General features: G+C 51.1%; 9 protein-coding genes and 1 long non-coding RNA gene across 25 annotated transcripts in view; 3 read left to right on the forward strand and 7 right to left on the reverse strand.

Moving 5' to 3' along the window:
- Positions 1-10,007: 10,007 nt before the first annotated feature.
- LAT (linker for activation of T cells) lies at positions 10,008-14,954 on the reverse strand. 3 transcript variants are annotated; one of them, XM_036280061.1, is made up of 12 exons: positions 14,206-14,954; positions 14,023-14,041; positions 13,883-13,914; positions 13,535-13,622; positions 13,337-13,401; positions 13,210-13,239; positions 13,069-13,129; positions 12,903-12,997; positions 11,173-11,235; positions 10,931-10,993; positions 10,755-10,841; positions 10,008-10,238 (listed from the first exon to the last, which is right to left on the reverse strand). In XM_036280061.1, the coding sequence occupies exons 1-11, from the start codon at positions 14,306-14,308 to the stop codon at positions 10,774-10,776; spliced, it is 687 nt and encodes a 228-aa protein (XP_036135954.1). In that variant the 5' UTR covers positions 14,309-14,954; the 3' UTR covers positions 10,008-10,238; positions 10,755-10,773. The 3 variants fall into 3 exon arrangements, with proteins under 3 accessions (XP_036135954.1, XP_036135953.1, XP_036135952.1); XM_036280060.1 differs by lacking the exon at positions 10,008-10,238 and adding an exon at positions 10,315-10,623; XM_036280059.1 differs by lacking the exon at positions 10,008-10,238 and adding an exon at positions 10,318-10,591.
- Positions 14,955-15,149: 195 nt separating this feature from the next.
- Positions 15,150-23,705, reverse strand: SPNS1 (sphingolipid transporter 1 (putative)). Of its 2 annotated transcripts, none has more exons than XM_036279981.1 (13): positions 23,615-23,705; positions 22,731-23,021; positions 22,571-22,636; positions 20,818-20,954; positions 19,570-19,721; positions 19,407-19,473; positions 18,221-18,366; positions 17,541-17,696; positions 17,045-17,234; positions 16,640-16,705; positions 16,265-16,363; positions 15,760-15,931; positions 15,150-15,483 (listed from the first exon to the last, which is right to left on the reverse strand). In XM_036279981.1, the coding sequence occupies exons 2-13, from the start codon at positions 22,969-22,971 to the stop codon at positions 15,389-15,391; spliced, it is 1,587 nt and encodes a 528-aa protein (XP_036135874.1). In that variant the 5' UTR covers positions 22,972-23,021; positions 23,615-23,705; the 3' UTR covers positions 15,150-15,388. The 2 variants fall into 2 exon arrangements, with proteins under 2 accessions (XP_036135874.1, XP_036135875.1); XM_036279982.1 differs by having other exon boundaries at positions 22,731-22,939; positions 23,615-23,639.
- Positions 23,706-24,469: 764 nt separating this feature from the next.
- LOC118642304 (nuclear factor of activated T cells 2 interacting protein) lies at positions 24,470-47,734 on the reverse strand. The gene is made up of 10 exons (XM_036280000.1): positions 47,345-47,734; positions 46,646-46,718; positions 43,101-43,221; positions 41,589-41,669; positions 41,307-41,493; positions 39,743-39,887; positions 39,506-39,615; positions 38,222-38,318; positions 34,468-34,500; positions 24,470-24,552 (listed from the first exon to the last, which is right to left on the reverse strand). The coding sequence occupies exons 1-10, from the start codon at positions 47,732-47,734 to the stop codon at positions 24,512-24,514; spliced, it is 1,278 nt and encodes a 425-aa protein (XP_036135893.1). The 3' UTR covers positions 24,470-24,511.
- An 11,673-nt stretch (positions 47,735-59,407) lies between these two features.
- On the reverse strand, positions 59,408-65,469 carry CD19 (CD19 molecule). Of its 2 annotated transcripts, none has more exons than XM_036279980.1 (15): positions 65,367-65,469; positions 64,882-65,118; positions 64,106-64,309; positions 63,684-63,977; positions 62,566-62,676; positions 62,246-62,294; positions 61,869-61,957; positions 61,352-61,465; positions 61,126-61,221; positions 60,955-61,044; positions 60,789-60,848; positions 60,614-60,670; positions 59,954-60,046; positions 59,765-59,857; positions 59,408-59,599 (listed from the first exon to the last, which is right to left on the reverse strand). In XM_036279980.1, exons 1-14 carry the CDS (start codon positions 65,452-65,454, stop codon positions 59,787-59,789), a joined length of 1,653 nt encoding a protein of 550 aa, XP_036135873.1. In that variant the 5' UTR covers positions 65,455-65,469; the 3' UTR covers positions 59,408-59,599; positions 59,765-59,786. The 2 variants fall into 2 exon arrangements, with proteins under 2 accessions (XP_036135873.1, XP_036135872.1); XM_036279979.1 differs by having other exon boundaries at positions 62,566-62,673; positions 65,367-65,454.
- A 4,178-nt stretch (positions 65,470-69,647) lies between these two features.
- Positions 69,648-83,770, forward strand: RABEP2 (rabaptin, RAB GTPase binding effector protein 2). 2 transcript variants are annotated; one of them, XM_036279978.1, is made up of 13 exons: positions 69,648-69,777; positions 70,233-70,442; positions 73,828-73,985; positions 77,038-77,148; positions 77,234-77,584; positions 78,983-79,078; positions 79,171-79,269; positions 80,296-80,451; positions 81,964-82,141; positions 82,277-82,288; positions 82,380-82,435; positions 82,650-82,766; positions 83,165-83,770. In XM_036279978.1, the coding sequence occupies exons 1-13, from the start codon at positions 69,717-69,719 to the stop codon at positions 83,264-83,266; spliced, it is 1,707 nt and encodes a 568-aa protein (XP_036135871.1). In that variant the 5' UTR covers positions 69,648-69,716; the 3' UTR covers positions 83,267-83,770. The 2 variants fall into 2 exon arrangements, with proteins under 2 accessions (XP_036135871.1, XP_036135870.1); XM_036279977.1 differs by lacking the exon at positions 82,277-82,288 and having other exon boundaries at positions 69,664-69,777; positions 82,393-82,435; positions 83,165-83,700.
- ATP2A1 (ATPase sarcoplasmic/endoplasmic reticulum Ca2+ transporting 1) lies at positions 83,685-100,334 on the reverse strand. The gene is made up of 23 exons (XM_036279962.1): positions 100,037-100,334; positions 99,699-99,716; positions 99,211-99,293; positions 97,745-97,849; positions 96,897-97,035; positions 94,887-94,967; positions 93,954-94,039; positions 93,528-93,825; positions 93,193-93,359; positions 90,819-90,907; positions 90,464-90,566; positions 90,112-90,243; positions 88,082-88,204; positions 87,739-87,957; positions 86,470-86,805; positions 86,060-86,280; positions 85,758-85,960; positions 85,488-85,573; positions 85,269-85,402; positions 85,049-85,166; positions 84,736-84,853; positions 84,411-84,455; positions 83,685-84,015 (listed from the first exon to the last, which is right to left on the reverse strand). The coding sequence occupies exons 1-22, from the start codon at positions 100,152-100,154 to the stop codon at positions 84,451-84,453; spliced, it is 2,982 nt and encodes a 993-aa protein (XP_036135855.1). The 5' UTR covers positions 100,155-100,334; the 3' UTR covers positions 83,685-84,015; positions 84,411-84,450.
- A 912-nt stretch (positions 100,335-101,246) lies between these two features.
- On the forward strand, positions 101,247-104,080 carry LOC118642347. The gene is made up of 3 exons (XR_004961687.1): positions 101,247-101,406; positions 102,340-102,469; positions 104,018-104,080. It is a non-coding gene; the product is annotated as an uncharacterized LOC118642347 (long non-coding RNA).
- SH2B1 (SH2B adaptor protein 1) lies at positions 104,046-113,501 on the reverse strand. 4 transcript variants are annotated; one of them, XM_036279972.1, is made up of 10 exons: positions 113,410-113,501; positions 110,382-111,412; positions 110,005-110,106; positions 109,666-109,757; positions 109,381-109,556; positions 106,567-106,770; positions 106,168-106,379; positions 105,863-106,034; positions 105,309-105,408; positions 104,334-105,128 (listed from the first exon to the last, which is right to left on the reverse strand). In XM_036279972.1, exons 2-10 carry the CDS (start codon positions 111,321-111,323, stop codon positions 105,092-105,094), a joined length of 2,037 nt encoding a protein of 678 aa, XP_036135865.1. In that variant the 5' UTR covers positions 111,324-111,412; positions 113,410-113,501; the 3' UTR covers positions 104,334-105,091. The 4 variants fall into 4 exon arrangements, with proteins under 4 accessions (XP_036135866.1, XP_036135865.1, XP_036135862.1 ...); XM_036279969.1 differs by having other exon boundaries at positions 105,014-105,128; positions 105,807-106,034; XM_036279973.1 differs by lacking the exon at positions 105,309-105,408 and having other exon boundaries at positions 104,046-105,128; positions 113,410-113,490.
- A 12,090-nt stretch (positions 113,502-125,591) lies between these two features.
- Positions 125,592-129,776, forward strand: TUFM (Tu translation elongation factor, mitochondrial). The gene is made up of 10 exons (XM_036280053.1): positions 125,592-125,692; positions 125,796-125,990; positions 126,432-126,598; positions 126,853-126,957; positions 127,049-127,213; positions 127,363-127,495; positions 127,580-127,684; positions 127,803-127,954; positions 128,046-128,165; positions 128,684-129,776. The coding sequence occupies exons 1-10, from the start codon at positions 125,650-125,652 to the stop codon at positions 128,855-128,857; spliced, it is 1,359 nt and encodes a 452-aa protein (XP_036135946.1). The 5' UTR covers positions 125,592-125,649; the 3' UTR covers positions 128,858-129,776.
- A 1,918-nt stretch (positions 129,777-131,694) lies between these two features.
- Positions 131,695-135,685, reverse strand: part of ATXN2L (ataxin 2 like) — a 13,056-nt gene continuing 9,065 nt past the window's right edge. For 2 of the 8 annotated variants that reach the window (XM_036279960.1, XM_036279958.1), the window contains exons 16-23: positions 135,058-135,204; positions 134,860-134,932; positions 134,582-134,769; positions 133,826-133,955; positions 133,619-133,740; positions 133,245-133,457; positions 132,839-133,028; positions 132,011-132,207 (exon numbers count right to left, since the gene is read on the reverse strand). In XM_036279960.1, the coding sequence (XP_036135853.1) occupies positions 132,158-132,207; positions 132,839-133,028; positions 133,245-133,457; positions 133,619-133,740; positions 133,826-133,955; positions 134,582-134,769; positions 134,860-134,932; positions 135,058-135,204 (1,113 nt within the window). In that variant the 3' untranslated portion in view covers positions 132,011-132,157. Of the gene's footprint in view, positions 133,029-133,244; positions 133,458-133,618; positions 133,741-133,825; positions 133,956-134,581; positions 134,770-134,859; positions 134,933-135,057; positions 135,205-135,685 lie in introns of all 8 variants that reach the window. The other 6 variants (XM_036279954.1, XM_036279955.1, XM_036279956.1 and 3 more) reach the window with 5 other exon arrangements.

The raw sequence follows: 135,685 nt of genomic DNA on the forward strand, positions 1-135,685 counted from the left end.
TTCGTCTTCTTGGAGGTCCTCTGGCCTAGGAATAGTTAGTAGACAAGACTCCTGGTGAGGTGATCTGTCCATATCATAATCAGGGGATTTGAAATATAGTCCCTGTCCTTGTAAGTCCCCCAAGTGTAAGCTTTGGTTGGTGGCCTCATTTGCACGTTTTTTTCTTTTAGGGCGTCTTCAGTGAACAGGTTTCTCACCTGAGTGCGGGAGGGTTCCTAAGCTCCACAGATACTGGGTCGGCTGGTGGGGATGTTCCCGAGTCATAGGAATAGAGGTGCCCAGTAGCAGGATCAGCACAGAGTAATTTTACCTTCAAAGTGGTGTCTGTCCTTTGAAGGGTTCATTTTTCTGGTACCTGGCCGGGGTGAGCCTTGTTTACCTGGGAGTGGCGACCTGCTACCTTAAGAGCTGTCAGAGTGGTGAGGATGACAGGCAGAGAACCAGTCCGTCTGGGTTCCAGCGAAGCAGCTGAATTCTCTTGATCCAGATCCAATCTCCGGGATGAACACTGTGGAGATCTGAGTCACCGGGAAGAGAGGCTCAGGGAGAGAATCTCTTATTATCTGATGGTTCTTCTGTTGGACGAGTTGCAGAGCCTGTAAGGACTTAAGAAGATAATGGTGATTTAGTTCGGTTAGGGCTTCTTCTCCCAGTTTGGGGAGAAGCGGTGGTGGTCTCCTGTACATTATTTCATAGGGAGAGAGACCCTTAGTATAGGGAGTACATCGGATCCAAACAGGGCAAAGGGAAGGAGGCTGACCCAATTTTCGCCTGTCTCTAATTTTAATTTAGTAATAGTCTCCTTTAGTGTTCGATTCATCCTTTCTATCTGTCCTGAATTCTGAGGCCTGTATGCACAGTGTAATTTCCAAGTAATTTTTAAAATTATAGCTAAGGCTTGTGAGATCTGGGCGATGAACACCAGGCCATTGTCGGACCCCAAGGCTAAAGGGAGGCCGAATCGGGGGACTATTTCTGATACTAGTTTCCTAGCTAATGTCTGAGCTGTCTCAGATTTAGTCGGGAAGGCTTCTGTCCAACCTAAAAAAGTGTCAATAAAAACAAGAAGATATTTGTAACCAAACTTTCCTGGAATTATTTCAGTAAAGTCTATTTCCCAACATACCTCTGGGTTCTGTCCGTGTGGTCAAATCCCCGATTGGGCATTTCCTTGTTGTTTTGTATTTATTTGAGCACAAGCAGGACAGCGGGCCACAGTTTGCTTGGCATAATGGTGAAGTCTTGGAATGCAATAATCTCGGTGAAGAAGTTCAATCAGTTTAGTTTCCCCTAGGTGGGTATTCTGGTGAGTCTTAAAAATAAGATCTCGTCCTAATGCCTCAGGTAATAGAATCCTCCAAGACGGAACTTTATTTTATTTTATTTTATTTTATTTTATTTTATTTATTTTATTTTATTTTATTTTATTTTATTTTATTTTATTTTATTTTATTTTTATCCTCACCCGAGGACATTTTTCCATATTTTGTTCAGATAGAGCGGGAAGGAGAGAGAGGAAGAGAGAGAGAGAGAGAAACATCGACATGAAAGGGACACATCGAGTGGCTGCCACCCGCATGACCAACCAGGGCTGGGGACAAACTGCAACTGAGGTACGTGCCCTTAGTGGGAACCGAACCTGGGTCTCTCTGGACCGCAGGCTGACGCTCTAACCGCTGAGCCAAACATGCCAGAGCAAAAGGGAACTTTAGGGAGATTTCGTGGAGGTAGCACAGGTAAAATCTGGAGAGGCCCCACTGGTTTGGGGCAGTCTCTCTTGCAGTCTGATCTGCAAAGGCATTTCTCTGGGCCACTGGGTCATCGGTTGTCTGATGTCCTTTACAGTGGATAGTAGCAACCCTTTGAGGCAGCCAGATGGCCTCTAACAGGGCTAGAATTTCAGCTTTGTTTTTAATTTCCTTTCCCTCTGAGGTGAGGAGACCCCGCTCCTGATAGAGGGCCCCATGTACATGAGCAGTAGCAAATGCATATCTACTGTCAGTATAAATGTTTATAGTCTTTTCTTTCCTCCAACGTAAGGCTTGTATTAAGGCTATGAGTTCAGCCCTCTGTGCAGAAGTCCCATGTCCCAACGCCTGTGCCCAGAGCACCTTATCTTGTGTTATCACAGCAGCTCCTGCGTATCTGGTGCCATTTGACATGAAGCTGCTCCCGTCTGTGTAGACATCAGCATCAGGGTCCGGCCAGGGAGTATCTCTGAGGTCCGTTCAAAGACTGGTCAAGGAGTCCAGGACCTCGAGGCAGTTATAAACAGGTTCTACTGGGTCATCTTCAGGCCGCAAGGTGGCAGGGTTTAGGGCAGTAGTCTTTAGGAATTTAATCCTTGGGGGGTTAAACAAGAGCACTTGATATTGGACCATTCTGGCACGGGACATCCATCGTTCACGGGGTGCTATAATTTGTAAATCTTGTCTCAGGGTCAGCTTAGAGGCTTCCTTGGTGAGCAGGGCTGTAGCCGTTATGGTCCTTAAGTAGTGTGGCCACCCAGGGGTTACTGGGTCTAGTCTCTTAGACAGGTAGGGCACTGGACGTTTCCAGAAACCGAGGGCCTGTGTGAGTACTCCTTTAGCAATCCCCGGTTCTCAGAGACGAATAACTGGAAAGGTTTATTGAGGTCAGGTAGGTCAGGGCCGGGGCGCTGATGAGAGTCTCTCTTAGCCCTTGGAAAGCCTTTTCCTCAGTTTTAGTCCAAGTTAAACCGTCTGTCTTTGCCCCTGTACTGGTGTATGGGGGCTTTGCAATTTTTGCAAATCGGGGTATCCAGAGGCGGCAGCACCCAATGGCTCCGAGAAATTCCCGGCCCTGTTTCTGTGTTTGTGGTCGGGTGCTTTCAGAAGGGCCTCAGTGCGGCTTGTGGAGAGGGACCGGTTTCCTCCTCTCAGCTCATAGCCCAGACAGGTGGCATCCTCGGTGCATAACTGAGCTTTCCCTCAAAGTCCTCTGACTCCTGTCATTTCCTCCCAATGTCTGGGGCCGGCTGGGTGACAAGAGCAATATCAGTAGCTCTCCTACATCAGGGCCTTCCGGGCCTCTGGGCGTAGACAGCCCGTAAGCTGCCGTCAGACGCTCTAAGAAAGCGGCTGGTGGCTCTCCTGGCTTCTGAATGGTCTTGCTTACCTTAGATAAATTAGTTGGTTTCTTAGTCGTTGCCCAGATGCCCCGTAATAGAGTCAGGCGACATTGTTCGAGAGCCTCCGTCCCTTGGGGATGTGGGTAGCCCGTGACGGAGACGGTCGCGATCAGAGGTGGTTCTCCGTCTGGCCCGAAACAGCCTTAGCTCCTTCTCTGGAGATCCTCGCCCTTTCTCCAGAGGTGAGAAGGACCCGCAGAAGCTGCTGACAATCATCCCAAGTGGGCTGGGGGCGTGAAACACAGTTTCTAACAGAGAGACTAATCCTTGGGGTTTGTCAGAGAAAGAGGGGTTTTGTTGTTTTAATTATACAGGTCACTAGTGGAGAAGGGGACATACACCGTAAAAGGCCGGTAGACGACAGAATGAGTGATTCAGGGCCAGTGCATCAATAGTCAACCAGCCTGCCTGTGAGCATGTTAATAAGCCTCGCAGAGAGGCGCTGAGCCCTCCCCGCAAAGAAGCCAATACATCCGAACACGTCCACGTCCGTTCAGACACTGGGTCCTCCCATGCAGAGGGGCCGCAACAGCCGAGGCTCCGGGAGAAGCCCTCCCCGCGGAGGAAGCGGCAAAGAATCATCATCTTTTTAAATTCTTTTATGTCATTTTTCCTATCTTCTATCATTCATAAATCTTAAATCCTTATTATTTTTATAATTTCCTTTCATAAAGCCCTTCTCAGGTGGAGACCCAAAGTACATCAGAGGTATCATTTTATCCATGCTCTAGTAACCATAGCTCAGATCCATTTTTTTCCTTTCTACATGTGAGTACATTGTAGCACCGTGAAAGAAAAAACTTTCTCAGTTAAACCAGAAAGAGCTTGATCTTCAGGCCTCTGGGGCTTAATCATGTTCTTTCTTTAAATAATTCAAGCATGACTTTACCAAATATCTTATGTTATATTCCCCTTGAGAGTGAGGACTGTGTGTGTAACCCACAGCATTAGTAAAGACCCACATTAGTAGAGACCCATGTGCACCTGCTAAGTGACCAAATAATCACTCTCAGTAGTGTGTTTGCTCTTGCACTTGGAGTCTGTTGTCCCCTCACCCATACTCCAGTGGGGAGCAGACTGTGCTAAGCCATCTGCACTGATTTGGTTCCTTTCACAAGGAGAGAAAACAAATCTTTGAGGAATTTCAGGTCCTACTGGAAGGACCCAAAGCTAATTCCAGGTCAAGAAAAAGTTTCTTAAAATACAAATCCTGGGAAGGTTGTCAAACATATTTGACCAAACGATTATATAGTATTATTATTAAACAGTATTCAATTATTTATTCATTTAAAGTAACAACAACAGCCCTAGCCGGTTTGGCTCAGTGGTTAGAGTGTCGGCCTGTGGTCCAGAGAGTCCCGGATTCGGTTCCCGCTAAGGGCACGTACCTTGGTTGCAGTTTGTCCCCGGCCCTGGTTGGGTCGTGTGGGTGGCAGCCACTCGATGTGTCCCTTTCACGTCGGTCGATGTTTCTCTCTCTCTCTCTCTCTCTCTTTCCTTCCCCCCCCTCTCCCTCCCACTCTATCTGAACAAAAAATGGAAAAATGTCTTTGGGTGAGGATAACAACAACAACAACAAAGTGACAACAACAGATGTTAAACACAAACATAGGTCAGTGAAACTTCAGTTCTTATGATTAAGAAAATGAGTCTTGCCCTGGCCGCTTTGGCTCAGCTGTTAGAGCGTCGGCCTGCGGTCCTGAGAGACCTGGGTTCGGTTCCCGCTAGGGGCGTGTACCTCGGTTGCAGTTTGTCCCCGGCCCTGGTCGGTCGTGGGGGTGGCAGCCACACGATGTGTTCCTTTCACGTCGATGTTTCTCTCTCTCTCTCTCTCTGTTCCTCTCTCTCTCCCTCCCACTCTACCTGAACAAAAAAATGCGAAAATGTCCTCAGGTGAGGATAAAAAAAAAAAAAGAAAATGAGTCTTTAAGGAATCAAGTACCTGATTAACATAACATAAAACCATTTCAATAATATATATAACTTGTGCTTCCCAGGCAAATACTGGGGGAAAAGATTTTTTTCCCTTTGGCTGAATAAGAACCAAATAAATTCTATATTAATTTATTTTAGATTTATGTATCTTATTAAATTTATTATTTATCTTACTTATGATTTCCTTCTAAGATTTCTCTTAACAAATCTTTTAATCTTCATAAACCTTTTTATCCATCCAGAAATAACCAGTTTTAGAACAACTTTCTTTCAAAGAATATGTATATATTTCCATATCTTATATCTTCTTTCATCAAAATCATATAATTTTTTTCTAACTTAATCTGAACTTTTTTTTTTTTTTATCCTCACCCGAGGATACTTTTTCCATTTTTTGTACAGATAGAGTGGGAGGGAGAAAGAGGAAGGGAGAGAGAGAGAGAGAAACATCGATGTGAAAGGGACACATCGAGTGGCTGCCACCCGCACGACCAACCAGGGCCGGGGACAAACTGCAACCGAAGTACGTGCCCTTAGCGGGAACCAAACCCGGGTCTCTCCAGACCACAGTCCGACGCTCTAACCGCTGAGCCAAACTGGCCAGGGCAATCTGAACTTTTAACTCTTAGAAATGTTTATTATTTTTTCTTCTTTTGACAAGTACAAGTAATTAACATTTCTCAGATTGGCAAATATATTTATATTTTCAATAGACATTTTTTGAATCAATAGATCATCAATAGATCCAAATCTATCCTCTAGCTTTTCTGTAATAAGAACCCAAAGTAGGCAAACTCAGGTTAATTAACATTTTAGTATATCCTCGGGGGGGTCCTGAAGGACGGGGTGTAATTTCTTTGGGGGCGGGGAGGAGTTACTGTTCTTCAGGGCAGGCTGAGGCAGTTAACAAAACTGTTTTTCCTTTCTTTTGAACCTCTGGACATTGACATTTTTTAATATAATTGGGTTTGTCTGTAGGTTTACCAATCCAAATATCGATATATGGCATTTGATGCGGGTTTCCAGGGTTCCTGCATATTTTCTGACGAACCATAAAAGCCGATTACAAATTGAAACTACTTTCAGGTGGCCAATTAACGCCGTAGGCAGGCCATTCAAGTTCACAGAGGGTCTGTAAGGTCCCAGAGTTTACCGAGACACTATAGCTTCTTGCCCGAGTTTTGAAATCTTTAAAATTATCCAATAGGCCTTGTAATGGAGTTTTTGTAGCAGATTGGCTTTGGCCCATGACAACAAAGGAAGATGCAATCGGACAACAGACAATCCGCAGGGCCAATAAACAGACAGAAAAACAATACAGACAGGGCTGAAACTGAAGGTCAACCAAAAAACACAGACAGAACTGACTGAAACCGAAGTTACTGAAACCAAAACAGAACTGACGATTGAAGTTCCAGAACCGACTGAAGACTGAAGTTAACTGACTGAAATTAACCGACTGAAGTTAACCAAAGTTAACCGACTGAAGTTCCTGCGACGTCTCGCCAAGGAACCTGGCTGGGGAGTGATGCGCGTCCAGCCTTCCCCCTTGCCACTGAAGAGTGCCCAACAGAACAGAAAGCAGTCCTCACCGGCGAGATTCCAGATGACTCAGATGAGTCCAGACGCTCTCTCAGAATTCAATTTAGAGCAGGATGTGAGACCGGGCTAGGGAAACTGGGAGGGCTTAGTCTCCAGGCAGAGGAAACATCCCTCCGAGGCCTTCTCCAGACCAGCCCCCCTTGCAGTTTGGATAGCCGGTCTAGTGGTCCGGTCCGAGGCCTCCCTGTAAGGGAAGGATCTCGGGGGGACCTCCAAATGTTGTGGCACGAGAGAACTGAGAGACCACCAGAGCCAAATGAAAGCCAAATAGAGAGAAAACCTGGCCGGCGACTGATCCCCAGTTCTCAGAGACCAGCCCCGACTTTCAGCTGATTTTTTATTTTATAGGGGGTTTGTTACAAACTTCTGCAGCTGGTATTTCTTGTTGGCCTTGGGGAGAGCGAGCAAGGACAGAAGCGGAGGCAGTTATCGATAAGCAGTAAGCGGGAGGGAACGGAGGTGGGAGGGAGCTGAGGTGAAAGGGACCTGGGTGAACTGGGTCAGCTCACATCTATCCTGCTATTCGTTTTATTTTCTAAATTCTAAAAACTAACATATTCGCTTAGAGGACAAATTCATTTAGGAGTACCACCCAGCGGGTACTTCCTCAGTTTGCCTCTGAAAGCTTCATAGTTGGCCTTTGGTTTATTTAATCAGGACAAAGTGATAGGTACAGTCCAAGGATGGCAATCTAAAAGGACGTGGTCCCTGGAGCTGCTAGAACCTTCGCATGGCCACACAGGGAACAACTGAAAATGGAGTCAACAGAGAAGGAGAGCTGAAGAGAAACTAGAAGTTGGTGCTATATTTAGGCCTCTGACTCCAGCCATACCTGACCGTTTCCAAACTTCTCAGCAACAACGGCACCTATACTTTTCTTATCAGGGTTACCTTTTGAGGCTAGGGACCCCAGAATAAGAAGGTTTTAAAAGTTAAGTCCAGCCCTGGCCGGTTTGGCTCAGTGGTTAGAGCATCGGCCTGCGGACCAGAGAGTCCCAGGGTCAGTTCCTGCTAAGGGCACATATCTCATTTTGTCCGAGCCTCAGCTAGGGTCGTGCGGGTGCCAACCAATCAATGTGTCTCTCTCACATCAATGTTTCTCTCTCTCTCTCCCTCCCTTTCTCCCTCCTGCTCTAAAGATAAATGCAAATATATCCTCGGGTGAGGATGAAAAAAAAACAAAGAATAGGGCATTACAGACCTGGCCAGATAGCTCAGTTGGTTAGAGCATCGTCCCCCATCGGCCGAGGTTGTGGATTCGACCCTCAGTCAGGGCACATACAAGAATCAACCAATTAAAAAAGAAGAAAATGAATCAATCAATGAATGCAAAAATAAGTGGAAGAAATTGATGGTTTTCTCTCTTTAAAAATCAATATCTAAACATTTAATAAAGACATTACATGTGTCACTGAGTCTCCTTCCTGATTCCTTCCCAACATCCCCCCCCCGCCTGCCGGGGCGCCACTCCTGGATTTGGGATTCCTCACTCCTTTGCCTCCTTTGCTTACCTCCTTACATGTGTATCCCCGTACAATATATATCCTTTTCCTTTTCTTTTTTACCTTTATATAAATAACTTTGTTTTAATATATATAATTTTATTTTTTTATTATTATTTTTTAATCATCCTCATCCGAGGACACTTTTCCACCCCTTGTCCAGGTAGAGTGGGATTGAGAGAGAGGAACAGAGAGAAACATCGACGTGAAAGGGACACATCGAGTGGCTGCCACCCGCACGACCAACCAGGGCCGGGGACAAACTGCAACCAAGGTACGTGCCCTTAGCGGGAACCGAACCCGGGTCTCTCAGGACCGCAGGCCGACGCTCCAACAGCTGAGCCAAACCGGCCAGGGTAATATATATATAATTTTATTGGCGCCCTGGCTGAGAATCAAACCGGCCTATTGGTGCACAGGACGATGCTCCGGCAACTGAGCCACACCGGCCAGGGCAACAAATAAATCAAGTTGTTCTCCTTCCCTCGCTCCGCATTCTGTTGGTGGTATTTATCTGAGGCAATAGGTGCTGGTCCTGTTCATTTGTTTGCCTGCTGGTGAGTGGCCCCGTGCGTGTCCATTCTCCTGGTGACCACTGTCTATTGTTTCCTGCCATCACAGGGCTGCCCTGAGCCGCCCCCTCAGCCCATGAGCCCCTTTGTCAGGTTTCCACCCAGGAACTTGCCGGTGAAGGGACACACCGTCTTCAGCTTAACTGACACCACTAGTTTGTTCAAGGTGGTTGTGCCAACATACGTTGTTGCCAAACTGTTTCTGTCCCTCAAGCCCAGCACAAAGGTGCCTCTGCCCATTTCTATCTCCCCAAATAAAATGATTTAACTCCACCTGTTGATGTCCAGCCAGTCCAACCGCCCCCCCAGATCTCCCTCACTTCTCCAGCTGGGCCTGTTCCGAGTGTCCCCATTTGGGGCAGCCGACATTGCACAACACCTAGAGCAGGACGCTGGCCCGACAGCAGTGACTAAAGCCCGACAGCCACAGAGCTGATCCCAGGTTTGCCACTTGGGCTGTGTGCCTTTGGGCAAATCACTTCTCTTCTCTGAGCCTGTTTCCTCACCTGTGAAATGGGGGTACCTGCAGTAACACCCACAGGGGAGTGCCGATGCTCAAACAAGCACGAAAATGCAGCAGGTGCACAAGGGAGACGCTGTTACTGTCACCCGTGGAGCCCACAGAGGAGCAGCACCTTATCACTCAGGACTACTCTGCTTGTAGGCAACAGAAACCCCAGTCAAGCGATGGGAGAAACTGGTCATTTATTGGCCCGTGTAACTGGGAAGTCGGAGGGGAAGTCTTGCTTCAGGTGTGGCGGAATCCAGGGGTTCTGACCAGGAAGCTGGCCCTGTCCACCTCTCCTCCACGTTGGCATCATTCTCGGGCAGGCTCTCCAAGGGGCTCCAGGACTACATCCCTCCAGCTTGACAACTTCCAGGAACAAAAAGCTTCTCCTTCCAGACACATCCTGCCCAAGTCCCAAGCCGGTCCTCGCTGGCCCAGGCTAGGTCACTTGCCCCCCGGGGGCCAATTACAGGGTAACCCTGCTACTCAAAGTATGGTCCTTGGAACAGCAGCATCAGACCCACCTGGGGCTCCCTGGCGATGCAGAGCTCGGGCCCTGCCCACTGACTCAGCATCTGCACCCGGCAGAACCCCCGCCAGCCGCCAGCCGTGCCCTGCGCGTTCACTCTCCAGTTGCTTAGACAATTTTTAAGTTATGTTTTATTGAGAACCATAGAAGGTAAAAACTATGAAAGCCCTTCAAAGTCATCAAGTCCTCCCCCTTCTTTTAAAGATGGAGAAGCTGGGGGCCAGCAGGGACGGGTCCTGCCCTAGACACCCCCAGTGCCTGCCCACGCCCCGCCTTCCCATCCGCACAGCCTTCGCCGTGTGGACTATCTGCTAGGAAGGGTGCCTGGGCCCGGAAGTGCCAGGATGGGCCAGACTCGCCTCGCTCAGAACGCAACGTGTCCTAGCTGTCACCATCACTCACGCAGCCCCTGGCCGGGACCCGAAGGAGCACGGAGGCCCTGTGGAGGACGGAGACCCACAGTACACGCGCAGGCCTCAGGCACAGCCCACCCGCACCCTGACTCCAACCCACTGGGCCCCAAAAACCAAGAGCACTATAGACCACACCAGCCTTTATTCTATTGCAGAGCAGGACTGGGGTCAACACACTTTATTCTCAGGCTGTGTCAGAAGGTGCAGTGTTGGGGGCACCCAGACTGGACCCCAAAGTGACAATAAATTAGGGGGAAATTCTCAGGCTGTTGTTGGGCTGGAGCCAGGGTGGGGTGCCAAGTGGCTCCCCCAGAGCCACGGCCAGCTGCCCAGCTCAGCCCTCGAGGAAGGCAGCTTCCAGGGACAGGCACGCCTCATGCTGAAACACAGAGGGCAGGCAGAGAGGCAGGGCTGGGGGGTAAAGGCGAGGGTTATAAGAGGGGTCCCCAGAGTCAAGGAGGATAGGGCCAAGGCGGGTGGGGCAGGGTCTTTGAGGGAGGGGCTCCCCGCAGGCCCTGGATGGGGCTGGGCAGGGCTCTCACCAGCCAGTCAGTGAAGCTCCTATAGATTCTCATAATCTGGGGCGCCCTCTTCCTCCTCTTCCTCTGTCTCCTGGGAACTCAAGGTGGCTGCAGGGGGAAGAGAGGCTGATCTTCAGCTTGCACACTGCCCCCCATCCAGGGAGCTCCCCAGCTCCTGCCCCTCCCCCAGCACACACCAGGCTCAGTCCTAGCAGTGGGCTGCAGCTCCTCGGACACGTTCACATATTCCCGGCTGCCATCTGCGGGGACAGGTCAGGAGGAGGGACAGTCCACCCTGAGGGTGTGGGAGCAAGGACACCCAGACAGGGCCACAGCAGGGGTGTGGCCACAGCCACACTGAGCGTGGGGGGGGCGGTGGAAGGAGGGGAAGGGAGGGAAGGTAGACCCTAAGGGGGCGCGAGGGGCACCGGTCACTCACCCAGAGACGCGTCCGCACTCTCCTCACTTTCAGGAACGTTCACGTAATCTTCCCTCGACTCCACTACGGAAAACCACCAGAGCCCCCGGAACTGTCACCAGAGCCCTCGGGCACGTTCCCAGAGCCCCTGAGCAGTTCCCAACCACAGCCACCAAAGACTTTCAACAAAGCCAGCCCAAAACTTCTGCAGAGAGACCCAGAGACCTTCCCCACAGTCGGCCCGAGGGACGCAGAGGGTGCTCTGCACCAGCCATGTCCGTGGCCTGAAAGAGGGCAAAATCCACGGCAGTGAGGGGAACAGGGCAATCTGACCAGAACTGATTACAGCACACGCAACAGTGGAAGAAAGGACAGACAGCAGACACGAGCAGCGCCCCCGCGTTGGGGGTGGAGATGGCGAGCAGCTCAGAGCCGTGGGGCTAGGTGGCATGTGTGGAGGGCGAGACCGCACGCAGGCCTGGGCCCAGTCAGAGGTACCATCGGCCCAGCTGGCCCCTCCTCTTCAGCCAGACCTGCCCTGACCCCCACTGTTGTCTTAGTCCCTTGTAGCACACAAATTGTCAAGATATTATCTTGTTCTTTTATGTGTTGACTTGGTTCCCTATGAAGATGTGGACAAGACAGGCTTTGGAGCCAGACTGCCCAGTTTCAAATCCAGCTTCAGCACTAACCATGTGATCTCAGACAAGCTACCCAAGCTCTCTGGGCCTCAGTTTTCTCATCTGTAAAGTAGGATGAGTAACTACCCATCTCATGGGGTTGCTGTGAGGACTAAAGCGGTGAGTATTAAGTTTAAGTATTAAGCAGTAAGTGCTACCAAGCAAGCCTCTGTTAAATAAATAAACCCTGCCGTCAGACAGACGGGATAACTGAGGTACGGGAGGGAAGGGACAGGCTCAACAGCACCTGGGAAATGTGAGGTTAACAAACTAATATAGGTGACACTCTTAGCAGGGCACAGTAGGTCCTCAGTAATGTTAGCTCTTTTACCATGATTCTACCTTGTTAGCTGCTATATCAGAAACACCCAGTAAATATCACAAATGAATAAGTGAATGAATGAAAAGAAGCACTTTGACAGATGGTCTGGAAGCTCAGGAGAGAGGTGACGAGTCGGGGATCTGGAATAGCAAATGAAGCCAGCGTATAGCAGAGATGGCCCAGAGCAGTATATAGACAAAGAACAGTAACAGAACACTGAGGATTATAAGGCACTGAGGAGAGCACCTAACAGACAGGGGGTGACCAAAGCAAAGGGAGAAAAGCAGTGTAAGGAAACTGAGACAATGCAGGGAGCAGAAGAAAAATTCCAAAAGAACAAAGACCCCAAAAAACAAAGACAACCTATAATCAATATCCTTTGAGATTTACAAGATCATATTGACCCCGTGAAACAAGAACAGGAAGCTATGAAAAAGGAACATTCAGGAACCAAGAAAGGGCTTTCAGAAAAGAGAGACAAAATAAAAGAACAGAGTCAAGGAACTGAGCCAAAAAAGAATAAAGTCAAGGAAATCTTGCAGACAATAAAAGAAGACAAAGAGATAGGACAGAGGAGAGAAACAGTGAGAAAATCAGAAGACTGGAGCAGGAGGTCCGCTATCTGAAGGACAGAGTTCTAGAAAAAGATGAGAGAAAACCGAGAGAGAGCAAGCATCAGAGACCCGAGAGGTGAGAGAAGAGCAGGGGGCAGTAGCAGAGAGGCTGGAGTGGTCAGAAAGAGGACTCACGGGAGAAGGCGCTGTCTCGGAGGCCAGGTTTGCTGGGCACAGCAGCTGCTGGGACGGCAGTGCAGGTGGCCGGGACAGTGTCAGGAAGCACCACCCTGAGGGAAAGTCAAGGGACAGGTGAGTGTGGACCACAGCCTCAGCCCCTTCCTCCCACCTGGCCACTCACAAGTAGCCCTCGTTGTGACAGTCCTCATCCTCGTCTTCATCCTCGTCTTCACAGGCTGGCTCTAGGGTAATGACATGGGTCAGCATAGCCCAGGTTAGGCCCCAGCCTCCCTCAACCAGGGCACCGGGGTCCCAGACACACCCTCATTTTCATAGCTTGCCACACTGTTGGCTAGAGAGAAAGAGCGAGAGGGAGACTGAGTCAGGTAAGATGGGGCACATCCTCTGCCAGCCCGAGCCCCAGCCCCATGCGTCCTGCTCCAGCTTACTGCCGTCTGAGTCCTGCCGAGAGGATGGCATTCGGTGGGAGCCCCCTGGGGGCTGTGGGGATCTCCTGAGAGTCAAAGGTCAAAGGTCATGTTCAGGATAGGGCTCTGGGGCAAGAGGGGTTACAACAAGGGAAGAAGCCCCCAATCCAAAGAGGTGAGGGATGGAGAGGGGGGCTTGGAGGGAAAGGGGTTACTTACGGGATAGGGAGCAGGTCTGGCTGGCTCAAGGGTGGATAGGAGGTAACAGGCGAGTAGGAAATACCCTGTGGCCAGGGGGCTAGTGTGGCTGAGGACACAGGACCAAGCTGAAGGAATGACTCCAGACACAGTGCCCCTACCCTCATCAAGGCCTCGGAGGGTGGACTAACTCCCTAAAGCCCCTGTGCCCTGGACAGGCCTGAGGGCACCCACATCCTTCCCCATCTCGGCTCAGGCCAAGGCCATGTGAGCAGCCACAGGAGGCAACCTGAACAAAGGCCCACACTTGCTCACATGCCGGGGCCTCACTTCCCTACCCCCGAGGGAGAGGACCCTCCATGTACTCACGGGGCCGTTTGATCACGATGCTACTTGGCAAACTGGCAGGAGAGACACAGCTTGGTAAGAGACCAGGTGAGGCCCCAGGACCAGCCCGGCACAGGGCATTGAGGGAGCCACACCAGCCAAGCCCAGGTGGGCAGACTCACCTATCGGAGGCAGCACTGTCTGCGGAAGAGAAGGCCAGTGAGGCAGGAAAAGGGGGTGGCGAGGGGAAAGGGTAAGGGAGTCAGGGGCTCTCAGCGGTCTGCATACAGGACAGAGTTGGAGCCAGTTAGGTGAAGTGAGGGATTGGGGAGTGGGCTTGGATCCCTGTGTCAGCTCCCACTCACCTGGCAGCTCTCGGCAGCGCACACATAGTGCCATCAGCAACACGGCCAAGAGGGGCAGCAGCAGGAGGCCCAGCACCAAGGGGAGCGGGATGGCCAGCTCCATCTGCCTGACAGCGCTTGGACCAGGCCCGGCTGCTCGCTGTCCACCCCCCAGGACAGAGCTGCAGCAGAGCAGGGGCCCAGCAGCACCAGGCTAGGACCCTGGTGTTGTGGGGGAGGGGAGGCAGCCGCACCCTCCTGGAGGGCTCCCTGGATCCCTTTCCCTCCTTGGGCTGATTGGGGGTCAGCCTGGCTTTGGAAGACCCTTGATCCCAGGGCAGTCAGACCAGGGCCTGGGCTGGAGTCTGGGGCACCAGCTGCCTCTGCATGGACCCTGCACCCAGGCCTACCTGCCCCTCGGCCTGGCGCCCGCCTCTCCTCAGTGCCCGCCCTCCCGCCTGAGGCAGGAAGCTGTGGTGAGCACGGGGTGAGGGCAGGAAATCATCAGGCTCCACAGCCGGCTGCACCCACCTCCTTCCCACCCCCACCCCGCCAGTGGGGAGGGGAGGAGAAGGCCTCAGGAGCCACCCCAAGGTCTTCAAGAAGAGTCTACTTGTCTCCAGGACAAGGGGCAACTCATACGAGTGGGAAAAGGACAAGACAACTGCAGGCCCGCCAGCAGGGTAGCCTCCACCGCCGTGGGCAAGGAGGGAGGCTGACACGGGAACGCACAGGGGCACAGGGCCCACCCTCACCTCACCCTAGTTGGCCTTCCAAGAGGGGCGGGCTCGAGGGGAAACAGGGGCGGGGCGTGACTCATAGTCACACAGAGCCAGCTCACTCCACCCTCTTCACCGATCCCTAGAAGCCCCACAGGAGTGACCCAACAGCCACCAGAAACACATCCCCTAAATTCCAGAGGTCAGTGGTCAATAGCACCCAGAAACTCAAGCAGGCAGTTGGAATCTGGCTACAAATTTTATTTAGTACAAATAGCACCGAGCCCCTGGGGCTGCTCCAGTGGAGGGGGATCCCCTCCTGGACCCCCACCGCCCGCCCTTGGCTGCCCCTGTAGTGTGGAAGCTGGAACATGGCCCAAGGCTCCTCTGAGAAGTGGGCCAGACCGTGGGTTTGGGCCCAGCAGCCTGCTGGGGTGGGTCGGAGACCAGCTGTGTAGGTGCGCAGGTAGGTGAGCATCGGCCCTTCAGATGAGCACACTGGACACAGGGACCCGGGTGGAGCGGCCTCTCTGGGGCACCACAATACGGTCATCTTCGGGCCCTGCCTCATGCAACAGACCTGGGGGGAGGGGTCGGAGCCAGGGTTGGATGGGCAGATAAGACACAAAGCCTGGGAGGGGACAAAAAGGCAGTAGGAAATGGATGGGGCCCAGAGCTGGGGACACAGTGGGACATCAGCCTGTTGGCCAGGCAAACCTGAAGCCGGATGCAAGGAGAGCTGTGGACTGACAGACGCTAGGTACACAGGACTAGACAGACGGATGAACGAACAAGCAGGCAGCGTCATGAAGCTGGGCAAGGAGCTGCACGCGGACGGAGGGAAGGCCCAACTGACCCTGCACGTGCAGCTGGGCCCAGCGGCGGTCACCCTCAATGAAGATGGCGGTGCCCAGGAAGGCCGCACCGCCCAGAGCTCCCACAAAGGCGCAGAGCATGAGCGAGAACTGCAGGGCCCGGAACTCGGACAAGAAGGAGGGGGGCCAGTTCCGGCGGAGGCGGTCAGAGATCTGTGGGGAGACGAGGAAAGAAAAGCAGGAGAAAGCATCTTGGAGAGGGCACGAGGGAGAGGGTACCCCACATTCTAGAAGAACTGGAGCCAAGACAGGAAGGGTGTCTGGACCTCCACGGAGAGTCTACGACTCATATGGAAACTTGCAGACAAAATCCTTCCCGTCTAGCTGAGCATCCAAGGTGAGGGGTGCCTGGCACAGACCACACGGAAGACTAGTTGGGGCCACTCCTTCCAATTCAGTCCAGGCTCAGGCCACTGGCCACCAAACAGTGTTAGAAACGCAGAGTGCCCAACCCCACCCCAGGCCCAGCAAGAGGGCAGTGCTCACCAGGCCAATGAGGTAGGGGCTCCCGGCGTCACCCAGCAGGTGGGCCAGCACGATCTGGAAGGCCTCAGCAGTGGAGCGCCTAGTAGGGATCACCACGTACTGTGGGGAGGAGGGGCAGGAGACAGGGGGCAAAGATGGGGCCAAGGCTCAGGCCAGGCTGAGGTCAGAGTTGAACCCCAGCTCAGAGGTGTGACTGGGGTATAGGGTAGAGTAAGCCAGACTATAGGTCCATCTGGGGCTGGGCGCTGAAGTCAGTCTAGGGCTGGGCTTTGAAGAAGGAGTAAAGGCTACAGTTCAAGGCAAATCAGGCCTCCCATACCCACTCCCTGCTCCCAGCAGCCTCTGGACCAACCCTGGAGTGGCCCACCTACTCACCAACAGAATATCAGCCACAATGGCCCAGTTCATAGACAACAGTGTCTCCCCAATAAAGATGAAAACCTGGAGAACCAAGGGGTTGGGGGGAACAGGGTTGATCTCATCACCAGAGCAAACACATAGAGGCCCATCCATGAACTCATTTAGTCCTCACAACACCCCTATGAAACAGGAGCTATTATTATTCCCTTTTTATAGATGGTGAAACAGCACAGAGAGAGATTAAGTCACTTACCCAATGCCACACAGTCAGGAAGGGCAAGACCTGAGATTCAAAACCAGGACTTTCCACTCCAGAGTTGGCTCTGAACTACTATGCTGGTTGACCCCAGTCCTGCCCCAGTGTACCGTTCCTCACCCTGGACCCAAACCAGCCCTCCTTGATACCTGCTGGCTACTCACATAAGTGGCCACGATGCTACCACGGGCACAAGCCACGGACAGGAAGAGGAAGGGTGCAGAGCCCAGGAGCCCAGCAGCACAGACCAGCGGGTCAGCCCGGGGATTGGAGCGGCGAAGGCGGCGGCTGATCTCCACACCCAGGCCCACACCCAGGACCCCAGTCAGGCAGGTGATGAGCCCAAAAATGAGGCTGGGGACAGGGAGAGGGGTTGGGGACTAGTCTGTCCCCCTGCATAGGCCCCTAGCCTCTGCCCTATGGCCTGGAGAGGAATATGGTCCATCCCAGCTACCCTCACAACCCAGGTCTATCCAGGCTCAGCAGCCCATGGTTCACAAAGTTCCCATCACCTACTTCCCAGATCAGGAAACTGGAACTCTGGGAGAGGAAAACGGCCTGTGGAGTTGGGGCTCAAACTCTCTGTCTGAGTCTGAATCATACTTCTCACTCCATCCCCTGCCACCTGCAGGCCATCCATCCCAGCCCCCATCTGGGTACCTGTCAGAAGAAGAGCAAGAGTCTCCAGGAAGACAGGGTGGGGTCTCTCCCAAGACCACACGGGAACGCAGCAAGAATGCAGGAGCCCAAAGAGCGAGGGAGCCCGTAACAAAGGCCACGGCAGTGAAGCCAAGGGAAGACAGGATAAAACTAGGGCTGCGAACACAGTTGGAAGGGAGGAAGTCAGACTCTACTGAGGAGTCAAGGTACGGGGCTGTTCTCCCTTCCTGGCTTGTTTTTATAAGGTCAGGGCACTGGTGTGGGGCTGCCCTGGCTCTCAGGATCAGGACCTGTAATTCAAGCATCTGCCACAGGAGGCAGTAGTGACTGAATTAATGCCCCTAATTTGGGCCAGGAGACATGAAAGATAAGAGAGACCAGCCCCAGCCAGCGCCTGGCTCACTCAGTTGGTTAGAGTATACTCCTCACAGGCCAAAGTTATGGGTTTGATCTCTGGCCAGGGCACCTACAAAAAGCAACCAATGAATGCATAAATAAGTGGAACAACAAATCAACATTTGTTTCTCTCTCCCTCACTCTCTCTTCCTTCCTATCTCTAAAACCAATCAATAAAAATTTTTTTTTAAATAAAACAAAGACCACCCCCACACAAATTTCAACCCAGTTGTCAGGGTCCCCCTGGGATCTAAAAGGTTGGGTGAGGAAGGATTTAAACTCACTTTCTTGCCAGAGCCCTCAGATCTGCCCACCACGAGGTGGGGTTCAGGGGCGGTGAGTCTGAGTGTCGCTCCACAGCTCCCCTTGGCGGCTCCCGTACTACCAGAAAGAGCAGCAATACAGCCACCACTCCCAGACCAGGTGTCACCTGGGGAAAGAGTGGCCTTCAGGACAGCACAGGCAGAGACACACTCAGCCCCTGGGGCTAGGAGAGAGGGAAGGTATGTAAAGGCAACTCAAACCCCAAGACCTCAAACACCAGGGTAAGTGCCTGCTCAAGGAAGCTGAACTGCACGTGGGGGGAGGGGCGAGCTCCACTAGGGCCATTCCCATTTCTGTAAACCTAACTGCTCCCCTTTGGTAACAGCATCCTAATTTTTTGGGGGAAACCACTCCCCACTCCCCACCCCCTTCTCTCAGTTCATATGGTTCAAATAGGGAAGGGCTTGTAACCCACTGGCCAAGCAGAGGAGTGTTAACTTCCCCGGCCTCAGCCTCGGGAGCTGATTCAATCAATGGTAGGCATGTGGCCCATGTTCACCTAATCAGATACTATCCAGGACCACTGCTCAAGGATCCAGGGTGCCAAAGTTTCTCAATGGGAAGATAAACATGTGAAGTTTTCACTTGCCTGAGAATAGCACAGAGGAACGTGGAGTTAAGAAAAGGGTGATCAAATTCCTGTGACTGTGAGAGCCCTGGATCCAGCTTTACCTGAAGTTCACCCTGGGGCTTTCCATTATGAGAGCCAAAACAGTCAGTCCCATCTGGGGGCTTACACTTTTATAATGGAATTCTGTCACCTGCCACCAAGAGTTCTGTCTAGCACCTGTGGTGGGGCAGGTAGGCTTCTTGCAGGCTTGGCAGAGTAAATACTGCCTTAAAATGGGGTGTCTGGCCCTGGCCAGTTTGGTTCAGTGGTTATAGTGTTGGCCCGAGGACCAAAGGGTCTCCAGTTCAATTCTCAGTCAGGGGTACAGACCTGGGTTGCAGGTTCGCCCCCTGGCCCCCATCAGGAGGCAACCAATCGATGTGTCTCTCTCACATCTCTCCCTTCCACTCTCTCTAAAAATCTAATGGAAAAATATCCTCCGGTGAGGACTAACAAACAAACAAATAAGGGCGTGTCCAAAGGGGAAAATCAGTGAGAAAGTTGTTGACCTTCCCCCAGGCTGTGACCAGACTCACCCTCAGAGCCCAGTGCCAGTCCCCAGCCACATCCTTCACTTTGGAGCCTGCAATGTAACCCAAACCACTAGGGGAAAGGCAGGGGAGAGAAGGGACAACTGGTCAGTCATGCCCGGTGCCAGGCCCTTCTGCTCCCCACCAGGCAGGCCCCAGGCTCACTCACCTGCCCACTGGGATGGCAAAGTAGAACACACTGAGCATCCGACTCCGCTGGTCTGCCACGAAGAGGTCAGCGATGAGGGTGGGCGCGATGGTGGAGTAACTGGCCTCCCCGACCCCCACCAGGCCCCGAGTCAGGAGGAGCAGCCAGAATTGCTGGGAAATGAGACGGGGGTGGGGGTGGCACCCCACCCTACAGCCAGCCTCCCAGCCCACCTCACCAGCCAGCTCTGGAGAGATGGCGGGGCGGTGGGAGAGGCCAGGGTTTTACAATCAGACCGACCTGAGCTTGAATCCTGGCTCCCCTACTTACTGGCTGTGACTTTGAGAAAGCAACTTAACCTCTCTGAGCCTCAGTTTCCTAATCTGAAAAAGGGGGATAATAACAACTAGTTCACATAACTATTTTAAGGATTGGCAATAAAAGGTCTATTCATTACCTTGTGCCCAATAAGTGCAAAATAAATCTTAATTTCTATTTTGCCTATCCCACCCAATAGTGAACTATGATCCTGGGCGGGGTTTCATTTGTCTACCAAAGACCCCCAAAGCTAGGGACACGGTACGATCACCCAAGGAGAGTGTGTAGTGAGTGCCTGGAGCTAAGGACAGAGTTCTGGGGCAGAGAGGAGAACAGAGGTTTTAAAGGAGCAAAGAAGCAACAGCCAGGGAGGCAGGAGGCAAACCAGAAGATCGGCGTCACAGAAGTTGGAAGAGAGTTTCCGGAATGAAGAAGTGGGTCAACAGAGCCAGAGGACTAGGAAGTAGGAGCTACATTTAGCAACCGAGAGGCCACTGTTGACTTTGGCACTGGAGTGGGGGCAGCTCAGCGGGCAGTCTCAAGGGGCATGCTAGAGGAAGTGCAGGCAAAGTGAGAGCCTCTCCCTGGCTGCTCCTTCACCCAGGTGGAGCGTGGCCAAGGGGGCCTTGCAGGAAGTCTGACCAGGAAGGGGCAGAGGGCAGAGGGCGGTCTAGGTAAGGTCTTGTCCATGGCAGAGAAAGAAACGTGAGTGTTTAGGTGTGAGTGGAAGGACTCATGGTCAGGGGGAGTGGGGATGATGAAGAGGTTCTGAAAGAAAAAGGGGGAAGGATGGAGTGGGCAGATTAACTCAGGCAAGCAGGGGGTAAGATGGCATGGACCAAGGAATATGCAAAAGTCCCCAGGCCCAGTCTGCCTTGACTCCAAAGAGTAGAAGCAAAGACTGATGGGGGAGTAAAGGGACTGGAAGCAGGAGCCATCATGGGGCCTCACCTCTCTGGGGATGAAGGACGACCCCAGTGTCACCAGAGACCAGAAGGCAATGCCCCCGCACATGAGATACTTCCGATTGTACCTGTCACCCAGGTAGCCAAACACAGGTGCCAACACCATGTAACTGGAAATGAACACTGAGGGGAAGCAGAGAGTCACAGCCCAGCCCTAGGATCCCTACCCCACCCCAGCTCAGGGAGGGCGGCGAGGGGGGATAGGAATAACTCCCAACCCTGAAACTGTCAGAGCTTCCTGCCAGGGGAAGTCCAACTCCATTTTGAATGTCTTTCAAACCTTTCATCGTAGAATGGGTGGCCCAGCTGACTCGTCACTTCCTCCCATCCAGCCAAGAACAAAATCCAAACTCCTTACCATGGCCCACAGTGCACTGTCTGCCCTAATCCCTCTCTACCCCTCCAACCTCATACGCAACCTTTCCTTTCTCTGCACCCCGATGGTCCAATGGCCAAGCTCAATACCATCTTAGGGTTTGTGGCAACTGCTACCCTCTCTATATGGAACATTCTCTCTTCTACCTTGAGCTTCACAGAGCTTAGCAAGTTTAGGCTCCAGCTCAGACACTTTCCCAACCACCACACATCCAGTCTCCCACATTTATTGTGTTCTTTTACATAACACTTATTCCTATGGAAAAGTATCTCATTATCTATCAGTTTAGGTTTTTATGGACTGTTGCCTCTCAGACACAGGAGAATGTGAGCTCCATAAACACAATGATCTTGCCTGTATTGACCATGATTGTGTTTCCATTATTTAACACATGGTCTAGCATAAAATAGGTGCTCAATAAACATGTGTTGGATGAAAAAGTGAATGGGGCTGCCGAGAAAGACTTGCTTCTTCTCTTACTCAACATGGTTTTACAGACCATGACCTATGATTCTATTCTTATTTCTCTAGACTTTGCCTTAAATACTTCCAGTTCCTTATTGGCCTGGACTAGAGCAAGGAGCAAGACCTGGATTCAAATTCCTTTTCTGCCTCTAACTTGTTGTGTGACCTTGGGCAAGTCTTAACTCTCTCCAAGCCTCAATTTCTTTATAAAAATGTAGATAATACTAACTACTTCCTCTATAAAATAAGATTAACATTTCTTCCTTGGCTGATGGAAGGATTTGAAGACAATAGGCATAAAAGGTCTTGGACAAGTTCTGTGGGTGTTATCTCCACTTCCTCCAGAGCCTGGCACATAGGTGCTCAGGAACACTTAAGAAATGAATGAAGGAGGGAGGAAAGGAAAAGAGGATTTGGCCCTGTCTTTCCTCTCACAAACCCCAAAGCTCTGAACAAGCAAAACTCACCTCTCCCCATTTCAGACACCCTCTACTGTCGTCATTTATTGGCCTACCATGTTCAGCACTGCACTACACACTTCACGGGCATTGTCTCATTTAATCCTCACATCAGCAGTATGAGGTGACCTGGGCTGTATTAGTTTCCATCTCGCCAATGAGGAAAGAGAGAGGCGCGGGCCTTGCCTACCATCACACTGAGTAGAATGTTGAGATTTAAACCCAGGCTCTCTTAACCATCACACTAAGCTGACTCCCTCTTTAAAGTAGGTATGCTAACTAACCAGAACAACTTCAGAGCAGAATCCGGGCCATCTCTCCCCCTAGCTCTGGCAACTATTCCTCCATCCGTGAGGCGCCAGGCGCGCCAGCACGTGGCCCCTACTGGGATAAGAAAAGGCAAAACAGCTGCTGTGTACCCAGCAGGGAGCTTCACTCACCGGTCTGGATGAGGCCGGAGCTACTGTCTCCGATATCGAAGAACTGCTCAATGTCCGGAAGGACGCCTGGGAAGAAGACTCAGGATGGGCTTCGGGGGCCAGCCCACCCTCGGGCCCCCGCTCCCTTCCCCTCGCCTAACTTCCTCCCAGAAGTCAGTACCAGCCACGGTGAAGCGGTCCATGTAGTTGAGGAGGTTGATGTAGCACAGCACGGCCACTATGAGAGCCGAATGGCCCGCAGACACGCCCGTGATGCGCTGCAGCTCCAGCCGGTCCGGGACCCCCGGGTTCTCGGACTTCGAGTTCCCCATGGACCCCGGTAATCCCGGGGTGCCGGGCACCGGCCCGTCGTCCGTATCATCCGCCTGGCTGAGGAAGGGCTCGTTTTCGCACCCGGACATGGTCCCAGGAGCCGCGCCCGCCCGCGCTCGGGTCCCACTGACGATCCTACCTGCGAGGAGAGGAGGCTGGAGAAAGGAGGACGGAGGGAACCCAGGCGAGGGGTGCGCGCAGGGACGGGCGGGAGACTGGAGGGAGGAGGACGGAGGGAACCCAGGCGAGGGGTGCGCGCAGGGACGGGCGGGAGACCGGAGGGAGGAGGACGGAGGGAACCCAGGCGAGGGGTGCGCGCAGGGACGGGCGGGAGACCGGAGGGAGGAGGACGGAGGGAACCCAGGCGAGGGCTGCGCGCAGGGACGGGCGGGAGACCGGAGGGAGGAGGACGGAGGGAACCCAGGCGAGGGGTGCGCGCAGGGACGGGCGGGAGACCGGAGGGAGGAGGACGGAGGGAACCCAGGCGAGGGGTGCGCGCAGGGACGGGCGGGAGACTGGAGGGAGGAGGACGGAGGGAACCCAGGCGAGGGCTGCGCGCAGGGACCGCAGGGGCTGGCGCCGAAGCAAGGAGCCCGGGCCCTGCCTTCCTCCCCGTCCCGGCAGACACCGCGCGGAGGGGACGGGACGAGTGGGATTCGGGTGATGTCCTGACAGCAGAGGGTTGAGGAGGGGTCGATCTTCCCCACCCCCCAGGTGAAGGCCACCCCTCACCCCAGGTGGAAGCCCACTACACTCGCTGCAGCTCAGCCCCAGCGGTGCACCACGGCCGCCGCCATGATGTCTAAAAGCCGGTCATGTGACGATGGGGAGGTGGCAGCCAACGCGTGCAAGCCCTTGACACATGACCCGCCGCCGCCGACTGAAGCTGCGGCCAAGGGCCGCGCATGCTCCTTCCGCTTCTCCGCAGGCCTCTGCACCACGTGACTGCCCCCTCGTCGCCGGGGTAACCCAGGAGCGGTCTCCGCCGCGGAGTCGCCAAGGCACCTGCGGCCGGGACTGCCACCCTAAAGGTAGTCAGGGGGAATTGGTGAAGTTGCTCAGCTCTCTGAATCTCTGCTTCCTTATCTGCAACACCCCCTTGGCAGACTTCTTCTCAAACGGGAAAGGGGAATGTTAAAGGTTCTGGCCCTGGCAGAGTTGCCCAGTTTGGTTAGAGGGTCCTCCCCATGTGTCACTGCGGCTTCAGCCTCGGTCAGGGCTCAAACAAGAATCAACCAATGAATGCATACATGTGGAACAACAAATCGATGTTTCTCTCAAGTCCATAAATAAAATAAAGTTTTTAAATGTTCTGGAAATAGTAAATATCACTAGACATGCCAATGAACAGTTCTTGCTCTAAGTGATTATTGCTTCTTCCTCCGTGTGTGACTTGGGCTTCATACATGCTACATGTTGAAGGAATGAATGTTGAGCAGCGGCCCCCCAGCCCTGGCCTCTCGCTCAGTTCCCTTCCTGTCGTTCCGATCCCCCAAACCAGCTGCCTGTAAACCGTCGAGCTTTTCGGTAGACACTGAAGGAAGCGCCTCCAGAACCCCAGCCACCGCGGTCTGGTGCGATTTTTCCTCACCTTCGACTGGGACCCAGCTCTTGCGCCCTCTGGTGGTCTCATTTGGGGCAAGCTGGGGCTTGAAGCCTCTGACTCCTAGCTGCAAGAGAGAGTATGGGTGTGGGTGGGGCAAAAACCCACAGAGCCCTGTCTCCAAAGGAAAGCTTGGAGTGGTTCCTTATATTACCCTTCCCCAACTTCCAAGATACAGCTAATAAATATATGCTCTAAATAAAATTAGTATAGTTCTATAAAATTAGTACAGAACTCAGTTGTTAGAAAATCAGCCCATGAGCTGAAGGGTCTCGGGTTCGATTGCCGGTCAAGGCCACGTACTTGGGCTGCAGATTCCATCCCCGACCCTGTCTGGCATGTGCAGGAGGCAACAAATCAATGTGTCTCTGTCACATCTATGTTAACCTCCCCAAAAAAAATTAATGGAAAAAATATTCTCGGGTGAGGACTAAAAAACTAATTTAAAATTTAAAAAATAAATTAGTATAGTTGTATGCAAATACTGTGTTAAGACCCTCTTGCAACCAGACTTCTACTGAAAATCTGGAGTCTCATGGGGAGAGCATAACACCTTATCAGAAACTATTTTCGCCCTGACCAGTTTGGCTCAGCGGTTAAAGCGTCGGCCTGCGGTCCGGAGAGACCCGGGTTCGGTTCCCGCTAAGGGCACGTACTTCGGTTGCAGTTTGTCCCCGGCCCTGGTTGGTCGTGCGGGTGGCAGCCACTCGATGTGTCCCTTCACGTCGATGTTTCTCTCTCTCTCTCCCTCCCACTCTATCTGTACAAAAAATGGAAAAAATATCCTCGGGTGAGGATAAAAAAAAAAAAAAAAGAAACTATTTTGAGTCATGGATACCCTTTGCTGACATTGTTCCAGGAGATACTTCGTGTTTCAGAACCTTAAGCCAGGTCTCTTCTGAGGGTTTAAGGAAAAGAGATGCAGAGGAAGTTCAGACTGTAGCCACTGAATTTCATCAACAAATCTTATTGAACATCTACTATGTTCCTGGCCTGGTGACAGGTAAAGCAGATCTACCCTCATAGATCTTATATGGAGGAAACAGATATCCATACACATGTAAAATTGCACCTGTGAAACAGAATAGCAAATCACAGATTGGAAGAAAATATTTGCAAGGCATATTTGGACTTTTATCCATCCAGATATATAAAGAACTCTTTTTTAAAAATACGATTTTATTGATTTTAGAGGGGGAGAAACATCAATGTGACAGAGACAAATTGATCAGTTGCCTCCTGCACCCACACCAACAGGGGATCAAACCCGAAACCTGGGTATGTGCTGTGACCAGGAATCAAACCAGCGAACTTTCGGTGCATGGGACCATACTCAACCAACTGAGCAACCAACTGAGCCACACTGACCAGGGCTATAAAGAATTTTTTTTTTTTAACTTATCTTTAAGTTGAATGTATTACAGATATCCCCTATTTTTGTTCCCACCTCTCTCTTGCTTTCCCCACACTACTGTCTGTGCCTATTGGTTATGTATATATACATATAAGTTCCTTGGTTTATCTCCTCCTGCCCCCCCACACCACCTTCCGTTTGAGGTTCATCAGTCTAACAACCAATTTATACTTTTTTTTTCCAATTTATACTTCTTAATCCCTTCACCTTTTTCACCTGTCTGCCCAAAACCCCTCCCATCTGGCAACCAACAAAAAGTTCTTTGTATCTATGAGTCTGTTTCTGTTTTGCGTGTTCTTTTTGTTTGTAGATTCAATTGTCGATAGATATGTATTTCTTGCCATTTTATTGTTCTTTTTTTTTTTTTTATCTTCTTCAAGAAGACCCTTCAACATTTCATATAATACTGGTTTGGTGGTGATAAACTCCTTTACCTTTTTCTTGTCTGGGAAACAAGAAAAATATGGCCATCGATTCTAAATGATAGCTACGCAGAATAGAGTAATCTTGGTTGTAGGTCCTTGCTTTTCATCACTTTGATTTTTATTTCTTTATTGATTTTAGAGAGAGAGGAAGGGAGGGAAGAGAGATAGAAACATCAGTGAGAGAGAACATCGATTGGCCACCTCCTGCATGCCCCCCATTAGGGATTTGGCCCACAACCTGGGCATGTGACCTGACAAGGAATCAAACCGGTGACCCCTTGGTGCATGGGTCAATGCTCAACCACTAAGCCACACTGACCAGGCTCATCAATTTGAATATTTCTTGCCACTCCCTTCTGGCCTGCAAAGTTTCTTTTGAGAAATCAGCTGACAGTCTTACGGGAGCTCCCTTGTGGGTAACTAACTGCTTTTCTCTTGCTGCTTTTGATTCTCTTTGGCCCTGACTGGTTTGGTTCAGTGGTAGAACGTCAGCTGTGGACCAATGAGTCACAGGTTTGATTCCAGCCAGGGCCACATACCTCGGTTGCAGTTCGTCCCCAGCCCTGGTCGAGGTCGTGCGGGAGGTAAGTGGTTGATGTGTCCCTCTCATGTCGCTGTTTCTCTCTCTCTCCCTTCCATTCTATCTGAAGATAAATAGAAAAGTACCCTCAGGGGGATTTTTTTTTATTCTGTCTTTAACCTTTTTCATTTTTGTGATGTGTCTTGGTGTGGACCTCTTTGGGTTCCTCTTGTTTGGGACTCTCTGTGCTTCCTGGGCTTGTATTAAGGAAGTCTTCTGTCATTATTTTTTCAAATAGGTTTTGAATTTCTTGCTCTCTCTCTCTTCTCCTTCTGGCTCCCCCATGATACAAAACTTGTTACACTTGAAGTTGTCCCAGAGGCTCCTTACACTATCCTCATTTTTTTGGATTATTTTTGCTGTTCTGATTGGGTGTTTTTTGCTTCCTTATATTCCAAATCGATGGTTTGCTTTTTGGCTTTACTTATTCTACTATTGATTCCTTGTAAATTATTCTTTATTTCAGTTAGTGCATCCTTCATTTCTGACTGATCCTTTTTCATGTTGTTGATGTCCTCACTAAGTTCCTTGGAGGTCTCCTTAAGTTTCTTGAAGTTTTCACTAAGCTCCTTGAGCATCCTTATAACCAGTGTTTTGAACTCTGCATCTGATTGATTGCTTATCTCCATTTTGTTTAGTTCTTTTCCTGGAGTTTTGTTTTCTTTCATTTGGGACATGTCTGTCTCCTCATGTTGGCTGCTTCCCTGTTTGTTTCTATGTATTAGGTAGAATGCTAGGTCTCCTAGGCTTTGTAGGGTGGCCTATTGTAGTAGCTATCCTGTAGGTCCAGTGGCACAGCCTCCCTTATCACTAGAGCTGGGCCCTCGATGTGCACCCCTAGTGTGGACTGTATACCCTTCTGTTGTAACTGAGTCTTGATTGCTGTTGGCACGTCCATGGGAGGGATTTACTCAGCTGATCAGCTGCAAGGACTGGCTGTGCCCACTGACCTACTGGCCTCTGACTACCTTGGAGGATCAGCTGTGCAGGGGCCCACCACACAGAGCAAGACTTACTTCAGCAGGGCTCTGGTACCCACTGAGTCCACTCACTGAGTGTGTCACTTGTGGAGGTGGTTGGGTGGTGGTACTTTGATGTGGTCTGAAGCTGTCCACAGTGTGTGCTGGCTCTGGGACAAGGTCAGCCACTCCTGTGTTCTACCTGGAGCCACCAGACACAAGCTACAAAGTGATCTGCAGCCTGGCTGGTGTGGTTCACTGGTTGAGCATCGACCCAAGCACCAGGAGGTCACTAGTTCAATTCCCAGTCAGGGCACATACCCAGGTTGTGGGCCCGATCCCCAATAAGGGGCATGCAGGAGGTGGCCAACTGATGTTCCCTTATCAATGTTTCTATCTCCCGCTCCCTTCTTCTCTCTATATCAATAAAGATTTTTTTTACAAAAAAAGTGATATGGCCCAGCCAGTATGGCTCAGTGGTTGAGCGTCAGCCCATACACCAAGAGGTCACCTGTTTGATTCCTGTTCAGGGCACATGCCCAGGTTATGGGCCAAATCCTCAGTGGGGGGCATGCAGGAGGCAGTCAATCGGTGTTCCTTCTCATTGATGTTTCTATCCCTCTTCCTCTCTCCCTAAAATCAATAAAGAAAAAAATATATAAAAAAATAAAGAGATCTGCAGATGACTGCTTCTTGTGCTGGGCTTGTGGAGGTGCCCAGGAAAAGCCAAGTTGTGAACCAAGGCTGGATGCTCCTAGTGCCAGGCCTGAGCCACTTAATGAGAGGTTTGGGGCTAGCTGAGACCAGATGCTTTTTTGAGAGAATTTAGGAAAACCTGAAGCAGGATCCAAGACAGGCCAATCCTGTGGTAAAGCCACTGGAAACAGCTTGGGTGGGCCTGAAAGTTGGGTGGGGCAGGGCCTCAGGGAATCACCAGGGCGGGGCAAACAGCATGAGCCAGGTTGCTGGAGTCCCAGATATGGAGCCCATCTGCTGACCTGAGGAAGGGCTCACCAAAGGAACAGTAGCCTCTGACAGCAAGTCTGTCCAGGAGAAAGCTGCCTCCCCAATGCTGGAGCAAGTCTAAGTCCATGCACGGGCCCTTTAAGAGGAACTTCCTGGGACTCCAGAAGCCTCACCCTCCCTCAGCCTCAATTCCTGCTGGTTTTTACAGCCAGAAGTCATGGGGACTTCTCTTCCTGGCATTAGAACCCTGAGCTGGGGGGCCTGGTGTGGGACGAGGACCACTCGCTTCTCATGGAGGACCTTCACAGCCGAGATATAAAGAACTTTTCTTAAAAATATGTTTTTATTGATTTTTGAGAGAGAGAGAGAGAGAGAGGGAGAGATAGAAACATCAATGTGAGAGAAACACTAATCATCCGCCTCCTGCACGCCCCCTACTGGGGATCGAGCCCATGACCTGGGCATGTGCCCTGATGGGGAATCGAACCAGAGACCTCTTGGTGCATAGGTCAATGCTCAACCACGAACCACACCAGCTGGGCAAGGTTTTTTTTTTTTTTTTAAATCCTCAGCCAAGGATACACTTAGAGAGAGGAAGGGGGAGGGAGAAAGAGAGACAGACAGACAGAGACAGAGAGAGAAAGAGAAGGAAACATGGATCGGTTGCATTCTGAACATGCCCCTACTGGGGATGGAATCTGCAACCCTTCAATGCATGGGCTGATGCTCCAACCAACAGAGCCACTACAGCTGGGTAAACTCCAATAAGTTTTTCTTTTTTAAGACTTTAGCCCAAACACAATACCACTAGACATTACTGAAAGTAAAACTTTGATTTTAAAGGCAAATATTTTATGCTAATTGATTTTGTCAAGTGAGGAAAGTTATCAGCTCCTCTCTGAATACAGGTGCTTTTTAAAATTTTGTTTCCTTTATTAATTTTTAGAGAGAGAGGAAGTGAGAGGGAGACACAGAAACATCGATAAGAGAAAACATCGATTGGCTACCTCCTGCATGCCCCCCACTGGGGATCGGGCCCACAACCTGGGCATGTGTCTTGACCGGGAATTGAACCAGCGACCTCTTGGTACATGAATCGACACTCAACCACTGAGCCACACCGGCCAGGCTACAGGTGCTTTTTAAAATTTGATGGCTCTTGATTTAAATTCCTTTAAATCAGATGAATAAGTATGAACAAGGTCAGATGAATAAGTATGTCTGTACAGGTCTGTTGGTTTAAATTGGATCCCAGCCTTTTGCTCTATTTGCTTTGGAAATTGTGGTTTTTGAAATAAAAACATATGTCAATGTTTTGAAAACAGTTCACTTATGACAACTGCCACAGAAAAGAAGTCAGCATATGGGTATTATAAGGACCTGATAACAGAGACATTTGACCTGGTCAGGGAGATTGAGAGCATCTCAGGAAGTGGTCCTTGAGCTCAGATGTGGGGGAGGGGCAGTTATTGACTACCCAGGGAAAGCATGTGCAAAGGCCCTGCCACAGAAAGCAGCATAGTGAACACAAGGATCTGAGAGGACAGTATGAAGAGAGGCCTGTAGGGAGCTATCAGAGGTCAGGCTCGATGGGGCCTAGGCCCTGTGAAGGATCTTCTTTATTTTAAAATCAGATTTGCATCTGAGATCACGCTGGCTGCAGCGTAGATGGACTGGAGGGCCAGAGGGGCCACAGAACCACCTGCCAGATAGCTGTGGCACTAGGCGAGGCTGCAGGCAGTGGTGGCTTGCACCAGGATTGGATGGAGGGAAAGAAGTAAACTGCTTTGAGAGTCATCTGGGGCACCCAAGTTGATTTGGGAATGGAGTGGATATGGGGTGAAAGAAGGGTCGAGAGTGAAACTTAGGTTCCTGGCTTATGCAGTGAGATGAGCGGTGGTCGGATTCTTGAGACAAGGAGCTTCTTTATTCACTGAACAAACATTGGTTAGGTAAGTCCTATGCCAGACACTGAGCATGGATCTTTTTTCTTTAATCCTCACCCAAGGATATTTTTACATTTATCTTCAGAGTGGGAGGGGAAGAGAGAGAAACATCGATGTGATAGAGACACACCAATTGGTTGCCACCCACAGGACCCCAAGCAGGGCTAGGGACGAACCGCAATCGAGGTATGTGCCCTTGACCAGAATCGAACCCAGGACTCGCTGGTCCACAGGCCGCTCTAACCACTGAACCAAGCCGGCCAGGGCCTGAGCATGGATCTTTAAGAAAAACAAGATAGCCCTGGCCAGTTTGGTTCAGTGGTTAGAGCATCGGCCTGCGGTCCGAAGAGACCCGGGTTCGGTTCCCGCTAAGGGCATGTACCTCGGTTGCAGTTTGTCCCCGGCCCTGGTTGGGTCGTGCAGGTGGCAACCACTCAATGTGTCCCTTTCACATTGATGTTTCTCTCTCTCTCTCTCCCTCCCACTCTATCTGAACAAAATATCAAAAAAAAAAAGAAAAAAGAAAAACAAGATATAGTACAATCCTGCATCGCTTAATGAAGAAGGTAGATTCTGAGAAATGGGTCAGTAGGTAATTTCATTGTGCAAACATCAGAGTGAGCACACTTACACAAACCTAGATGGTACAGCCTACTCACACTTAGGCCGTGTGGTATAGCCTACTGTCCCCAGGCTACACCTGTCCTGCACATTACTGTACTCAACAGTGTAGGCAACTAGAACACAAAGGTAAGTATTTGTGGATCTAAACCCAGAAAAGGTATAGTAAAAATAACAGTATAAAAGATTAAAAATGGTACGCCTGTGTAGGGCACTTCCCACAAATGGAGCCCGGAGGACCGGGACTGCTGAGCGAATGTGAGGGCTGAGGCCATTCCTGTAGGCTAACTACTGTAGTTTTTGTAAACACTGTAAACTTAGGCTGCATCAAATTCATTTCAACTTTTTTTTCTTCAATAATAGATTAACCTTAGCTTATTGTAAGTTTTTTACTTTATAAACTTTTTATTTATTTTTTAGTATTATTATTATTTTTTATCTTCACCCAAGGATATATTTTTCCTTTTTTTTTTTTTGCATCCTCACCCGAGGACACTTCTCCTTTTTTTGTTCAGATAGAGTGGGAGGGAGGGAGGAAGAGAGAGAGAGAGAGAGAGAGAGAGAGAGAGAGAGGGAGAGACATCGACGTGAAAGGGACACATCGAGTGGCTGCCACCCACATGACCAACCAGGACTGGGGACAAACTGCAACCGAGGTACATGCCCTTAGCGGGAACCGAACCCAGGTCTCTCTGGACTGCAGGCCGACGCTCTAACCGCTGAGCCAAACCGGCCAGGGCTAAACTTTTTATTTTTTTAATTTTTTGTAATGACTTAGCTTAAACCACATTATACTGTGGTACAAAAATACTTTTTATATTCTTATTCTATAAGCTTTTCCTTTCTTTAACTTTTTTGTTAAAAACTAAGACAAGCCCTGGTTGGTTTGGCTTAGCGGTTAGTGTTGGCCCGAGGACTGACGGGTCACGGGTTCGATTCCCAGTCAAGTGCACATATGTGGGTTCAATATCCAGCCCTGGTCAGGGTCCTGCAGGAAGCAACCCATTGATGTGTCTCTCTCACACTGATATTTCTCTCTCCCTCTCCCTCCCTTCCACTCTATCTAAAAATCGATGAAGCCCGGCCAGTGTGGCTCAGTGGTTGAGTATCATCCCATGCACCAAGAGATCGCCGGTTTGATTCTCGGTCAGGGCACATGCCCAGGTTGTGGGCCCAATCCCCAGTGGGGGGTATGCAGGAGATGGCCAATCGATGTTCTCTCTCATCGATGTTTCTATCTCTCTCTCCTCGCTTCCTCTCTCTCTAAAATCAATAAAGAAAAAAAAATTTTTTTTAAATTAAAATTAATGGAAAAATATCCTCCAATGAGGATTTAAAAAACAACACTAAGACAAACACATGCATTGGCCTAAGGCTACACAGCGTCAGGATCAGCCATACCACTGTCCTCCACCTCCACATCTTGCCCCACTGGAACGTCTTCAGGGGCAAAAACGGGCATGGAGCTGTCCCCTCCTAGAACAATGTCTTCTTCTGCAGTACCCCCTGAGGCTCTTCTTGGGTAGGTAACCCTCTTTTCAGAATGCACTGACTTTGGCATTATTGCAACTACAACCATGTCACTAAACAGTGGGAATTTTTCAGCTCCATTATAATCTTTTTTTTAAATCCTCACCCAAGGATATCTTCCTATTTATCTTCAGAGAGTGGAAAGGAGGGAAACATTGATGTGAGAGGGACACATCAACTGGTTGCCTCCTGCACAGCAATCGAGGTATGTGCCCTTGACTGGAATTGAACCCATGACCCATTGGTCCATGGGCCGATGCTCTACTGCTGAGCCAAACTGGCCAGGGCTCCATTATAATCTTATGGGACCACCATCTACAGGCGGGCCATCACTGACCACAGTGTCATTAGGCAGTGCAAAGCTGTATTTGTTTTCAAGACCTTACAGTCCGGTGGGGGAGAAAGACATAGACCAGTGGCTGTAGGAGTATGCTGAGCTAGACCCCCGTTCTAGGCTGAGATGGGACACACACAAGAGAACCTGGCCAGTCCTACTGGGGGCTTGATGGAGGGAGGAGCAGGGGTGCGGAGGTGGGAAGCATTAAAGGTGTGAGGCTTTAGGAAAAAGGGAAAATAACATCTTGCTATTCAGAGTGGTCAGCAGTGTTATACCTGGAGCTTGTAGGCAATGCCGCACCTCAGGCCCCACCTCAGAACTGCTGACCCCACATCTGCATTTTCACAGGCTTCCCTGCTGATTTGTATGTACACAAGTGCGAGAAGTGCTGGCCGCATCAAGAATTCTGAGGCGGGCCTGGCCAGTATGGCTCAGTGGCTGAGCGTCAACCCATGCACCAAGAGGTTCGAATCCCGGTCAGGGCACATGCCCAGGTTGTGGGCCAAATCCCCAGTGGGGGCATGCAGGAGGCGGCCAATCAATGTTCTCTGTCATCAATGTTTCTATCTCCCTCTCCCCCTTCCTGTCTCTCTAAAATCAATAAAGAAAAAAAAAAATTCTGAGGCAGCTGTCAGGCCCACCTGGTTTTATATCTGGCCTGGCATCTGGTGGCTGTGTGGTCTGGGGCAGGTTAATTAACCTTTTATGCTTGTTTCTCTTCTGTAAAACTGGAATATAGTAGCCTCTCCTTATCCATGGGGGGTCTTGGGTGCCTGAAACCATGGATAGTACTGAACCCTATATACATATATTTTCCTGTACATACATATCTATGAAAAAGTTTAATTTGTAAGTTAGGAATACTAAGAGATTAACAACTAATAATAAAACAGAGCAACTATAAAAATATAGTCACACACATCTCCTGATGGTATTATTTTCTCTTGTGCCTGATTTAATCTCATGTTGTTTTATACAGTGACGTGCAGTACGGTCATATCCTGGGAGCAACAGGCTGCACCACACAGCGCAGGTGTGTCAGTTAGGCCATCTCCGTGTGCTGCGGTGCACTCTGATGTGCACACCAGGAAATCACCTGGCAGCATTCTCAGAACATTTTCCTATTATTAGTGGCACATGACTATACTGCACCTAAGTTACGTGAATGGGTCTCTCTCAAAATATCCTACTATACTGTACTCACCTTTCTTCTTGTGATGACTTGAGGACACAATGTCTGCATGATGAGATAAAATAAGGTACTCAGAATGCCATGCAATTTAAAACGTATGAGTTGCTTACTTCTGAAAATTTCCATTTAATATATTCCGACTGTGGTTGACCACGGGTAACTAAGACCACAGAGGTGCCCTGGCCAGTTTGGCTCAGCGGTTAGAGTGTCGGCCTGCGGTCCGGAGAGACCTGGGTTCGGTTCCCACTAGGGGCGCGTGCCTCGGTTGCAGTTTGTCCCCGGCCCTGGTTGGTCGTGCAGGTGGCAGCCACTCGATGTGTCCTTTTCATGTCGATGTTTCTCTCTCTCCCTCCCACGCTATCTGAACAAAAAATGGAAAAATGTCCTCAAGGTGAGGATAAAAAAATGTTTTAATTAAAAAAAAAACCCGCAGAGGTGAAACTGCAGATAAAGAGGACATCTGTGATAACAAACTTACCTTAGGATCGCTCTGAGGATGAATAAGATTGAAAATGCCAAGCTTGGTATGTGGTACCGAGTAAGAGCTCACTATGGTTTTGAAGGTTTCTAAGCAGAAGAGATTTAGAAAGATCACCTGACAAGTGACCAATCTCTTTGATCAAAAGGATGAATATCTCTCTCATCATAGAAGAAATGCAAATTCTTTTACAATCCTTTCCCATGTCCTCTCCAGATTAAGTGTTGGGGAAGATAAGAGGAAACTGGAACCTTCTAGCACTTGCTAGTGGACTTAAGAGGTCCAGCCACTTTGGTCAGAAATCTGGCGACACTCCAGAGAAACTGGGCAGGTGCACATTCTGTGACAGTGATTCCACTCATGGGTATAAACCTGAAAAAATCTCACCTGTGTTCCCAAAGAGGAGCACTAACCTGTGTTCCCAAAGAGGAACACTAACCTGTGTCCCCAAAGGAGCACTAACCTGTGTCCCCAAAGAGGAGCACTAACCTGTGTTCCCAAAGAGGAGCACTAACCTGTGTTCCCAAAGAGGAACACTAACCTGTGTTCCCAAAGAGGAGCACTAACCTGTGTCCCCAAAGAGGAGCACTAACCTGTGTCCCCAAAGGAGCACTAACCTGTGTTCCCAAAGGAGCACTACAATATTTCTTGCAATAGCAACATCCGGGCACTACAACTGGGTTTGGTTACAAGGGACAGAAATCCTCAAATAGCCGTGATTTAAACAAGACAGAAGTCCCCCTTTCCCTCGAAAGCCCAGAGGTCAGTGGCACAGGGCTGGTAAAATGCTGCATGGAGGCTGAGACTCAAGTTCCTTCTCTCCTTGACCTTCCATGTGTGGCTTCCATCCAAGGTCACCTCATCAGTCAAGTTCCACTTCCAGGAAGAAGTGAAGGAGTGGCATGCATGCCCACTTATGGTGGCATCCTGGAAATTGCAGCCCTCCTCCCCTTGTGCCCCATGAGCCTGAACCAGCACTTGGCTGCACCCAGCTGCAACAAGGGCTGGGAAGTACTGTCTTCATTCTGAAGTTTCTGTGCTTTGCTAAAAACCAGGGGTTCTGTTACCCTGGAAGGAGGAAGAATGGATGTGAGGGGACAACTAATGGCCCTAGTCACAGAGACTGTAGAGTGGGGGTCCCATGAGGGCCACAAAGACAGAAATCCTCAAGGACAAACAAGCTGAATGTATTCCCATTTATTCTGCTGAGACTAAATATATCACTTTAATGTGTTCAAACTCATTAACAGACAAAAGATCTGAAAAAGTGAGAGCTATACCATATTATGTATAATTTCAATGTTATAAAGGTTTCTTTCCTACAATATAAGGCCAAAGAAATGCTACATTCCAACAAAATAATATTAAGAATGTGATACACTCTTGCCAAAATTATCCCACATATAGTGGAAAATTAATGGCTTTATTAGTACACAGCACTGAGAAAACTGGCTCATTATATAGAGAAAATAAGACTTGAACTTCATATACAAAAGTGAATTGCAAATAGTCTACAGCAATACTCAGTATATAGCAGCCAGTACAGCCTAGCATCAACCAATGAGAACAAATGTTTGGCCATGCAGACCTGGCGCCAGCCACTGCCAACACCAGCATGGACTCGCCGGACTTCAGCCCTACTTAGTCGCCTAATGTGAAAGAGAAAGCTATTAAGCTAACAAAAGAAAATGTAAAATACTTTAACTACTTTTAAATAAGAAATAAAAAAGCAATAAATGATATGACAAAATAGTTAACTCACTTATATTAAAATTAAAAATTTCTGTCGAGTGAAGGGCACTCAAGTGCCATTCTGAGAGTTATTTGCAACTGCCCAGGAATATACAAGCAACTCTTGAGGACAAAGACACAGGAGGCCCCCATGAGAAAAAGAGCAGAGAGAAATGAATAGTTTACAGAAAAGGAAATCAGAAAGGCTGACAGGTACATGAAGAAATCTCCCAAATTCCTGGGGCTGAGATGAATGTACATTAATACACTGCCACTTTACACCCATCAGCCTGGCAAAAAATAGAAAGCTGGGCAAGAAAAGTGCTAGCGAGGATGAGGCGAATGGGAAGCTTCCAGTTGGAGGGTCAGTGACCATCTAAAGAAAAATTTGGTTGAACCATAGAGAAATTAACCTGTCTGACCCATAATCCCATCCTGGGAACTTATGCCGGAGAACTTTCCACACAGGCATGGAAGGGGACACATAACAGAATGTTCATCATGGCCTTGTCTACATGCCGAGGGGGTGTAGGTACCTAGAGTTGGAGTCACGCAGGATCTACCAGCTGATGCCCACTGTGGAATGCCACAGAGCAGTTCAAAGCAGCAAAGCCGATATAAAACAAGCAACACATGTTGAGTGAGAAAAGAAGCTGCACAGATCTGGAGCACCCCATACATAAGGCTATTCCCACGCACAGCACTCTGTTTTACAAGGGTACATTCATATTCAAAGACATGGAATCAACACCCTAGAGTGGATGCTTATGGGAGAGGAAGGTGTGAAGGAGAGAAAAGCCATAAAACCAGGGCCTTGCATGGACTAGGATCTGAGATCCAAAACAAAAGGCTCCCTGTGCGCAATTATGCCCTAAATAATGTGTGTGCATCAGGACGGGGTCCTGGAGTGAGTCAGACACCCAAGGCTGAGAACCTTTGATATCCCTCAAAAGAGCCCACTGCCTGCCTATGCTGAAGCTCCTGCACGCACGAGCCTGGTCATTTATTTCCCTGCAAGCCAAGGAATCACACCCGTGTATGTGCCTCAAGCAAACCTCACTACCTCTCCCCAAACGACTCTAAGGCCACTGATGTCCTAGATGTGGCGTAAATCCCAGACCTGGAATCCCATTCTCTACCATCGTTTATTTCAGTTCCCTCTTCAAACATGAACAGTTTTATAAAACAGACATTTTGGTGAAGGAAAGGGGGATGGTGGAAGTAAGAGGGTGGAGATGTTGAGGGGTATCCCGTGGGTTACAAAACAGCACACCATGGGAATGAAGCCATAGTCCACCCAGGGCACCTAGAGGACCACACAACTAATCAGGTCACTAACAGTTCGAAAAGTCAACAGAGAAGGGTCAAATACCATGCTTTGATTTTGCTTCAGCTTAAAGATAACTCTACCTCAGCTTTAGCTAGTCTTTGTTGGGCCAAAGGAGACAACCCTTCTCCCCAAGTCCAGCTGGGCCTCCACACAGGGTGTGGGGTTTCAGCTCCAGACCTCAATAAGGTCCCCAGATTCCATGCCCAGATCATCTGGCAGCTCCTTGCCTGAAAGCTTGGTCCCATCAAAGAAGAAGGAGAGGTTGTGGCCAGAGAGTCCCATGGCCTCCTCGTAGTGGGACATGAGGGTCTTGAGAGGAGAATCCTGGAGAGACAGGAAAAAAATGATGTAAATAAAAAGAGGAGCTGGGAAGAATTTATGGGGACAGGCAGAGGACCTGGAACAGGGAGGACAAGGGACAAGTAAAGTTGGTGGCCGTGGAGGGGAAAGAGTGGACAAAGCAGCCAGTATAGTTGGTTCCTCTCTGGGGAACCAGGGCCAGAGCCCCAAGCTTAGGATGGAAGCAATGGGTCAGGCAGGTTCTCCAGTAGCAGTCCCCTCACCTATCCATGGAAGCATATATGGCAGGGACAAAGAGAGCCCAGACTCCTGAGTAAGAATGATCCGAGCTGGAGGCCATTCTCTCCCACTGAACTGATTGTGTGATCTTAGGTAAGTGTTCGAGTTTGAACTGTGTCCCCTCCAAAGAGATACTCTGTGGTCCTAAGCACTGGTAAATGTGAATGTGACCTTACTTGGAAGTAGGGCCTTCACAGATGTAATGACATTAAGATGAGTTTATACTGGATTAGGGTGGTCACCAATGCACATGACTGGTGTCCTTGTAAGAAAAGAAGTCAGAAACACACAGGGAGAATGCCATGTGACAACAGAGGCAGATTGGAGTGACGCAGCTGCCAGCCAAGGATCGACGGCCACCACCAGAAGCTGGAAGAGGCCAGGGAGGATTCTATGCAGTCTCAGAGGGAGCACGACCCTGCTGGTGCCTTAATTTCAGATTTCTAACCTCCAGAACTGTGACAGAATACATTTCTGTGGTTGTATGCCTCCTTGTTTGTGGTACTTCATTATAGCAGCCGTGAGACACTGACACAGCAAGTCACTCACCTCTCCAGACCTCAGTTTCCTCATTTGTTAAATGAGGGTAACAGTGCTTTCCCATATAAGATTGGTGTGAAATTAAATACCCTCAATGTCACTTACAAGTGTGGCTTTAATTATTATTGTGATGGATTTTAGTGGTTACTGTCCAAGGGTCCTTTCCATGTTAACTGGAAGGAAGAGATAGGAGACTAGAGCAGAGGTTCCCAGCAAGAGGGAGGGAAGTTGAATGATGGGCTTTTCCCACTGTCTAGGATGGGCAGGAACCCGAGACCAGGGAGGGCAGTGTCTCCAGCAGATCAGGACCAGGAGTCTGCCCTCAGTTAACTGACAAGAGAGGTGGCAGAGGAAAGGGTGAAGGGGCATGGAGAGCCATCTCTTCCACTTACTCGAGACAGCGAGACTTCCAGCGTCTGGTGTTTCTCCTTCCCCTGCACCCGCAGCTGGAGCAGCTGGGATGTCTCTGCGGCCTCTGGAGAACTTGCTAGCACCACACAGTCTGTGGGAGGCGGGATCAGGATGCCAGGCCTAAGCAGGGGCTGGAAGCAGGGCCCCGCTGGGACCTCTCCTCTTATCCCCTCCCTGTGGCAAAAGCCTCCTCAAGGTCCCACCTCCCTTCCTCTCACCAATGATGTCAGCCACTCCAAGTTTTAGGGTCCTGGGGGTGGCGGTAGGGGACAGCTCTGTCTCTCCAAAGAGCAAAAGGATCCTGCTTGGGGACACCCCGAGATGGGTGGCCATGTGGTCCACCACACTCTGTAGGGGCTCCGACTGGGGAGGGAGATAAGCAAAGGAGGCCTTCCTGCCTTGAAGTGCCCCATCTCACCCCCCAACACACAAGTTTATGGCCTTAGCTACTTGCTAAGCTCCTCAGCTGTGAGTTTCATCATATTTACCTGGGAAAATACAGAATAAAACTGGGTCAACAAGGGCTTCAGACAAATAACACAAAGAAATGAAGCAACCATGGATGATGAGGAAAAAGGGAGTGGTGAGGATCGCAGCGAAGTGGAGCTCACCTGCTCCATCTAACAGGCCAGCCGTGCCCTGGCTGGGTGGCTCAGTTGATTGGGCATTGTCCCATGCACCAAAAGGCTGTCAGTTTGATTCCGGGTCCGGGCCTGGTTTTCAGAATCAATCCCCATTAGGGTGCGTGTAGGAGGCAGCTGATTGATGTTCTCTCTCACTGATGTTTCTCTCTCCCTCTCCCTTCCTCCCTCTCTAAAATCAATAAAGAAAAAAATTTTTTTAAATAATAATAATAAAATAATAAAAATCAAGAAAAAATAAATAAGCAGGCCAGCTGTTCTGCAGTTCCAACTAACTGGTACCATGTGGGAATACAGCCAGTGTGCCTAGGTGTCTTCCTATTTAAGAGAAACCAGACATCTGGACCTTTGTATGAAATCACCCAATGCAAAGGCTGGCAACAAACTCCTATGTTTTACAAGCACTCTACAGCCCTGGCTCGTTTGGCTCAGCGGTTAGAGTGTTGGCCTGCGGTCCAGGGAGACCCGGGTTCGGTTCCCGCTAAGGGCCTGTACCTCGGTTGCAGTTTGTCCCTGGCCCTGGTTGGGTCGTGCGAGTGGCGACCACTCGATGTGTCCCTTTCACATCGATGTTTCTCTTCTTCCTCTCTCTCTCTCTCTCTTCCTCTCTCTCCCTCCCACTCTATCTGAGACAAAAAACAAAAAAATGTCCTCGGGTGAGGATAAAATAAATAAATAAATAAATAAAATAAAAACACTCTACAGGGCAAACAAAGAAGATGCTCTGTTGATAAGGCCATGGGCTGCCAGATTGCAACCTCTGGCTTAACTGCTTGCCAATGCATAGTTATGGCTCATTTCTGTTACCATTCTTGTTTTTGGATGGAGTCACCCCCACAAAGACAGCAGTCTTCACTAGGAAGGTGCAGGAGCGCACAATGACAGACCTCTGTGTGTCTACTGCAGTAAGAACATTAAGAGAAAAGCACAGAGTCTGAGGGAAGGAAAGGGAGGGGGACATATCCTGGGGAGGGAACTACCAAATGAAGCTTCCTAAATGGCATGAAGGCCTGAAAGAGCGCTGAGCAGATCCAAGGAGCAGGATGGGCAAAGTAAGACACAGTTCCTTCTGCCCCCAACACCACAGTCTCTCCACAGGCAGCCCCAGGACCTTTCTCCCTCGGGCCCTTCAGGCACTTACCATTGTGACGGGCAATCTGACAAGGTCAGCACGACACCGGATTTTGAGCTGGAAGAGTCGAGGACTCCTTGGGAGAACAGGCCCTTCCAAGAGGACCACCTCATCATCTTGGCTCAGGTGGTCCTGGCCCTGGCACTGCTTGGGACTCAGGCAGGAACGAAGATCCTGGAGGCGCTTGTTCACCTCCCTGGGGTGGAAAGAGGACTTGGGGTCAGTTGGGGTGGGGTGGGGAGGTGTCCATACTGACCCTCCACCCCAGCCCAAGCCTTCTGCCCCTGGCACCTTAACTTCTGGAGTGCCCGAGTATGTTTTCTGCTTTTGGTCCTTGGCAGAGGTGGGGGCAAAGGAGAGGTGTCCTGAGCCCTGCAGAGAGAAGAGAAAGGCAAGATGAAAGAAGAGGAGAAACCCCAGTCCCATTCCTTTCCTCATGGGCTATGGACCCCAGGAACAGAGGGGGAGTTGGAGAATCCAGAGGGAACACCTTTCAGTAATATTATAAGAGAGGAAAGGACAGGAAGACCTGAGTATCATTTTTATAGGGAAGAAAATGCCTCTTTTTTAAAAAATCCTCACCTGAGAATACGTTGATTGATTTTAGAGAGGAAGAAATGGAGGGAGAGAGAGGGAGAAGGGAAGAGACAGGGAGAGAGAGAAACATCCATTGGTTGCCTCCTCTACTCACCCCAACCGGGGACTGACCCTGCAACCTAGGTTATGTGACCCGACTGGGAATCGAACCCGCAACTTTTCAGTATACAGGACAATGTTCCAACCAACTGAGCCACACCAGCCAGGGTAAAAATGCCTAATTCTTTTTTTTTTTTTTTTATCCTCACCCGAGGACATTTTTTCATTTTTTTGTTCAGATAGAGTAAGAGGAAGAGAGAGAAAGAGAAAGAGAAAGAGAAACATCGATGTGAAAGGGACACATCAAGTGGTTGCTACCTGCACAACCCAACCAGGGCCAGGGACAAATTGCAACCGAGGTACATGCCCCTAGTGGGAACCAAACCCGGGTCTCTCTGGACTACAGGCCGATGCTCTAACTGCTGAGCCAAACCGGCCAGGGCGAAAATGCCTAATTGTTAAGGTAAATCACTTTGCAGGTAAATGTCTGCTAACATTGAGCACTTACCATATACCAAGTGATAACTTTTTTGTTGTTGTTCATCCTCACCTGAGGATATTTTTCCATTCATTTTTAGACAGAGTGGAAGGAAGGGAGGGAGAAACATCAATGTGAGAGAGAGACATCGATTGGTTGCCTCCCACACGACCCCAACCAGGGCTGGGAATTGAACTCGCAATCCAGGTATCTGCCCTTGACCAGAAATCGAACCCAAGACCCCTCAGTCCGCGGGCCTACACTCTAACCACTGAGCCAAACTGGCGAGGGCCCAAGTGCTAACTCTTAATCTACTCAAAAATTCTGACACAGGTACCACTAGTATCCCTATTTTACAGACGAGAGAGCAGGAGAAGATAGCTAAGAGGCAGCTCGTTGGATCTGAACCACAAGGGCGGTCTTCAGAGCCACACCGTAACCCCTGCATTACTACATCTCAGACACGAAGAAGAAACACTCCGCTCCCATGGGCCTTCCTGAAGGGTCCACTGTCATCCTCCTGTGCGGACCACCTCTTCCCCCAAGAGCTTCATTCCTCACCTGAGCCTCAAGACTCCTTCCATCCCTTTTCCTTACTCCTTCAGGAGCGAGCCAAGGCTCCTGCCTGCCTCAGCCTACCCCTCCAATTCTTTTCTGCTCCTAGGGCTTCAGTGCCCGGTCTCACTCACAGAGACACCGTCTTTTTCTCTTTTTCTTCTTCAGCCTTACTCCTCAGGTTCTTCTTCCAGGGAGAATCTGGAACTGGGAGATCCTCAGCATGGGGACTGCTAGAATCTGCCATATCCCCCTCTGGGGACAGAGGAGAAAGTGTAAAGAGTTAACCAAGAGAGGGCAAAAGGAGGCCAAGGAGAGGAGACCCAAGTCACAGGCTTCAGAAGGTCCTCAGAAGGGAGGAGACTGTGGGGGACCCAGGCACCAGGACCACATCACAATACTGGGGAAGTGCTCAAGGGGCGCGAGTCAAAAGGAAACGCCTAACTCAGAAAAGCATGAGCTGGAGTCTGAAAGATTAAAGCAGGACTGTGTCCAAGCCTCGTACATGAAATATGAGGCATAAGACAGTTTGACAAGTGGGGACAATTGAGAAGTGGTCCACTCCAACTAACACAGTGTCCTCACCAACCCCAAAAATATATACTTAGCACTACTATTATACTACTTAGTAATAAGATTATAATACTATTAGTCCATTGGACACAACCAATAATTTGATAAAGGCCAAGGAAGGGGTAGGCAGGGGAGGGTGGAGGTGGGCAAAGGGAGAAGAAAGGGACTCCTGCAATAATGTCAATATTTAAATTTTTTTAATTAAAATAATAATAGTCTGATTGGTGTGGCTCAGTGGATTGAGCATCGTCCCATGGACTAAGACGTCCAGGTTCGACCCCCAGTCAGGGCACATGCCTGGATTAAGGGCTTGATCCCTGGTAGGGGGTGTGCAGGAAGTAGCCAGTCGATGTATCTCTCTCACATCAATATTTCTATCTCTCTCTCCTTTCTACGCTCTCTAAAAAATCAATAAAAACATTTTTTAAAAAATAAATCATAATACTATTAGTATTATGTACTACTGCACATGTATGTGATATCATGTATATTATAAAATGTACATTAAAACAGATGTCAAAGTATGACTTTTTTGGTTGTTAATCCTCACCCAAGAATATTTTTCCATTGATTTTTTAGAGAGTGGAAGGGAAGGAGGGTGACAGAGAAACATCAACGTGTGAGAAACACATCGATTAGTTGCCTCCCGCGTGACCCTGACCAGGGCTAGGGATGGAACTTGCAACCCAAGTACATGCCCTTGACCAGGAATCAAACCCGAGACCCTTGGGTCTGCAGACCGAAGCTCTAACTGCTGAGCCAAACCAGCCAGGGCAAAGTATAATTTATTATTTTTTTTAATCCTCACCCGAGGACATTTTTGCATCTATCTTCAGATAGAGCGGGAGGGAGAGAGGAAGAGAGAGAAACATTGATGTGAGAGAGACACATCGAGTGGTTGCCGCTCATATGACCCCAACCTGGGCCGGGGTCAAACCACAACCGAGGTATGTGCCCCTAGCAGGAACCGAACCCAGGACTCTCCGGTCCATGGGCCGATGCTCTAACCACTGAGCCAAACCAGCCAGGGCATGGTTTGTTTTTTTAAAATATTTTTTCTTTACTGATTTTTAGAAAGAGAGGAAGAGAGAGGGAGAGAAAGACAGAAACATTGATGAGAGAGAACATCAATTGGCTGCCTCCTTTATGCCCCCCACTGGGGATCGGGCCGACAACCTGGGCATGTACCGCCTGGGAATCAAACCAGCGACCTCTTGATGTACGAGTCAACGCTCAACCAGTGAGTCACACCAGCCAGGCTAAAGTATGATATTTAAAAAGTGTTTTCATTTTATTCCTGCACTCAATTTGGTAGGCACAAAGACTATGTGAGTTGGGCATGGGACAAGGAGGGAATGAGGTAAAAAAACAAACAAACCCGTTTCTCAAATTTCATCCATGTGAGTGTCATTATCACATTTTGTCACATTTCTGCATTATTTGTTTAGTATCTTTATTCAAATCATTTAACTCCTTATAAAAGGAAACTAGGTATTTATTCCTTTTTTATTGAGGTATAACTGATATATAACATTATATTAATTTTATTTATATAATATAATGACTCAATGTTTGTATACATTGTGAAATATCAGTAACCAGGTATTACTCTAGAATATAAAAGCTCTTTTCTATTTGTGTGCCACCAATAAAAGACCATCATTAACCATAAAAATAAATACCATGAAACAAAACAATGATAATAAATCCTAGATCAGTGGTTCTCAGGCAACTGTGCCTCTCATGGGACATGTGGCAATACCTGGAGAATATTCTGGTTGTCTCAATGAAAGGGGTTGGAGTTGGGCTGAGACACTGGTATCTCGTGGGTAAGAGGTCAGGATGCTGCTAAACATGCTACAGTGCACAGAATTATCCAGTCCAAATGTCAGTAGTGCTGAGGGTAAGAAATCTTGTCCTAGCTAAACATGGCAGCTACCAGTGGCCTGAGATCCTGCATTTGTGACAAGCTCCCAGGGGGTGGCCAACATTACTGGGCCCACATTTTGAGTATGGGGCGGATGCACTTCCCACTGCACCCACGGGGCTCGAGCTAGGCCTACATTTTGAGTAGCAAGGAAAGAGGCACATTTTATATAGCACTTCACATGCCAGGAAGTCCCAAACTACATAGGGAGCCCGAGAGGGCTCTCTCTATATTCTCTCCAATTGATTCGCACTAAAATCCTTTGATATAGGTCCACTGTTATCCCCATTTTCCTGATGAGGAAATTACAGCACTGAGAGATTAACTTGCCCATCGTCACACAGTTAATAAGGAGTAGAGCTGGGATTCAAACCGAGACCAGCTAGTTCTCATCACCCTACCACACTCCCTCATGGTACAGAAGTCTTTTTTTAAAATATTTTTTCTTTATTGATTTTAGAGAAAGAGAGGAAGGGAGTGGGAAAGACAGATAGAAACATCGATGAGAGAGAACATCAACTGGTCGCCTCCTGCATGCCCCCACTGGGGATCGGGCCCACAACCTGGGCATGTGTCCTGACCAGGAATCGAACCAGTGACCTCTTGGTGCGTGGGTTGACACTCAACCACTGAGCCACACCGGCCGGGCAGAATAGAAGTCTTGATCCAAGGTCTGAATTTGCCCACTGAATCACTTCCTTATTAAACTTAATTCCTAGTCACTGCCTTTGGATGGGTTACAAAAAACACATCACTGGGGGAAGACAAAGGCTGGGCAGCCCTGCTAAGACTCAAAGAACACCCTGCTGGCTCCACAATGTTCCCAAAGAACTTGTTGCAGATATAACAAGGTTACAGATTCTCAACACCTCCCCTTCCCTTGTCCCCAGGATTACACAATCAGAATCTCCAGGGATAGTGCCCAGAGTCTGTTATTAGCACACTTTTATAACTATTAGAGTTGGAAGAGGGTGGTTTGACAGCACCTCTGGTGCCCTCTGATTAACAGTTCAGCTCCTTTCAGGACTGGAGCATTTTTCTGGCTAGGATGCAGGAGTCACCTCTCCTAGGCCTTCCCTGGGGAGCCTCAGGCAACAGCTAACCACAGGGATGTAAACTCCCCAAAGTCTCCGCAGGGAGGCCAGCGCTGGGCATCTTTTCCCGCAAGCCCTCCCTTACCTTCCTCAGTCCCCGGTGGACAGAGCTTCAGGAGGGGCAGGTTATCTGGGATGAGGCGGAGGCTGTTCTTCACCTGCAAAGACAAAAGTGGATCAACCCCAAGTCCTCCCTCTGAGAGGGAAAAGGGGATAATTCTTCCCTCACACCCAGGCCTCGTCCAGCTCCCAAGTTCGCCCTAAGTATACTGACATCCCAGCCTTCTCCCAGGATCCAGAACCGGAGTGCCCTTACACCGCCTCTCCCAAAGGCAGCCTGAGGATACAGGATCAGTTCTCCTCTTCTACCAGGCTGCTAGCCATCCCGCTATCTCAGAATCCCAGGACCGTCTCCTGGAGTCCCAGTCCTCTGAACTTCCATGAACCCCGGGCCCCAACACCCCAGCTTCCTGGATCCTTAGCAATGGGCTCCAACCTCAACACGGAACACACCCCAAGTCCCAGTTCCAGACCCTCCCTGAACCCTCAGGGATGCCAGCCCTACAGCCTCTCTACGTCCGCGACCGGAACCCCAAACTCCCAACACACTTCAAACCCCTTCTTCTGCCCAGTCTGCAGAAACCCCAGGAACCCTGCATCTCTCTGCCTCCGTAGGCCCTGGCCCCTGCTCGGGTTAGTCCCCCAAGAACAAGCCCCAGACCCGACCCTCAGTACCCCTGAAACCCAGCCCTCCGCGCCAGCCGCCCCGGGAGCCTGGCGACACCTTCCCGGAGTACACCGGAACCACCGGCGCCTCCCCCGGATCCAGCAGTAGCCGCCGCCGCCGCCTGACCAGGGCCGGAGGGGCTCCAGCCGGCCGTGCGTGCGCCCCTTCGCTGTCGCTGTCGCTGCCGCTATCGCTGTCGTCCCGGGGCGCGGCCGGCACCGGGGACTCTGGAAGCGGGATTTCGACCGAGTCCGAGGCGCCGCGCGCCGTTGAAACCTCCAGGGTTTCCTCATCGCTGTCGCTGACCAAGTCCACAAGGACCGAATCCACGGGGCGCCGGGATGGAGACCGCTGGGCGCCAGGGCGCCGGCCCCGGCCGCCCCGAGTTCCTCGGCCGACACCGCCGCCTCGGGACCGTCGGCCCCGTTTCCTCACCGGCTCCGCCATGCCACTCACCACCGCCAAAGTCGCCCGCCTCTAGCTTGTTCACCCGGCCCCCTCCCAAGACTTCGGCCCTTCATTGGCGGAACCGCCTGCTAGTCACCACTCCTCCCCGCCCACACTCTCTGGATCCGCCTCCCTGCCCTTTCACTGATCACTTCGCCTGTCCATCACACATCCGCCACTAAAACCAAGGCGCCAAAGATTCCAATGAGCCTTGAGGCAATTAGCGTGGACTTCAATTCGTCCAGGGTCACCCATTGGCTGGGCTGCCTCTCTTGCAGACCAGCCTTCTTTCAGCCCCACACTTTGAAGAATTTCGGTTTCCTGTTTGGTGAAGGAGCCAGGCATTCTGGGAATTGTAGTCCTCAAGCCCTATGGGAGTGGAAGGAAGAAGGTGGACTGAAAATTGCTTTTAGCAACCATGAAATTAGCTCTGGCCCACGTGGCTCAGTTGGTTGGGCGTTGTCTCCTCTGCTAAAATGTTGCTGGTTTGATTCCAGGTTGCACTGCAGGCTTGATCCCCGGTAGAGGGCGTGCAGGAGGCAACCCATCATGTTTCTCCCTCTCTCTAAAAATCAATACAAATACTATTTTTTAAATTGTGAAATTAGGGCAGAGGAGCATTTTAAATATATTTTTTAAGTTTTTATTTATTGATTTTAGAGAGTGAGAGGAAGAAAGAGAGCAATATATTTGTTGTTCCACTTATTTATGCATTCATTGGTTGATTCTTGTATATACCCTGACCAGGGATAGAATCTGCAATCCTGGCTTATCAGGACAAAGCTCTAACCAACTGAGCGACCCAGCCAGGGCCTAGTGGAGCATTTGAGATCTTGCTGCCCAAGCATATGTGGTCAATTTGGTTCAAATAAACTCATAACAATTCTCTACAGTCTGGGGGGGAAAAGTGAAATCTCAGAATTAGACCTGACTTCACAATATCCCCCATTAGTGTTTCCCCCAACCACGTTCTGAGTTAATTCCACACAATGTCACCCACTCTCACACACGCCCCCTCCACATGTGCAAAATCCACACAATAAACACCCTGGACCAACACTTTAACACTATTCAACTTTCCAAATTACCTCCAATCATACAAACCCTATCTCACACCAGACTTCTTGACAGACACATTTCACACACAATGTCAACACAGCACACACCTGTTCTCACAGTAACTAGCTAGTTAATATTAATAAAGAGAACCCTCGCCCTGGCCAGTGATTTCAGTGGTTAGAACATTGGCCCACACACTGAAGGGTCTCCAACAGGGTGTGAACAAGAGGCAACCAATTGATGTCTCTCTCTCACATCAACGTTTCTTCCTCTCTCTTTCCTCCTCCCTTTCTCTCTCCCTTCCTTCCACTCTTTCTAAAAATCAATGAAAAAAATATATATCAGGTGAGGATTGGGAAAAAAAACTGGAAATGTTGAAGGGTCTTCTTGAAGGAGAAGAAGAACAAAAATATGAACAATGATATGGCAGTTAATACATATCTATCAACAACTGAATCCACAAACAAAATGAGCAAGCAGAACAGAAACAAACTCATAGATACAGAGAACTCTTTGTTGCTTGCCAGATGGGTGAGGGCTGGGAGGGTGGGTGAAAAAGATGAAGGGATTAAGAAGTACAAATTGGTTGTTAGACTGATGAACCTCAAAGGGAAAGGGGCAGGGTGGGTGGGATGAGATAAACCAAATAATTTCTATGCATATATGCACAACCAATAGACACCGACAATAGTGTAGGGAAGGCAGGAGGGGGCAGAAATGGGGAGGAGGAGGAGGAGATCAATGGGGAAAAAAGACATCTGTAATACATTCAACAATAAAGATGAGTTTTTAAAAAAATTTAAAAAGAAAAAAAAGCTGGGCTGGTGTAGCTCAGTGGATTGAGCGTTGTCCTATGGACTGAGAGACCCCGGTTCTATTCCCAGTCAGGGCACATGCCTGGATTGCAGGCTCAATCCCCATTAAGGGGCGTGCAGGAAGCCGAGGATCAGTGTTTCTCTCTGACGTTGATATTTCTATCTATCTCTCCCCTCCTCTCTCTCTCTAAAAAACCAATACAAACATCTTTTTTAAAAGAAAGAGCCCTGGCCAGTTTGGCTCAGTTGGTTGGAGCATCGTCCTGTATACCAAAAGGTGGTAGTTTCAATTCCCAGTCAGGATACATACCCAGGTTTCAGGTTCAATTCCTGGTCAAGGTACATGTGGGAGGCAACCGTTTCTCACATCAACAAGAAAAAAAAATCAATAAAATAAAATAATAATGATAGTAATAAAATAAAGGAAGAAGGCAAAGGGGAGGCCAAACATTTTAAGCATGGCCATCTGGGCAGCTTCACCAGGAAACTACAGCTTCAAGCTCCCTTGGGAACCACCAGTTCATTCCCTGCAGATCACTAGGGGGAGGGATCAAACAAAGGGCAAGATGGGCACATTTGAAGGTGTTTGTCTGTCAGACTAGATTGGGGAACAATGGCTTGGCTAGGATGGTGGATCCCATGAAAAGGTTAAAATTCCCAGACATTCCCTCCACAGTGTGGCTCAGTTGGTTAAGCATCTTCTCGTGCATGGAAAGGTCACAGGTTCAATTCCCAGTCGGGGCACATGCCCAGGTTTCAGGCTCAATCCTGGTATGGGTGGGTGTGAGAGGCAACCGATTGATGTTTCTCTCTCACAGCGATGGTTCTCTCTTTCTCTCTCTCTCTCCCCCTCCCTCCCTGTCTGTCTCAAATCTATACAAACATATTTTAAAATTAAATAAAATAAAATCCTCAAAGAGTTTCTTCTCTCTTACTCTTTATTATTATTATTATTATTGATTTTAGACAGAGAGGAAGGAGAAGGAGAGATAGATAGAAACATCAATGAGAGAGAACATCGATTGGTCGCCTCCTGCATGCCTCCCACTGGGGACTTGGCCCACAACCATGTGCCCTGACCAGGAATCAAACCAGGGACCTCTTGGTGCATGGGTCAATGCTCAACCACTGAGCCACACCTGCCGGGCTGCCTCTCTTACTCTTGTTCGGGCTTTCTCTCTTGCTCCGTGACCCATACTCAGCCATTGGCTTGCTTGTTCTCTCTCCATAGCCATGTGGCCTTAAGCAGCCACATGGTCCATGGCCATACAGACTCCACACACAATGGATTGCATCTAAGAACACAAGCTAAGCTAGTCAGATATTGGACTGGACTGGACTGGATTTTTTTTTTATCCTTACCTGAGGACATTTTTGCATGTATCCTCAGACAGACAGGGAGGGAGAGAGGTGGGAAGAGAGAGAGAGAAACATCGAAGTGAGAGATACACATAGAGTAGTCACCACCCACACGACCCCAACCGGGGCCCGGGACAAACTGCAACTGAGGTACGCGCCCTTAGCGGGAACCGAACCCGGGTCTCTCAGGACCGCAGGCCGACGCTCTAACCGCTGAGCCAAACCGGCCAGGGCGGAATTCCCTTAATTTTACATCATCAATAAAGCTTTCGACAAAACTCAGTCCTCCTGTGGGGGCCTCAAAAAATTCTTTTCCTTGTGGAAACCCCAAGAACTCCACTTCTACCAAGAACACATCCACGAAGTATCCTCCCACAACAATACAAGTGAAAAATAAAAGCCTTAATTCTCCCTGTTGAAATAAGGGATGTAACTCCTCCCCACCTTCTTTTCTTTCAGAACTTTTCAAATGTATATAAATCTTTATAATGACTAAATAAGCTTCTTGCCAGTCTCATAACTCAGGACCTCCAGGACCAGGGGCCATCTTCTTATAACACAAACATCAAGGAAGATGGCTTTCTATCCCTCCATTTCTGGGGAGAATAACTGCCTAACTTGGGGCAGGGCCTTGCTGCAATATACAAAACTACCTCCTGCCCTGGGCGGTTTGACTCAGCGATTAGAGCATCAGCCCTCGGACTGAAGGGTCTCAGGTCTGGTTCCCAGTCAAGGGCACATACCTGGATTGCAGGTTTGATCCCCAGCCCTTGTCTGGTTCATTTGGGAGAAAACCAATTGATGTGTCTCTCTCACATCGATGTTTCTCTCTCTCTCTCTCTCTCTCTCTCTCTCTCCCTCCCTCCCTCCCTCCCTCCTTCTTTCCCTTCCACTCTATCTAAAAATCAATAAAGAGGGGTGGGAGTGGGAAAGAGGGGGGTCAATGGGGAAAAGGGGGGACATCTGTAATTCTTTCAACAATAAAAAAATAAAATAAAACCTACTCTAGAGAGAAGAAGAGGTAAAAAAAAATAATAATAATAAACAAACAAATAAATAAAAATCAATGGAAAAATATCCTCAGGTGAGGATTAACCAAAACAAAAAACAAAAAAGAAACAGCCCTGGCCAGTTTGGCTCAGCGGTTAGAGCGTTGGCCCGTGGACCAGTGAGTCTCAGGTTTGATTCCAGTAAAGGGCACGTACCTCAGTTGTGGTTCATCCCTGGCCCGGTTGGGATCGTGCGGGAGGCAACCAGTTGATGTGTATCTCTCACATTGATGTTTCTCTCTCTCTCTCTCTCTCTCTCTCTCTCTCTCTCTCTCTCCCTCTCCCTCCCCTCTCTCTAAAGATAAATGGAAAATATCTTCAGGTGACGATTAAAACAAAAACATAAGCCCTGGCCGGTTTGGCTCAGCGATTAGAGCATCGGCCTGCAGTCCGGAGAGACCCGGGTTCGGTTCCCGCTAAGGGCACATATCTCAGTTGCAGTTTGTCCCCGGCCCTGGTTGGTCGTGTGGGTGGCAGCCACTCAATGTGTTCCTTTCATGTCAATGTTTCTCTCTCTCTCTTCCACTCTCTCGCTCCCACTCTATCTGAACAAAAAATGGAAAAATGTCCTCGGGTGAGGATAAAAAAACCCAAAAACATAAAACAAAAAAAACAACAAACAAAAGACTACCTCCCCACACAAGAAGTTTGTTTCTCCACTCCCCCCACATCCCCCCATAAAGGCCAATTACCATTATAAAGTTAGGATGAACTATATGTGACTAAAAGTGTTATCAAGTCCTCTTACTTGAGGCATATCATTGCTTATTTGGAAAACAAGATATGGGGTTTTTTTTGTTACTTACTTTTTTCTAGTAATACCTTTTTTTTTTTTGGTACGTACCCCTAGCAGGAACTGAACCTGGGAACCAAACCTAGGACTCTCTGGTCCACAGGCCGACGCTCCAACTGCTGAGCCAAACCTGCCAGGGCAAGATATAGGTTTTGAAATTTTATCTTGGCTCTGACCAGGTAGCTCAGTTGGTTAGAGCCTTGTCTGAATACACCAAGGTTGCGGGTTTGATTCCCTGTGAGGGCATATACAAGAATCAACCAATGAATGCATAAATAACTGGAACAGCAAATAGATCTTTTTCTCTCTCATTCTCCCTTCCTCTCAGTCTATTTAAAAAAAATTTTTTTTCCTTTATTGATTTTTAGAGAGAGAAAGACCATCGATTGGCTGCCTCTTGCATGCCCCTCACTGGGGATCAAGCCCACAACCTGGGCATGTATCCTGACTGGGAATCAAACCGGTGACCTCTTGGTGCATGGGTCGACACTCAACCACTGAGCCACACCAGCTGGGCTCACTCTCTATTTTTAAAAATAGTTTATTGATTTTTAGAGAGAAAGGAAGGGAGAAGAGAGAAACATCAATGTGAGAGAGAAACATCCATTAGCTGCATGGCCCCTGCCGGGGATCAAGCCGCAGCCCTAGCATGTGCTTTGACCAGGAATCAAAACAGCAACCTTTCGGTGCACAGGATGACCCAACTAACTGATTCACACCGGCCAGGGCTCCTCTCACTTTCTAAAATCAATAAATAAAAATTAAAAGAAAAAAAAGAAGAACATTTTTTATTATTATTATTTTTTAATCCTCACCCGAGGACATTTTTCCATTTTTTGTTCAGATAGAGTGGGAGGGGGAGAGAGAGAGACAGAGAGAGAAACATCGACGTGAAAGGAACACATTGAGTGGCTGCCACCCGCACGACCAACCAGGGCCAGGGACAAACTGCAACCGAGGGACGTGCCCTTAGCGGGAACCGAACCCAAGTCCCTCTGGACCACAGGCCGACACTCTAACCGCTGAGCCAAACCGGCCAGGGCAAGAAAATTGATCTTGATAACAGCATAATGGCTATGTAAAAGGCTGAGATTTCCTTCTGCCTTTGCGACCTCTTAGTGGATTGCTTATGATGTGTATCACATTCTGGTTTAATACTTACTTAATTTTAAAAAATGTTTTCTGTCTCTACTACACCTGTGGAGAGGTTTTCTGGGTTGAGAGAAGATTTTGCTGTCTCCTTATATTTCCCTGTACCCACCAGCAACATTGCACACCCCAGAGGGTACATCCTGCACATATCTGCATTATTCACAATTCCTGCACAACATGCACCCAAACACAGCAGACACATGCCTTCAACACGTCACAGCTCCAATTCCACCTCCAGGTGTGTTACCCGACACCTCACACCATACACCCCACACCACACTTCACGAATGATGCCCACACAGCATACTCAATACTACCTGCCTCTCACACACATAATCTTCACATAACATGTACTCCACACATCCACCCAGTACAGCAACTAGACCACCACCCACATCCCATCCCATCCCTCTCCTCTGCCACACTGGTACCTCCCACTCAAATACCCCACCTCAGTCAGTCCACACCTCAAATCCTCCATGCAGATTCATCCAGGCCAAGACTAAAGGAGCACGTCCCCAGCAGCTAGGACTGTTTCCCAGGGAACAAAGGTTCATAGGCTCTGGCAGAGGGGACGCCGAGGGCCTCGTACTCCCAGGAAACCTTCAGCCATTCTTTTTTTTTTTTAATCCTCACCTGAGGACACGTTTTGCATTCACAGAGTGAGAGGAAGAGAGAGAGAGAGAGAGAGAGAGAAACATCGATGTGAGAGAGATACATCGACTGGCTGCCACCCACATGACCCCAACAGGGCCGGGGACAAACTGCAACCGAGGTACGTGCCCTTAGCGGGAATCGAACCCGGGACTCTCTGGACCGCGGGCCGACACTCTAACTGCTGAGCCACACTAGCCAGGGCCAGCTGTTCTTTGTAGCCAGGCTAGAAGCATAGATTGCACCCAAAGCCCTTCTGCCAGCCTTGGGCCCACTGGGAGGCCACTGCAAACTAGGGAAGCCGGGAATGACCCCAAGGGCCTGAAACCTCCCCAAGTCTTCTCCCTAAACCTTGCTCAAGAGCTGTAAGTGGCCCGGCCACTGCCATACAACCAGGTCTTACTCGGTGGGAAGTTGAGAAGCTCTGGGGGGTATGGCTTCCTCTTGGGTAGAGACCTGACTAGAACAAAGCCCCAGTCTGAATGGTCTAGATGCCCTCTGGCTCCTGGCATACAGTAGGCCCTTAATAAATGCCAAATAATAATAACGGTTAAGTTCTTGGCTGGGTAGCTCAGCTGATTACAGTGTCATCCCATACACCAAGGTTGTGGGTTCGATCCCCAGTCAGGGCACATATAAGAATCAACCAATGAATGCATAAATAAGTAGAACAACAAATCGATGTTTCTCTCAATCCCTCTCCCTTCCTCTGTCTTTCTAAAGAATAAAAAAATTAATTAAAAAATAATAATGGTTAACTTTTGAGTGCTTACTATGCCTCTGCCATGTGCTTTACAGCTAAGACTCATTAGTCCGGCCTCTTGGCTCAGTTAGTTGAGCATCATCCCAGGCACCAGAAAGTCGCTGGTTTGATTCCTGGTCAGGGCACATGCCCAGGTTGCAAGCTTGATCCCCAGTAGGGGGCATGCAGGAGGCAGCTGATCGATGTTCTTTTTCCTTTTTTTAATATGTTTTTATTGAAGTTTTTAGAGAGAGAGGGAAAGAGAGAGAGAAAGTGAGAGAGAAACATCCATCAGCTGCCTCCTGCACACCCCCTACTGAGGACTGAGCCCGCAACGTGGGCATGCACTGGGAATCGAAACTCTCAGTCCATGGGTTGACGCTCAATCCACTGAGCCACACCAGCTGGGCGATCAATGTTTCTATCTCTCACTTTCTTCTCTCTGAAATCAATAAAAACATATTTTAAAAAAATAGCTATAATTATGATCTCTATTTTACAGACCAGGAAACTGCAGCACAAAGAGCTTGAGTCACACAGCTAGAAAGGGGATTTCAGCTCAAATCTTCTGGTTCCAGAACACTGGGCAGGAGTGGGCACACCTCTGTCCAACTGCCCGGAGACTTCCCTGGGTGGCGGCGCCCTCGGGAGTGTCTCCATGCTCTTCACCCTGAATCTCAGGACTTTCCACAGACCTTCATTCATTCCTCCCTCCCTACTCATTTCCTGAGCTCCTGCTCTTTGCCATCCCCTGGCTGGGTACCAGGGACACAGAGAAAACTCAGGCATGGATTCACTCTCAAGAAGGCAGGATGTTTTCACCGGAGTCACATGCTCAAATGCTTCAGGCACAGGCGGGAAACCTAAAGGAAGGAAGCGGCCTGGATCAAAGGTAATAGGGAACGGCAGGGACTGTGGCAAAATGGAGAGCTTATTTTAGCTGAAGGGTAAGGTGGGGGTGTGAATGTTATTTTTAAATTTTTTTTATTTTTCACTTTTTGCCATAGGGAGCCCATAGGTTCATGTGCCACCACCCACACTCCAAACACACATCACACAAAATATAACATGAAGCAATGCCTTCCTTCTTTTTTAAAGACACGGTTTCTTTAATATGTTTTTATTGATTTTAAAGAGCGAGGAAGGGAGAGTGAGAAAGAGAGAAACGTCCGTCAGCTGCCTCCCACCGGGATCAAACTGCAACCTGGGATCGGGAATCGAACCTGCAAACTTCTAGTGCAAGGGGCTATGCACCAACCAACTGAGCCACACCAGCCAGGGTGTATTGCTTTCCTTTTAAAGATAATTGAGCTCAAAAGCAAGACAGAATCTTCCTGATGCTAAAAAGAAAGAAAGCAAAGCCACAACAGTGAGAGGGGGCGAAAGTCAAGCGGCCCACAGGGAAGCTGGGAGCCGTAGGACCGGAGTTTTACACCCACATGGGGGCAGAGGTCAAGGGGGAGGCCCTGGGAACATCGGAGCTGAACGTGAGAGCTGCATGAGACTGGAGCTGAGAACGGGCTGGCTCTTTCAGGCACGGAGCACAGAGGAGAAAACCCATGCACACGCCTAGGGGTGCAACATGGAAGCAAGCCACCCAACAAACAGATACCTTTTTCCTCCTCGGTGGATGGCAAAGGTCACAGAAATCAGAATCCCAAGGACTACCAGGGTATGAATTGGGATTCAGACCAAACCTCGGGTGCAAAAACCTGCTCTGAGAAACTCATGAATAACATGGTCAGAAACCTGTATAGCCTGTAAGACTGTGGCAGAAGCCAAGCAAGCTGGTCCCAGGGGTGGCCGTGGGGTCCAGGTAAATCATGGGACTCCTGCCAGCAGGAGAAACACAAACAAGTCAATGACAATTTCCATGGTGACACCCCCATGGGAGAACTTGCCCAATTGCACAGCTAATAGTGACCAAACCATGCCTCTTCCCTAATGCTATTTTATAATTGGGAACACTGAGGGTAATTGTTTAGGTATGTTGCCTAAAGTCAGTTAGCAATTAATTTCTCTGTACCTCAGTCTTCTTAGCTGCAAATGGACAATACTTTTAGCCTACGTTTCTCATAGGAGGTTATAAAGATGAAATGAGATGCTACCTATAAAGCACTTCTTAGAACAATGCCTGTCACATAATAATAGTGTTAAAATAAGTTTTAAAGGGTCAGAGCCCTGGCCAATGTGGCTCAGTAGTTATAGTGTCGGTCCTCGCACTGAAGGGTCACACATTCAATCCCCAGTCAAGGGCACATGCCTGGGTTGCAGGTTCGATCCATGGTCCGGGCCGGGGTCATGTGGGAAGCAACCAATCAATGTGTCTCTCTCACATGGATGTTTCTCTCCCTCTCTCTTCTCCCTCCCTTCCACTCTCTAAAAATCAATAGAAAACTTGGGTGAGGATTTTAAAAACAAATACATAATTAAGGGTCAGAGATAAAGTAAGTTTTAAAGGTTTAAAGATAAAGAAGGAATAAAGTCTCTAAAACAAAAATAGGACTTTATGCCCTGGCCGGTTTGGCCCAGCGGTTAGAGCGTCGGCCTGCGGTCTGGAGAGACCCGGGTTCGGTTCCCGCTAAGGGCACGTACCTCGGTTGCAGTTTGTCCCCGGCCCTGATTGGGTCATGTGGGTGGCGACCAGTCAATGTGTCCCTTTCACGGTGATGTTTCTCTCTCTCTCTCTCTCTCTCCCTCCCACTCTATCTGAACAAAGTATCGAAAAATGTCCTCAGGTGAGGATAAAAAAAAAAAAAATAGGACTTTAGGAAGAAAGAACAGGTGCATTAGGAAAAGAAATCCTAGAAACAAAAATGTAGATACTAAAAAGCCTAGTCAGTCTTGCAAAGACACAACACTTCCTAAGCAGAAGAGGGACTGGGTTTCAGACGGGAGCGCTGGAGCTGGAGCAGAAGACACCAGGGATTTCAGTGACTAATTCCACCCTTGCCTGAGACAAGAATTTGGGTGTGGTGGAGCTTGCTACATAATAGTTTCAGGCCCTGGAGACTTTCAGTTTTGCATGTCTTTGTGTTCATGGTTTATATCCGAAGTAGACAGTTGATCAGGTGGTAGGCACAGGGCCAGAATGGCAGCCAGATTTCTGGATTCAGATCCAGCTCTGTGAAGTGCTAGCTGTGTGACCTTAGACATGTTAGTTGGCTCTCTGACACTCAGTTTCCCATCTGCAGAATCGCACCTAGGAAGGGAGAATGTCAAGGTTGAGTATGGGCTCCAGAATTAGACCGCCAGAGCTCAAGTCCAGACCCCAGCACTCACTAATTAGGCAAGTCCTGGGCATGTTATCTAGCTTCTCTGCCTCAGTCTCCTCATCTATGAAACAGGGATGTTTGTGAAGATAAAATAAGCTAATATACATAAACATACGTATGCATAATATATATGTAAGATACATAAAATACTTTAATACAATACTGGCACTTAAGTGCTTAATAACTTTGTGAGATTATTATAAAGATTAAATAAGTTAATTGAGCCCTGGCCGGTGTGGCTCAGTGGTTGGAGTGTCCACCTATGCACTGAAAGGTTTCGGGTTCGATTCCCTGTCAAGGGCACATACCTGGGTTGCAGGTTTGATCGCTGGCCCCAGTAGGGGCACGTGTGGGAGGCAATCAATCGATGTATCTCTCTTACATCACTGTTTCTCTCCCCCCCCTTTCCTTCCACTCTCTCTAAAAATCAATGGAAAAAATATATTTGGGTGAGGATTAACAAAAATAAATAAGTTAATTGATGTTCGGACACAGCAGGTGTTCAGTAAACGTCAGCAATGACTGCCAATTCCTGGGTTGCTTCCTTTTCACTGCGCACCCAGCATACAACTGCTGAGTGAACAGTGGTTGAACAACTGGGTGGTGGGAATGGCAGGCAAGTAGGGGAGATGGGTGCAGGCCAAGCCACAGAAAGGAAAGGGCCCTGTTGTACCCAGGATGCAGCTGTCCCTCCTCTCCTGGGTTCCAGAGAGGACAGGAGTACGCCATCCTCACCTTCCCTTCCCCTCCCACACAAGGGCATTACATCACAGGATTGGAAGAGCTCATGGAGTTTATTTGGGTAGTGCAAAGAGGACTGGAAGTTTCACTTCTGTACACAACACACACAGATATACACATTCTGAGCAACGGTGCTCGAGGTTGGCATTGTCTGCTTTGGGTCCCGAGATTTCAGAGTCCGGTGGGGATCTCAGGAGCCTGAGGAGGCCCAGGCTATGGAACTGTGCTGGGGAGAAACTGTGATGGGGAGGAGTCTAGGAGCCCTCCCCTTGCCCGCCAGACCTTGGGAACCCTTTCTCCTCTCCCTCCCTGAGAGCCAGAACCCCACTCCCATCCCTGCTCATCAGCTCCCTCCTTCTCCCCCTTCCTTAGGGAGCAGTTCCCACCTCACCTGAAGGGAAGCAATGAGTGCGCTAGGTCCCCATGTGGCCCCATGCTGGTTCTGGCCCATCAGGATTATCCATGTTCTCATAAGAATCTGCATCTGGTTAGGACCAGGAAGGAGTGAAACAGAGACAGCTGGAAGTAGGCGGGGAGAGTCAGCCTCAGGACAACAGGGCACAGCAGGAGAAGCACCCACCTTCCTCATGACTGGGACCAGGCTGGGCCCTAAGGGAGCGGAGCTGGGGGGCTGCATACAGGATCCCTCTCATATCCTCATAAGACTGGGATCCTGTGTGGGCAGGAGATAGAGAGCTGGAGGCTTGGCAGCCATGCTGGGGGTTTGGGGAAGGGAGGTGCAGCCTAAGATATAGAGGAAGTCTGAGGGGCAGGGAGAGCTGGGAGGCTTGACCCATGTTGTACTAGGAAGGAGTAGGTAGGGTCAGCATCGGGTTCGGGGCCCTTGTTAATTTTAGGGTTCAGTCAGGGTTAGGTTATGGTCATGGTCAGAGAAACAGTCAAGAACAGAATTGGAAGGAGTTAGAGTCATGAGGAGATTGTGGAGAGAGCGGGAGTTGAAGCTGAGGTCTGCATTGGGGCTGGGGTGAAGTGGAGGTCAAAGTCCAGGCTGGAATTGGACTGGGATCAGGGTTGATGTTTACGGTTAGGAGTGGGGTAAACACTGGAGTCAAGATCAGAGTTGGGGTAGGTACTGAGGTTAGACATGAGACTCAAATCTAAAGTCAGCATTGTGCTTGGGTTTGGGGTCAAAGTCAAGGTCAAGGTTCTGCCTGGAACTAGAGCTGAGGCCAGGTCAACCCAATGTGGGAAAGGTTGGCAGGTCCCAAGCACTTCTCACCAAGGGATGTTGCTTCGCGGCTGGGGTCGCAGGCTGTCCCATGGGGGCTTAGGAAGTCTGGAGAAGGAGGAGGGGAGTCACTATTCCTCCTGGTCTCCAGGTCACACACACCATCACCACCACCACCACCACCACCCACGCTCTTCAGGAATGTGACCAACCTCACAACACACACCTTTTGTCCTGGCTACTGGCTGGGCCAGCTCGTCACCCTCGTTCTCATAGGACTCAGATGCTGCAGGAAGAAAAGAGAACTTCAGGGGCCACTCCTGCCCTGTGGCGGCTCCACAGCTCTGTGGGTCCTCCCAAGTCACCGAGGCTCCACAAGGACCCCAAATTACCATTGGAGAAGGAGTCTTCATCCTCAGGACCCAAGGCCCCGTCCTCAGGGTTCTCATAGCCGTCCTCAGGGTTCTCGTAGCCGCTGCCATCTGGTGGAGGGGGGGGGGTGTCCAGCGAGGGTCCACAGCCCACTGAGAGGGTGGGGGAGCCACGGGGGAGGGCAGTCTTACCCTGGGAGAGCTGGTCCTGCCCAAAGTTGGAGTCATTCTCGTAGAACTCGGAGCCCTCCTCACTGTCCGGCTCCTCATAGGCCTCCCCTTCTGGGCCTGGGATTTGGGGATAGGGATGGGACCGAGTCACGGCCCTCCTCCTCCAGGCTCAGGTCAACTATTCCTGCCACAAACAGACCGCTCCAACACCCCCCCCCCCCATGAGTCAAGACCCCTCCGCCATCACCAGCTCCTGTCGGGCTCAGGGACCCCGCAGCTCCAGCCTCCTGGACTTCGTTGTACGGGTTTCCGTAGGACTGGACGGCGGCCCCCAGGCTCGCAGCCCACCGCAGGGAGCGTCCTGGCGAGAGGAGCATTGGAGGGGGCGCGGGAGAAGGTATGGGGTGTCAGAGCAAGGGGTCTGCGCGGCTGGGCGGCGGCAGAGGATGCTTCAGGCTGAGCGGAGGACTCCGAGTCTAGGCACCCGGGGATCTAAACCCAGGGGCGTGGCCTCAAGTTTTGGGGTGCGGTTCTGCGGAGATCTCCGAACAAGACTTTGGTCCCAAGTCCTGGGGGCGGCCTGGGGGCGGGGCTCAAATCTGGGTGGGTGTCTGCACCCCTCCACCCCCACCCCCCCCCCCAGCGCGGCGGGCTCTCTCCCAAAGGCAAGGCGGAGCTCCGAGCTCGAGCTCGGAAGGCAAGGAACTGGGTGGGGGAGGGGGGGGAGCCCTAGCTCTGGGTCCGAGACCGGAGGGGCGTCCTACCCGTGCCAGAGGTGGGCGTGGAAAGGGAGAGCACGTTCCCGTACTGGTTGTGGGCCCCGCTTCCTGGGGGAGGCGTCACTTTGAAGAATCTGGAGGAGGGAGGGGAGTTGCACCGGGAGGCCAGCCTGGAGGGCACTGGGAGAGACACTTACAATTCAGGCCAGGCCCTCAGAGATTAAAAAGTGGTCACTTGTAATTAGCTCCTCTGTTCTAGGTCTTGTAAGTTACTTACAGAAGTAACTTTGGATCTGGGCTTTGAAAGTTGGGGAGTATTTCAACCTCAGAGATGGAGAAAATGCACCCTCAGCAGAGGAAACAGTAAGTGCAAAGCATGAAGTGAGAGAGCAGGAGTGGACACTGAGGGGCACTCGCATTACCTTCTGGCAGGGTCAGTCATTCGCTTTCTTTTTCTCCTCAGGATCAGGGCTGGTGGGAGTTAATGGAAGTGATCAGAGGAGGAGCTCTTTGGCTGGGTGAGGCTTTGGGGGGTGCTGGGGAAGTCACTTGGGTCAATGGAGATGGGAGTGCCCAAGGGGCTAGGGAAATTTGGAGGGCGGTTAGGGAAGGGGTGGGGGCCAGGATTCTGAAGTCTGTGAGGGAGGGATGGGAGGAGAGAATGTTGTCAGACTGGCCAATGTGGGCTCTCCCGAGGGAGATGGTGTAAGGTGTGGCAGACTCTTTGGAGGACATGGCTCACCTCTCCGAAGACAAAGAAAGCTGGCCACGGAACCCATGCAGAAGATCAGATAAACTAAAGTCACAACAGGGACTCTCCAGCCACCAGTCTCCAGCAGCCAGTGCCGCACTGCTAGAGGGAAGGAGCTATGAGACAAGGACCAGGGCTGGCATCTTGTTTCCCAGCCTCAAGATCTCAAAGGGCCATAGATGTGGGGGGAAGGGGCAAGACTCAGATTTTTGAAGTCCCAAGCTACAAGGAGGGTTCTCCTCCCTCTCTCTGAGGACAGAGACTGTGCCTCAGAGCCTGGCACAGGGCCTGGAGCAGTATCTATTAAGCAGACCATGAAGTGTCAGGAGTAAGGTGAGCATGATGATCAGCTTCCTGCTGCAGTTAAGAACAGCCACAGTCAAAGCGAAGGGCAGAGTCGAGTTCAGAAGGTGGAAGGTGGGATGCAGCGAGGTACTGAGGTAAGTTTGCAGTAAAAGTTGAGATTGAGTTTGAGAGCTGTGTTTAAGGTAGCATGGTAGGATTGCTTTAGAAGGAACAATGGGCAGAACATGGATGGAGTAAGGCAGAGGGAGGATGCCCACATTCCTGACGTTGGCACGTGGGCAGGTGGTAATGTCCTTCACTTACACAGGGTCACCCAGAAGACTATGCTTGGAGAAGATGTTGAGTTTGATGTGTGTGTGAGTGTGTGTGTGTGTGTGAGTGTGTGTACGTTGAACCTACAGTGTCCATGGGGCATCAAATGGCAATTCCAGGAAAAGACTGGGTGTGAGGGTATGGAGCCTAGAATCCAGTCACCAAGGCATGGTGGCCCAAGGAGCCAAGAGAGGAAAGGAGGTCACATAAGAAGAGTGTGTAGACACGAATGAGATAGTGCAAACAGGGATAAGGAGTGGAGGAGGAAGGAAGACTCTACTGAAGCTGATAGGAAGGAGCAACCAGTGGTAGGAGAAGACCCAGAAAAGCAGTATCTTGGAAGCAAGGAGGAAAGAGTGGCCATCAGTGTTCAGTGTAGCGACTGGGATTCAGGCTAAGGTTGGCACTAGCCGAGGGGAGCCAAGGTTGGCTGGCTTCCAGTTCTTCCCAATAGCTCTTTACACAGGCCCCATAATTGGGAAAAACCCTACCTGACCGGGCAGTGACTTTCAGCTGCATCTCAATGGTTGTGTTGCCATGGTAACAGTGATAGGTACCAGCATCTTGAGCTGTGGCCCGAGGCAGCCACAGAACAGCCCCTCCCCTGAGGGTGCCCAGGACCCACATCTCTCTGGCGGGAGCATCCTCACTCAGGTTTAGGCTCAGCAATGAGATGTTAGGCTTTTTGGGATGCACGTGGATCCAGGAGATGGGTCCTCTGGCCACAGAGGCAGAAGGCACCCCACAGGGCAGACAGAGCGTGGAGCCAGGGGCCACCGTGAGGTCTGGGGTAAGAAGAGCCAAGGCTAGGAAAGTGTAGGCCTTGGGGTCTCCTCCCCCACAAACCCTCCAGTTCCCAATCACCATCCCCCATCCCTGGACTTCACTTTCTGGCATTTTCTTAGCACCTTACCTTGGTTGAGGCTCTGGTTTGGGCTGCCCCCAGGTGGGACACATGCACGGTCTGTCTCCCAGAGCTCAGGGTGGCCTTTGGTCCACACATACAGCTGGGAGCTTCTGAGGCGATCAGAAGAGGGCCTGGGGTCCTCTGAGGACCTGTTCCCCAGGTCACAGCCTGGGTCATTTAGGTTTAAAGCCTTCCACCGGAACAGCTCCCCTGGGAAGAGACCCGGAACCAGATACAGAGATATGCAAGAGAGGCAGTGAGAAACAGAGACACAGAAAGACAGAGATAAATAGAAACAAAGACGCAGAGACAGAGAAACAGCATCTGAGAAAGAGATGAGACGTAGAGATACAGAGCAGTTCAGTGCTGAAGTCAGTGTTGAAGCAGTTTTGTTGTTCTTAGTCCTCACCCGAGGATATTTTTCCATTGATTTTTAAACAGAGTGGAAGGGAGGGAGGGAGGGAGACAGAGAGACAGAGAGAAACATTGACATGAGAGACACACATCGATTGATTGCCTCCCAAACACACCCCAACCAGGACTGGGGAACAAACCTGCAACCCAGGTAGGTGCCCTTGACCAGGAATCAAACCTGCGACCCTTTGGTTCACAGGCTGACACTCTAACCACTGAGCCACACTGGCCAGGGCAATAGGAATTTTTAGGAGCCACCTACAACTGGCTTCCTGCTTGATCTTCAGACCCTCCAGGCCCCAACCCCTCCAAGTCCATGTTGGCCACCAGACCTCCTCCAGCCCACCCTGCCCCACACTAGACCTCACCGCTGCCCTCCACGCTGACTGTCCAGCCAGGCTGCCAGGCCTGCTCAGAAAGGGGCCCCTGCTGGCACAGGTAGAAGCCCCCCGTCTGGTCAGAGATGTTGGAGATGAGCAGCAGGATGCCCAGGCCTTGGCTCAGATGTAACACGGGTTCTGACTGGCACTCCTGAGTCCAGGCCAGCGGATCGGGGGTACTGTGTGAGGAGCCCTTGAGACACGGCAGCACAGCACTGCCTCCCTCTGTGGAAAGAGGCGTGGGGGGGGGATCCGCTAGCCCCCTTCACTCCTCACAGTGGGTTATAAACCCAATGACCCAGACCCCACCAACTGGGAACGGATGAGCCCTCAGAATCCTTCCATCCATGGACTGAATTTTACAATTAAGAAAATGGAGGCTCAGAGAGGGTAAATTACTGGGCCAAGGGCATCCAGCCAGAACCAAGGTGTCCGATACCCCAACTCCTTCCATTGGTGCCCTTCAGACATACCTTTAGCCTTCACCAGCTGTGATTTCTGGGGCCTGACTCCAATGGGGGTAAGGAAGAGGAGGAAGAAGAGGAGGAGAGGAGGTGGCATGGTGGCCAGACTCCCCGAGGCACCCAGCTTCCCTGCGCAGGGCATGCTGGGGCAGATGTGGGGCTGGTGGGCACTGAACCGTGGGTGTTTGCGGGGGCGGGTGGGCATTCCCCTGGGGGAGGAAGGGGCAGTCACACCTCAGGCCCCTTCTTCATGTACCTCTCCAGACACACAAAGTCCCCTCCTCCTGGCTACACTTTTATTTTCATCCCAGCACTTATCGCCAGTGAAATGATCTTGAGTCTACTTGCTTACTTTCTGGTCCCTGGACTAGAGTAAGAACCTTGCAGCAGAGACTGTCTTGTTCACCACTGTATGCATGGTGCCCTGGAACAGTGCTTGGCACATTGAAGATGCCCAATAATTATTTACTGAATGAATGGATCCAGTTTTAGGGGCTCCCTCCTTCCACTCCTCCCTCCTTCCACCTCAGGCTCTAAATCCATTTCCCTTTTCACACACACACACACACACACACACACACAAACACACCTCATTTATTCATTCAACCAATACTTCTTGAGCCACTGTCCACTTCTATACAACCAGCCCATCACTGATATTTTGGGATCTGCCAGACCTGAGTTCGAATCCCCCACCTCTACTACTTGGCCAGATTTCTTCATCTCTCTAAGCCTTAGTTTCTTTCTCTGTAAACTGAGGGTAATAACAGTACTATTAAAATATTGTTTGTGAAGATTAAACAGGACAATATACATATGGCATTTTTAGCCCAGCACCCAGCATAAACTAGGCTTTCAGTTAATGAGAGACAATATCAATTATTGGCTAAGAACTCAAGCCAGACTGCCACTATAGCTCCTTTGCAGTAGTCCTGAGAAATGACAAATGATTAGTCTCCCTTTCTGTCCCAGTTCTTCCCCAGAAGCCCCTGCTTCAGTTATGGAAGAAACCCACCTAGAAATGAAGAAATGAAGGCCCCCAGAAGGGTAACGTGTTGCCTGAGATCACACATTGAACAGGTGGTAGGTACAATGAGCACTGGAACCCAAGTCCTGACTCTTAAATCTGCCCCCCCCATCTCTCTCTCTCTCCTCCTCCTGCTCCTCCTTTATTTATTTTCCTCCTTTTTCTCCTCCCTCCCTCTCTCCCTCTCTGTATGTGGACGTGTGTACACGGAGCTGTGTCTTTCACTGCTGCAGTCACTCAAAGAAAGGGGCCAGCGACCCGGGAGACCTGCTTTCTCAGTTGCCGGTTCCCAGAGCCGCCTCACTGGGCTGTGGCTTCCTGTTTGCCTGGGCAAACCCCAAGGGACCCTCCATCTGGCAGGGCCCCCACTTCCCTTTGGTCAGGTTGGGGTGACTCGCAGGAGGAAGAGTGGGGCATTGGGGAACGGAGAGGGTGAGGAAGCAGGACTTTTTTTATTTTTTATTTTTGGTTTTTTACCTTTCATTCAACAGAACCTCCATAACCCAGTCACTAGCTTCCCAGCTGCCTCACGAGCAGTCTTGCTAGAGCACATCAGCCCCCTGCCCGGACAGCGCGTGGCTTTCATCTACCTGAAAGAAACACTCGGAACACGGCCTCCCAAGGGCTGAGCCTGCCCACCTCCACTTCTCACCTCACGCTCCACCCCCACCACTCTGGCCCGCACTCTGCCCCTCTGGACAGCGCCTTTCACCACTCAGGTCTCAGTTCAGGTGTTGCTTTCTCTGAGACTTTCCCTGACCCTGTTTATTTCTTTCCCTGCATTTGCCCCAGTCCCAAAGTATGCCTGTTAGTCTTCTCATCTGCCTCCTGTCCTTGAATGTCCCCTCTTCCACAACAGGGATCTTTACTGTCTCATCTTGTTCACTGACATCTAGAAGGTGCTTGACACATTTTGTCGTATAAATGAAGATGTTAAAAAGGGTGGAGGAAAACTTTTCTCTTTCCCCCATGCATTGTTACCAAGGCTAGTCCATTTTCTAGCCTAGCTATTTCTAGAATCAACTTTCTCTTTGGGCTCTTCCCTTCCCAACCAGAACCATTTCAACAGTCCTTTTTGGTGGGCTCTCTGTCTTCCCAACTACACTCCACAGAGACAAAGCTTCCTTGGTATTGGTCATATGCTTCCCCTGCTCCACAGGCTTCAGTGGCTCCAAGGGCCTCAGGATAAACCCCAAGCCTGACAGTTGACTGGAGCTTGATTTATTTTTATTTTTTTTATCCTCACCCGAGGACATCCTTCCATTTTTTGTTCAGATAGAGCGGGAGGGAGAGAGAGGAAGAGAGAGAGAGAAACATCGACGTGAAGGGACACATCGAGTGGCTGCCACCCGCACGACCAACCAGGGTCGGGGACAAACTGCAACTGAGGTACGTGCCCTTAGCGGGAACCGAACCCGGGTCTCTCTGTACCGCAGGCCGACGCTCCAACCGCTGAGCCAAACCGGCCAGGGCTGGAGCTTGATTTAAAGTCATCTTTTCACCCACTTCCCAAGAAGCCTTGCCACATACACAGAGAGTCCTGAGGACAGAAAGCTACTGAGGGCAGTAAACTACTGGGGATTTATAAGCCAGGCATTGACCTGGCCAGATTTACACTTTCTAAAAACTCCCAGTGGCTGCAGTGTGGAGGGGAATTGGAGGGAGGCCAGAGAGATCAGTAAGGAAAGTGATCATTCATTCTTTCACCAGATGTTTATTTCTCAGGCACTGTTAGGTACTAGAGAAAGAGCAGGGGACAAGAGAGACAAGATTCCTGATCTCAGGGAGCTTCGATTCAAGTTTTGAACCCCCAGAAGGGTAAAGGGGGACAAGTAATAAACAAGTTAACCAATGAATAACTTCAGATGGTGAAAAATCTCTGATGTAATCTAATGGTGTGACAGGTGATTGGGGATGGCTACTTGGACAGGGTGATCAGGTGAGGCCTCACTGACATGACTTGAGCCAAGACCTGGGTAGGGGTTAAATCTTGGTAGTGTTCAAGTAAGGTCATGTTTAGTTTTGTTAGAAATTGTCATACTCTTTTCCACAGCGGCTATACCATTTTACATCCCCATTAGGAATACAAGAGAAACACAGTTTCTCTGTATACTTACCAGTAGTTGATATTATCACTCTTTTATTTTAGCCATTCTAGTGATATCTACTTGTGGTTTTAATTTGCATTTCCCTCATGGCTAGTGACGTTGATCATCTTTTTATGTTCGTATTTGCCATCTGTGACATCAGTGACATGTCTATTCCTGTCCTTTCTTCTTTTTTAGATTGAACTAGATTTTAAGCAGGGGTGGGACATGATCTGTTTCACAAAGATGAGTCTAGTTGCTTTGAGAATAACTCAAGGAGTCAAAAGGCTACACCAGGGAACAGTTAGGCATTTGGGAAGTTCAGGAGAGAGAGGATGGGAATAGGGCTGGGTGTTAGCTCTGGAGATGAAGAAAAAGGGACACATTCTGGAACATTCCGTCCTTTGAAGGTGGAGTTTACAGGACTTACATGCACCTGGAGGGAGACACGGGTTTGAGAGAAAGGGAATCAAAGCTCTGGACCTAAGTTTGAGTTGCTTGTCAGCGTCCAAGGAGAGATGTCAGGTCCATTCTGGGAGGAAGTCACAGATAAGAGTTTGATCTAGGGCAGTGGTGGGTGGAGAGGAGGGATTTGAGAGGCACTGGGAGGAAGAGGGGTATTAGCTGGAAGTGGTGAATGGTTGAATATCAAAGTGGGAGTGGGGGCGTGTGAGTTCCTGACTTAGAGGACTGACTACTGGGAGACTCAAGCGCCTAGAAAAGTGGAGCCGACTCAGCCCTGCCCCGCGGGGCGCTCCAGGAGGGCGGAGGTGCTGGGAGGCCTGGCCACAGTTCGTTGAAATGTGAGCCTGGCTCCAGCGGAAGGGCGGCCAGGAGCCGAGCAAAGGGCCGGCTCCGAGGCTCGGGGGAGGCCGAGAGAGCTTCGCCCTCCTTTGGATGAGGCTGGCGGGCAATCCGGAGGAGGTATAATTTGAACAGAGTTTCCAAGGTCACGCGGAGGCACCAGAAAGCCTTTGATGAAAAGAACTTCGGGGATTGAAGGACCAGTATTCTCGAACTGCGCTCCCCCGGAAGGAAGGCGAAGAGGGCGGAGCCTAGGGCCCGGGCCGAGGTCTTCACGGATATCTTCGGCCGAGGCTCGGCAATCCCGCCCCAACCCCGGCCTCGGCTTCCAGCCGAGCTGATCCGGAAACAGCCGAGCGGATCCGGAAACAGCCGAGAGGACCCGGAAGCGGTGAGCGCGGTCACCAGGGAGTGCGGGACCCCGCCGTTTGCGCGGAGGCGATGGCGGCAGCTGTGCCGGCGGCCGTCGGTGAGGATGGCCGGCGACAGCGGCCGGGGACTGGTACGTGATGTCGCGTCGATGCACGCGAGGGGCGGCAAAGCCGGAGGCGGGGCCGAGCTCAGCAGCCAGCCGGTGGGGGGTGGTGAGGGGAGACTGGAGAAAGGGGCGGGGCCACGCCGTCAGGGAAGAGGGGCGGGGTCTGGAGCCACGGGAGGGTAGGCGTGGCCTGGCGATTCTAGGGGTAGGGCTGGTGAGTGGGGCCCAGGGAGGAAGGGGCGGGCCAGGTGCGAAAGGGGCGGGGCCCTTTGAAGGCTGGGATCTGTCAGGAAAGGGGATTGGGTGAACTGGGGCATTGGGAGGAGGCGGGGCTATAAGTACCAAGTCAGAACTAGGTGAGAAGAGGCGGGGACCGCGGCTGCAGTAAAACTAGGTGTCGGGACTTTCAGATTTGGTGGCCTGGGTTATTGGGGCTCCTGGAGTGATGGGAAGAGAGACTGATCCTTGTCCCCCCACAGTGCTTGATCCCCATCCCCAGGAGGGGGCAAAGGCTGAGGCTGAGTCAGGGGAGCTCTGCCGACTTCGGGCTGAGCTGGCAGGAGCCTTGGCAGAAATGGAGAACATGAAGGCTGTGGCTGAGGTGAGCGAGAGCACGAAGGCTGAGGCTGTGGCTGCAGTGCAGCGGCAATGCCAAGAGGAGGTTGCTTCCCTGCAGGCCATCCTGAAAGGTGAGGCAAAGTCTCTTCCCAGACTCCCCATCAGCCCCATAGAGGGGAGGGCATGACCAGAAAAGGGTCAAGGGGGCAGATAAGCTACAGGGTAGGTTAGCAGAGCTGCCTAGCCCAGGACAGGTCTCTGTACCCAAAGGAAGGGGCACCCTTTTCTCATTTGCACAGAGGCACTGCCTGTGCTAGCTGCAGCTCTGTCAGTTCCAGCTAAGGTTAGCTCTGAGCTTCCACCTGTTCCCTTGCCCCCTGTCATTTCTCGTCCATTGCTGATGACTGATCAGCTCTGAAGATGAGCAACTTCTCAGTTCCCTGAAGCACCCTCATTTGAGCCTCTGGGCTTCGGACTCAGCCCTGGGCCCTGTCTCTGTGAGTCTAATCCTCTGGTTTCCTTCCTTCCCCGAGCACTCCTACATTCCCACCCACACCCCCACTCCCAACGCACAGTGCACCGACTTCTCTCCCTTACATCCTCTGTATGTACTTGGGACGCAGCACCGTCCATTGCCCCAGATCCCCTAGCTTCTTTTCCTGTTCCCTCCTCCTGGAGTCAAATGCCCAAGTCTCTGAAATAGCTTCCAGTCCTGTCCCACCCCTCTGGTTTCCACAGCCACTACTGCAGTGAAGCTCTGGACAACTCCCTTGGACTGTTAACACCAGCCTTCTCACAGGTCTCCTTCTATAGTCTGGCCTTGACATAGGCTTCCAGAGTAAACTTTCTAAAATTCCCATCCCACCATGTCATTTTCCTTTCTTTTTTTTTTTAATCCTCAACCAAGGACATTTTCTCATTTTTTGTTCAGATAGAGCGGGAGAGAGAGAGGGAGAGAGAGAGAGAGAAACATCGATGTGAAAGGGACACATCGAGTGGCTGCCACCCGCACGACCAACCAGGGCCGGGGACAAACTGCAACCGAAGTATGTGCCCTTAGCGGGAACCGAACCCGGGTCTCTCCGTACCGCAGGTCGACGCTCCAACCGCTGAACCAAACTGTCCAGGGCTCATTTTCCTTTCTAACAGCTGCTCCTGTTCCCAGACGCCTGGGGCTGTATTTCCCACATATCAGGCATCCACATACTACCTGTGCGACGTGGTTGCTTCCCATATAACTTACCCTGTTATCTACTTAATCTTTGTTCTTTAAGTAGGTCCACTTTTTTAAAACATGCATTTTTTAAAGGAAGAAGCATCTTGCTCCCCAGAATATGTCCTCAGTTTGACTTAAATAAATTCTTATGAAAATTAAAATATATATATTTAAATGAAGGAAACTTCCTGTCCCCATAAGAGAAACTATCCTAAATCATCATCTTAACAACAATGATAATAATAATGGCTAACACTTATTGAGCACATCATAACAACAACAATAATAATGGCTAACATATATATGCCAGGCACTGAGCTAAATGCTTTATAAATATTTAACCTTCATAACAATCTCCGTGAGGTAGGAACTATTATCTATCTCCATTTTACAGAGGAACATCGGAGGCCCTGGGAGGTTAGATAACTTGCCTAAGGCTATACAGCTAGAAAGCTGCCGATTGGCATCCAGGCCGTCCGGCAGCAGAAACTTTACTTTTTTTTAAACAGGATACAGTCCAAATTTATGTAAGCAATAACTTAGTTCACACCATGCAATAAAAAGTACATGAATAAAAATAAATAAATAAAGAGTACATTAATCAAAATACACAAGCTTTAGTAGGTTCTAAACCGAACTTTCTTTTTTTCCTCCAGCACTTACAGTTTGTTAGCGTTTCTACTGAGAGGTAAATTATACACAATGGTGAAAAAGATGAACAGACTGGTTGTCTATTTTTTTTCAAATATGTTTTTTAAATTGATTTTTAGATAGAGAGGAAGGAAGAAGGAGAGAGATAGAAACATCATTGAGAAAGATACATTGATTGGCTGCTTCCTGCACACACACCCCTTCTGCCCACTGCAGTGGAGATCGAGCCCAAAACCCGGGCATGTGCCCTGACCAGGAATTGAACCAGGGACCTCTTGGTGCATGAGACAATGCTCAACCACTGAACTTTTCCCATATTCCCATTTGTTTTCCTGATAAAGTGCAGCCTGGCTACTGGCTGAACTGTTTGGATTTGGCTAAACCTTTACTTCTTTTTTTAAAATTTATTTACTTATTTATTTATTTTACATTTTTTTCTTGATTTTAGAGAGAGAGGAAGGGAGAGAGAAACATTGATGAGAGAGAACATTGATTGGCTGCCTCCTGCATGCCCCCTACTGCGAATCGGGCCCACAACCTGGGTATATGTCCGTCCTGACCAGGAATCAAATTGGCGACCTCTTGGTGCGTGGGTCGATGCTCAACCACTGAGTCATACCAGCCGGGCATTCTTTTTTTTAAAATCTTTATTGTTGAAAATATTATAGATGTTTCCCATTTTTTCCCCATTGACCCCCTCCTCCCTACTCCCACCCCCCTGAAGCTTTATTTGTAATGTTAGTACATATTAAAATAAGTAACTATGAAAATAAAAAACAAGTATTTAGCCCGGTTGGTGTGGCTCAGTGGTTGAGCATTGACCCGTGCACCAAGAGGTCACCAGTTCAATTCCTGGTCAGGGCACATGCCCGGGTTGCAGGCTTGATCCCAGTAGGGGGTATGCAGGAGGCAGCCAGTTGATGTTTCTGTCTCACATACATGTTTCTATCTCTCTCTCTCTCCCAAAAGATCAATAAAAACATTTTAAAAAGAATTATTATTAGCTATTGACTGTTATTGCTGTATATTGATATATATGTATGTATTGTTATTCGTATCTAAATATATGGAATAGCCCTGGCTGGTTTTGCTCAGCGGTTAGAGCGTCGGCCTGCGGTACAGAGAGACCCGGGTTCGGTTCCCGCTAGGGGCATGTACCTCGGTTGCAGTTTGTCCCCGGCCCTGGTTGGTCGTGCAGGTGGCAGCCACTCGATGTGTCCCTTTCACATCGATGTTTCTCTCTCTCTCTCTTCCTCTCTCTCTCCCACTCTATCTGAACAAAAAATGGAAAAATGTCCTCGGGTGAGGATAAAAAAAAAAAATATATATATATATATATAATAGATATCATACCTTCAGCATTATTGTATACCATGAAGAGGGCTGAACACCATTCAGATGTCATCTCCTTTGATCCTGTAACAATCCATGGTGGAAGGGGGGGGTCATTAGTGCCCCCATTTTGCAGCTCAGGACACTGATGCAGAGAGGTTAACATTGTCCAGGGCCATCGCTCTACAAAGCCCACTGTCTTCATCGCTGTGGTAAATTGCCTCACGGAGCGTGTCAGTGTTGGAGAGCCCCCTACTCAGCCATGGTGGGGCCAGCACAGTGACCCTCCCTCTCCTCTGCCCTTCCTGCCCTGCCAGACTCTATCAGCAGCTATGAAGCCCAGATCACTTCTCTGAAGCAGGAGCGGCAGCAGCAGCAGCAGGACAGCGAGGAGAAGGAGCGGGAGCTGGGCCGCCTGAAGCAGCTGCTGTCGCGGGCTCACCCCCTGGACTCCTTGGAGAAGCAGATGGAAAAGGTTGGGGTTGGGATAGCATCCTCCTGACCGCTGGGATTTGGAAAGATGTTGAGACAGCCATGCGTGACTGGGCAGGGGGTTTTGGTGTGCCCTCCCAGATCATTGGGAGCAGGGCACTCAGTCATCATTCTAGGCACAGCACATGCTAGCTCCATACTTAACAAGGTCCGGGCTTGCCACTTACTAGTGACTTCACTAGGTTCATTTACCGCCAAAATTAAGGACAGTCATAGGGGAGAGAGCTAACACTTCAGGATGCCTCGCATGCACTAGGCACTCTGATAACTGCTTGACAGAGTCAGGCTCCCTCGTCTTTCCCCTAAAACGAGGTCCATTAGATTCACTTAACAGATGAGTAAGATGAGGCTTAGAGAAATTCAGTAATTCATCTGGTTTTACACATACAAAGGAGATTTGGGACTTAAAAACCTAAGCCATCTGGCCCTGGCCGGTTTGGCTCAGCGGTTAGAGCGTCGGCCTGCGGTCTGGAGAGACCCGGGTTCGGTTCCCGCTAAGGGCACGTACTTCGGTTGCAGTTTGTCCCCGGCCCTGGTTGGTCGTGCGGGTGGCAGCCACTCGATGTGTCCCTTTCACATCGATGTTTCTCTCTCTCTCTCTCCCTCCCACTCTATCTGTACAAAAATTGGAAAAATGTCCTCGGGTGAGGATAAAAAACAAAACAAAAAAAAAAAAAAAAAAAAACCTAAGCCATCTGGTTCTGAAGTTTTTATTCTGAAAACAGTGTATCATCTCCTTTACTATTTTTGTTGTTATTAACAATAGTTGGAAGCACATATTACTAAACTCTTCGTCTTTCAAAGCAAGTTCACATCGTTACCTTGCTTGATCCTCAGATAGGTACTTAGCTCATTTTATGTGTGAGGAATCCAGGCTCAGGGAGATAGTCAGCCGCCTGGGTAGAAAGACAAAGGTCAAAACAGGAGCCCCAGAAAGGAAGGTGTCTGACCCCGCCTTCCCGGTGAGGAGTGCTCCCTCCGGAGCAGCTGCCCGGCGTGAAGGAAGGCTCTGCTCACAGAAAGCCAGCTGGGACGTGGAAGGAGCTGCGGGTCTGGAGTCGGGCAGTTCCAGTCCTGGCCCAACTCCTGCACTTGGCCGTTGTCTGTCTGCAGAGCACGGATTCCAAGGCTTCAGGTGGGATCCAGTGTTTTGTTTGGGCCACGCAGGCCTACCCTGCCTGTTGCCATGGTTCACAGGAGAGATTTGGAGGGTTAGGCTGAGTTTGTTTGTTTTTTCTTAAAAATATGTTTGTTTGTTTAGAGAGAGGTACACACACCCATCGATGAGTTGCCTTCCATACACACTCCGACCACGGATTGGGTCCGCATCCTGGGCATGTGCCCTGGCTGGGAATGGAACGGGCGACCTTTTGGTTGGGGGGGCTGATGCTCGATCACCTGAGCCACACCAGCCAGGGTTAGACTGAGCTTGTTTGATGTAGGTGTTTAGTGATTCTGATGACCTGCAGCTTTCTGCCTCGGACAGCTGGGCGGATAGAGGGCCATCTTGCTGACCTAGCGCTTGTGGGAGGAGAAATGGCCTCGTGACGTGGCTCAGATGTGGCTGCACTGGGATGGAGGAGCCTGTGTGACGTCCAGGTGGAGACGTCCAGAGGCTGTTGGCTGGACATGTTCAGCAGGGTCCCAAACTTGAAAAGAGACAAAAGAAATAGTCAGCAATGTGGTGATGGGAGTGTGGGAGGACATATCAGTTAGGAGAAGGTTTGAAAACCCACGTCAATAGTGGCGAAAATAAGAGACGTTTATTTTTCTTTTCTTTTCTTTTTTTTTTTTTATCCTCACCCGAGGACATTTTTCCATTTTTTGTACAGATAGAGTGGGAGGGAGAGAGAGGAAGAGAGAGAGAGGGAAACATCAATGTGAAAGGGACACATCGAGTGGCTGCCACCCACACGACCAACCAGGGCCGGGGACAAACTGCAACCGAGGTACATGCCCTTAGCGGGAACCGAACCCGGGTCTCTCCAGACTGCAGGCGGACGCTCCAACCGCTGAGCCAAACCGGCCAGGGCAAGAGACGTTTTTCTTCGAGTCCAGAGAGAGACATTTCCGGGACTGATGTGGCAGTTCAACAAGCCACCAGGGAAGGTGCGAAACTTATTCTCCAGAGCACTTGAGATCTTGCTCCCTGGACTATGTCGTCAGTTTCGCTCAAATAAACTCTCGTAAGAATAAAAACAAAAAGTCTTAGGAACGCGGGCTCCTCTGTGTCGCTCTTTGCCACAGGTAGCTAGCTTGCTGCCTCAGGGTTCGAGGTGACTGCTGAGTGCCAGCCCTGTCCACATGCTGGCCTGCAGGGAGGAGGAGGAGTAAAGGAAAGCACACCCTCTCTTTAAGGGGTTGCCCTGGCCCTGGCCAGTTTGGCTCAGCGGTTAGAGTGTCGGCCTGCGGTCCAGAGAGACCCAGGTTCGGTTTCCGCGAAGGGCACGTACCTGGGTTGCAGTTTGTCCCCAGCCCTGGGTTGTGCTGGTGGCAGCCACTCGATGTGTCCCTTTCATGTTGATGTTTCTCTCTCTCTCTCTTCCCCTCTCTCCCTCCCACTCTACCTGAACAAAAAATGGAAAAAATGTCCTCGGATGAGGATGAAAAAAATAAAAATAAGGGGTTGCCCTGGAAGTTGCCTGCACACCTGCATCCGTCTCCTTAGCAGTAACAGCCATGTGGCCATGCTCAGCTCCCGGGAAGCTGAGACATGTAGATGGTATTCTATAATATAGGCTATGTGCCCAATGGAATGTTAGGTTCTATGATAAAGAAAAAATGGATATTGAGGAAGAAAAATACGTTGAGCAGGCGGTCAATGGGAAGATAGTGGTGGCTCTGGTCCCCCACCCCCATGTGACCTGGGGAAGTCTGGAGCCCCCAGAGCCTCTGTTACCTCTAAAAGGGGAGTGGACGGGGCCGCCTCGGGAGGATTAGAAGAGCTGACGCGCATGGAAAGAAGGCTCTGAACAGACCTGAGGGGTCCTGCACGGGAGGGGGACTGTTGCTGCCCAACCCCCCCACTCCTTCAGGCCCATGAGGACTCAGAGAAGCTGCGAGAGATTGTGCTGCCCATGGAGCAAGAGATAGAGGAGCTGAAGGCAAAACTGCTGAGGGCGGAGGAGCTGATTCAAGAGATCCAGGTGAGGGGAGGCGAGGGGGCGCTGAGGGAAGAAGGGGCGTTGCAGGACCCTGTCCCCCAGCCTCTTCCCTGACCCCCTTCCCTAGAGACGTCCCCGGCCTCCCCCTTCCCTGCATGGCTCCACGGAGTTGCTGCCTCTGTCCCGGGACCTCTCTCCCCCATTGGAGCCTCTCGAAGAGCTGAGCGGAGATGGGGGTGCAGCGGCCGAGGCCTTCGCCCACAACTGTGACGACAGCGCCTCCATCTCCTCTTTCTCCCTTGGCGGTGGGGCCGGCAGCAGTGCCTCCCTGCCCCGTGGCCGCCAGGGCCTGAGCCCTGAGCAGGAAGAGACAGCCTCTCTGGTGTCCACGGGCACCCTGGTCCCTGAGGGCATCTACTTGCCCCCTCCTGGATACCAGCTTGTCCCGGACACCCAGTGGGAGCAGCTGCAAATGGAGGTGAGTGGAGTGGGTAGGGTCCCTGTCTGCGTGCATCCATCCCTCCCTCCTTGCACCAGTATTTACTGAGCACCTACTATGCCCAGGAGCTAGAGCTAGGGATTCCACAGTGAAGAGAAAACTCCCTCCCTCTTGGTGCTTCCTCCTAGTAAGGAGCCAGACCCACACATTTGCATGGCTACTCAGTGTCACAGGGTGACCCTGGAACACAGGGTCCCGGCAGTGCTGGAGACTAACCTGGGTGGTGCTTACTCTCTGAAGATTAGGGGCAGAGGAACTGCAAGTTCAAAGCCCTGAGGATGGACAGACCATGTGTGTCTGAGGAGTAGGAAGGCCACCCTAAGGGAGAAGAGATAAGATCAGAAAGGAAGGCAGTGTCCCCAGGAGGTCAGTTTTAGTGCCATGGAGTTTGCATTTCAAACAAGAAGCAGTGGGAAGCCTGTAAGGGGTTTAAACCAGGGAAAGGCCAGCTCTGCTCTAGACTTTTGACAGACCACTTGGGCCTGTCTGTAGGAGTGAACAGTACCTCGGGAGGGCAACAGGAGAAGTGGGTGTCTAGTTGGGAGATGCTTGACATCGTTTTTTGAAAAATTTCTCTTTATTGATTTTATTTTATTAAAAATTTTTTTTTTTGCCCTGGCTGGTTTGGCTCAGCGGTTAGAGCGTCGGCCTGCGGTCCGGAGAGACCAGGGTTCGGTTCCCGCTAAGGGCACGTACTTCTTCGGTTGCAGTTTGTCCCCGGCCCTGGTTGGTCGTGCGGGTGGCAGCCACTCGATGTGTCCCTTCACGTCGATGTCTCTCTCTCTCTCTTCCTCTCTCTCCCTCCCACTCTGCCTGTACAAAAAATGGAAAAATATCCTCGGGTGAGGATTAAAAAAAAAAAAAAAAAAAAATTTTTTTTTTCTTTATTGATTTTAGAGAAAGAGGAAGGGAAAGGGAGAGAGAGAAACATCAATGAGAGAGAACATTGGCCGCCTCCTGCATGCCCCCCACTGGGGATCAGGCCCACAACCTGGGCATGTGCCCTGACCGGAAATCGAACCGGTGACCTCTTGGTGCATGGGTCAACGCTCAACCACTGAGCCACACCAGCCAGGCACTTGACATAGTTTAGAAGAAGGTTGTGATGGGACCAGGAGATGGCAGCAGAGATGAAGAGAAGTGGGTTTAGAATCTACTTTGGAGGCCAACCGGCAGGGCCTGCTGGTGTGTTGGATGTGGGGAGTGGAAAACAGAGGAGTCAGCATCAATTCCTGAGCTTTTGGCTTGAGTAACTGAGGATAATGGCACCACCAACTGAGATGCAAAAAAAAAAAAAAAAGGCGACAAGGCATAAGAGGCATGGTGAGGAGGGAGGCCTTCCCTGGAGGTTGGGGCTGAAACCAGGGTCTGTGGCAGGGGCGGCAGCTGCAGAAGGACTTGGAGAACATCAGCCGTGAGCGAGACGAGCTGCAAGAGGGCTTGAGACGAAGCAATGAGGACTGTGCTAAGCAGGTGGGTCCAGCCTCTGCTCCAGCCCCAGCATGGCCCCTGGCTGCGTGCCTCCTGCTGGGCCCCAGCCTCACCCTGCCCCCTTCCACCCACAGATGCAGGTGCTCCTGGCCCAGGTCCAGAACTCAGAGCAGCTGCTACAGACCCTGCAGGGGACCGTGAGCCAGGCTCAGGAGCGGGTTCAGCTGCAGATGGTGAGAAGTGTGATGGGAATTGGTTGAGGGGGCACGTGGAAGGTTGAGTCACCTGCCCTGCATGGGCTGCACCTGGAGTTGGTGCCAAGTGGGTAAAAGGGTTTCCAGGGTACCTGGCACTGTGTCCAGAGCAGGGGCTGTGTGTTCAGATAGAGCCCATGATGCACCTGCTCTGTGATCTTGAGCTGATCCCACAAGCTGGGAGCTTCAGCCTTGCCGCCTGGAAATTGAGATCATGGGACCTAAGCTTACAGAGTCATGAAGAGTGAAAACAAGGAGTGCAAAATCAGATACTCCCCAAGTCCAGACAAGAGCTGGAGTAAAAGAGTGGATCGGGCGGGTGTAGGCAGGCAGGAAGGAGCAACATGGGAAACAGGTGCAGGGGCGCTGCTCCTCAGTCCGCCTTGTGGGCATTCCCACTCAGTGCTGCCGGGTTTTCTGACTTGTCAGAGAAGCCTGAAATCTGGATTTTGTGTGTAGTCTTTCCAGTTTTTCTTTAATCTTCACCTGAGGATATTTTTCTATTTGTCTTCAGATGGAATGGGAGGTAGAGAGAGAAACATCGATATGAAAGGGACACATCAGTTGGCTGCCTCCTGCATGACCCTGACCAGGGCTGGGGATGAACCACAACTAGTCTCTCAATTTTTAAAGTTAGCAATTAATTTTTTAATTTATTTTTGTTACAGATGTACCCCCCCCACTGACACGCCCTTCCTCCCCCTCCTCCCCACTCCTGTCACGCCCCCCACCCGTCACCTTCACAGTATTGTCTGTGTCTATTGGTTATGGATATATGCATATAAGTTTTTTGGTTTATCTCTTCCTGCCCTCCCAACCTATAGTTAGCAATTTAAAGTTTATAAAAACATGCAGACTAAATGAAACAGCTGATGTGGCCTGTGACTGCCACTGTGTGACCTCCAAGTGACTGAGAAGGGTGGAGGAGGGTTCAGGGCGTGGCCTCCCAGGGGACTGGAGACACCTTGTCCCCCTCACCACCCTGCACTGACTCTGCATACCCAGGCCGAGCTGGCCACCTCCCACAAGTGCCTGAGCCATGAGGTGAAGCGGCTGACTGAGGAAAATCAAGGGCTCCGGGCCGAGCAGCCACCATCTTCAGCCCCCCGGGCCCTGGAGCAGGACGAGGGCCAGGAGGAGTCGCTGCCCAGCTCAGTCCCGGTAAGGGGAGTGCAGGCACTGAGAGCTGGGGTCCCCCCGTCGCACTTCTCCGTGCACGGAAAGCATTGGCCCGGGCCAGGGGACTTGGGGACAGATCTGGGCTGCTGTGTTCTCTGCGTCACCTTGGCCAACTCACTTGACTTTTCTAAGGCTCAGTTTCCTCATCTGAAAATGGTACCAAACCCCCTAGCCAGCACTGACGTGAAGAGAAAATGAGTTACAGAATGCTTGATGTGGAAAAAGCAGTAATTTGGTTTATTTTTAAGTGACATGGGATCCACAAATTTGCAGTCATCATAATCTTTGGTTTATAACAAGCTGTCGTCATTGATCTGTGTGTGGTCTTTGTTGATATTATTAAATTCATCTATTAAAAATGCGAAGGTCACCTTGGCCAGGTGGCTCCGTTGGTTGGAGTGTCATCCCGTACACCGAAAAGGTTGCGGATTCCATCCCAAGTCAGGGTGCTACGGGAGGTAACCAATTGATGTTTCTCTCTCTCTGAAAATCAACGAAAACATATCCTCGGGTAGGGATTAAAAAAAAAAAATGGCCGTCTGGTTGGCCTCAGCGGTTAGAGCATCAGTCGGCCCACTGATGGAAGGGTTGCATGTTCGATTCTTAGTCAAGAGCATGTACCTGGGTTGCAGGTTGGATCTCTGAGTTGGTTGGAGTCATTCAGGAGGCAACCAATCGCTGTGTCTCGCTCACATCGATGCTTCTCTTTCTTCCTCCCTCCCTTCCATTTTATCTAAAAGTTAATGTAAAAATTTCCTTGGGTAGAGATTAACAAAAAAATAACTGAAGGTCACGCCTTTGCCCACCCTGGAAATACAACTTAGATTCCTTATGTGTACCCATTCTGCTTGGCTCTGTTTCTGCCTTCCTGAATTTGACCATTCCCTCATTCTTTTTGGGTACCATTTTATTTATTTATTTTTTATCCTCACCCGAGGACATTTTTCCTTTTTTTGCTTAGACAGAGTGGGAGGGAAAGAGAGGAACAGAGAGAGAGAGAGAGAAACATCGACATGAAAGGGACACATTGGTGGCTGCCACCCGCACAACCCCAACCAGGGCCGGGGACAAACTGCAACCGAGGTACATGCCCTTAGTGGGAACCAAATCCAGGTCTCTGGACCGCGGGCCGACACTCTAACCGCTGAGCCAAACAGGCCAGGGCTTGGGTACCATTTTTATTATATGTACATATCTGCCTACACAATGGCGTGCTAACTTTAGTTAGTTGTTTCGATCTTTATTAAGGGGTGTCTTGCTCTAGGTAGCCTGGAGCTGCACCATTCCTCAGGGGCTCCCCCGGGGATGGGCTGCTTGCTGCAGGAGTCGCTGCTGGATCAGTGTATTGGCCCCTCGCCCCACGATGGCTTGCCTCCCCTTTTAACAGTTGCCTTCCTCCCTTCCTTTCCCCTCGCCACACTCCCCAAGCAGCTGGTGGCCCCTGCTGCCTCGGCCCCTCCTGCCCCACACCCCAGTGACTTGCATCCCCTCCAGGAGCTGCAGCAGCTGGTGCGCCACATGGGGCAGGAGGCAAGGGCCCATCAGCAGGCCCGGGAGCACGAGGCAGAACGCCTTCGGATTGAGATAGTGAAGCTGCGGGAGGCGCTGGAGGAAGAGACGGTGGCAAGGGCCAGCCTGGAGGGGCAGCTGAGGGTTCAGCAGGAGGAGACAGGTGAGAGGAGAGGAGATGAGCCCCCCCCCCCCCGCCCTGCTCTCGGGGAGGTGGACCTCCCCTCGGGACAGGCAAGGAGGGGAGAGAGGAGACGGTGCGAGAACGAGCCTTGACCTTTCTTTCCTTTCCACACAGAGGTGTTGGAGGGTGAGTATGGGCTGGAGCCTGGCGGGGCTGGGGTGGGTGAAGGAGGAGGGAGGGTGTGGGCCTGACGTCTTGTCCCTGCCTGACTTCCTAGCCTCCCTGTGCAGCCTCAGGACAGAGATGGAGCGGATCCATCAGGAACAGAGCAAGGTGAGGCAGAAGTCAGGCCAGACTGGGATGAGGGGAAGGGGTGGCAGTGTGGAGGAGACCCTAGCCGGCCCCTCCTGCCCTTTGTGTCTGCCTCAGACCAGGCTCAGGCCCTACAGAAGAGGCCGGTTGCGGGTGGTGTAGAAGGGCTACCCCTCCACTTGGCCACATACCCTCCCATCTGGCCCAAGGTTCCAGCCTGTGTCCTATCCCCCAGGCTCAGCTCACAGACCTCCTCTCAGAACAGAGGGCAAAGGTGCTGCGGCTGCAGGCTGAGCTGGAGACCAGTGAACAGGTGCAGAGGGATTTTGTACGACTGTCCCAGGCCCTGCAGGTATGGCACGTCCCCTCACCACCAGGCTGCCATGACTCTGGATGACTTGTCCTGGGTCATGAAGACAGTCCCCCAGTGAGAGGGGTCCTCTTTCTCCTTCTGGGGCTGGCATGGTTCTTTTCTCTGAGCTCCTGCTCAGAAGCTCCGATGTGTCCATCTTCAGTCATAGGAAGCCCGTACCCAAGGCCTGGCACACGGCGTGCTCATCACGTCACCTGCCCTGTCCCACGCTTCCTCAGGCTGCCCTCCTGGGGGGCCCGCTTCTTCCCTTGAACCTTTTTCCCCATGGATTGGGGGAGGTGGAGCCCCTGGGTACATCTTGCCCCTTGTGGAGCTGGCAGGTGGGCTGGGGGCTGCATTTCCCACCAAGAGCCTGCTTTCCTCACTGGACCCCACAGGTGCGCCTGGAACAGGTCCGCCAGGCAGAGAGTCTGGAGCAAGTGCGCAGCATCATGGATGAGGCACCGCTTAGGGACATCAAGGACATCAAGGACACCTGAGGGGCCAGGCCCACCCGCTCTGGGGAGACTGCCTTTCTCCACTGCAGAACCATGAGGCCTAGGCTTTGGGGTCTCAGGATGGGGTCTTCCTCCTCTCTAGGCCTGGGGTTCAGGGTACAGGGACACCACTGCCCTGGCCCTCCAGGGCCTCCTCCCAGGATTGGCCAGGCCTTCTACTCCCAAGGACAACACTGGGTGAAGATCCCTGCTCCCTCCTGGAACCAAAGGTGCAGGCTCAGCCCTGTGGCTCTCTGGCTGCTATGCTGCCTCCTGGGTCCCAGCCTCCTGTCCCCCAGCCCATCCCCGCCCCCTTCTCTAAGGCACAGCCAGCCTGTGGGTGGTGGCTTGGAGCCTCCTACGTGTGCGTCCTGGACAGGCAGCTGCTCTCTGGACTGCGTGACACTAAGATGTTTGTCCCCAGGGGCCTGACCCAGGCCCCAGGATGTGCATGGAGGCAAGGCCAGACTTTTCTGTCATTTATTTTCAATAAATAAGCAGCTCAGCTCGGTCGGTCGCCTTGTCCCTGCGAGCCCCACGTGGTTGGGGAAGGGGAGATTTTACAGGGTGAAAGGGAGGGTGGGTTGCTGGGTGGGGAGGAAGAGTGACGGGGATGTTGTGTTTATAAACAAGAATGTTGAGGGGGAGGGGGATGTGGGGTCTGTGCCACAGCTCTGGCTAAAGATGTGTCACTGTCAGGGTGGGGAAGAAGGGCAAAAGGACTGTTTACTTCCTTCTTTCATCTTCTGGATCTGGAAGGAGAAAGGAAGGGTTGAAGCGGGTGACAGGAGAGGAAGAGTCCCTCCCAGGCTCCCTGCTCCCACCCCCCACAGACTCACCTGGAGGGTCGCTCAGCACCCCCCATACCCACCTGTGTCCCCAGACCCCTCCCAGCCACTGCAGCCCCAGCAGCAGACAGCGCAGCGCCCAGCCAGCGCAACGCAGCGCAGCGCAGCCAGCAGACGGCGCTGCCCAGAGGCAGGGCAGTGCCAACCTGTAGAGTAAGGGCAGCAGCCTACCCCTTGCTTGGAAGCATGGCAGTGGCGGTGTGCGAGCGCAAGTGACCTCGGATGCGGCCCGAGGGGGGAAGGGAGTCAGGTGGGGGGCACAGCAGCTGGGGGGCGAGGGCAAGAAGGGGGGGCGATACCTGTGACACGGTTCAAAGAGATGGAAGAGGGGGAAACGGGTTATCCTATGGCCAGAGAGGACAGAGAGAGCCGTTATTGGGGGGCGGGTGTGGAGGAACAGGCCTGAGGAGGTGGGGCACCAAGGAGACGGATCTGCACCAGGTGTAGAGTGGGCGGGGAGGAAAAGGACCTAGTGCACCTTCCTGGTAGACAGTGGTCCTGCCAGGACCAAGAACACACCTACTGAAAGGAAGAGGGTGGGGGCGGGCGCCTTCGCAGCGCAAGGGGTGGGGCTGTGCTCAGGGCCCAGGGGCTGCCGGGGCTCCGAGGAGGGGAGCCTCTTACCCTCCAGATAGTTCCGAGCAATGAACTTGAGGAGTTCATCAAGCCCGATGACTGGCAATGAGATCTTGAGGACCATGAGCCACTGGGTCAGGTCCAGGGCCCGGAGCTTGAAGATCATCTGGGAGGGGGAGTCAGACGCAGTGAGGACAAGTGCCCCTCTGAGGAGGGGGCAGACAGAGGCCAGAGGACCCAGTGCGGCCCCAAACTAACCCCACCTTCTTCCCTCTGTGAACCCTGTAGTTCCAGTGGTCACGGGCCCCTACAGAGGCTCCCTGTGTGGTGGGGAACAGGCCCAGGCCAGAAGGAGGCTCACCGGCAGAGGGTCAACATAGAGGATGAGGAAATGGAGGGACATGGAGAGGCAGATGGAGCCCAGCAGCCAGATGTTCACCCAGGGAGGCATCCGAAGGAGGGACTGGTTCTCAGAGAGGCTGCAAGTGGACGGCCGGGCAGAGCAAGGGTGGGAGACAAGAAACAGTGGTGAGGAGAGGAGTGTGGAGACGAAGGTGGCAGGAGGAGGGGGGCAGGCCTACCTGTTGAGAGCATTGCACATCTCAATGGTCACCAGCACAGACAAGGCCATGGTCATGGGCTCCGGGGCCTCAAAGATCTCACACTCCACACCCTCAAAGTCGGGGTTATCCTCAGTGCACTGCATGAAGTGAGTCTGCAGGGGGAGGGGGAGGAATGGGTCCCACCGAAGCCCCCAGACCCCCTCCCACGCCCTGCCCCCGCCCCCTCTTCAGCCGCACCAGCTGGCTGTAGCTGACGTGAGGGCCGTCCTCTGCGTACAGGAACCACCAGGCCGCTGCTCCCACAGTGGCTGCGCCCACGTAGCCTACGGGACAGAAGATGGGAGTTGGGGTCAGGGCTGGGGAGGTGAGAGGCGTCAGGAGGACCTTACAGCCATGATCAGCTGGTTGAGGAAAAGAAGCAATCAGGGCAGCTGCCTGAACGGGCTGGTGTCCCAGAGGGGGCAGTTCAGAGGGTTGGAAAGGATTGTGGGGTCTCATCCTACTCACCCCCAATTGCCATGTAGCGGAAGAAGAGCCAGCCACTGATGAGGGGTTCCTTGGGGCTCCGGGGGGGCCGGTCCATGATGTCCAGGTCTGGTGGGTTGAAGCCCAGGGCTGTGGCTGGGAGCCCATCAGTCACCAAGTTCACCCACAGCAGCTGCACAGGGATCAGGGCCTCGGGCAGCCCCAAGGCGGCTGTCAGGAAGATGCTGCCAGGAGGAGGAGGTCACATGTCCGTCCTGCTCCCAGACCTGTGTCATCCCCCACCCAGGCTTGGCTCCTCCTGAGCGCCCTCCCTGGCTGCTCACCAGACCACCTCGCCCACGTTAGAGGAGATGAGGTAGCGGATGAACTGCTTCATATTGTTGTAGATGGCCCGGCCCTCCTCCACAGCGGCCACAATGGTGGAGAAGTTGTCATCGGCCAGCACCATCTCAGAGGCGGTCTTGGCCACGGCGGTGCCGGAGCCCATGGCAATGCCGATCTCAGCCTTCTTCAGAGCAGGGGCGTCGTTGACACCATCCCCTGTCTGAGGGAGAGAGAAGGTGGGACCTGGCCTCTGCCACACGTCCCTCCTGCATCTGACCAGGGCCCTCAATCAGCCCCTCTCTCCCGGGGCCCCTAGCTCCCGAAGATAACTGTCCCAGTGGACACTGAGCAGACTGCCCCATGCCAGACTCCAGGGTCCCTGCCTGGGCAGCCCTGTCAGCCTTCTCACCATAGCTGTGATCTCGTCATATGACTGCAGATACTCTACAATCTTCGACTTATGGGCAGGCTCCACGCGGGCAAAGCAGCAGGCGCGACGGCAGGCCTCCCGCTGCTCAGCCAGGGGCAGGTCATCAAACTCCCGGCCAGTGTAGGCTCGGTCTGTCACCTCTTCATTCTCCCCAAAGATGCCAATTCGTCGGCAGATGGCAATGGCTGTGCCCTTGTTGTCCCCAGTAATCATGATCACTCGGATTCCGGCATCACGGCACAGCTGGATAGAGCCTGTGACCTCCTTCCGGGGAGGGTCCAACATGCCTACCACACCAACAAATGTCAGGTCCATCTAGGGAGACAGAGCAGAGGGCAACACAATCAAGGAGGAACTCAGAAAATGAGCCAGGGAGGAAGCTCTTGGGGAGCTGGGGGATAGCTGACTCTGGGCCTAGTGTTTGAACCTCAGTGGGGCCTTGTAGGCTCAGGATAGGAAATGGTCCTTGTTTACACGTGTGCCCGCAGGCTTGGCAGTACCAGGCCCATGGTAAGTGGCAGACTGGGTCTTCCACAGAAAGAAGCTGAGCTGGAAGTTAGGCCAGTGGTTTCTGCTTTTATTTATTTATTTAATTTTTTTTATCCTCACCCAAGGACATTTTTCCATTTTTTGTTCAGATTGAGCAGGAGGGGGAGAAAGGAAGAGAGAGAGAGAGAAACATCGATGTGAAAGGGACACATCGAGTGGCTGCCACCCTCACAACCCAACCAGGGCCGGGGACACACTGCAACTGTGGCACATACCCTTAGCGGGAACCGAACCCAGGTCTCTCTGGACCACAGTCCGGTGCAGCCAAACCGGCCAGGGCGGTTTCTGCTTTTAGAAGGGCCACTCACTTGGTCTATAGCTGTGGAACTGCAAGGCCACAGTGGACCCTCTGTAAATGAAGGCAGTGGACTTGGGTGCTATTCAGACAGCCAGTCCACTAGACAAAATGGAGCTTGTGCCAGAATGCAGGTCAATGGGCTGCTGCTTGCACCGAGAAAGTCACTGGAAATGTGCCAGCTGCCCCGAGTCTGGTGAGTGATCGCTGCTTTCTGCTCTGCGTGCTCAGCGCCTCACCTTCTCACGGACAAGGCCATGGATCACACGCAAAGTAACACTGAGGTTCTTTCAGATTCTAACGTCCTGTTATTCTAGGACCCGTGATAAAGTAGGAAATTACAAGGGTGGTGGAGAAGGTGAGGCAGATGACTCTGGGACAATGGGAGGCTCCCATCTGCTCACCTCGTATTCCATGAACTTGGTAGAGTCATCCAGGATCATATCCTCTCGCTTCGGGGGGGTGTCCCGGGTGGCCAGAGCCAGGCAGCGCAGGGTGTCCCGGCCAGTGCCCCACTCCTTGATCACAGACATGATCTTCTCCTTCACTGGCCCTGTCATCGGCACCCGGGTGGTGCCAACTCGCACATAGTTACAACGGTCAATGACCCCCTCGGGGGCACCCTAGGAGACCAAACCAGCATTCAGAGACAATTATCTTTTTCTCAGGGCACAGTGAGAGGGCAGGGATAGGAGAGGGGTTCAGGATTAGAAAAAAAATGGGCTGGGATACATTGTGATTTCTGACCTTGACAAACATCTTGTTGCCTACAGCAGCCCGGGATTTGGCTGGGGAGCAATAGACAGACATGGACTTTCTGTCTCGGGAAAACTCCAGGGTGAATTCCTTCTTCATTAGCTGGCGGATCACCTGTAGAGAGGAGCAGGAAGGGAGAGGCCGGCATGAGATTGATGGGAGAAGAACAATGATGCTGTGCTAGAGGTGAAGAGTCCCAGACCCCCTGAAACATCATCAACAGGATATGGAGGCTGAGCAGACCCAGGCTAAGGCATCTGAGTGTGGCGCCTGTGGCACACTAATGGAGGGAATGCCAAGGCCAGTGCTGCCACTGTAGTCCAATGTCTGGTGTAAAGTACAAAAGAGCTCAGCGGGTGTGGCTCAGCGGCTGAGCATCAACCCACGTACCAAGAGGTCCCCTGTTCGATTCCTGGTCAGGGCACATGCCCAGGTTGTGGGCCAAATCCCCAGTTAGGGGCATGCAGGAGGCGGCCAATCGATGTTCTTGCTCATCGATGTTTCTATCTCTCTCCCCCTCCCTTCCTCTCTCTCTAAAATCAATAAAGAAAATAAATTTTAAAAAATAACAATAATAAAACAAACCACCATATATTTGCTTCTAGAGAGTTGGGACAGTGCAGACCTAGTGCCTGACATGAAAAAATTAGCGCTGCATAAAAACGAATGAGGGCCTTTCACCAAATGCATCATGGATATTTCTCCACAAAATAAAACAAAACAAAAATAAAAATAACACGGGGTCGGGCAGGAGGCAACCAATTGATGTGTCTCTCTCATATTGATGTCGCTCTCTCTCCCTCCCTCCCTTCCACTCTATCTAAAAATAAAAAAATAAAATAAAAATAATAAAGTAAAAAATAAGCTGATGTTTATATGATCATTTGTACATTTTTTAAAATTAGCATTTGTAAATGATGAAAATAGATGTCAAATATCTACTGACAGCCCTGGTCAGTTTGGCTCAGCGGTTAGAGCGTCGGTCTGTGGACCAGAGAGTCCTGGGTTTGGTTCCCGCTAAGGGCATGTACCTCGGTTGCAGTTTGTCTCCGGCCCCAGTTGGGGTCATGTGGGTGGCAACCACTTGATGTATCTCTCTCACATCAATGTTTCTCTCTCTCTCTTCCTCCTTTTCTCCCTCCTGCTCTATCTAAAGATGAATGCAAAAATGTCCTCAGGTAAGGATAAAAAAATATATATATCTACTGACATATATATGAGCATCTTGCATATATATGTAAGATGGAGTGATGTGGGGACCATAACACCCCAGAAGAATTCAATGTAGACACTGAGTAAATTTTTTTTTATCCTCACCTGAGGATATTTTTTCTATTTATCTTCAGATAGAGCTGGAGGGAGGGAGAGAGAGGGAGAGAAAGGGAGAGAGACAGAAACATCGATGTGAGAGAGACACATCGACTGGTTGCCTCCCACATGACCCAACCAGGGCCAGGGACAAACTGCAGCCGAGGTACATGCCCTTGGCCAGAATCAAACCCACGACTCATTGGTCCTCAGACCGACACTCCACTGCTGAGCCAAACCTGCCAGGGCGACACTGAGCAAATACTAATAGCAAGAAGTCAGAGTGAGGGAGACAGACAAAGGGGAAGTGAAAGAATATGCAGTAGTCACATTTCCCAAATCCTAAATCAGGTCTCGAGATAGGGTAACAAGTGTGCATTTAGAGATAAAGGTAAAGCTGAAGTTGGGCTGCCCCAAAATGGGTCACTTGCAGTTTCTGTGTCCAGCTCATTTCTTTTCAGCTGGGGAGGAACAGGAATAAGTGATCTTAAATTCATCGGGGGGCGTGGCAGCTGGACATGGGAAAGGCAACACTGGTCCGGGCCAGCAGGCCCCATTCAAAGCCAGCCTGCCCAAGAAAGCTGTGCAGTGGCCTTATGTCTGTACTGATCGGGGTCCCAGCATGGGGCACAAGGGCCCTACCCAACCTGATGGGGGACCTCTGCTTCCTGCCATGGGGGTGAAGAAGGCCCTGTAGGGGCAGCCAGGCTCACCGAGTTGCAGGCATTGGCCCTCTCCACCTTGGAGAGGGTCCTCACATCAGTGTTGAACACGTTCATCTTCTCCACTAGGGTAGTGAGCGCGGTCTCAGTGGCCTCACCTACCTTCTCATACACACCTTTGGCCTGAGAGGGCAGAGGAGGAAGAGGAAGTAGGTGCCTTGGGCTCCTGATCCCTTATTCCCACCAATCACACCCACCTTCCACCCAGAATGGGTGGAAGCCATTCCCTTCCCCTTACACCCAAGAAAGGACTTGATACAAGGGACCCCTTCCCATGATCCTTTCTTTGTGACCTGTTGAGGACACCTGGACTCTGAGCCAGTTGGAAGGGGAAGGAGGTTACCTCATTGAAGTCCAAGGAGGAGTCATTGCAGAGGGCACAGATGGTGGCCAGCTCCACCAGCCCATCATACTGCCCTGCCCGGACTGGCTTATCATTCTTCAAGCTGGCAGCAGGGTGGGGAGGGAGGAAGGAAAAGAGACAAGTAGAGAAGAACAGGGAATGAGATGGAGAGAGAGCAAGGAGAAAGCAATGAGGTACACAGGGAAATGGCAACCAGCTTGGAGATAAGGTGGGACAGAGAACAAGATCAGGGAAGGGAGAGAGAGAAAGGAAGACGAAACTAGAGGGAGGGCCCCAGGGAGAAAGGTGAGGTGTGTGGAGGGAGCATGAGGAGCCGAGACGTGGGGGAACTTACACCTCTCCTTCTGGAGCGTAAGTGGAGCCAGTGATAGAGAACTCGTTCAGAACACAGGCATCCCCATCCACCCTGTCGATGACAAACATCTGCGGGGAGGAGAAGGGCGTGTGCTCAGAGATCTAGCTCTCCCCTCTCCGGAAGCCAGTCTGCACTGAGGGGAGGCCCAGGCTGGAATGTTACCAGCCTGGCCACCTGCTATGTGAATTTCCTACTAACCCCCAACTTGCCTCTCTTTTCTCTCCCTGCATCCTCCCCTCTTCCAGCACTCCTTTACAATCATTCTCCACGTTTGGTTAGTGGTCTTAAAAACAGAGCTAAGACATGCACGGTACGGTGTGGTGGGGACTGCAGCTACCAGTCTACCTCTTAGTACATGACCAATATATAGCTCCGGCCACTTATGGCCAGATCTTCTAGTTTTGCAGGAACGGCTAGAAATTCAGGTTATTTTCCTGTGAAATCTCTCTCTCTTTTTTTTTTAAATCCTCACCCGAGGACATTTTTCCATTTTTTGTTCAGATAGAGCGAGAGGGGGAGAGAGAGAGAGAGAAACATCGATGTGAAGGGACACATCGAGTGGCTGCCACCCGCACGACCAACCAGGGCCGGGGACGAACTGCAACCGAGGTACATGCCCTTAGCGGGAACCGAACCCGGGTCTCTCCGGACCGCAGGCCAATGCTCTAACCGCTGAGCCAAACCGGCCAGGGCATTCCTGTGAAATCTCTTGACTTTCAGTGTGGGCAATGAATTCATTTTTATGAAACATGACAGGAGCCCAGTTGTACAAGCCTGGGATCTGGCTTTGCAGCCTGCGCTTGGGAAGGACATAGAGTATGCAGTACAGAGGGGAACAGCACACTGGGAACCAAGCAAGCACGGAAGGGATGGGGCTTAAGACATGTTCCAAGACAAAATGGCTCTGTGGTCAAGTGGGTTTGGGAAACTATGGATTAAACAAAGTGAAATCCACCCTTTACAGTCAGCCTTCTTCAAGGTTTTCAAATGGCAAGAGGCATGTGGGTCTCCCCAAGGTCAAGGGTACAGCCTTTCTCATCCTGGTCTGACCACAGAGTCTTCAAGTCCCAGAACAACACTTTATATTTCATGAACATGCTATTCCAAGAACTTTGTTTAGGGCAGGGGTTCTTGGCCTGGGGTCCACGGATGACCTCACCCCCACCAATAGGTCTGTGAACTTGGATGGCAAAAAAAAAAAAAAGAGAGAGAAACATCTTTTATTTTTTCTCTAACTGACATTTAGCATTTCCTTCCAATTACGAATCCAGGCAATGAACTACATACAGCTTTAACGTTACGGCAGTTCTTAGACCCACTGCTATTTAAATGCGTTAATAGAGAAGTGTAAGTGCTACCAAATCGCAAATTTGTTTTGTTTTGTTTTTTAATTTTTTTTCTTTATTGATTTTAGAGAGAGAGGAAGGGAGAGGAAGAGAGACAGAAACATCGATGAGAGAGAACATCGAGTGACTGCCTCCTGCATGCCCCCCACTGGGGGTTTGGCCACAACCTGGGCATGTGTCCTGACTGGAAATCGAACTGGCAACCTCTTGGTGCATGGGTCGACGCTCAACAACTGAGCCACACCGGCCAAGCCGCAAATTTGTTTTTAAAATATTTTGATAACTGTGCTTAAATCATTGCTTTCCTCTGAAATCTGCTATATTTTAAAAACAGCCCTGGCCAGTTTGGCCCAGTGATTGAGCATCGGCCTGTGAACCAGAGAGTCCCAGGTTCGGTTCCTGCTAGGGGCACGTACCACCAAAAAATAAAAACAACAGGCTCCTATGTATTTACTTTATACATTTAAAATATTACACTGAGAAGCAGTTCAGACTGCCCAAGAGCCTGAGGCACAGGAAAGATTAAGAGCCCTGGTTTAGGAAACGCTGTTTGAGGTTCTGTAGCTGGCTCCCCAGGGCCCTGTCATGGATGACCATTCTGGAAGGCAGTCTGGTGCACAGGCAGGAGCTCTGGGTCAGACAGACTTGTGTTTGAAACTCAATTCTGCTGCTTAATAACTGTGCATAGAATTTCCCAGAGTCTCAGTTTCCTCCTCTGGAAAATAGGGTAAATGAGACCTTTCCCGTAGGGGCTGTTGCGGAGGATTAGAGAGAACACAGGGCAACATCAGGAACACGGATGCTGGATGGATGGAGCTATCTGGCTGGGGCAAGGGGCCTCTCTGATCCCTTCCATAACTTGCAGGATAGCACTCTATCTGTCCTCTGAGCATTTCTTTCCCAGGTCAAAAAGAAGAGGTCAGTGATAAAGGGGTAACCCCATCTTTGGAGGCCTCATTTCACCCAAGGGCAGTCTTCTGAGTGGGAGCTGCCCATGCTTCTCTGACCTTGCAGACAGACATCTGGTTGGTGGTGAGGGTGCCTGTTTTGTCGGAACAGATGACAGAGGTGCAGCCCAGAGTCTCGACAGAGGGCAAGCTCCTCACGATGGCATTTTTCTTTGCCATCCGGCGGGTGCCCAAGGCCAGGCAGGTGGTGATGACTGCGGGAAGGCCTGTATGGAGAAGAAGACAGGGTGAGGAAACCATAATAGAGATGGGAAGGAATGGCTCCCAAAGACACCAGGCCCCTAACCCTAGAACCTGTAAATGTTACTTGATTTGGAAAAAGGGTCTCTGTAGATAAGATTAGCAAATGAGGGGAGAAAAAGAGACTGTCATACCTTCTGGGATTGCAGCCACAGCTAGGGCCACAGCAATCTTAAAGTAGTAGATGGCACCCCGAAACCAGGAGCCCCCATGGACGGGATCGTTGAAGTGGCCAATGTTGATGAGCCACACGGCCACGCAGATGAGAGAGATGACCTTGGAGAGCTGCTCCCCAAACTCGTCCAGCTTCTGCTGCAGAGGGGTCTTGTCCTGTTCTGTGGCAGCCATCTGGTCGCGGATCTTCCCAATCTCAGTGCTCACACCAGTAGTGGCCACAATGCCTACAGCCTTGCCAGCTGCGATGTTGGTGCCCTGGGAAGGTACAGAAGAGGCAGGGATTCGTCATCTGCAGGATTCATCTCTTCTCATGCTGCCGTGTCTCTCCCAGACCGGGCCTTTGGCTCAGCTGGGTGCATGACAGCTGACCGCGAATGGCTCACCGAGAAAAGCATGTTCTTCTTGTCTTGGTTAACAGCTCGGGGGTCAGGAACAGGTTCTGTGTGCTTGATTACAGACACGGACTCGCCTGTGAGAAGGGGACAAGGGAGGTTTTCAGAAGACATCATGTCCTCCCATACTTCCCACCCTCAACTCCATCCCTGCTTGGCAGCATAGCGCCTGGTAAGGACCAAGCAGTCACCCTGGAAGAAGTCTGGACTCTGGAAGAAGCCACTGGAGGCAAATGGGGCATTCATTGCACTGAGAGTAAAAAGACCCTGACCCATGCCTCAGCTTCACCACTCGCTGCATGTCTTAGGATCACTTCACCTGTTTGCCCCTCTGAGAAACAGGATGACGGTATGTACACTTCAGAATGAGGTCTTGGTGAAATCAAGTCGGCTGACTTAGGTGACAGTGCACTGTCCACTGTCGAGCATGTTCCTGGGAGCGGAGGCCCCCGTGGGACCTTCCCTCCCTCCCTGAATGGCAGGGCTCAGGCAAGCCTTGCCTCCTTGGACCATAGCGCATGCTTACTGGCTCTTCACCACCCTCTCCCAGGGAAGCAGCAGTGTTTTAAGTGCATCTGAACCTGTGTCTTGTCCTACAACCTATGTTTCCTTACTCGTGGGCTTTTGAGGAGACAGGCTAGTTCTCCGTATGTCCGTAAGTCTGTGTGGAAGGGACGTGTCTATGCCCATCTGGAGAATGGGCACCAATGTCCCGCCCTCTCCCGTAACCCTTGCGTTTCAGTTTTGCAACAGTGAACAAAGCTGAGCAGTGCTGACGTTGCTGCTGCCATGGAGCCCGGAGGCGGCCCTATTGCTGGCTGTTCCCTTCTCACCTGATCTCATCCCTTTCTGTCCACCCAGCTCCTACTCATCAAATCTTCAGCCCACGTCCCCTAATGTGTCCCCCCACCCAGGCCACCAGACCTGTCAGGATGGACTGGTCAACCCGGAGGGTGGTGGATTTGATGGAAAGGATGCGGATATCTGCAGGGACTTTGTCCCCCACTGTGAAGAAAGTAGAGAAGAGTGAAGTCAGTTGAGAAAGTGTTTTTCTTCTTTCCTAAGAAAAACGCAATTTTTGTCCAACTACCTCACCTCATCCTCAGGTCTTGGAGAGGTCACCTGGGCTGGGTGCCCACCCTGGGCTTGAGTCAGGCCCTCAGCATGTGCTCCTGCAGCCCCAGCATCTCCCTCTTAACACTCATGCCAACTGTGCCCCTCGCTGGGAGCCCTTCTCCCCACGGGCCGGGAGCCCTGTGAAGGGAGGGCTGGCATGCTGAGTGAATGTATGATGAATGATCAAAGGGAAATTAGGAGTAATCCAGTCGTATAAGGACAAACTAAAACTAAGAATGGGAGACATCAAAACGGACAGGGAAACAAGTGGAAAGGTGAGGAGGGAAAGGCAAGAAAAGAACCAAAGAAAACAGGGCGAGTTGGAGAGACGCGTGTCAGGAGGAGAGTGGAGTGGAACAGCCAGGGAGGTGGAAGAACAGGAGAAAATACGGGAACTGAGAAAACTCAGTGTCAACTAAGACAAAAGGTGGAGCCAGCAGCAGGAGAGAATGAGTATGAGAAGGGAAGTGTGAGAGGGAGACGCAGGAGAGGGAGGAGCAGCTGAGGCAGAGGGCACAGGTCTTCGTGGAGAAGACACATCTGAAACGTGCTGTCCAGCCTGAGCATGTGAGGGAGGCAGGGAGCCGGGCGAATGTGCTGGGGAGATGGGCAGACGAGAAGGGGAGGTCTGCAGGGGACAGGGAGTGGGGGACAGGGGAAGCCACACACAGCAGAGCACTGAGGAGGGGGGGAGAAGGAATGGATCAGTACAGGAAGCCACCGTGGGGGCAGGCTGCAAGGTGGGTGCCCCACCCGACTGGAAGCCTTTGAGGAGGCTAAATGCCTCCCAGGCCCTCTGCCCAGTCCTGCCTGGTCCTCAGGATGGTTCGGGGATAGGGTTTGAATGCTTTCCTTCCCTTGTTTCACAGGTCCCTCCTCCTGTGCCAGAGGGAGCTGACGGAGGAGGGAGGAGGGAGGAGGCTGGCCATGGAGTTGGGCGGGACACCCTGTCACCCAAGTCGAAGTGATATTTATAGACACTCATGGCGCTGACTCCAAACTGTCACCATAGCAGGACAGTGATGGGACACCAGGGTCTTCAGTCTGCCCTCCCTCTCTCCAAATTTCCCATGGTGGCAACATAGGTGTCTGGTAGAGGGAAACCCACTGAGAAAGATACATTCCCCTATGCCAAAGGCCTGGAGATGTGGGGAGGCCTGCACAGGGCAAATATAAAAACCGCTGAAGGGGGCAGAATCCCAGTAATCTTAGCCACCAGGCCCCCACCTCTCCCTGGTCAGGCATTAAGTGTCCCTCACCAGAGAGGCGGGGCCCCTCCTTGAGCTCTCCTCCTCCCAGGTCCCGTGCTCTCTGCTGGGGCCTGAGTTTCCCTTACATGGTCGGGGGCTTGAGCCTCTGGCCCCCCTCCTCCCTTCTACCCTTGCTCCTTCCCCTTTGAGAGGCCTCAAGGGCACTGAGAGGTCAAGATTTAAGGCTGACCAAGCTTGGGGGTGGGTGGAAGGAGAAAGAAGCCAGGCCTCAGGAGGGGGGTGGAGATGGGACCATTGGCAGGGACCGGGTTCCACCTGTTGCTTGCAAGTACTGGGTAAGAGGCGGGGGAGCAGGGGGTCTGCCTGCAGCTTCAGGGACAGGACTGGCTGTTCCTGCTGAGACTCTGACAGGGAGGGGGTGCTGTGGCCACAGTGCCCTGGGCTGACCTCCTGAGGAGTCTGGGAAGGAGAAGCAAAGATTCTACCATCCTGGCTACCTTCTAGACACCAGAATCAGGGAATGACCAGCCCCTGCCCCCAACATACACATCTTCTTGGCCTAGAACCCAAGGCCTCTCATGCTGGACCACTCATTCTCATCACTCACCAGCCACCTCCACAATGTCTCCAGGGACAATGTCCCGAGCCTTGATCCTTTGCACTGACTTTCGGTCAGCCCGGTAGACTTTCCCCATCTCGGGTTCATATTCTTTCAGAGCCTCAATGGCGTTCTCCGCATTACGTTCCTGGGGGTACAGGGTGGAGGACAGGAGGATCATCAGAGGGAGAAAGGTTGTAGAAGGGGAGGGGACTGACTGGGGAGGGCTGGGGGAGGGCGGAGTGTAGAGATGGTGGAGCAGGAGCCAGAGTCCTGGGGAACAGGGTCATCACAGAGGAAGAGGGAGGTCATGCAGTCCTAGCTCCTGGCACAGGGAAGCAGACAAACCACAAGAGGGTCGGTGTGTGTGTGTGTGTGTGCTGAGGAAACTGTCACTTATGGCTGAAAACAGTTAAAGGGGTTTTAGGGAGAAAAAAAAGAGAGTCTAAGAAAACTCGAAAGCAGGGGACAGGAAAATAGAGGGTGTAAAGTAAGAGAAAGAAGAAACTCAAACTAATGTTCACTGAACTCCTGCATGCCATGCACAGAGCCAGGCACTTTTGCACTCATCATCTCGTTAGTTTCACAGCTCTGAGGGTCAGCACCTTAGCCCCGTTTTCTGGAGAAGGACGCTGAGGCTCAGAGAGATGAAGGACCTTGCCCAGGGTTATACAGCCAGCAAGTGACAGTACAAACAATAGTCTCGTCCCTCTTTCTAAAACTCCGTCTCATTTCCAAATGGAGCAATAGGACCAGAGAATAAAGCAAGTAAGGGGAAGTGACGAAGGAAGGGTGGGGGAGGTTGGCCTCCTGTTCAGTGTCAGTATGTGAAGGAGTGAGGCGGGGTCAAAGCTAACCTGCCAAACCCCCACGATGGCATTGGCAATGAGGATCAAGAGGATGACAAAGGGTTCAACAAAGGCGGTGACAGTCTCTTCACCTTCCTCAAACCAGGCCAGCACCTGGGAAGCAGGGAAAGGAAGAATAACAGGAAAGAACACCTCAAATAGGTCAAGGAAGCAAATGAAGGGGAGAGCAGGAGCAAGGGGCAGGCACCACAGGGCACTACACCTCATCGGTGAGGGTCTACACTGCGAGGCGCGGACTCACCAGAGCACTGCCGTTGCTGCTATTAAGCGGGCACAGGAGGGCAGACACGCACAACTCAGGGATTAACTAGGAATGTTTTCAGGTTTCCCTGACAGAGTTGTTGGCTTGTAAACGAAGCTTAGGAGACATCCAGGCCAACTACCCCCATAGCCACATCCATCCCATGGGAGCCAAGACTTGATAGGAAAAACCCTGTGGTCCTCACAGGCGCCTGGCCCACCCATACCCCTCCCCCACAGCCTAAGGCAGGGAAGCTCCAATTTCATGAGGGAGCAGGAGAGGGGGGATAGAGTTACTGGGCCTCCTGTACACACCCCACCCCAGCTGTTGCCTCTGCCAGGCAAAAGCAACAGCCACGGGCAAATGTCAAGGAGCAAATCTGAGAAGGGAGAAGTGAGGCCCTGCCAGCTAGTGCTCAGGGACTGCAAGGCCTCCATGAAGGAGACCAGGGGACAGGGAGACTTCTTTGTCTCCAGAGTCTTGGCTTGCAGCAGGACTAAGATGTTAAGAAGAAACTCCCAAATGCTGGATGGACTGCTGGGAAGGTGGGTGTTGCGGGGAGCTCCAGGGCAGGAGAGGTGCCAGGACCTCGAGGAGGGGATGGGGTCAGCCCGGAGGCTATGAGGAGGGCAGGGAAGGGGAAGATGAGGAGGGGGATCTCGGGAGTTCCAGCCCTGGTAGGGGTGGGGAGGCAAGGCCAGAGGCAGGTGAGGAGTCTAGGCCTCTTAGCATTTGGAGGCAACCTCACACCAACAGCTCTTTCCCGCCTCTAGGAGGGAACCTGTCTCGGCCAATCAGAGCCAGGAGGGCGGGACAAGGCACTAGCAAGCTCAGGGATTGGTGGAGTGGCGGGTGTGCCCAGGGCAGGCAGAGAGTAGTGGTGCCTGGGTGGCAAGCAGTCTCTGAGCTGGGGAGCCCTGTGCACTCAGGGGGTAACCCGAGCCTTCAGAGCCCTTGACGATTTGGGGATGGCTTAGCTTCAGTGTTTTGGCTGAGAACACCCTTAAAGCTGAAAATAAAACCTGCCTACGGGGTGTGGGGAAGGACAGAGGAGGACGCAAATCAGCCCTACCCCCCTCAGCTCTGGTCTGTAGAATGGGATGCTGAGGGCTTGGACTAGAGCAGCTTGTGATTCCGAGCCAACACACAGCAAATTCTTCAGATCCCCCAACCCACACCCCTAACCATCCCCCAGATGTCCTCCCACACTTACAAAGGAAATGCAGGCGGCCAGGAGAAGGATCCGCACCAGGAGGTCTTCAAACTGCTCTACTACCAACTCCCACAGGGACTTCCCTGGGGGAAGAGGCAAGGGGAGGGCCCCCCCACCCCGGGGTTAAGGTCTAGCGGATGAACCGCTGGGACTCTGGGTGTAAGCTTGGGGTCCAGGGACTGAAAGTGCCCTGACTTCCAGCCTGGAGCACTAAGGCTCTGGGGTGATGGGCAGGCCACTTGGTACTTAGAGAAGGGCCGCAGAGCTTGCCAGGGCTCCAGAAACAGGCTCCTTCCTCCAAGTGGTGGGCAGTTGTTCAAAGGCGGGATGCCTCAAGGAGAAAGTGCCTGGAAACCTCTGCCCCCAGCCAGACTCTAGCCTCTGGGGAGGGATATCTGCCCCAGGAGTCAGTAGGAAGAATGCAGGGAGAAGGGAGTGGGGCAGGGGTGGGGGTCATTTATGACAGTTCAGGGATTCCAGTAACTTACCTTCCTCAGCAGGTAGCTCTACCCAGGGAAAAAGAAGAAAAGGGCATATTCATTTGGAGTTCAGTCTAATGCCCCCCGCACCTAGGAGTTTGTGACTAAGGCAGGAGAAGCAGGCCATCAACAGGGCATCTGAGGTTCGCCAAGGTCATCCCATAAGACTTTCTGAACTGCAGGTCTCAGGGCCCCTGTTCTCTCAGGACCCTCTTCCCCCTGCAGTTATTGGAACCTGGCCAGCTCTTCCCTAAGATACCCTGGAGGGGGAGACTCCAGTGCGTGAGTGTGCATGCGTGCGGGGGTACAAGAGGCCATGGCCAGCCTCTCCTCCAAGGGACACTTACCATTGGGGCCGTATTTCTCCAGATGCCGCTTAACTTGGTCCGGGGTGAGGCCTGTAGTCTCGCTTACCCCAAAATAGGCCAGACATTCTTCTGTGGTCTTGGAGTGTGCAGCCTCCATTATGCTCCCTTCCTGGGGGCCAGGGGGCGGTGTTTCTTCTGGGGGGGTTCCACGTGTGGGGGGCCTTCCTCAGTGTGTTCACCTGCCTGTTTGTCTGGGTTTCTTTTTGTCTCCTGCCCCCCCCAGGTTTTTCTTCCCTCCACGAAGCTCTGACCCCCGTCCCACTTGCAGCAGCCGGCCACCCCCCCAGCCCCCAGCTGGTCCTTATGAGGGAGAGGGGGGGCAGGCTCCCCCCTCCCCCAGATCAGGGATTGGCTGGCTGAGGCTCCAGCAGGAGGGGTCAGACGAGAGATATTTCTGCTGACAGAGGGGGAACAGTGGGGCTGCAGCCTGAGATGTCACTCAGAGGGAAGCTAAGGTGGCCCCAGCCACAGGGAAGGGGGGTAGGGAGAGACTTCACTTTTGTCTTCTGCTACTGACCCCTCCTCCAGTTGCCTCAACTTCCTCAGTTGCACTGGGTTTCCTATTCCAAGCTCATCCCTCCAGTTGTTCCCTTAAGCCCACTTCTACACTGGGGCCTGCACCTCCCACTCTTCTCACACCCCTCTTCCTGTCTCGTCCACCCTGAACCTGTCTCTCCCACCACTTTCCTTCCTCACCTAGTTTGTTTCAAGGACAGCAGAGATACTCCAACCTTAAAGGGACTGAAGAAGGGGAGAACATCCTTTGGGGGCTAGAGGAAGTGGCTGTAGAGGAACAAGGGGAAGCAGGGAGGGGAGAGGGTCAAGGGTACAGAGCAGAAGATGGTAACCCTACCCTAGGGAGGGGTTGCTGCAGCCATCAACAAGGGATTTAGTGTCCAGGCCCTGGTGAGCAAAGCCAGGACTGCCTGTCTCTCCCCTAAACTCCCCCCACCCCCATCGCTCTAACCCAGCCTCTGGGAACATAGTCTTCAGGGCATCCCCATCCCTAACAGTGAAACCCCCCCCCAAGAAAATGGGATACCCAGGCAGCAAGGTAACCCAAGAGGCTATAGAATGTGCTGATGGCGAGGGATAAATGTTTCAGGATGGGGGTGGGGGTCACCCCAAGTCATGAAATAAGGGTTACCTTATCCCACAGTTCTATTTAACCCAAGGGGACAGCTTGTGGTCAGCACTCCACCTGGTCCTGACGTATCTGTCCTCACAGGGAGGGAGGACAGCTCTGTGCTCAGGCACTGGGCACACCCCCTCGGAAGAGGACTGAAGGATGGGGCCTCACAGCAAGGGGCCTGGGGACGCTGGAGACAGCAGAAGCTCCAGACAGAAAGGTGTGGGGAGGGCAGACTTATGGGGACAGGTCTAGGGGAAATAAGGACAGAACAGAGCTGGGGGAGCAGAGACAGAGCTGCCAGGGTCAGAAGGAAGTCTGAGGAGCAGTGGGGAAAAGGGACAGCAGGAAGCTGGCAGGTGGCAGCCAGGTGGGTGGGGACCCAGGGCTGGGTGCAAAGCCACAAGTTGTTGCCGAGCTGCTGGCCTTGGCGTCAGCTTCCTCAGAGAAGCAGCTGCTCAAGCCCCCCACTCCCGCCCCGGCTCTGGGATGGGGGCATCTTTTGGTTACTACCAGGGCAGCTGCTGGAGGAGCAGGAGGGCGGCACAGGGGGTGAGTGGGGAAAGAAAGGAGGGCAGAGAGAGGAGAGAGGTTCAATGAGAGTAAAGGTCAGTGAGGGAAAGCAGCCTCATGACCCTGACCTCAAGTCCTTCCTTGGTTTAGACCTCGGTTTCCTGAAATGGACAGTGAGGATTATAGACCACTGAATGGGTTCTCGAGGCTGCTTCCCTCCCTGGTGTTCAAGTCCTCTGCAGACAATGGCACAGGAGACAGCGAGGCAAAGGGAAACCCCACTTTTGGGGAGTGGGTAGGCCAGCAGGAGTGGACAGCACTTAAGAATTAGGTTCCCCCACTCATCCATTCCTCCTCCTAGATTTCAGGGAGGGCAGCCTCCTGGGTGAGTTGAGGACATGGTGCTCTTTCTCAGCCCCTCTTCATGGTTCCAACAAACCCCTCCCCTAAAGCAGAATCCTGCTGTGACCTAAGGAAAGGGGGCTCAGACAATGGGGCAGTGTCCATCGACAGGCACCTCCACCTGGCCTAGCACCCACCCACCTTCTTAGGCCAGTCAGGCTCAGCATCTGCCAAGCCTTTTGCACTGGCTGGCCTCTCCCGGCCACCCTGGAGGAGTGACAGGAGCACTGTCTTAAAGGAGCAGGAATGCCCAAACATGGAGAAGGGGAGAAGACTGGACAGAGCACAGCTTCAAGAGAGTGGAGAGCATGCGGCTGAGGAAAGGAGGCAGGCTTTACAGGATGCTGCTGCCAACAGGGCCCTTTAAGGTTAGTCATTTCTACCTCCCTCAACTTCCCAGCGGGGGCGGGGGGGGGGGGGGCAATGACAGAAGCCAGAGAGGGAAAGCCACCACCAGCCAAGAGCTGCAAAAGGGTCATCATCAGGGTGTGAAGAGGGATGGAGGAAGGAGGGGCAATGAGGTGCTCGCTGTCTTGGATTTTTCCCACTGGGGGTCTCCAAGCCGAGCTGGAAGGTATCTTCCCTTCCTATCTGAGGGGTGAAGCTTAGAATGGGAGCCGTCTAATTCTGAAGGACATGGAGATAGAGTCTGGCCAATCCCTGACCAGTTCCGAACTTGAGTTGAACCATTCATAAAGGCTTAGAGGGAAATAGTCTCTTAGGTTCCTCCAAGACATGCAAATCTTGGGGTATAAGAGGGGTCCATGTACCCCTCCCCACCCATCTTCAGAAGGCAAGTCCCAGAGGGCTGGCAGGGTTCAGGGGGAGGGGGAGCCTTGCAGCACCAGTTGCTGCTAGATTAGGAGGGGATCAGGCCCTGCTTACGTTGGGGTGTCAGAGTCTTTCCTCACCATCTCACTTGTAGAATACATAGCACCCAGATCCCCAAACCATCCTCACCTTTTCAAGGACAATTCTATCCCTAGTCGCCTGAGGCCAAGGTTTGGGGGAGTCCCAGGGATTAGACAAAATAGGGAGAGCCAGCAGGCTTCCCTAGGCTAGCCCCAAGCCTGGGTGGCCTGTGAGACCAGCTGTCTCCTGTCCATCTCCCAACAGGACACAAGGCCCAGAATAGCAAGGTCATAAGCATGGGTAGGGCCTGGAGGTGGGGGCAGAGATGAGGGGCGTGAATGTAGGCTCCGCACTACCTAGGAGGAAAAGGGAGAAGCAGAATGGTAAGAGGCAGAGCTGGATGGAGGTAGGGAGGGGAGAGGGCCAAGCAAAATAGGTGAGTCTTCAGAATCTGGCCCCTCCTTGTTGGCATCTACCACCCACAGAGCTGGGAAGCCCAGGGGTGCCCTCCACTGGAGGAGGGCAGAGCTGCAGTTCAGGGAGCAGAGCCTGGGTTAAACAGGGGGGTGGGTAGGGAGGTGGTGACATAAGGAGGAAGGGGAGATGTTGCAAACTCAAATACCCACAGGGCCAGGCACATCACATGAGTGAAGATGTGGAAGGTGGATGCATGAGGCTGGATCATCTGATTTTCAAGAGAAGCCAATAATCTGAACTTTTATGTGAAATTTCAATGGACACATTATTCAGGTCAAGCAAATCACGTCAGCAGCTCCAACCTAGATGCAACTTCCTATTTTATAGATGAGGATACTGAGACCTGGAGTGGCTACACCTTGCCCAGGCCACACAATAAATGAGATAAAAAGCTGGGAGTGGAAGCCAGTGCTCTTTGCCATCTGTCCTCCACCTTCCGAGGCTGGCTGTGAGGAGGGGGACAGTCAGCCTGACCTTGGGCCCCTCTGTAGCCAGACTCTGTGGCTGCCACATTAAATCTCTCCCAACAGAACCACCATGCCCCCAACCCCACCCCCATGATCTCTCTCTGCCTGCTTTCTCCCTAGGATAGGAAGCCTTCACTGAAGAATTCGGAGCAGGAAAGGTCCTTGGAAATTGTCAATACTGCTGTTCACTGTCCTTCCTTTCCCATTAAGAGAACTTGGCTAGAGACCCCGTGAAGCACTGTTTGGCTCTGCACTTACCGCTCAACAAACAGGACAGTCCAGAGGAGCAATGGACAGAAAGTACAGGACAAGGGAACAACAGGGACTTCACTTGACCCAGCCCTCTGGCCTCTCAGCTCTGGAGCTCCCAACACGAGTGGGCTGCCTTCCTGACCCACCTGTCCCAGCCCCCACTGCAAACACTGGCCACAGCCACCACGATGAACTGAGATAAACCCTTTTATTTATTTATGCTTCTCCATTTTGTTTAAAACAACAACAACCACCACCTTAATATTAACTGACAGCCCTTCCCCCTCACCCCTCCTTGGGCTGGGGAGTAGTTAATGGGGAAATGGCCCCAGGGGTGGGGCTGACCACAAGAGCCCCTTGGAGAGGTAATGGAGCCCAAGTTCCCTCCCCAAGGGACGGGCACCTGTAGTGTATGAACTGGAGAGTTAACAGGGCTCTCAACCTCTTCTTGTACCAACATATATGCCATTGGCCATCAAGGGTAAGGAAGCATATGGGAAGGGGATGCCTACCACTCCTCTATGTCCCTGCCCAACCCCAGTCTCAGGAACTGAGGGCTGAGGAGCAAGAAAGTGGAGAAAGGGTTGGGGTAGGGTGTCTCACACAAAGGAGTACTGGTTATTAATGGCTCTGGGATGGCCCACTTCTTCTCCATCACCCCCTAGTGGTAACTGCTGGAGTTGCACCATCGGTGTTGCCCCAGGGACCCCAACAGATCCAGGGCCTCCCTGGACCTCCATGCCTGGTGCTATGGCCTCTTCCAATTCAACCACGGGGACCAGCTCAACCACGGGGACCAGCTCTTCTTCCTGGGTCCCTCCACTGCCCACTTTCTCTTTCTCTTGCCTCTCTTTGGCTGCTGTGGCTGTTGCTGCCGCCACTTCTGGCGCCCCCGACGCCTCTTCTGCCCCAGGATGTGGGGGATCTGTCCATGAAGGGGGTTCAGGGAGCGGGGGTGGGTCGTGGGAGGTGTTCGGTTCTGGATAGGAACGGTAAGAAGACAGACTGATTGTGGAGGGAGGCAAGCTCTTGCAGCAGCCTCCCCTTCACTCATCCCCCCAGGAGCCATGTGCTATCTCCCCCACATCCCATCTCCTGAGCAACCCCCCATCCATGGAAGATGGATCATGGGCGGTGGTGAGAGGAGGACCACACTTACACACAGTCACTCGCTCCGAAGGGCATGAGGGTGGAGGAGGCATCGGGGTAGCATCGATCTCCCTCGCACACCCCTGCATGGCTCCCGGCCTGCTCTCGGCCTGGGGGGGGGAGGGGCAACGTGGGGACAGATGGGACGTTGGGGTGGGGAAAAGGGAGAGATCAAATAGGGACATCAAACATTAAGGGAAGAGGGAGGGGGATCAAACCGAGCATTCCCAAGAAGGGCAGCCCAAGGCAAGGTGGTGAGGAAGGGCAAAGACAAGGCTGGGGAGGATGTATCTAGGAGACAGACAGATGATGGAACATAGGAGTCCGATGGAATGGGAATGCACCGATCCACTCTCAACTTCCTCCCTGGCTCTAGCCAGGAGCCCTCTGCCTTCCTACCACCTCTCAGCATATCTTCCCCTTTGAAACCCCAACATACAGGCCCCTTCTCTACCTAACCAAGCCTCTCCTCCTCACAGGCCCAGCCCCACCTTTCTGGCACACACACCTCCTCATTTCTTGGGTGCACGGGCACCTCTTCCCCTGCAGACCTGCTCTGCTCACCCTGCTGTCGCTGGAAGGACACAACATAGCTGCCAAGGACAACATCACTCGGGCCTCCAGACTCCAGGGGGATGGGGTGCACCCGGAAATGCTTGAGCATATCAAAAATGGACTGGAACCAGAGGTGCTGGACCCGGCACTGACCCTCCTCATTCAACGACAAACGCAGGTGCTGAGGGCAGGATGAGTAAGGATGAGCCCACGCCCCCGCCAATTACAGAACACATCTCCCCTGGATGGCAGTGTTTCCCTACTCCACCCCCAAGCTCTCTGCAGAGAACAGAGCCTTTTCTTCAGGCACTCACCTTGGCCTTGCCCTGGAAGTTGAAAGTGAGGACGTATTCGCCCCGCCTCGTCTCACTCTGACGTACCAGGAAAACACCATGGGAGTCGGTGCCTCCAGCCAGTACTAACTGGGCAGCCTTGAGTCGAGAGAGCATCCCGTGGAACCAAGGATACCCTGAGAGGGGCTGGTCCCCCTCACCTCCCTCTGACTCCCCCTGGAACAGGAATGACCCTTAAGGAAGGAGAGAGGGAGGGAAACCTGGGTGTCAAGGAAGCCTCCCCCATTCTGGGAGAAGAAAAGCCTTGCTTTCCCTTCCTGTGTCACTTCCCTCCCCCGGGTCAGATCCTTCAGGATCCCGAGACAGGTTTCAGGTAGGCGGGCAGCAGGCCCGGATAGACACACACCACACCTCTGGTACCTGTGGCTGTTTCCGGAGTGTCCAGAGGTGGGTAGGGGGCCAAGAGGGGATGAACTGTCCCTCCTGAGGGTCCCTCTTCAATGGGGATACGGGGTGGCAACTCTGGGGGAAGCAGTTCCATTGAGTCAAAATGGGAGGCGGCAATGGAGGCGGAACTGGGTGAGATGGATGCTGAGGGGCGATCTGAGAGGCCCCCGTATGCTCCTGAAAAAAAAAAGAGGAGGGCACAGTTGAGAACTGCAGAAGCCATTCTTTTACAGGAGTGGTCTGCCTGGACCACCTCTCCTCCACCAGCCAGGCTGCCCTGTGTATACTGGCAGGGTCAGCTGGCTGAAATGCTGGATCCTTCTCTAGGTAGGGACACTGATGTTTTTTCACCAACGGTTAACTTATGTTTCATACACTGCTCAGGGACTACAGTTACTGAAAGGAGGTCCTAGAATTCAAAAGTGCCACTATCATTTTTGAATCAACAGCTATTGTTGCAGAAATGGAAGGGAGAATCCCTCAAATATTGTTGCCCTTTTTGCCCTGGTCAAGTTGACTTAGCAGTTAGAGCATTGGCCCTTGGACCAAAGGGTTGCAGGTTCGATCCCTGGCCCTGGTCAGGGTGTGCGCAGGAGGCAACCAATTGATGTGTCTCTCTTACACTGATGTTTCTCTCTCTCCCCTTCCCTCCCTTCCACTCTAAAAATCATTGGAAAAATATCCTTGGGTGAGGATTAACCAAAAAAGGGGGGGGGAGGGCTTTTTTGGCCAATAGGACAAAATCTCTAACTCTGAGGCATTAAAGATCCTCCTCCTAGCCCTGGCTGGGTGGCTGTTGGTTGGAGAGTCATCCTGTACACCAAGAGGTAGTGGGTCTGATACCTGTTCAGGGCACATACATAGGTTGCAGTTGCAGACTCCCTCCTCAGTCAGGGTGTGTATGAAAAGCAACCTTTGATGTTTATCTCTTTCTCCCCTCTGCTCTCTCTCAAATCAATAAAATACAAAAACAAAAATCACCACATCCTCGGGTGATTTAAAAAAAAAAAAATCCTCCTTCTAGTAATGCCCACAACCTGACCAATTTAATCTTCATGTTAACTTGTATTCATGTATCTTCCACTTTAGCCCAACTGTCCCATCCGGTATTTCCACATCTCCCAGGCTCTCTGCATCTCAGGTCTCTGCTCTCACCATGTGTCCTCCTCTAAGCTGTGTTCTTTCTTGCTTTTTTAAATCCTCACTGGAGGATATTTTTCCACTGACTTTTTAGAGAGAATGGAAGGGATGAAGGGAGGGAGAAAAAGAGAGAGAGAAAGAAGCATCAATATTGGAGAGACACATCAATTGGTTGCCTCTGCACAACCCCGAATGGGGGTCAGGAATCGAACCTGCAACCCAGGTACATGCCCTTGCCTTGGAATCAAACCTGGGACCCTTCAGTCCTCAGGCCAATGCTCTAACTGCTGAGCCAAACTGGCCGGAGCCAAGCTGTGTTCTTTTCTCTCATCTCTTTGCGTAGTATTCCCTGTGTACTCCACCTCCCCTGATTCTCTTCCTCCTGAGATCCCAAAACACTTCCTTCTTGCTTGTGCTGCTCAGAGGACACTAAGCACAGACTCTCCATTTTTAAGTCCTGCTTTTTTTTTTTTTTTTTTATCCTCACCCGAGGACATTTTTCCATTTTCTGTACAGACAGAGTGGGAGGGAGAGAGAGAGAGAGAAACATCGACGTGAAGGGACACATCGAGTGGCTGCCACCCGCACGACCAACCAGGGCCGGGGACAAACTGCAACCGAGGTACGCGCCCTTAGCGGGAACCGAACCCGGGTCTCTCCGGGCTGCAGGCCGACGCTCTAACCGCTGAGCCAAACTGGCCAGGGCTAAGTCCTGCTTTTTAGAGTAATGTCTGGTCTACTCAGCTAGACTGTGAGGTGGGCAAGCTCATTACAGGCATGTCTGCATTCCCCCATCCTGCCCGAGCCTAGCATAGAACCAGGTAGGCACTAGGGCATTCCCAAATGATGCAGAGTGGCAGGCCTGAGCCTATGGGAATGTCGTACATAATCACTGCTCAGAAGACAGGGATGTGTGCAGTGTAGAGAACATGGCTCAGACATCAAGTTGGCATAGCCCTACTTTGTCAGTGACTCTCGGTGACATCAGAAATGACATTTTTCGTCCCTGGTGTTAGTTGCCCGCGAACAGACAGAATTGGGACTGCTTGCAAGTATTGTTCTAGCTTTAAAATTCTATAATCCATTTTACTCACCGAATACAGACTGTGTGCTAGGCACTGTGAAACTGAAACTCAGCATGAAGGGTCACGAGGAAAGGGTATAGTGGAGTTTAGAAAGGTGAGTTTGGTCAGATCTCTGTGTTGATGTGTATAGGTAAGGGTATGCATGTGTTTAGTCAGGCCAAGAAGTACAGTCAAAAGAAACTTTGGTATCACTGACAAATGCAGAGACACAGAGTGAGAGCAAAACAAAGATGTGTACAAAGTGTTTTGGAAGCTTGGAGAATAGAACTGTATCTGCAGCCAGAGTGGTGGTCTGCACAAGGCTTACGGAAAAGGTGACAAGGCTGAGCGTAGAAGGTAGGTTTGGAGTTTCCTTGGAACTTGTGTGGGGTGGTGATGCTGATGGTCCTAAATGGCAAACAGTGGCTTGGCATGTTCATGGACAAAAGACAAATAGTTGGTAGGTAGGGGTAAGTAGCTGAGGGGCAGGAATGGGGTTACACAGCAGAGTCTGGAGCCCAACTGCAGGGGGTCTTACGTGGCAGGTTCTGAGGTTTACAGCTCTCCAAGGCTCCACCCTTACCCTGTGACAGGCGGTCATTGCTGTCGCTGGGTCCCAGCAGTAGATCCTGGCTGGGCAGACTCTCTGAGTGATTCAGGCAGGGCAGCTCCAGGCTGTCTGTGTTCTCCCTTACAAGAAATGAGGTCCCAGGGGCCAAAGGGAGGGTCATGGGGTGGGGACTGGTAGCAGGGCAAGGTCTGCAGAGACAGGGAAAATAGTGCTGGAAGGAAAGTCACCAGGTGAGAGGCACACAGCTGCTCCCACACCAGCCCCTGGTTCCCTCAGTGCAGAAGTGAGGTTCCTCACCCCGGGCTCAGACATTCTTGGATGTCAGACACCCAGGCCTTCACATGTAGAGCATCAGCTGTCTCCAGGATATACTCCGAGGAGCCTTCCACCTATGGGGACAAGAGGAGGCCCACAGGTATTCCCAGTTCCTGAAGCCTTTAAGCCACCCCTAATGAGAACAAGAACATTTTCCCTTTCTTCTCTCCTCCCAGAAAAGTATGTCCTCCTCAGGGACATACTCTCAAGGAACCTGACATACATGCACTTCCTTTCACCAATGTCCCTTGCTCATATGTGCTAAGCGCTTTATCCCCAGTATAAGTACTCCAAGGGGGCAAGGGAGCTCAGGCCTCCCACCTTAACTACAAATGTGTTCTCCCGGTCAGGCATCTCCAGGGCTGTGGTTGTCCGTACATCCGTGATGGTGGAGCAGGGAATGCTGAGTCGAGGCCGGGATGCCTAGGTGGGAAGAGAACAAGATCCATACTTTTGGTTGGTAAAGACCACCTTTCCCTCCCCTCCAGAGATTCATCTTTCCTTCTACATCCTAAGGGAATTAGAAAAAAAGGAATAACACTACTTTTTCAGTCCTGCCCACAGCTACTAACTCAGAGTCAGGAGCTAGCTTTAAAAACCAAAGTAAACAAAGCTATGTATATGGGCTATTACCACTCTGGCAGCTCAATCATTCATTCCCAGTCACCCCCCCCCACCCCCCAACCTCTGGGTCTCACCTTGGGTGGTACAAAGAACTCCAGACGACTTCCTCCTCCTCCTTCTCCTTCACTTCGAAGCAGTAAGCGACACTTCTGCCACTGAGGTTGCCCTCCTCCCCCCAAGGTAGGCCCAGCTGCCCCTCCTCCCCGGCCCACTCCAGCTGGGTCAGGGGCTGCCTCTTCAGCCCCCATAAAACTCAGCAGCTCTTCCCTCTGCACCATCCCTGCTCCATCCTTCAAGGTCCCTCCTCCCCGACTGAGTCTCAGCCTCTCAAAACGGTGAGTCCATCTGTCCCCCGGGGATGTTCCATCACTAACCAGTCCCCTGCCAATGGTCCCAGCCCCACCAGAGGAGTTGGAGTTGCTGTTTCCACCTAACACTGGGGGGCCCGATGAGGTCTCTAGGGGCCCGGCTGGGGAGGGAGGGTCAACGGTCCCCCGCCACTGCAGGATGCCACGGACTGAACCTCGGACGGAGCGACCCACTGAGCGGAGGGAGAAGCGTTTCTTTAGCTTCGGCTTCGAGGAGGAGGTCGTAGAAGAGGAAGAGACCGAGGAAGGGAGGGGGCCAGCCAGGTCCTCAGATGATCGAGAAGGGCCCAGCACAGCCAGGGGCCCACCTACCCTGCAGCTCTCAAGGGACAGGTCATGTGGTGGGATCTCCACACCAGGACTCAGAGGAGTCAGGATGGGTGGTGAGAGGGAGCCAGAGGCCCGGGCCACCTCAGCTTCAAAATGCTGCAGGAAGAGCTCAGCAAAACGGCGGGAGAAGGCAGCCTCAGCCCCAGGTCCTGCATATTGGGGATGGGAGGCCAGGTAGAGGCGAAAACGGCGGGCAAAATCTAGGGCAGCAGCCCGGGCATGGGACTCACAGAACTCCCGCCAACTAGGGGGAGGGGGTGGTGGTAAGGGGGGAGGTGAGGGGAAGGCCCCATCCTCCAGGGAAGGGGCGCCATTCATGATGGTCCCCAGGAAGTGGAGAGGGGGAGCCTGTGGGGAGGGGCTGCAAAGAGGGAAGCGGCCAGAAGACACGGGGTGAGCGGCAGCAGCTGCAGAAGGAAGAAAGGCACATACACCGAGTCACTGCTGAGGTGGGACTGGGGGCCGAGCCCCACCCAAGCCAGATTCCCTACTCTGGTCTAGACTCCTCAGAGAGCAATGGGGAAGGGCACCAAATGCTTCTCTACCCTTTCCAAGATCCTCACACCCCACAAGCCTTAGTCAACCGGTTCCCCAACGTCTAGCCCGCACCTATTCTGCCTTTCCAACCCACTTTTCCAGATTTTGGTTCTCGGAGTGATAAATGGCTGTGGAGCACCTTCCTCTAAAAAGGAATCTTGTTCACATCACTACCCTTCTCTAAAACGGACCCTTCAATATGTATCATATGCTTCTCATGTGCTGTTCTTGCCTTTCCCTGGGAGAGATTTTAATAACCTCTATAACAGATGAAGAAACCGAAGCTCATAACAGTTTCAGACTTCCAAGTCTACTGTTTTTCCCACTGCACAGTCCTTGTAACCAGAGACTCACTGGACCAAACTCAGTCATAGTCCCTCACTGCCCCAGCTCTCAGAGGAGCTAGGCCTGCAGACCTTAGAGACCCTGCCTCATGTATCCTAAGGTCCAGTTCTGAGGAGGGAAGTTGCTCACTGAGATGGATGGATGGATGATGGATTCAAACATCAATTGTCTTGAAAGCTGACCCAAGGGCCCAGCACCCAAGCGGTGTGTGAGGAAGGCTTGGAATGGTCACAGCCCACTTCTTTGGTGCCCCTTTAGTCTGGGGCTCAGAGGCAGCAGCACCAGGTGAGGAAAGACTATAGGTCGGGTCGGGGCAAGTCTTTGCTGGCCACAAAGTAAATAAAACACAACAGGAAGCTGGGGTTCTAGGACTTTTCACCTCCTTCTCCTCTCGCTGGGGAGTGTGCCCTAAAGGCTGGCTGGCCTGCTGGTTAAGGCCATGGGTTATGGAGTAAAACTTGGGATGAAATCCAGGCTCTGATGCCTATTAGCTGTGTGATTTTGAACAAATTATATGTCCTCTTTGAGCTTCAGTTTTTGTATCTATAAAACAGAATTAATGATCCCTAATCCCTAGAATTGTCAGGAGAATTAAATGGAACACATCAGTGCTTGGTAAAAAGTAAGCACAAAATAAATGACTGCCATTACTACTATCTTTATGGGTTCCTATCTTCTAAAAGAGAAATTAGAGATTTGCAAAGGTCTTACAACTAGCAAATGGCAGTTCTGGGCATGGAATTTACAACCCATGACTCTTTTGTTAGTGTTCCTCCCCCATATTATACTGGAAGATGATTGGCACCAGGACTGGGGTAAGGGTAGCTCAGGAAAGTCTCCCCAAACCCTCAGATTTCTGTTCAGAACCGCAATCAGCAATCCCTCCCCTTCCTCCTTGGCCTAGGCCCTACACACTCAGATGGCTCCAACCACAGGGAGAATTCCAAACCAACGAGAAGAAGCCAAGAGATGCAAGAGTCATGGAGCACAGGGGAACTGAGCCAAGAGGTGCGGACACATAAGAGAAATCAATCTCCAGAGAGAGGCCACCTAAGCTCATACAGGCCCACCCAACCCTCTACACCACAGGCAGTCCCACTCCCCGTTAGGCCCGCTGACCCTACAGCTCCTGAGCTGGTGACTCAGTTTCTCTTCTGTCAAACAGGACTCAGACACATATGCCCGGTGCACCTGCCTCTTGGCTCAGTTCTATTTCCCGAAGGGCAGATGGTGGAGGGTGCAGGCTCCGCTCCTGGCTCAGACTCTCCGAGCCCGGTGCAGTCCACTCACACCCAACCCTACTCCCTGGACACCCGCTACCCACCCATTCCCCTGGGCCGCAGTCTCCTGGGAACCAGCCCTGTCTCCTGCACTCTCCGGAGCCGAGCCCCCACCCCACCCCCCCGCCCCCAGCCTCTGGGCCCCCACGCCCGCTCCCACCCAGGGCTCCTTGGAGGCGCCGGGGCCGGGTCGCGGAGAGGGAAGAAGGACTTGAAGAGGGGGGTTCCGGTTCCGGTCCCACCTGCATCTCGGTCCCCGCGGTTAGCTCCGGCGGCGGCGGCAGCTCCCGCTCCCTGCCCCCTCCCCCTCCGCGACTATCTCCCAGCCCGGTTCTGCGCAGGCTCCGGGACCCCTTTTCCCGTCACCGGAGGAAACGACCATAGAGAAGAGCGGCGAGAAGGAAGGGCACCTTCACGCTCGCTTCCGCCATCCTCCCACTCCGCGCAACCCTGAAGACTTAAGAGGGTGTGACTCTTGGAGGGCTCGGTGACAGAAGCAGCGGTAAGAGGGGTTGGGTCCCAACCAGAGCGTCCTCCCGGAGGCTATTCGGGACAAAGGAGAGAAGCCAATCACAGAGAAGCCACTTCAGGGGGTAGAGTCCGGAGGCCCTGATGAAGGCTAGAGCGGCCACCTGGTACCGGAAACGAGCAAGAGGAGGTGGCTTTTCAAGGGCCTGCGGCAGCCTAGAGCGTCTGACCCAGCTGCTGACGGCTTCATTTATACCGCCCCCAAGGAGCTGGTCCAGGGAAGACGCGGGTGACCTTGGTGAGGCCCCGCGAGGAGGCGGAGCCTGAACTTGCGACCTAGGCTCTGAGGGAACGGACTGAATTTGGAGGAGGCTCCATCTCTGAGATGGGAGATAAAGGCATGGGTGGGGGTGGAAAGAGCCAAAAATAATGTCAGTTTTTGGATGTGTTTGTGGACGTCAGGAAACAAGTGGACGTACAATCTGGAGCTCAGGAGAGTCATCAAGGCCAGATACAGAAATTGAGAATCATTAAGGTATAGAGGGTAGTTTAAATCATGAACACGAGCTTATGATTTAAACCATGACCAGTTTGGCTCAGCGGACCGAAGGGTCGGGGTTCGATTCCTGGTCAAGGAGTCGTGCCTGGGTTTGCAGGTTCCATCCGCGGTCTCGGTTGGGGTGGTGAGGGAAATAGGTCGTGAGGGCGACAGCCAATAAAGGACACATCGCCCCCCCCACCCCCCACCCCCGGTGAGGATTAACAACAACAAAAAATCATGAGCCCGAAGAGAGCCTCTGTCAATCCAGTCTCCCATTGACCAACCCCAACTGGGGAATCTATTTGCTTAAGTAGTTGAAAATTCCAGAGTAGATTAAGCTTCAGGACTAGGGCCAAAAGATAATCAGGAACCCGTGGTTCACCTCTAAGCTCTGCTTTCCCCACACATTTGGCTTCACTCTCACGCAGGCTCTCCTCTCTTAGTGGCAAAATGGCTTTCCAGAGCTCAAAACTTAAGTACTAATAGCTTAGCAACTCTAGTAGGAGCATGCCTCTTTTCTGAGATTTGTAATATTTCCAGAACCGACTTTAGCTTATTGGTTTGGATTCAGCGCTTATCCTGGAATACAGAAGCAAGTGACCCAACAGTTTGGCAATGGGTAAATAGCTTTAACTCACACAAAAATGTTTGTTCAAGGCTGAGGCTGCTGGATGGAGTTGAAAAAATTCATCATGGAAGGGGAAGTTCTGGCCTAGCCAGCCTTATTCCCCCTCACCCCAAAGCTCTTCCTCTGCTCTAACAAAACATCATCTCACAGATGGCCTTTGTTAATGTCTCCATCACCATCTTTGTCCATCTTCCCAGTTTAGAGAAAGATAATCAATGAAAAACTTTAGTTCTGTGGTCATCTTCCTCTTCCCTGATATCCTGACACACACTTTCTCTGTAGTTGGCCCATGGTTGTCTAGGACAGAGACACAGTGGAGGAATACAAGGAAAGCAAGGGGCTAGTGAAGAGGTGAAGTTTGGAAATATGTCTAAGCTGTCCAATGAGTAAAATGCTATATGTTGGCACTGTCTAGTGTGGTAGCCACTAGCCACATGTGGCTATTGAGCCCTTGAAATGTAGCTAGTGTGACTAAGGAACGTGTGGCTAGTGACTTACTTGATTAGACAGTAAAGGAGGTGTCCGTGGCCAACTACGTGGAGCTCTCCAGCAGAGATGGATCTATGGTCTGAACTGCACAAGCAGTTTAGTGGTGATCAGACATGAGGAGTGGTTGAAACCATGGATATGAAAGAGATCGTCTAAGTAATATATGTAGAGAGAAGGCCAGGGCCTAATTCTGAGGAACAAGCAACATTTAATAGGCAGACAGAAGCAGACCCTGAGATGAAGATTTGTGTGCAAGTGATTTATTTAAAAAGTGCTACCAGAAGAAACCAGTAAGTGGGAAAAGCAGGAGAGGGAAGGAAAGAAAAGCAAGCATGTAGTCTTGGGCAGCGTGATACCACAGGGGAGCTCTGGATGCAAATTATGCCTCAGATTTGTTAGGAAACAAGGGAACTGGGCCTTCCATAAACCAACATCACTCAGCTATTGACCAAGGGTTACCCCCAGTAGAGGTCAATTCCAAGGCAAAGCCTCTAGTAGCCTGAGGGCATTCCTCCAAAAACAAAACAAAACCAACCTCACAAAATACCTGGAAGTTCTGTTAGAAACCAAAGACCTAGGGGTGTGGGAGTATAGACTGTATGTGTGTGTGTCTGTGGGGCCGGGGGAATGGGAAAAAACAAACGATAAAGAGATCCATTGTCTCCTATTGGAGCTGCTATTGTCTCCTATGGAAGCACTGGTGACTACCATTACTGAGTGACCTTGGTGAGAATAAGTTTAGGGAAGTGGTGGAAGCAGAAGCCAAAGCCACATGGTAGAGGGCTGAGGAACAAATGGAAGGTGAATAAGTGGGAGGAGGGATGTGGAGAGCTGTCCTATAGTTCAGCCAAAAAGGGAAGGAAAGATATATGGTGGGTTGCAGTTTGAGAGGGAGGAAAGATTTGCTAGTTTATATCCTGAGGGAGACCTGATTATGTAAGAAGTCTGAAGAAAAAGGAGCCAGTAGAAAGGATGGTAACTGAAGGAATTACTTTTGGGGAAGGATGGGATCCAGGGCCCAGGTTAAGCCAAGGTATTAATAAGAAAGTGAGCCCTGGCTGGTTTGGCGTAGTGATTAGAGCATTGGCCCGCAGACCAATGAGTTGTGCGTTCGATTGCGGTTAAGGGCATGTACCTTGGTAGTTCATCTCTGGCCCTGGTCGGGGTTGTGCAGGCAACCAGTTGATGTGTCCCTCTCATGTTGATGTTTTTCTCTCCCTCCCTCCCTCCCATTCTATCTAAAGATAAATAGAAAAACAATTCCTCAGGTGAGGATTAAAAAAAAAAAAAAGTGAGAAACTTCTTCCTCAGTAATAGGGCATGTAATACTAAAGATGCTGTCTCCTGCAATGGAAACTCCAATTTAAGGTTGGTTTAACATAAAATTGAAAATCAAAAATAGGATGACTTCAGGCATGGCTGGAGCCAGAAGCTCAAACAATGTCCACTTGAAGTTGGTCTCATTCTCTTAGCTCTGCTTTTTTCTGGACTATCTTCCTTCTCAGGCAGGTGTACCCTCATAGGTAGCAAGATGGCCACCTGCAGCTGCAAGTTTACCAGATTAACAACCCTAGCAAAAAAAGATCATAGCTTTCTCAGCAGCTCCAGCAAATGCAACAGCTCCAACAAATGCAATTCAACAAATGAATTGAATTTCATCAGCTCACCTAGTGACTATAATAAAGAATTTGTGTGATCTTTGTTCCATGTTCCTGGCATAGAGGATTAAAAATGCTTGGTATTTCCAGAGTGATAGAAGTATCTGTTATTCATGACCCCCTTAGATCACAATTGAGTTTTTACTAATGAGGTGACTCATGGCAAGCGCCTAGATGTCTTCAGGATGGGGGCTGGTCACCAGAAAGACCAGCATTGTGATAAGAGGGTTGGGATTTTGAGCCAGCTCAGCCTCCAGGCAAGGTAGGGCGCTTGGAGATTTTGTTCAAGGCTCACATGGTGACAATTTAATCAGTCATGCCTACGTAATGAAACCCCAATAAATACTCTGTACAGTGAAGCCCAATGGGACTTCCTGGTTGGTGAATACATTGCTGTTTCAGGAGGGTGATAGGCTGATTCCATGGGGAGGGAATGGATTCTCTGCATTTGGACCCTCTCAGATCTCATCCTATGTGCCTTTTCATCTGGCTTTCCTGACTTGCATTCTTGGATATAAAATTGTAATCATAAAGCACAGTGCTTTCCTGCATTCTCTGAGTTCTAGCAAGTTGTCAAACCTGGTGGGGGGTGGGGGGGAGGATTATTGAGAAACTCCCAGATCTGTAACCAGTTAGTTGTCCAGAAGTGCAAGTGACTGGGGGACCTCCACTTACAGCTGGCATTGGAAGTAGGGGCAGTCTTGTCAAGGCCTGAGCCTTTAACTTGTGGGGTCTATGCTAACTTTGGGCAGTTAGTGTCAGAACTGAACTTTAATACACCAGGTGAGGTTGAAACAGGATACTAACCCTGAACCAATACTTTTGACCAGGAGGGATAGATTATGCTGATTGTAAACACTGGATCATGGACCCATTTGAGATTGGGATGAATTGAGCAAGGCAAAAGGTGGCTCTTCAAATGAAAACCAGGTCTGACTGAAGGGGAAGTGGTTGCTTGTGGGATTCTTTTGGAGGTCGTCTAGACCCTCCCTCACCCTAAGGGAAAGGGACTTTTTTTTTAAAATCCTCACTCAAGGATATTTTTCTATTGATTTTTGTTTGTTTGTTTTTGTTTTTTTAGATAGAACGGGAGAGAGAAACATCAATGTAAGACACATGGATTGATTGGTTGTCTCCCACACAACCCTGACTGGACCTGGAATTGAACCTGTAAACAAGGTATGTGCCCTTAACTAGAAATCAAACCTTACACTCTGGTCCATGGGCTGATGCTTTTAACCACTGAGCCAAATGAGCCAGGGCAAGATGAGGATTTCTTATATTTTGTCTTCTTTCCTGGGATGTCAGTCAGCCTTGGTGCTTTGGCCTGAACTGCCTGCTCCTCCAAATCATACTCCACTCTATCTGGACAGTTTGACAGGCTAATGTACTCCAGCTTTACTTGCGCTCTGCCTCTGAATCCTCCTCTAGGAAGGCAGGCATGGCCAAACTTCCTGGCCACCTCTCAAGTGCCTTTTACTTAGTAGCTTTTGTGTGACATTCACCAAGTCTTTTCAGTTGGAATGTCTTCAGTCACATCTGAGTGACATGATTGTGATCAAAGTTCTGTGTTTGGAAGGGAATCCAGGTCCAGTATGGGGCTGGGAGGCTGAAAGCAGACACAGAACTGCTACAGTGGTCTGGGAGAGGGCTGATGCTGACCTGGCCAGGGTAGTCTGGCGGGGTTAGCACCAAGAAGAATGTCCAGAGAGATTTCTGAGGAAACACTCCAGGCTGGCTGGTAGGGAAAAGAGTGAAGGATGCCCTTGTGCTTCCGAAAAGTCTGTTTAGTGACACTGAGGACAAAGCTCTGGGTCCTAAATCTCAACTTGCCACTAAGTTGCTGCTCAGCCCAGCACTCATTTCAATTACACCAGACCCCACCCTCCTTTTATTTATTAATTTCTTGTTTTTATTGATTTTTTTAGAGAGAGGAAGGAAGAGAGAGAAACATCAATTGGCTGCCTCCTGCGTTACCCCTCATGGGATCTAGCCCACAACCCAGGCATGTGCCCTGATTGGGAGTCAAACCGGGACCTTTTAGTCCATCGGACAACACTCAATGCACTGAGCCACACTGGTTAAGCGGGAGTTTGGATTTTTTAACAACAGCTTTATGGAGAATATTTATGTCCCATACAATTCACCCACTTCAAGTAAGAGTTTGGTTTTTATACTAAGTGTCAATGACATAAGTGTCATTGAGGGGGGATTAATTTCTTGCCCACATTTTATTTTATAATTTTTTTTCTTTATTGATTTTAGGGAGAGGGGGAGAGAGAGAGAAAAGTCGATGTGAGAGATCATTGATTAGCTACCTCCTGCATGTCCCCTACTGGGGATTTTGCCCACAACCTGGGCATGTGCCCTGACCGGGAATCAAACCCACAACCTCTTGGTGCATGGGTCAACGCTCAACCACTGAGCCACACCAGCCGGGCTCTTGCCCACATTTTAAAGACTGATGTAGCTGCTGTGTGGAGGATGGATTTGACAGGTATTGATATTGAGAATAAGAGTAGAAGCTGGGAGGGCCATTAGAGAATCTGTGAGGTAACCTAGATGAGATAATCCCAGATTGAACCACAGTAGAGCTAGGGAGATATGGTCACATTCAGGATATATTTTGGAGAGAGAACCGGCAGGACTGGGTACTAGGTTAGTTGTAGAGCAAGGGGACGGGTGAATGGTCATGCTGTTTATTAGATGTGTAAGGAGAATGTGGAAGAGAACTGAGAACTTGTTTTAGATACGTTAAATCTGGGGCACCACATAGTAGCACCCTTTGGTTTGGAAGGCTCATTAATTCAAAGCAAACATTCACAGAGGACTACAGTGGCCAGGCACAGAGGATATGGAGATAAAAGAAGCCCAGTCCTGGCCTACTCAAGTCACTCAGTATCAAACAAGTAAAATCAAGAAACGTCTCAGGGTACCAAGCACTATAAGAGAGTATCTGTTAGGATATATTTGGCTGTAAATAACAGACAACTCTGACACAGTCTGGCTTAAACAATAAGAACATTCTCATTACACACCACAAGGAGTCCAGCCTTCTAAGATCCTCTTCACTTTGCTCTCTTCTGGATTTTGGCCAGGAGCAAGATAGGCACAGTAGTTCTAGGCTTCCTATCCAGACCCAGGAACATTCAGGCAGAAGAAGGTCCATTTCTTTGGTGTTTCCTTAAGAATGAGAGACCGGTCCGACCAGTGTGGCTCAGTGGTTGAGCATCGACCCATGCACCAAGAGGTTGCTGGTTCAATTCCAGGTCAGGGCACATGCCCAGGTTGTGGGTCAGATCCCCAGTGGGGAGCATGCAGGATGCGGCCAATTGATGTTCTCTCTCATCAATGTTTCTCTCTCTATATCTAAAATCAATACAGGAAACAAAATTTTTAAAAAAAATAAAAATAAAAGCCCTGGCCGGTTTGGCTCAGTGATTAGAGCATCGGCCTGTGGTCCCGAGAGACCCGGGTTCGGTTCCTGCTAAGGGTGCGTACCTTGGTTGCAGTCTGTCCCCGGCCCTGATTGGTTGTGCGGGTGGCATCCACTCGATGTGTCCCTTTCACGTCGATGTCTCTCTCTCTTCCTCCCACTCTACCTGAACAAAAAATGGAAAAATGTCCTCAGGTGAGGATAAAAAAAATAAAATTAAATTAAATTTAAAAAAAGAATGAGGGACCGTTTTGTGGAAGCCTCCCAAGCAGATCTCTTACTAGTCACTGGCCCCAAAGAAGTCATACCTAACCCTAAACAAACCTCCTGGAAAGGAGAATAGGACCACTAGAAGTAGGCCAGGTCAGTCAGGATCTATTCCTGGAACTGGAAAAGGGCCACTCTGAGCAAAATCAGAGCCCTGCCTACAGGAAGATGCAAAATGGCCATTAAGCAGGAGCTCAAAGTGTTTGCCACATAGCAGAATGCATAGACTGCTGGGGAGACTCAGAAGACCCTGTGACTTCAAGAGCATCTTTTTAAAGAGTTCAAGATTTGCCCTGGCCGGTTTGGCTCAGTGGCTAGAAGGTAGGCCCACAGACCAAAGAGTACTGGGTTCGATTCCAGCCAAGGGCATGTACCTCAGTGGCGGTTCGTCCCTGACTTCAATTGGGGCCGTTAGGGTGGCAACCAGTCGATGTGTCTCTCACATCAGTGTTTCTGTTTCTCTCTCTCTCTCTCTCCCTCCCTCTCTCCCTCCCACTCTGTTTGAAGATAAATGTAAAAATATCCTTGGGTGAGGATTAAATAAATAAATAAATAAAGCTGTATTAAAAAAAATAAATAGCCTGGCCAGTGTGGCTCAGTGGTTGAGCGTCGACGCATGCACCAAGAAATCGCCAGTTCGATTCCCGGTCAGGGCACATGCCCAGGTTGTGGGCCCGAGCCCCACTGTGGGGCATGTAGGAGGCGGCCAATCAATGTTCTCTGTCATCGATGTTTCTCTCTCTCCTCCCTTCCTCTCTCTGTAAAAATCAATAAAGAAAAAATAATTTTTTAAAAAATAAATAAATCAATAAAGAGTTCAAGATTTTGCATAAAGAATTTTTTTCTTATAACCTTTTTAAAAGTGGTTTATATTGACCTTTTTTTTTAAGAGAGGAAGGGAGATAGAAACATCGATGTGAGAGAGAAACATTGATCGGCTGCCTCCTGCACACCCCCCACTGGGGATCAAGCCCAAAACCCAGGCATGTGCCCTGACCAGAAATCGAACCAAGACCTCTCAGTCCTTGGGATGACACTCAATTCACTGAGCCACACTGGCTGGGCCTCACAAGCATTTTCACAGGGAACTGGCAACCCTTGTCTCTGCAAGTGTGAACCCATTCCATTAACATTTCATTTATGCCAAAATTCATGCTACCATATCCACATACCAGACATTTGTGTTCCTTCCACTCTTTCACTGTGATACTGGTCACAGGCATTGCTGGGTATCTGGGGAAATTCCCTGCTATCAGTCCTGCCCCCAAACATTAAAGTTAGAATACATCTCTGAGCCTCTTTTGATACAAAGCACTGACATATGATGATCTGTTTTCTCAAATCAGACACATCCATGTGAGACTTTGAATTTGCCAGGCTTTGGAGGTCAGGGGAAAGAAGGTCCCTTTCATTTTTTTCTTTTCTTTTTTTTTAGAAAGGAAAGGAGAGATAGAAACATAGATGTGAGAGAGAGACATCAATTGGCTACCTCCTGCATGCCTCCCACTGGGGACAGAGCCCGCACCTAGGCATGTGCCCCGACTGGGAATTGAACCAGGACTTCTCAGTCCATGGGATGATGTCAATCCACTGAGCCACACCAGCCAGGCAAAAAGGTTCCTTTCTTTTTTTTTTTTTTATCCTCACCTGAGGATATTTTTCCATTTTTTTGTACAGATAGAGTGGGAGGGAGAGAGAGGAAGGGAGAGAGAGAGAGAGAAACATTGATGTGAAGGGACACATCGAGTGGCTGCCACCCACACGACCAACCAGGGCCGGGGACAAACTGCAACCTAAGTACGTGCCCTTAGCGGGAACCGAACCCGGGTCTCTCCGGACCACAGGCCGACGCTCTAACCGCTGAGCCAAACTGGCCAGGGCGAAGGTCCCTTTCTTGATGCAGCAGTGGCTGTAGTGCCACTATCAGTAGCTGTTACAGAGAAGTCTTGAGTCCCAACATTTAGTGTTTGGTGGCAGTGACAGTAGCAGCAGTTTTCTTATCAGAGCACTTCTATGGCTTGGGAGCTATTTCTCCAGCCCATCCCACAATTCTATAAGCTGCCTAATACCCTTAAACAAATTCCTCTTCCACTTAAATCAGCCGATATAAATTCTATCATCTGTAAATCAAGACTCCTGACTATTACAGAGGATGCTACATCAACAGCTGTATAAAAACTTGTCTCCGGGGGAGTCAATGGGGGAAAGAGGAGAAACATCTGTAACAAAAATAAATAAATAAATTTAAAAAAAAAAATAAATAAAAAATAAAAACCTGTTTCCCTTTGCCCTGGCCAGTTTTCTCAGTGGTTAGAGCATTACTCCATGGACCGAAGGCTCTGGATTTGATTTTCGGTCAAGGGCATATACCTTGGTCGCAGGTTTGATCCCTGGCCCTGGTTGGGGTTGTGTGGGAGGCAACCAATCTATGTGTCTCTCTCACATCGATGTTTCTCTCTCTCTCCCCCTCCCATTCTATCTGAACAAAAAATGGTAAAATGTCCTCAGGTAAGGATAAAAAAAACAAAAAACTGGTTCATTTTTAAACAGTATTTACTTATGCAAGTCTTTTTTCAAGCTAATACACATTAAAATACAACACCACTAAAATTGAAAGCTTTAAGTTTCTTTAAGAAGAAAGGTTAGCCTGGCCAGTGTGGCTCAGTGGTTGAGCGTTGACCCATGCACCAAGAGGTTGCTGGTTCAATTCCCAGTCAGGGCACATGCCCAGGATGTGGGCCCAATCCCCAGTGGGGGGCATGCAGGAGGCAGCCAGTCGATGTCCTCTATAATCGATGTTTCTGTCGCTCTCCCTTCCCCGCTCTAAAATCAATAAAAAGGAAAAAGAGAAAGTTTACCATCCCCCCAAAAATCTCACAACCCACTAGTGGCCAATAGTGTATTTCTAAGAGTGGAGTGACTGAGGGAAAAAAAAACCACCCTTTTATACTGCAACAGCCCCACTTCCTAAGCAGAGCTGATGGGTTGGAGGACCAGGACAGAAGTCTTAGCAAGTTCCTCATTTTATCTGAGCAGTAAAGTGACACTTAAATTATAGTACAGTGCAGTAGTTAAGTGCACATTTTGGAGTTTAGTTGTATTAGGTTCCTTAATCACCCTAATGCTGTTTTCTCACTTGTAAAATGGAGGAAATACCAGCTCCTACCACACAGTTAACACTGGAAGCACTGACTGTGAACCAACATGAAGCATTTGCACAATGCCTGATCCATAAAAAGCTCTAGTTTCCTGTGTCCCAAACTCCTCTGAGCTTAAGAAGGGTGTGTGTGTGTGTGTGTAACAAATAAACATGTTTCCCTGTCTGTGCCCAGATCATAATTTCTAAGGGGGCTGAGGGTGGATTCAGGGAATCTTTTTGAAATAAACATAACCAAGTCAACTGGGTCCTAGGATCTGATGAATTTTGGAAACATTAACCAGGGTTAATTAAGGAAGCAGCTGCTATTATCATCCCAGTATGAGATGATGGATGTGACAGTTAAAGGTTCTATACCAGCGGTTCTCAACCTGTGGGTCACAACCCCTTTAGGGGTCGAATGACTTTCACAGGGGTTGCCTAAGACCTTCCGATGGCAATTCATAACAGTAGCAAAATTAGTTATGAAGTAGCAACGAAAATAATTTTAGGTTGGGGGTCACCACAACACAAGGAACTGCATTAAAGGGTCGCGGCCTCAGGAAGGTTCAGAACCACTGTTTTATACCATCCTTGCGCTCATTCACTCAGTCAACAGACCTTTCCCAAGCATGGGTGCCCTGCCCTGGATTAGGTGCTGGGGACAAGCGGGAACAAGAAAGACTCACGCTGCTCTTAAAAGGTACCTGAGGCTATGCCCTGGACGGTGTGCTTCAGCAGTTAGAGCATCGGTCCACAGACCAAAGAGTCTTGGGTTTGATTCTGGTCAAGGGCACGTACCTCAGTTGCAGGTCATCCCTGGCTCTGGTCTGGTAGTTGGGGAGGCAACCAATTGATGTCTCTCTCTCACATCGATGTTTCTCTCTCTCCCATTCTCTCAAGATAAATGGGAAAATATCCTCCAGTGAAGATTAAAAAAAAAGGTACCTGAGGCTGGTCCCTCACCCTTGGTGTCATCAGTAAATTTGGGTGGGTGGGTGGGGCAACCATCAAGGGAATTATTTCTTGGACTGCTGAGGTGCGACAGTGGTGGATGACAAAGCTCTGTCTGTCCCCAAAGGCTGTGAGCGAGGAGTGCGGGCATTTGAGGGTTAAGGGCTGCGCGACCGGGAGGCCCCGGGACCCCACTCCTGCCTCCTCTCTAGCTCCTTTACTCTTAGCGCAGGACGTTAGGGTCTCTGTGGTACATACTATACCGTAGTCCCATTTTACAGACACGAAAACAAAGGGAGAGATGGTTACACTTGAGCCCACGCCCGTCTTCCTCGGCTTGGCTGCAGGGCCTCGTACCTCCCGCTGCGGCACAAGGGCCGCCAGACCTCTCGTCGGACCCGCGCAGTGGGTCTGAGCCAAGGGTTCGGATCTTGGACGTTCCTGAGTAGTCCGCGCCGAGGCCGCCTCTGCTTTGTGGAGGCCCAGAGCCTCCCTCCGGACCCTAACCCTGCCTAACTCCTCGGCTAAGCGCCAACACAGCCCGCCGCTCTGGGAATGACCGGGGTCCACAAGTCTTCGGGGCGCCGGTGCATCATGGGACGCTCCACAGCGCCGCCCGGCGTCGCCGGAGAGAACTGCGCGCCCCCTCCTCCTCCCGCGAGGCCCGAGTGGGTTGTGGAAACCACCGTCCTTCCCCGCCCCCAAGCACCAGCATTTACCTTCCTTGACGTCTTCTGTCCCGCGCCCGGAAGTTGGCGGGGATGACCATAAAAATGGGTGGCTAGAGGTGCCCGGATTTGCCCTCCCGGTCCTCACTTCCGCCGGAAGTGACCTCCGGTCGCAAGTGCCCTCTTTGCACGCGCGGGCATCTGGTACCCGGCATTAGGGGCGTGAGTACGACCACAATGGCCGGCACCACCCTGCTGCGCGCGACGCCCCTCTTCAGCGGTGAGAGGGCGGGGAGGGTGATGGCAGTCCGGGGACACGTGGGGGTCGTCGGGAGTGGCCGAGCTCGGACCTGCGCCCTGACTCCACACCTCTGTCCCGGCAGGTCTCGGCGCCGGCCCGACCCCACTACTGCAGGGCTTGTTGCGACCGCTGAAGGCCCCGTCATTGACCCTCTTGTGCCGCGGCCTGGCGGTGGAGGCCAAGAAGACCTATGTGCGCGACAAGCCTCATGTGAACGTGGGTACCATCGGCCATGTGGACCACGGCAAGACCACACTGACCGCGGCCATCACGAAAAGTAAGCGGGCTTGCACTGGGGGCATCCGGCAGCGCGGCTCTGCAGGCGGGACCTGCAGCCAGGGAGGCGGGGCCCGCACAGTGGCTGCAGAAGGTGTTTAGTGTAGCCCCAGGAGCCAGAACGCCAGTGGGCGGTGGGTTGGAAGATGCAGGAGACAGATTTCCCTCGAACATGAAGAACTTTGTGATGCGTAAATTGGGGAACCCTAAATGGCCTCCTTCTAGCCGTAGGGACTGCCCTGTAAGCAGAGGCTTTACCCTAGAAAGTCGCTGAGCAGGACCTTGGGGCCCTCCAACATTTCTTTCTCACTGCTTACCTCTGCAGGAGGAGTTGAGGGAGGGTCCATCCTCCCAAGCTGTCTAAGTGGGAGGGGCCTACGGGTGTGACCTGAGTGTGCCTCTACATAGCCGACAGCTGTATTTTCTTCCTTCCCACCATTAGTTTTAGCCGAGGGAGGTGGGGCCAAGTTTAAGAAGTATGAGGAGATTGACAATGCCCCGGAGGAGCGAGCCCGTGGTATCACCATCAATGCAGCTCATGTGGAGTATAGCACTGCTGCCCGCCACTATGCCCACACAGACTGCCCAGGCCACGCGGATTATGTTAAGGTGAGAGCATTGCTGGGGACAGGGCCAGGAGCTGCCCCGTCAGGAGAAATGTTAGGCTTGTGGGGAGGAGATTAAGATACTCAAGATGTATCGGTTTGAGATCATGGATTTGTGGGCATGACTGCTTAAAGTGGGTGGTGAGGAGATGGCAGAGGAAGGTGAGTCTCAGTCCCTAACTACTGTGCTTGGCTAGATGGATGTGGAGCTGAGGTCACTAAACTAGGCTGAGTGTTTCCTTTCCTTCCCCTACCCAGAATATGATCACAGGCACTGCCCCTCTTGACGGCTGCATCCTGGTGGTGGCCGCCAATGACGGCCCCATGCCCCAGACCCGAGAGCACTTATTACTGGCAAAACAGGTATGCAGAGCTTAGGTAGGGGTGGAAAGAGGAAAAGTGGGGAGTTGGGCCACTTAGGATACCATACCATCTCCCTCTTTCCCATCCACAGATTGGAGTAGAGCATGTTGTGGTGTATGTGAACAAGGCAGATGCTGTCCAGGACTCTGAGATGGTGGAGCTAGTAGAGCTGGAGATCCGGGAACTGCTCACTGAGTTTGGCTACAAAGGGGAGGAGACCCCGGTCATCATAGGCTCTGCCCTCTGTGCCCTTGAGGTGAAGGCAGGGTCAGGCAGGGGCTGCTGTGGCAGAGGATGGGGCTAGTTAGGCATCCAGAGCTTTGCTCTGAATCTGGGGAGTGGTTCTTGGTGAGCAGAATGGAAACTTCAGAGTCCTGTCATACCTCCCCCACCCCTCCCTTCCAGCAACGTGACCCTGAGCTAGGTCTGAAGTCTGTGCAGAAGCTGCTGGATGCTGTGGACACTCACATTCCGGTGCCCACCCGGGATCTGGAGAAGCCTTTCCTGCTGCCTGTAGAGTCAGTTTACTCTATCCCTGGTGAGGATCATGCTCATTTACATTCTCTACCCCTAGCAAGATACTTCCCCGTAGCCCCTGATGTCCTTTCTTGTTTCCTCCCAGGCCGGGGCACAGTGGTGACAGGTACACTAGAACGTGGCATTTTGAAGAAGGGAGACGAGTGTGAGTTCCTGGGACATAATAAGAACATCCGCACTGTGGTAACAGGTATAGGAAAAAAGCCTTGAGACCCAGGGGCTGGCTCCCAGACGACCTCTTCCCTTGCAGATCCTTTGTGCCTTTCCTCTGCCCCAGACAGTCCTCCCTTGTCTCTTCTCCCTCCTAGGCATTGAGATGTTCCACAAGAGCCTGGAGAGGGCAGAGGCAGGTGATAATCTTGGGGCCTTGGTTCGAGGCTTAAAGCGGGAGGACCTTAGACGTGGCCTGGTTATGGCCAAGCCAGGTTCCATCAAGCCTCACCAGAAGGTGGAGGCACAGGTGAGGGCTCCAGGTGATGGTGGACAGAACTGGTTGAGACAGATTGTTCCCTACAGAGGCAGTGCTTCTAGCCACTTGCTTTCTTTTCCAGGTTTACATCCTCAGCAAAGAGGAAGGTGGCCGCCACAAGCCTTTTGTATCCCACTTTATGCCTGTCATGTTCTCCTTGACTTGGGACATGGCCTGCCGTGTCATCTTGCCTCCAGGGAAGGTACGGTGGGCTAGGGAGCACTCTTCATGTTAGGTCTGCCTCAAAAGTTCAAAAGTGTAACAATGTGGGTGACTGATGTCCTTGGCTGATGATGTAGATAAAACTAGGATAGAAGGGTCTGAACCAAAGGAATCCTCATCCAGTATTCCTTAGGCCAAAGTAGATTAAAAACTTACCTATATTAGCATTTACCCAGAAAAGACTTCTCAGAAAAGGATATTTTTTCTTGAGAAACTTCACTAAACATAAGGCTTAGAGAAGTCTGTGACTAAGAAACCTCCATAACCCCAAATCTCAACATTTTTCCTGAAGAACATGCCTTAGGAACACTGATGAGTGGTCCTTTTTTTGCCTTTGTGTATTGTATCCTGTTTGCATCTGCCTGACAGCCGGGATGAAGCTGTCCCAAGAATCATCATCCTACTGCATTTCCCCATAATCTTTCACCTTGGTAGGCAGCAAACAGTTGGAATAAAGACCTGAAGGCCATGGGTGATCCCTGTTTCTGTCCCCTCCAGGAGCTTGCTATGCCTGGGGAGGACCTGAAGCTTAGCCTTATCTTACGGCAACCAATGATCTTAGAAAAAGGACAGCGTTTTACTCTGCGAGATGGCAATCGGACCATTGGCACTGGCCTCGTCACTGACACGCCAGCCTTGACTGAGGAGGACAAGAACATCAAGTGGAGTTGAGTCTGGACCTCTGCTTAGGCTCTGGCATTCAGGGCTGTGCTGCCGAGTGTTCTCTCCTGCTTCTGATGTCCCCCTTCCCAGGGCATAGGCTGAAACCCAGCAGAGTTGTAACTAGACTGACACTTCCCCTGGCCAGAAGGGGCCATATGGCCTGCCCTGTGAGGTAGGTCAATAAACTGTTCTGTGAATAGGAAGCTCAACTGGATCTTGTGTCCTTTAAGTTAGAAGAATGGAGGAGTATAAAAAGGGAACCAGAAGCCCAGGAGGTACCCTGGAGCCATTTTAACTATGAGTTCTTTAGCCTCAGGAGTTCATCTCTAGAAAGCTCCTCTTTAAAGCTGTCAGCATTGCTGTGGCAACTTGAGGGAAGCCAAAGGGTTGAAAGCTAGTCTTGAGAGCTTTACTTGCTGTAATAGAATATTACTGGGTATCTTTTGGGGAGATAGTGGGAAAGGATTTATCACTTGGAGCTAGCAGGAGCTCGCCTTATTTCCTAGGCATTTAATGTCTAGCTATTCTTGTTTAATATGTGATTCTGGGGACTGTATCTTAATCTCTACAACCAGCACACAAGAGATACTTGACTAACACAGAATCTGTGCTTGATGGGTTATCACCACTATCACTAATTCTAGACAGGCTTGAGAAGTTGTAAGGTGGTTTTACTTTCAACGTTTGAGGTTTAAAAAGAAAAATGCCCTTAATAAAGTCACTGGGAGAAAAGAAAAATGCTGTTTATCAAATACTCAGGGAATAAAATGCTGAGGTTTTTAAAAACTTGAGGCCCTGGCTGGATAGCTAAGTGGGTTAGAGTGTCATCCCGATACACCAAAGTTATAGGTTCTATCCCAGGTCAGCATACATACAAGAATCAGCCAATGAATTTAGTTGAACAACAAACTGATGTTTCTAAAATCTAATTTAAAAAGGGGGAGAAAAAAGCCCACCAAATGTGGCTTAGTGGATGGAGCGTCGTGCCATGGACTGAGAGATCCCGCTTTGATTCCTGGTCAGGGCACATGCCCAGGTTATGGGCTCAATCTCTAGTATAGGATATGCAGGAGGCAGCCAACCAATGTTTTTCTTTCACATTGATTTTTCTCTCTTCCTCTTAAAAAATCAATAGAAATATATTTTTAACAAGAAAAATGCCCAGCCTTGGCCAGTATGCTCAGCGATTAGCATTGGCCCACACACGGATTCCCAGTCAAGGGTAGGTACCGGGGTTGCAGGTTCCATCCCTGGCCCTGGTCAGGGCACATTCGGGAGGCAATCAACTGATGTGTCTCTCTCACAGCAGTTTCTCCCTCCTTCCCTTCCTTCTAAAAATCAATGGGAAAAATATCCTTGGGTGAGAATTTAAAAAATAATATAAAGAAAAAAACAAAAAACGGACTTCTGGCCAGGATGCTGACTCAAAACAAAAGGTAACATTCAGCAGGGATTAATGGGCACACTGTTCAAACCTGGATCCTGACAAACGAGTATATTCCAAACACCCTACTGACAAGCAGTCCTGAGAAGGGAAGCTCTCCGAATTGAGCTGTTTTGAGAAATAGACCTGATCTGACTCCAGAGAAAATGGTCAAGGGAAGGAGGGCTTAAGAACTTAAGGCAGGTTTATTTGTTTTACCCTGTGCCCAGGAGGCTTGAAAGGTTTTACAGGGAGAGATCCCTGGCTGGCTGGAGTGGAAGTTCCCTTCCAACTTTGAGATTTCTGCTCTTAGCAGTAATGTAAGTTAAAATCAATCTGCAGTTCTTTAAAGCAGCAAAAGGACTACTAGGGCCCTGGCTTGTGTGGGTTAGTTGGTTGTGGTGTCATCCTGTGCACCAAAAAGTCACTGGTTAATTCCTGGTCAGTGCACAAGCCCAGGTTTTGGGTTCTGTCCCTGGTTGAGATGCATATGGGCAGCTGATCAATGTTTCCCTCACATGGTTATTTTTCTCTAAAATCAATAAAAACAGGTTTTGCTTTGGTTTTTAAAAAAGTACTACTAGGTAACACCTAGTTGCATCACTCACAGTACTAGAGACCTGTCTCTTCATCTATACTTCAAACATCCTCAACCCAATTGAAGGCTTTTCTGATTCTTCCATCACTGCCCCAGAACCCCAACTGACATTTCCTAAAGAGCTCTTTGTTACCTCAAATCCTCCCTCCCCTCCCCAACACCATGCCCACCAGGTTTCAGATCTGCACACCCTGGGAATTCTTTCCCAATGTCTAATCTTCATTCTTCTTGTCCCAGTCTCAGCCAATTTTCTCTGGCTTTTGTCAGAGCAGAAATCCCCTTGCCTACCCTTAAGCACCAGTCCCGCCCTTACAATCCTCTAAGGATGAAATTATCTCCATTTCACAGACAAAACTAAGGCCAGGTCAGAGTAAGAATTCCTACTGCTGCCTGGAATAAAAACAAAAACAAAAAACACCTGAAACCCATTTTTTCCTAAAGCCCATGCCTGGCTCTTGTCCTGTTCACAAACCCCAGTTTAACTCCAACTCTAAACCTGGCTCCTCAACCCAGCCCTCCTCTCCCACTGCAACTTTATCGTCACAGGTCTCACCCACATCCAAGACCTCTCACCACTCAGGCTTTTGTTTCTAGTGGCCACACACACTGAAGCGCTTGTCAGTGTAAATAGAGATAATTCACGAGGACCAATTTTGAAGTGAGAAAAGCCACCAGGAGGTTGGGTGACTGGCACAGTCAGAGCCAGGAGGATAGCATTCTCAGGCTATACTGCCACACCTGCCCCAACATGGGAACCACATCATACCACACTTAAGGTTCCAATTGTACTCTATTCTCCAAAGAGAAAGCTATAGGCAGGTTAAGTTAGTTTAAAATTTTATTTTTTTAAAATTTTTTTTTTAATATTTTTATGTAATAAAAAGTAAAAGTCCTTGTCCAACCATCCTTGTGTGGGACATCTGTCTCTCACGCAGGTCACTCAAGTTAATGGGGAAGAAAGAACAGGGGGCCCAAGTCTGACATTATAAATAATAGAAAATAAAAGATCTTCCGACTCCAGCGGGGAGTGGGTGAGGGTGGGGGGTGGGTAAGAGGATGGGAGGGCAAGATGGGGTGGGGATGGGCAGGGGCAGAGCAGGATGACCCCACCCCCACCCCCGCTGGACCCTGGCCCACCCATGTTGAGGCCTCTCCCATTCAAGGTGCTTGGCAGGAATTCCCCAGCTCCCCCGGGGGGTGGGGGGTGGGGTGGGACTGGGGGGCTGGGACTGGTCCGAGCTGCTGGGGGAAGAGACATAGATCACTCTTCCCTCCACTCATGGAGGTCTCAGGTCGCGGCCAGGACAATCTTCAGTTCCCCGGGGGGTGGAAGGGGAGCTGCTGGGAGGGATGAGATTGAACTGGTTGGAGGGGAAAGAGAAGAGAGCAGGAGCATTAGAACCCAAGCAGCTGTCCCTTCATCCAATGCCGTCCAGTGTGGGGTGTGGGGGGAGTGTTTGGGTAGGAGCGGCCTCCTCAAGGTGTCTCATGGGGCTGTCAGAAGCACAGATAAAACACTGTTTCCCAGTGAGCCAGAGCCCTTACTTGTGTGCCCAGCTGAGCCCCCCACACCCCAGCCTGGCCCTGTCTGCTGCGCTGACCTTACCTCGGCTAAGTCAGGAGACAGTCGGGGTCACTGAGAGCTGGGGAGGCAGTGGGGAGGGGGGCTGCTGGATCACAACTGAGCGAGGACGGAGGGAAGCAAAGGACAGAGCCAGGAGCAAGCCCCTGGCGGCGGCGACTGTGGCTTCTGCCCACCCTACATACTTCACAGACAGGTGCAGGTCGGCGGGCGCCCTGTGGGACAGCCCTGCCTCCAAGACCCCTCACTCCCCACCCAGAACCCGTGCATCCTGCCCCACCTGCAGCCCATCAGCTCTTCCATGCCAAATTCCCCCAGCTAACGAGAACTCACGAATCCTGTCATCGGCTCCTCCTGGAAATCCAGGCGCCTGGCCAGGCTGCTCACCTTGGGGGTGTCCGATGTAGGGGTAGGGTGAGGGTGTGGAAGCTGAGAGTGCAGGCACCCCACTCTGGGGCACCGCGCCTTGGGGGGGGCCCCCATGGCTCTGGGGTGGGTGCAGCAGCATCACCTGGGGCGGGTGGGGAGCCCCAGGGTGAGGGGGCGGGGCTGCTGTGATTCCAGTTTGGACATGGGCCTGCAGAAAACAGAAAGTAGCTAGGAGCACCACAGAAACTAACACAGACACAGAATCCTAGTGTCAGTAGCACTAAGTAAAAGTGGCACCAGGGACTCAGTAATGGGACAGCCTCACGGCCTACGTACTGATGGCATAACAGACCCCAAACAAAGCAGGTCCCTTGTACTCATGGAGTAACAGACCCCAAACGAAGCAGGTCCCTCAGGCTCTTACCTGGGTAACATGGGCCATGTTGGTGAAGCCGTGGGGCAGCTGCTGGTGGGCATGGATGGCATACACAGCAGCTGGTTGGGGGAAGCTGCTCTGAGGGGACTGGGCAGAAGGTCCCGGTGGCAGAGAAGGCGGCGTGCCTGTCAGGGCCCCTGGGTGGTACAGATTCTGCTGTGGCTGTCCACTGCCCAGGTGTGGGGCCTGCCCTGCCTGGTGCTGTCGGGGAGGGGAAGGGTGAGTGCCACCCACTCCACAGGTACCCAGGCCTTCTACCCATTGACCCCCCAATCCTCCCCGTTGAAGAAATACCCCAAGCTCTATAGCACTTTCGGCTACTCACTCCCACCCCAACCATTCAGATTCCCCATGGCAGGCACCTGGACAGGACTGGGGGCCGCATGCTGGGACTGTGGCTGGCTCCCAGTAGGCGTGGTGGCCGGCTGCGGCTGGTGGGCATGGAGCTGTGTAGCATGGTGTGGATAGGACTGGTGAACAGTAGCTACAGATGGAAGGAGAGAGTCAGTGCTCAGCACACTGGAGGGTACTGAGGAACGCAATCTGGAGGAGGGTCCAGCAGGACTCACCATAAAGGGCTTGGGGGGTGGGCTGCTCTGCTGAAGGGTACTGAGGGGTGGAGGATGACACAATGGCCTGGGGATGGCTCCCCGACGTCAGCATGCGTGGGTTGCTTTGAAGCATGGGGGCAAACACAGGCTGGAGTGGCAAAAAAAGAAATGGTCAGCACAGTACAGGACTTGGAAAGCATAACCTCTGCACAGCACTGCTCTGGCCTTGTCACAACTACCTTGTTAAGCATTCACAATAACATAATTACACAGAAGCTATTTTTTTTAATCCTCACGCGAAGACATTTTGCATTCATTTGCAGACAGAGCAGGAGGGAGAGAGGAAAGGAGGAAGAGAGAGAGAATCATTGATGTGAGACACATTGAGTGGCTACCACCCACATGACCCCAACCGGGGCCGGGGACAAACTGCAACCAAGGTACGTGCAGTTAGCGGGAACCCAACCTGGGACACTCTGGTCCACGGGCCGATGCTCCATCCGCTGAGCCAAACCGGCCAGGGCAGAAGCTATTTTTTGAACACTTTAACAAAGGCTTCAGTGGTTGTGTTTTTAATTTTTATTCTGTTTAGAGCTTGGATCTTTAAGTGCCTTGCAACAGGTCCTACCAGAGCCAGGACTGAAGCCCAAATCTGACACCACCACCCAAAACACTGCTTGCCTCTCTCACCCAGCTCCTCTGAGTCTGAGAGGTGGAGAAGATGGGATCTCTAACAGGGCCTCTGTACCCCTGTTCCTCCTGTGGTTCAGTCACCTGTGAGGGATAGTGGGCCATTGGCTGCATCATGGTGGGCTGGCCTGGGAACTGCTGTGGGTTGTAGGGGATGTAGGAAGAATAAGGTGTGGCAGCCACCAGAGGTGGGCCAGCAGCGGCGGCGGCCTGCATCATTGGAGGGGCTGAGGCTGGCTGGTGTTGGTCCGAGCGCTGGGGAGGCAGGGAGCCTGGGGGTGGGGGGGTAATAATGCAGAGCTCAAGCTCCATCTGCCAGGAGGCACTGGGCAGCCCCGACTGCCCCTCCCAACCCTGCTCACCTTTTGCTCCCCGGTACTTGCCCTGCTGTCCAGGCACGGAGTTGGATACAGGATATGGATACATCTGAGGTGCCTAGGGACAGGAACACAGATGAGGCTGAATGACTTCCAAATGCCCAGAACGGGCCAGGCCTGACCTGGTTCCTCAACCAGCCCAACCGAACCTCTTACCTGGGCCTACCCAGTCTCTTCTCTTACCTGAACAGCTGGTCCCATGTGGATCTGAGGTATGTAGGAAATGTACTGGGGGCTATACAGCCCACTCTGGCCTGCTGTCAGCACCGGGATGGAGGGAGTAGAATGAGTCCGGGGCCCCGGAGAAGTTGGAGTACTGGTGGATTTATTCTGTATCAGACAAAGAAGACGTGTGTAAGATACCTTAAGATTTTTCTTAGCATTTGCAGAGGAAGTGCTGTGGGCCAAACACATTCTACACTCCCCATTTTGGATAAGCCTTACTTCAACCCTATGAGATGGACACTCAAATTATAGATAACAAACTGAGACAGAGAGGTAGACCTAGTGCTTGTCCAAGATCACAAAGCTTACCAATAAATACAGGGGTTCAAACCAAATCACTGGGCCCAAATGAAGCTCAGGTTCACAACTATGACACTCAAGATAGTCCCTGAGCCAAATGCCAAGTATCAGAGAGAAACCCGTAACTTGCCAGACACATCACAACCCTTGCCATCCAGACCTTAAACTTGTCTCTTTTCCCAAACCAGCCCAACAGCTGCCATCCCTACACAATCTCAATGTCTCCTCTCACTGCTTGGAGTCAAGTGCTCTCCCTCCAGTGTTTTTACCCCATCCCCAAGTCTCC

The sequence above is a fragment of the Molossus molossus genome, unplaced genomic scaffold (assembly GCF_014108415.1).
Source record: "Molossus molossus isolate mMolMol1 unplaced genomic scaffold, mMolMol1.p scaffold_m16_p_3, whole genome shotgun sequence".
Classification (NCBI taxonomy): domain Eukaryota; kingdom Metazoa; phylum Chordata; class Mammalia; order Chiroptera; family Molossidae; genus Molossus; species Molossus molossus.

Excerpts from the sequence above, each read along its gene's own strand:
- TUFM (XM_036280053.1), top strand. The coding sequence starts at position 125,650 with ATGGCCGGCACCACCCTGCTGCGCGCGACGCCCCTCTTCAGCG. Across the intron at positions 126,599-126,852 it reads GCCACGCGGATTATGTTAAG|AATATGATCACAGGCACTGC; the intron begins GTGAGAGCATTG and ends TCCCCTACCCAG. Across the intron at positions 127,214-127,362 it reads CTGCCCTCTGTGCCCTTGAG|CAACGTGACCCTGAGCTAGG; the intron begins GTGAAGGCAGGG and ends CCTCCCTTCCAG.
- LAT (XM_036280061.1), bottom strand. The coding sequence starts at position 14,308 with ATGGAGCTGGCCATCCCGCTCCCCTTGGTGCTGGGCCTCCTGCTGCTG. Across the intron at positions 13,240-13,336 it reads TCGGCAGGACTCAGACGGCA|CCAACAGTGTGGCAAGCTAT; the intron begins GTAAGCTGGAGC and ends CTTTCTCTCTAG. Across the intron at positions 11,236-12,902 it reads CCGAGACAGCGCCTTCTCCC|TGGAGTCGAGGGAAGATTAC; the intron begins GTGAGTCCTCTT and ends GGTTTTCCGTAG.
- SPNS1 (XM_036279981.1), bottom strand. The coding sequence starts at position 22,971 with ATGTCCGGGTGCGAAAACGAGCCCTTCCTCAGCCAGGCGGATGATACG. Across the intron at positions 18,367-19,406 it reads ACTGGCACTGGGCTCTGAGG|GTGACACCTGGTCTGGGAGT; the intron begins GTGAGTCTGGTC and ends CTCTTTCCCCAG. Across the intron at positions 17,697-18,220 it reads CTGAGGGCTCTGGCAAGAAA|CCCTAGTTTTATCCTGTCTT; the intron begins GTGAGTTTAAAT and ends CTGTGTTCGCAG.
- LOC118642304 (XM_036280000.1), bottom strand. The coding sequence starts at position 47,734 with ATGGCGGAGCCGGTGAGGAAACGGGGCCGACGGTCCCGAGGCGGCGGT. Across the intron at positions 46,719-47,344 it reads TTCCGGTGTACTCCGGGAAG|GTGAAGAACAGCCTCCGCCT; the intron begins GTGTCGCCAGGC and ends TTGTCTTTGCAG. Across the intron at positions 41,494-41,588 it reads CGGGCACTCCAGAAGTTAAG|GGAGGTGAACAAGCGCCTCC; the intron begins GTGCCAGGGGCA and ends TTTCCACCCCAG.
- RABEP2 (XM_036279977.1), top strand. The coding sequence starts at position 69,717 with ATGGCGGCAGCTGTGCCGGCGGCCGTCGGTGAGGATGGCCGGCGACAG. Across the intron at positions 82,436-82,649 it reads TCCATCAGGAACAGAGCAAG|GCTCAGCTCACAGACCTCCT; the intron begins GTGAGGCAGAAG and ends CCTATCCCCCAG. Across the intron at positions 82,767-83,164 it reads GACTGTCCCAGGCCCTGCAG|GTGCGCCTGGAACAGGTCCG; the intron begins GTATGGCACGTC and ends TGGACCCCACAG.
- SH2B1 (XM_036279973.1), bottom strand. The coding sequence starts at position 111,323 with ATGAATGGCGCCCCTTCCCTGGAGGATGGGGCCTTCCCCTCACCTCCC. Across the intron at positions 109,557-109,665 it reads CAAGAATGTCTGAGCCCGGG|ACCTTGCCCTGCTACCAGTC; the intron begins GTGAGGAACCTC and ends CTGTCTCTGCAG. Across the intron at positions 106,035-106,167 it reads ACTTCCAGGGCAAGGCCAAG|CACCTGCGTTTGTCGTTGAA; the intron begins GTGAGTGCCTGA and ends TCCTGCCCTCAG.
- ATP2A1 (XM_036279962.1), bottom strand. The coding sequence starts at position 100,154 with ATGGAGGCTGCACACTCCAAGACCACAGAAGAATGTCTGGCCTATTTT. Across the intron at positions 94,040-94,886 it reads TGACCAGTCCATCCTGACAG|GCGAGTCCGTGTCTGTAATC; the intron begins GTCTGGTGGCCT and ends CCCTTCTCACAG. Across the intron at positions 86,806-87,738 it reads CCAAGTTCATGGAATACGAG|ATGGACCTGACATTTGTTGG; the intron begins GTGAGCAGATGG and ends CTGTCTCCCTAG.
- CD19 (XM_036279980.1), bottom strand. The coding sequence starts at position 65,454 with ATGCCACCTCCTCTCCTCCTCTTCTTCCTCCTCTTCCTTACCCCCATT. Across the intron at positions 61,466-61,868 it reads CACGCCCACCTCTGGCACGG|GACGCTCCCTGCGGTGGGCT; the intron begins GTAGGACGCCCC and ends TCCTCTCGCCAG. Across the intron at positions 60,047-60,613 it reads CCGCGAAGCAACATCCCTTG|GATCCCAGTCTTATGAGGAT; the intron begins GTGAGAAGTGCT and ends CTGCCCACACAG.